The sequence below is a fragment of the Diplotaxodon limnothrissa genome, linkage group LG23 (assembly GCF_057381915.1).
Source record: "Diplotaxodon limnothrissa isolate DT_005_m linkage group LG23, D_limnothrissa_male_GT1.1, whole genome shotgun sequence".
NCBI lineage: Eukaryota > Metazoa > Chordata > Actinopteri > Cichliformes > Cichlidae > Diplotaxodon > Diplotaxodon limnothrissa.
In genome coordinates, this window is record NC_140617.1 from 17,777,032 (window position 1) to 17,894,394 (window position 117,363).

The window sequence follows — 117,363 nt, forward strand, 5'->3', positions numbered from 1 at the left end:
ATGACCCACCCAGGCTGATGAACAAAATCATATTTGTTTTTCTATTTAAAGGTTCCTGTTGCTGGATATAAGAAAAAATGTACTGATTCATGAAAAAAAAAATCTATTTATCCAGCTACTCATTATACAATACATTCATTTTGTCCCTGTCATCAAGAAATGTTATCAATAGTGCTCCTGGAGAAATATTTTTTTTTATCTTTTTCCAGACCACTTTGGTACACTTCCTTCAGATTAGTTCAGTTGTCAAGACCAAGCACCTCCATAAGCCATTTTACCAAAATAAGAACAGGTCTGAACACTCAGCCCCCTGTGCCTCAGGTTTTAAATTCACACACTTGACTTTAAGACATTCATGTAGTTTAACTTTATTGGTTTGTATCTTCTGTCTTCATGAGTAGACACAGCTGGATATCATCTGCATAACAATAAAAATGTATCTTATGTTTTTTTTTTTAATAATACTGCCGAAGGAAGGCATGGATAATGTAAATAGAACTGATCCCATCACAGAACATGTGGAACTCAATGTGAAGAAGACTCCCAATTCACATTAACAAATCTGAGTTTATTAGATAGATGTGATTCAAACCCCTTCAGCGCAGGACCGTCCAATACCTATGGCATATTCGAATTTCTATAGTGAAATATCACAGCGCTGGGGTTGAACGCGACAAGAATAAAGGTGAGTCTACAGTCAGAGTTCATAAAAAGACCATTTGTAACCTTTAGACAAACCATTCTTATAAAGATGATCAGTTTAACTGCTCTTTTAAATATAAACGAAAGGTTCGAGATTGTCCCAGAATTAGCCTAGACAGGTGGGACGAGTAAAAGGTTTTTCAGCAATGGTTCAGTTGTGGAAATCTTAAAGGCCTCTGGTACATTATCCATCGATGCAGGTTAATTGATCATTTTTAAGATTTGGTTAAATTTTGTCGAGTCTTCTAGGAATGGTGTCTATGTACATCTTGATGGCAGTTGGTATGTGATTATATTATACCAAGAAAATTCAGTCATACAATAACAATATTTGCCTACGTTTCACGCAACTCAACAGCTGAATTGTAACGCAAAGTCCACCCTGAAACTGTTGCAAGGATACAGACTAAACATAATATCACAGACTTCAACCATGTTTCCCTCTCGTTCCACCTGATTGGATACACATCATTTGTTGACTGTCCTACACGAGAAAATAAAACCCTTAATCTGCAGTATGCCAATGTCAGTAAAGCTGACAATGTTACTACCTTGCCGCCACTTTGTAGAACAGAGTACATCAACTTCTGTGGAGACACAATTGTACCAACAAAGAGTGTATGCTGTTTCCACAACAACAAACCGTGGAACACAAGTAACATATAGACAAATCCTCAACCAGAAAAGGTCACTTTTAGAGATGGTGACAAAGATTGGTTCAAACAGGTGCAACATCAGCTGGTGAAGAGATTAAAAATAGCAAAAGTGGAATACAAAAAAACATTGAATGGAATCTACAATACAGCAGCATCCGTGAGGTGTGGAGAGGATTCTATATCACCTCTGACTCCGTGGCCACACCCACTTCCACTGCTTCTCCTCAGCCGGCTTCTTCTAATTGTCCTCCACAAGTGTGCTTCTCCACCACAGCTTCCCCTACTCGCATCTTGCGAGTAGAAAAGTATTTCTTTGTGCCCCCCTTTTCCCTGTTAATGCCCTACCTGGCCCCCTGGCAAAACTTTGCTAGACCCGCCCCTGCACAGTTACCAGCTGTCAGCTACTTAGAAAAGGATCCTGGTGTTATTTGTCTCTCAGAAACAGTTCATAACTTGCCTTCAACTCATTCATGTCACCTAAAAGGTAAACCTGTTTCATCTTCATGTTTCACTCACACCACATATCCAAACCTATATCATGGCCATCAGCTTACAGCTGTGGCTCCAGCAAACATCAGCTGATACTAGAAAGTAATATTAAATAAATTCTAACAACAGCTGATCAAGCTTAAACATGCTGCTGTTGTTTAATGCAACCTCTGCTGGTTTCCTGTTTCTGGCGCAAAGTGGGCGACAAACAAACAAGTACCCTCAGCTTTGGGGAAGTAGCAACAGGAGAGGGAGGGGGAGAGAATGAGAGAAGAAGAAACAGCTGCAGCGTAAAGATGCAGAATAACTCCAGCTTTGTGTCTTTTTCCATTTTAGCTGAAGTACAGGACAAAGTGCGTTCCTTTTCACCTCAATACGAAACGTGGAATATTTTCTCTGAATACGAGACGATTCCGTTTTTTACCGGATGGTAACTCTAATAACTAAACCTTATGAATGAAATAAAGTTCACTATCAGTAACATCATAGCACCCACCCAGCCGTTGGCTGTATAAAAACTCCGTCATGCTATCTAGTACGCAGTACGTGTTGTTGTAACTGACGTTAAAAATTCAGCACAACGAAAGTAAACTACACCTAAACTTAGTTTATATCTGACCCAGATAGACTGCAGGTCATAACTTCTTACTTGAAGTTCAGCTCATCTGACAGCAACCGCCTCGGGTCTCTCCTCCTCCTGCCTCCCCTTTCCCTCATCCACCTGCAAGCTTCTGTGAAAGCTCCGCCACAGCCACCACCAAGAGTTATTTTTACACATCAGCCAGCATCTGGCCAATCCCCACCACCTTTAATTGTTTATAGTATTAAATTCTGTTCTTTTGGATTCTTTAGGGCCAAGAAAGACACAACTCAAAAGTGTTCTTTTTACTTTAAAAAAATTATCTTTATTTTACATACCCGGGATATGGAGACCTGAACACAAAACACACAACCTCAGGTTTGAAGTACAAACGGAAGCCTAGGTATTTATATACTTGCTCTGGAGTCTGGGCCTCTCTTATATAAACCAATATAATCAGCATATAAGCATTTCATTTCAATTCAATTCAATTTTCTTTATATAGCGCCAAATCACAACAAAAGTCGCCTCAAGGCGCTTCATAGATACAGAGAAAAACCCAACAATCATATGACCCCCTATGAGCAAGCACTTTGGCAACAGTGGGAAGGAAAAACTCCCTTTTAACAGGAAGAAACCTCCAGCAGAACCAGGCTCAGGGAGGGGCGGCCATCTGCTGCGACCGGTTGGGGTGAGAGAAGGAAGACAGGATAAAAGACATGCTGTGGAAGAGAGACAGAGGTTAATAACAGATATGATTCAATGCAGAGAGGTCTGTTAATACATAGTGAGTGAGAAAGGTGACTGGAAAAGGAAAAACTCAATGCATCATGGGAATCCCCCGGCAGCCTATGTCTATTGCAGCATAACTAAGGGAGGATTCAGGGTCACCTGGTCCAGCCCTAACTATATGCTTTAGCAAAAAGGAAAGTTTTAAGCCTAATCTTGAAAGTAGAGATAGTGTCTGTCTCCTGAATCCAAACTGGAAGCTGGTTCCATAGAAGAGGGGCCTAAAAACTGAAGGCTCTCCCTCCCATTCTACTTTTAAATACTCTAGGAACAACAAGTAGGCCTGCAGAGCGAGAGTGAAGTGCTCTAATAGGGTGATATGGTACTACAAGGTCATTAAGATAAGATGGGGCCTGATTATTTAAGACCTTGTATGTGAGGAGCAGGATTTTGAATTCAATTCTGGATTTAACAGGAAGCCAAGGAAGGGAAGCCAAAACAGGAGAAATATGCTCTCTCTTTCTAGTCCCTGTCAGTACTCTTGCTGCAGCATTTTGGATTAGCTGAAGGCTTTTCAGTGAGTATTTTGGACATCCTGATAATAATGAATTACAGTAGTCTAGCCTGGAAGTAATAAATGCATGAACTAGTTTTTCAGCGTCACTCTGAGACAGGATATTTCTAACTTTAGAGATGTTGCGCAAATGGAAGAATGCAGTCTTACATATTTGTTTAATATGTGCATTGAAGGACATGTCCTGGTCAAAAATGACTCCAAGGTTCCTCACAGCGTTACTGGAGGCCAAGGTAATGCCATCCAGAGTAAGAATCTGGTTAGATACCATATTTCTAAGCTTTTCAGGGCCGAGTACAATAACCTCAGTTTTATCTGAATTAAGAAGCAGAAAGTTAGCGGCCATCCAGGTCTTTATGTCTTTAAGACATTCCTGCAGTTTAACTAATTGGTGTGTGTTATCTGGCTTCATGGACAGATAGAGCTGGGTGTCATCTGCATAGCAGTGAAAATGTTTGCTATGTCTTCTAATGATACTGCCTAGGGGAAGCATGTATAATGTAAACAGAATTGGTCCTAGCACTGAACCCTGTGGAACTCCATAATTAACCTCAGTGTGTGAAGAGGACTCTCCATTTACATGAACAAATTGGAGTCTATTAGATAGATATGATACAAACCACTGCAGTGCAGTACCTGTAATACATGTTCTAATCGCTCTAATAGGATATTATGGTCGACAGTATCGAATGCTGCACTAAGGTCTAGCAGGACAAGCACAGAGATGAGTCCACTGTCAGAGGCCATAAGAAGATCATTTGTAACCTTGACTAAAGCTGTTTCTGTGCTGTGATGAGCTCTGAAACCTGACTGAAACTCTTCAAATAAACCATTCCTCTGCAGATGATCTGTTAGCTGTTTGACAACTACTCTTTCAAAGATTTTTGATATGAAAGGAAGGTTGGAGATTGGCCTATAATTAGCTAAGACTGCTGGGTCTAGAGATGGCTTTTTGAGTAAAGGTTTAACTACAGCTAGCTTGAAGGCCTGTGGTACATAGACGATCGTTAGAGATAGGTTGATCATATTTAAGATCGAAGAATTAATTAATGGCAGGACTTCTTTGAGCAGTTTTGTAGGAATAGGGTCTAAAAGACACGTTGATGGTTTGGAGGAAGTAATTATTGAAGTTAACTCAGAAAGATCAATTGGAGAAAAAGAGTCTAACTTAACATCAATGGTACTAAGAGTAGCTGCAGATAATATTACATCTGTGGGATGATTACTGGTAATTTTTTCTCTAATGATAAAAATTTTATTTGTGAAGAAGTTCATGAAGTCATTACTAGTTAACGTTAAAGGGATTGTTGGCTCAAAAGAGCTCTGACTTTTTGTCAGCCTGGCTACAGTGCTGAAGAGAAACCTGGGGTTGTTCTTATTTTCTTCAATCAGTGATGAATAGTAAGATGTTCTGGCTTTGCGGAGGGCTTTCTTATAAAGCAGCAAACTATTTCTCCAGGCTAAATGATGATCCTCTAAATTTGTGACACGCCATTTCCTCTCCAGATTACGAGTCATCTGCTTTAGGGTACGTGTTTGAGAATTATACCACGGAGTCAGGTACTTCTGATTAGAGACCTTAGTTTTCACAGGAGCTACAGTATCCAGAGTCGTACGTAGTGAGGAGGTGAAATTATTAACAAGATAATCGACTTCTGTTGGGGTAGCGTTCAGATAGCTGCTCTGCTCTATGTTGGTACAGGGCATTGAAGATGATAACAGTGGGTGGATTATAGTCTTAAACTTAGTTACAGCACTTTCAGAAAGACATCTACTTTGATAAAGTCTACTCTCCACCGCTGTGTAATCAATTATTGTAAATGTAAATGTTATCAGGAAATGATCAGACAGGAGAGGGTTTTCAGGAAACACTGTTAAATGTTCAGTTTCTATGCCATATGTTAAAACAAGATCTAGAGTGTGATTAAAGTGGTGGGTGGGTTCTTTTACATTTTGAGAGAAACCAATTGAGTCTAATAACAGATTAAATTCCATGTTGAGGCTGTCATTTTTAGCATCTACATGGATGTTAAAATCACCCACAATAATTATTTTATCTGAGCTCAGAACTAAATTAGATATAAAGTCTGAGAAATCAGACAGAAACTCTGTGTAAGGCCCAGGTGGACGATAGATGATAACAAGTAAGACTGGTTTCTGAGTTTCACAGCTGGGGTGGACAATGTTAAGCATCAGGCTTTCAAATGAATTAAAAGTCTGTCTTGGTCTTTCATTAATTGATAGGCTGGTGTGAAAAATTGCTGCCACACCGCCCCCTCGGCCTGTGCTTCGAGATTTCTGGTAGTTAGAATGACTCGGGGGTGTTGATTCATTTAAACTAACATAATCATCCTGCTGCAACCAGGTTTCTGTAAGGCAGAGTAAATCAATTTGTTGATCAATTATTAAGTCATGTACTAACAGAGACTTGGAGGAGAGAGACCTAATATTTAATAATCCACATTTCACTGTTTTACTCTTTGGTTCAGATGTGGATACTTTATTGTTCTTTCTTTGTAATAGTTTATGTTTAAGTTGTTTGTTGCTGGTTTTTAGTTTGTTTTTTGTCTGTTTGGGAGCTGACACAGTCTCTATGGAGATGGGTTTTGGGGGGGGGTAGCAGGAGGAGAGAAGCTGCAGAGAGGCGTGTAGGACTGCAACTCTGCTTCCTGGTCCCAATTCTGGATAGTCATATTTTGGGGGGTTTAATAAATTTGTCCATATTTCTAGAAATGAGAGCTGCTCCATCCAAATTGGGATGGATGCCGTCTCTCCTAACAAGTCCAGGTTTCCTCCAGAAGGTTTGCCAATTATCTATGAAGCCCACATCGTTTCTGGGACACCACTCAGACAGCCAGCAATTTAAGGAGAACATGCGGCTAAACATGTCACTCCTGGTCTGATTGGGGAGGGGACCAGAGAAAACTACAGAGTCCGACATTGTTTTGAAGTCAGTCACAACATTTAAGATTATATATTTATTACCTAAAAATACCGTTACAAAAACAACAAATCACCATCACCGGTATGCCTGATGGCCAATCCAGCTATGGGCGTGCCATCAGTTAACCCTTCTCGTGCCAGCTGTGGCACGCGTGCCCAGGGTTGCCGACCCCTGTTCTACACTGACTGAGACTGATGTCAAAGACAAACTTGATCTCAGAGAGTGTGTACAAACAACACAATGAAGTGAATGATGCTCTTCCCTTACATCCTTCACCTCTACATGCACACATCCACACCCTTTCTCCATTCCTTTCGACATTTTATGCAGCAGACTTGAAATACAGTGGCATTTTCATTTGAGTCGTGCCACATGCAGAAATACTCAGATGACAGTGGCATTGTGGCATGTATGAGGAATGGACAGGAAACTGAATATAGGAATATTGTATAAATCTTTATCGATTGGAGTCAGTTGGGGGACCTTGGTCTTTGTCTGTGTTGGTTTTCCTAGTGGTGCAGGAGTTGGTGACCGTTGTGTTGCTCTGTCCTGTTTTGTCCACAGCTCTGAAATTGCTCTGTTATACATGTACTCATGTGAATAATAAGAATAATAATGAATAAAATAAATAAATAAACATATGCCTTTAATACATTTAGATGTCTTTAACAGTGCATTAAAAGTATGATTCTGAGTCGAAAAGCTGATTTTTTTTAATTTTATTTATTTGTTTTTTAAGAAAAAGAAAGGAAACGGGGGGGGGGGGGGGGGGGCAACTTTGTTTTATTGAGCTTTTTATTGAGCTTGTTTAACTTTGCTCAAGGCTAGAATTTAAAGGTTTTTGGTTAACCATGAATTTTAGAGCACAACGACACACACACACACACACACACACACACATGAAAGACAGAGAACAATTCTTGACATATTTTAATGATAAGTGTTTTTTCTTTTTTCAGACTGAGTGGCTGTAACCTCTTGGAAAGAAGCTGTGAAGTTATGTCCTCAGTTGTCAACTTCCACTCCTCTACTCTGAAAGAGCTGGACCTGAGTAACAATGACCTACAGGATTCAGGAATGAAGCTTCTGTCTGCAGGACTGGATAGTTCTCAATGTACACTAGAAACCCTCAGGTCAGAATTCAGAATTTTTCACAGATTGTTTATAATGTTACTTGGATTTTTTTCACAACTAACCCTTATAGAATTGTTTAGTGACCTATTGGCAGTTAAAGTTACATTTGGTGTTTTTGTCATTCTTTTCACTGCTTTTTGTTAACAGAGCAAGGAATTTTCAATATGGCATTTCTAAATATACTAGTGTTGTTTAAAAAGCACAGATTATTTATATTTGCACGTACTATTATTTCAGAAAAAAAATATTATGATCAACATTATTTCCCCCAAAAGAAATCAGTGTAGACTTGAGGAAAAATAATTGATATTCACAAATCAGGAGATGTATATACAAAGTTATCACAGCATTTCAAAGTCTCAAGAACCGAGACCACATGCTAGACCATAACAGATTTTGCTCTGTGTTAGCGTAAGGAGGGTGAAGAATTCTTCTGTGACTTTTAATCACCATCTAAACAGCCTCAGCTTTGGAGTGTTTGTCTAATTCAGCTCCAGGTGAACACACCTGGTTAAATTCTTTCCATTTCTCATTCACCTTTTGTTTATGAAGGCACCTTTCAAAACTGAACTAAACACTATATCTAATATAATATGGCCAGTAAGAGAAGAAATTGTAGAATGATAATCCAGATTTCATTATGCATATAAAAATTTTAAAAATAAATAAATAATTCTCTTCTCGCCCCTGCGGGCATTCTATCCTTCAAGCTTGGGTCCTCTTCCAGAGGCCTGCAGCTTGAGGGTCCTGTGCAATATCTTTGCTAATTCTAGGACTACACTCTTCTGGACAAAGATCTTGGATGTTGATACTTAGATCTGCTTGAGCCACTTGCCTAGCTTCGGGGGTCACTGCACTAGGCGCTCGAATTACCACTGGGACCACTATTGCCTTCACCCTCCACATCTTCATGAGCTCTTCTCTGAGCCCTTAGTACATTTCAAGCTTCTTCAGGAACTCATCAGGAACTCAGTGGGGATGTGGCATACAACACTAGAGGCCAACTTCAAGCCCATAGCACAAGTGACCATCAAGTGCAGGATCTCCCAAGGAGATGCTCTCTCCCCACTGTTGTTCTGCATAGGCCTGAACCCCTTTAGTGAGCTCATTATCAAGACTGGCTACGGATACAGACTATGGAATGGAGCAGTTGTCAGCTACCTCCTGTACATGGATGACATCAAGCTGTATACCGAGAGTGAATGAGACATCAGGTAATCAGAACTCAGGGGATCCAACTACCAGAAGGCAACATCGCAGGCAATGTGGAGAGCTACATGTACCTGTGAATCCCATAGGCAAATGGGAACTACAAAGAGGCTGCTAGGAAAGCTGCAGTGACCAAGTACCTGCAGAGGGTCAGGCAAGTCTTGAGGAGCCAGCTGAACGGTAAGAACAAGATTCAGGCTATCGTGATCAGGTATCCTGCTAGGATAATAAGCTGGCCAAAGGAGGAGATAGAAGCCACTGACATCAAGACAAGGAAGCTCCATCAACCATGCATGGAGGGTTTCACCCCAAGTCCAGCACCCTGAGGGGTGTATGCTAAGCAGAACCCGGGAGGCCGGGGACTAGTGAGTGTCAGCACCACAGTCTAGGATGAGACAGTGAACATCCATGAATACATCAGGAAGATGGCCCCAACCAACTGCATGCTCAGTGAATACCTCAGGCAGCAAAAACCCAAGAAGGAAGAGGAGCAAGAGGAGGAGCACTCATTGAAGGACAGGCACTGTATGTATCACCGGCAGATGAGGAATAGGCTGACATCCAGAAATTCTATTAGTGGCTGGATTGAAAGACAGCACGGAAGTACTAATCATGGCAGCACAAAACAAGCTCTCAGAACAATCCATAGAGGCTGGGGTCTATCCGCACCAGACAAGACCCCCAGTGCAGGCTGTTTAAAAAAGTCCCTAAGACTATCCACCGCATAACAGCTGGGTGCAAGATGCTAGCAGGCAAGGCAGACATGGAACGCTATAACCAAGTTGCCGGCATAGTATACAGAAACATCTGTGCTGAGTATGGCTTGGAAGTCGTGAGATCAAAACGGGACTTCCAGATACAGACGGAAAAAATGGTAATGTCTAACCAACCAGACATAGTAGTGGTAGACAAGCAGAGGATAGAGGATAGCTTGTGATAGACATAGCAATACTGACAGCAACATCAGGAAGAAGGAACATAAGATGTTAGTGAAATACTAAGGGCTCGGAGAAGAGCTCGAGAAGATGTGTAGGGTGAAGGTAACAGGGGTCCCAGTTGTATTCAATGCAATTGATGAAGTGACTCGCAAGCTAGGCGGCTGGCTTCAGCAGATCCCAGGAACAACATCCGAGATCTCTGTCCAGAAAAGCACAGTTCTAGGAACAGCAAAGATGCTGTGCAGGACACTCAAGCTACCAGACTTCTGGTAGGGTACCTTAGATTGAAAGATAAAGACCCCTGCAACTCAGTATAGTACAGTATAATACTACTCCATTCAACAAGCAACCTCTAACCCTGTAAGATTGTTTTAAATAGTCTGGTCAGAAAGTTCACTGCTCTGTCTCCTAGATATCGCCATACTGATACGAGTATGTCATCTGGACTGCCTTTAATCCTCTTTCTAGCTGCCATCACTTCTACCTTACTAATCCTCTGCACTACCTGATTCTAAACTAGATCAAGATACAAATCTTTTTTTCATCCTTCCTCACACATACACGTCTTTTCCTTTGCTTTTGCTATTTTTCTTTTGCTATACACCTTCCTATACCTTTGTCTTTCTTAATTTCTATAACTAGCCCCCTTTTCCTTTGTTAACCTCTTTCTTTCAATATTTGTGTGTATATTGTAATTCCATTATAAAGTAGAGATGGCACGATACCAATTTTTTATGTCCGATACAAGACCGATATCATAAATTTGTCTATCTGCCGATACCGATATGAATCCGATATAGTCTATTTTACAATCAATAAAACTGTTTTTTTTTTTTTTATATATCTTGCTGCATTTTGTATAGGTTCATACCCAAATTTAAAAAGACAAAACACTAAAGCTATTCTATTACACTCGTATGCAAAAAATACACTGCACCCAAAATATTTCGCAGTTCAGCAATACTTTTTTTGAAGGACGGGGATAAAGGGCAAAAAACAAACAAAATAAGCAGACAAAAAATACATATATTGATCACCTTGATCGCCTGTTAATTAAGAAAAAAAGAGAAAACGAGCAGAAGGAAAAAAAAAAAGAGCAACATAATAAACAACATCACGATGATCTATGGGAATATCACAGCATATACTAAATATTAAACATTATTGTGCAGCACATAAGATCGACAGCGCACAGTGTGCTTTGAGGTAGGAGCCAAAAAGGGTGTAGTTTGTGTGTGTGAGCACCCGTGTGTACACCTGTGAACATGAGCGTGCTTGTATTTAAAAGGTTCCTTCATGTAATGATCTGCTAGAGGGTGTGGGGAGCCACAGCCCCGTCCTCCAGGGCATGAAGCAGGTATGGAGGAGATCAAAACTCCAGACATCCAAAGGCCCTCAGAACACAAGAGACCAAGGAAGACCAACAGAGGGGCAGCCGTGTCACTATCCCAGAAAGAGCTGAGGAGAGCCCCAGATGAGGGGTCACTCAGCAGCCGCGGAGCAGAAGCCAGGGACGTGCCCGTGAGCTCCGCCGGCAGCCAGCTGGGCCAGAGTGACCGAGCCCCAGGCTGAGGGCACCCCACCCCCGAAGGCCCCGACAAGCAGCCACCAAGGAGTGAGCTGGTGTGTACCTGGACGCCCACCCCGGACACAAAGAACCACCAACGCACCAATGTCTGAGGGCGTCTGCCTACTGGCAGGGGAAGTGGTGGCGAAGATAGGCCTCCATACCTTGGAGGGCCTGAGATGTCCCTAGAGAGGTGGCGTCTGATACCCAACCTGACATACTGTTTAGACACAGACATACAGGCACACACAGATACAGACATCCATTCCCACCCTCATTCTCTCATATGCAATTACTCAACACTCACCCAACGTGGAGACAGACATAAAGAGACACTGTACACACAATCACACTCCCCAAGCGTACTCTATACCCCAGGTCTAGGTACCCTTGCCCCTGGAGGGGGGAAACTGCACCCAGACCCAGATAGTGTTACCCTTTTCCCTGGGGTGAAGAGAAGCAGACTGCCCCGACTCAGGAGCAGCAGGGAAGCCCCACATTCCAGACCCTAATCGGATGGCCAACTCCTCCTAGCCTCCCCGCTCCAACAGGCAGCAGAGAATAGGGGTGTGTGAAGACTCCAAACCTCCCTCCGCCCGCTCATATGTAGTGTTGATGCATGTGTGTTCTAAGGTGCATTTATACTGTTCAGTTCAGCAATACTGATCTTTTTATTTAATCCTTTAGCAGAACTTTAAATCTTAAGTATTTAAAGTAATATTCAAAACGTATTTTAAAATGCATGTTTTATGCAGATTTCTAAAACTCTTCTGAAAGAAAGAGTTCTGAAAAAAGAAGTGCAATATCAGCACAAAATAATGTTTATAATTCACAACTTAAAAAAAAACCCAAGTTGTAGAATGGACCCTTTTATACTTAAAGTTTAACATAAATAGACATCCAGAGTGTAAAGCAGTACAAATCAATGCAAACACAGCTTCATGACATCTTTTATCAAGATGAATGTCAGTGTAAGCTGCTTCTATCACATTTAACCTTAAGTTGAATTTTATATAATTTCGATACAAAACTTAACACAAGTATGGGGGGGGGGAGTGTTTTTCATAGTTGTTTTTTTTTTCTCAAACCAAGAATCTGTTTAACCTGCAACTCTGTTCTTTTCAAAGTAAAACTTGACTCTAACCATTGTATAGTCAGACTTAACAATCACAACGCACAGATGTCTCTGCTCCACATATCAGTTGTTAAGCTTAACGTGGGAATGCTTCACAAACATTCAGAGATGAACTTACACACTTGCTTTACTTCTCTGGGATAGCTTTCTGAAATGCCGGTTTGAAAGCATGTAGCGAGGTTGCAAATGCTTTCATTGTGAAGTAACGCCACACCGCCAACAGGTCTCGCACGCAACAGCTGCTCTATCATGTGACAAATACTGCTCCGACGTGCTAAGGTCACTGCCTGGGCTATGCCATGTGGCAAGTTTTGTGAGGTGCTTTTGTGATATTTAATGGATTGGGTTACATTTTTTATTTCTCACCCATATCCGATCCAATAATTTAGGAAAATATCTTGTTTTTGTTTTTTTATAAAGATTTATTTATTGCCTTTTCATCAACAAAAAACAAAAAAAAAGCAAAAAAAAAAAAAAGCAAAAAAACTTGAGTGTACAACAGCAATGCATGTACATCGCAAATAAACAAAGTCCGGAGGACACATAGATATAGTTATATATATATATATATATATATAGTCTCCCATGAAAATCATTCAGATATTATTACAAAAAAAAAATGTATGCAAACCAAAATACCCCCCCCCCCCCCCCCCCCCCAAAACCCAAAAAAAACAAAGGTTGACAGATAGTGCTCCAGGGAAAAAAAAACAACGAGTTATAGCATAGTGAGCCATTAGGTTTAAGTGCATTGTTCCAGGGCTTCGGGCTGAAGTTTAGTCCATGGGTGTCAAGTTAGTTAGAGAGGCATCCAAATTAGTGGTTGCGATGATAAGCTACGTCCTCTTCAGTTCCAGTCCATTTAATTTCACAACCCTTCTCCTGTCCTTCTATTTAGCAGTCCAGCACTCGCAGGGTCCCCAGGTTCTCTTTAACAGCTGCAGCACTACTTCTCCCATACGGGTTAACTGGATAGAATCATTTCTGTTCATTATCGATCATTTCCTCACTTTCCAAAAATAACAAATTTCCCCACATTTTTTTAAAGGAAGCATGTTTACTCTTTATCATGGACGTGAGTTTCTCCAAAGCAAGGGATTTTGACAATGTCGATAACCAAGTTCTCAAGTGTGGTCTACTAGTGGATCTCCATGATTTGGCTATGCTGTATTTCGCCTGTAGCAGGCAGAAGATTGTGGTTTTTTGGTTAACTTTTCTCAGCTGGATTTCGGCGGGGAAAATTCCTAGGATGCATAGTTTAGGGCATAGATTCAATTTGACACTTGTGATATGTGCAATTACTTCTAAAACTTCTTTCCAAAACTTTTGGATTTCTGAGCATTCCCACAGGCAGTGCATCAGTGTGCCTTTTTCCCCACATTTAACACATATGTCCGGAGTTTGGGGGTCAAATTTGTTTAATAATGTTGGGGTAATATATGTTCTCATTAACCATTTGTACTGGATTAGTTTAAATTGAGTGTTTATAGATTGTGTTTGGGCTTTCAAGCAAGCTTTTTGCCATTCCTCTGTAGTTATTCTGCACTCTAAGTCTTGACACCATGCAAGTCTTTCTTTTTCTGAGGATGTTTGAGAGCCCTCTCTGAGGTTACTGTAGAAGCGAGATATTAAACCCTTCTTCAGCTGATGGTTTATTGCTATATCCTCTAATGAGTTTAGAGTGGGCAATGTTGGGGATTTTTGGGTTTTTGAAATGAAGCTTCTAATTTGGAGAAATTTAAAGAAATGTTTGGTTGGGATGTCAAATTTCTGTGTCAAGCCATTGAAACATAGTAAGGTATCCTTGTCAAATAGGTCTGCAACTTTACACAGGCCTCTGTCGGCCCACATTTTAAAGCCCAAATCTTTCCAACCGGGTTTAAAGGCCCTATTGCCCCAGATAGGTGAGAATTGGGATAGTGCTGGCATTTCATTTTTAAACTTGAGTGCGTCGAACCACACACGAATGGTATTTTTAACGAAGAGGTTTGATGTATCTTTCATCAGATCTTTATACTTTGCAGAGTACAAGTACGTGCTGAGTGGTAAGGGGGTAGTACTTGTCCTTTCTAAATTTACCCAGGGTAGGGTTGTTGTTGAAAACCAGCATGAGGCCGCGGAGAGCTGTGCAGCCCAGTAGTACCGTTTGAGGTTTGGAACACAAAGACCTCCCCTATCATACGGAAGATATAGTAGCGAAAGACGCAGTCTGGCTCGTCTGTTATTCCAAATGAATTTAATGAATATTGTTTTTGCCTTTGTGAAGAAGTCATCTGGAGGGCTGAGAGGAATGACTTGGAAGAGATATAGAAATTTTGGAAGGACGTTCATTTTGAGAATATTTACTCGTCCAATCAACGAGATTGGCAACATAGACCATCTATTGATTAAGTCAACAACAGAGTTGATAGTAGGAGAGTAATTTGCATGTACCAAATCATTAATTTTTGGAGTGATTTTTATACCTAGATAGGTAAAACTGTCTCTGGCAATTTGGAACGTTGTTTGAATAGGTGGTTTAGTTCTTTCAGAATGATTAAAGAAGAGGATGGCCGATTTGGATTCATTAATTTTATAACCGGAGATCTTGCCAAAGGAGTTAATTGTTTTAAGTAGCTGGGGAATTGAGCTCTTTAACTTAGATAGCATTAAAATAATATCATCCGCGAATAATCCAATTTTTAACTCAATATTATTTGTTCTAATACCAGAGATATTTTGATTGTTCCTTATCGCAATAGCCAATGGTTCTATTGCTAGGACGAAGAGAAGAGGCGAAAGGGGACAGCCTTGACGTGTACCTCTACCTAGATAGAATGGTCTAGATATGATGTTGTTAGTTCTAACTGAGGCTATAGGTTTATTATATAATATTTTGACCCAGGTCATGAAGTAACTGCCAAAGCCGAATTGAGACAGTACCTTATAGAGATAGTTATGTTCGATCCTATCAAAAGCTTTTTCTGCGTCTAAGGAAAGCAAAGCCATGTCTAGATGTTCTGAGTTTGAGTAAAGTACATTCAGTACTCTGCGAATACCATGCTGCGTTTGTCGGCCTTTTACAAAATCATTCTGGTCAGTATCAACGAGAAGATGAAGGTACCGTTCAAGTCTGTTTGCCAGTACTTTGCTTATTATCTTGGCGTCAGAGTTTATTAATGAGATTGGTCTATAAGATTCACATTTTGTAGGCGGTTTCCCAGGCTTAGGGAATACCGTTATGAGTGCATTACGCAAGGAAGGGGGAAGCTCTTTTAGATCATAACTTTCCACCAGCATGTCGTACAAAGGGGATATTAATTTGTCTTTAAATATTTTGAAAAGGTCTAGTGGAATTCCATCTGGGCCGGGAGTTTTTCCCATTTTTAATTTATCAATTGCGATCGACAGTTCATTCATAGATAACTGAGAGTCTAATTCACATCGAGCTTCTTCAAGGAGTGAAGGGGTACTTATTGAGTCAAAGAAGGATTCTAATGATTCTCGAGTCGTATCTCCTGTTGAGGTATATAGTTGTGAGTAATAGAGTTCAAAGAGTTCACAGATCCTTATAGAATAAATGGTGTTTTCGTCTGCAGTTCTAATTTCATTTATTGTTTGTTCGTTCAGTAGCGTTTTTATGCGCCATGCTAAAAGTTTTCCTGCCTTTTCCCCTTGGTCATAGTAGGTCTGTCTCAGTCTAATGAGTCCTCCTGAGGCTTTCTCAGTAGTTAATTTATCATATTTTGCTTTTAATCTTAAAAGTTTTTGTTGGTTTTCTTTAGAGTCATTCAGGTTTATCTCAAGTTCCATTTCTTTTATTTGACCTTCGAGGTCCAACATCTCAGTATAATTTTTATTTGCTTTGCTTTTGGTGTAGCTTATCATCTGCCCACGAATAAAAACCTTAAAGGCTTCCCATCTTACTGAGGCTGTGGTTTCGGATTTATTAAAGTAAAAATAGTCATCAATATTTTTACCTACATATTCCAAAAATTTTTGATTTTGCAGCCAGTGTGGTTTTAAACGCCAAATAGGGTTACGTCTAAAAGCTGTTGTAACTGAAAAGTTAAGCGTAGTTAATGAGTGGTCAGATATAAGCACACTTTTATATGAACAGCTGTTAATTCTGGAAATAAGAAAGTTTGAAATCAGAAAATAATCTATGCGACTGCGGCTATTATGACTGGCTGAGTAGCAAGAGTATTCTCTCCCTGTTGGATTTCTTAATCTCCATATACAGTGGGGCAAAAAAGTATTTAGTCAGCCACCGATTGTGCAAGTTCCCCCACTTAAAATGATGACAGAGGTCAGTAATTTGCACCAGAGGTACACTTCAACTGTGAGAGACAGAATGTGAAAAAAAAATCCATGAATTCACATGGCAGGATTTGTAAAGAATTTATTCGTAAATTAGGGTGGAAAATAAGTATTTGGTCACCTCAAACAAGGAAAATCTCTGGCTCTCACAGACCTGTAACATCTTCTGTAAGAAGCTTTTCTGTCCCCCACTCGTTACCTGTATGAATGGCACCTGTTTGAACTCATCATCTGTATAAAAGACACCTGTCCACAGCCTCAAACAGTCAGACTCCAAACTCCGCCATGGCCAAGACCAAAGAGCTTTCGAAGGACACCAGGAAAAGTATTGTAGACCTGCACCAGACTGGGAAGAGTGAATCTACAATAGGCAAGCAGCTTGGTGTGAAAAAATCAACTGTGGGAGCAATCATCAGAAAATGGAAGACATACAAGACCACTGATAATCTCCCTCGATGTGGGGCTCCATGCTAGATCTCATCCCGTGGGGTCAAAATGATCATGAGAACGGTGAGCAAAGATCCCAGAACCACACGGGGGGACCTGGTGAATGACCTGCAGAGAGCTGGGACCAAAGTAACAAAGGTCACCATCAGTAACACACTACAACGGCAGGGAATCAAATCCCGCAGTGCCAGACGTGTTCCGCTGCTGAAGCCAGTGCATGTCCAGGCCCGTCTGAAGTTTGCCAGAGAGCACATGGATGATACAGCAGAGGATTGGGAGAATGTCATGTGGTCAGATGAAACCAAAGTAGAACTTTTTGGTATAAACTCAACTCGTCGTGTTTGGAGGAAGAAGAATACTGAGTTGCATCCCAAGAACACCATACCTACTGTGAAGCATGGGGGTGGAAACATCATGCTATGGGGCTGTTTTTCTGCCAAGGGGACAGGACGACTGATCCGTGTTAAGGACAGAATGAATGGGGCCATGTATCGTGAGATTTTGAGCCAAAACCTCCTTCCATCAGTGAGAACTTTGAAGATGAAACGAGGCTGGGTCTTCCAACATGACAATGATCCAAAACACACCGCCCGGGCAACAAAGGAGTGGCTCCGTAAGAAGCATTTGAAAGTCCTGGAGTGGCCTAGCCAGTCTCCAGACCTCAACCCCATAGAAAATCTGTGGCGGGAGTTGAAAGTCCGTGTTGCTCGGCGACAGCCCCAAAACATCACTGCTCTCGAGAAGATCTGCATGGAGGAATGGGCCAAAATACCAGCTACTGTGTGTGCAAACCTGGTAAAGACCTATAGTAAACGTTTGACCTCTGTTATTGCCAACAAAGGTTATGTTACAAAGTATTGAGTTGTATTTTTGTTATTGACCAAATACTTATTTTCCACCCTGATTTACGAATAAATTCTTTACAAATCCTATCATGTGGATTCATGGATTTTTTTTTCACATTCTGTCTCTCACAGTTGAAGTGTACCTCTGGTGCAAATTACTGACCTCTGTCATCATTTTAGGTGGGGGAACTTGCACAATCGGTGGCTGACTAAATACTTTTTTGCCCCACTGTATCTTTAAGATTCAATTCCGACATAAAGTGTTGTATGGCTTGTCTAGATTTTGGGTGGGAGGAGTCTAAACCTGATGATCTATCAAGCCTAGGCTCCAGGGTACAATTAAAGTCCCCCCCAATAATAATCTCACCGTGGAGGGCTGCAATAGAGAGGAATAGATTATTATAAAAGCTGGGGTCGTCAATATTGGGGCCATATACATTAACTAATATTAAATCTTGGTTCAGTACGGAGCATTGTAGAATAATGAATCTCCCTGCAGGGTCCAAGATGGTTTTTTTCATACACATGGGCACTGATTTATGAATGAGTGTTGCCACTCCTCTAGCATATGTTGAGAAGTGGCTAAAGAAAACCTGACCTGGCCATCTCCTCCTTATCCGGTCAGTTTCACTCGCGAGTAAGTGTGTTTCTTGAATAAAAACTATCTTTGGGTGATATTGTTTTATTCTATCCATTACTCTTTTCAGTTTAATATATTTCCTAAGGCCTCTTACATTCCAGGAAATTAGTTCAATATTTGAATAACTACTCATACAGTTTGTGCCCTTAGTGACCTGGGTTTGACTACATCTCGTCTCTCCTGTCGAAGCTCACAAATTCTTATTTCAAGAGCACTATACTTTAAAAACAATCTCTTATAAACAAAAAAAAAAAAAAAAACAACAACCCAGAGACCTCCCATGGGTGTAGGTCTCAAAACCTTCCCCCCCAAAGTCATTGCGGCTTGGGTATGCATCAGATCCATGTAAAGGAGCTGATGAAGCGTCCTCATGATTGAAGCTTCAAACTTAGGTCCGACCATATTAACTAAAGAAGTGGCCACACAATGTAAATGAATGAAAAGATTTAAACATAATATATCTAAGGCCATCTATATCATACCTGTACACCAGCAGCCATTGTATGTCCAATTTGGAATTGTTCATCAGAGTTACACGTATTTGATATGGTAGCGTTTCTGAGTGGGCGTGAAGTTTATCCCTCGTTTTGTTGCCGGACTTTTCGTATGAAATCTTCCACCTCCGCTGGTGTGTGGAAAAGGAGCCTGTTGTCATGTTGGAAAATCCTCATTTTTGCTGGAAAGATCAGTCCGAAGTTTATGTGCATTTCACGGAGTTGTTGTTTTACCTGGTTGTATTGTTTTCGCTGTTTCTGGACCTCCGTTGACAGATCAGGGAAAAACATAACGTGATATCTGTTGTGCGTTATTTTTCCCTTCAGACGTGCCGCTCTCATCACCCTCATCTTGTCTTGATAATTCAAGAATTTCATGATGATCACACGAGGTGGGCCAGTTGGAGTGTTTCGGCCTTGTAGCCTGTGTGCTCGTTCAATGATAGGTGGGGATGGGAGCGCGTCCCGTCCCAAAACATCCATTAACCATGTTTGCAAGAATATTGTAATTTCTCCTTGTTCAGTATTCTCGGGTAATCCAAAGAGTCTCAGATTGGATCTTCGGCTTCTATTTTCGAGGTCATCCACCTTTAGCTGGAGTTCCTGAAGTTTCTTATGAAGGGAAGCCTCTTTACTTGTGAGAGAAGAGACATCGTCTTCAACTTTACTGATGCGAGTTTCTGCTGAGGTGAGCCTCTCTGAAAACACTCCAATTACGTCTTTTATTTCTTGGTTTGATGTTAAAACTTCTTGCAGTTGAGCAGTGAAGTGAATTTTCAGCGACTGAATTGCGGCCAAAACACTCGCCTCGGTCTGTTGGGAGCTAGCACTAGCTCCTTCCATTTTCTCGGTTTCAGGTTCGTTGCTAGGATCGTCGTCTGATCCATCCTTTCCGGCTGTTTTAGGCTTGGACCTATATTTAGTCGGCATCCTGGCTGTTTAGATCAAAGCAGAAGCTTAGGTCGGTGAGGCAGCCGCTAAGAGGTTGGCTTTTAACCGCTGTTTAGGCGTACTTAAAGGACGTTGAGGTCGGAGCTCGAAGTCTCACTACCGTTCAGGTGGACGCCATGACCCCCGATCCAATAATTTAGGTCAGTATCGGACCGATACTGATACTGTATATCAGATCGGTCCATCCCAATTATAAAGCCTTCTTGTCTTATTTCTTCTGTCCAGAGGATACGCCAGCCACCTTCTTCTGAGTTTCCTTCACAGCATCAGCTGTGCTTTTATAGTTATCTTGTAACTCTTTCCTACCACCCATAGCCTGACTCATTTCCTCCCCTGAATCCTTTCCAACATTCTTTCTTCACCATTTAATCCTTGCCTTAGCATTCCCTTGCTTTTTGTCCTTAATGGCTAACAACACAGCCTACGTGTTATTGTATTAAAAAAACAGTAATTAAAGTATAATTGTTGTTATAATAATAATAATAATAATAATTGTTATTATTCAGTGAAGTGTTTACAGACGTTTTGCTGCTTTGTGTGTCTGTAGTGTGTCAGGCTGTCTGATCACAGAGGAAGGCTGTACTTCACTAGCTTCAGCTCTCAGCTCCAACCCCTCCCATCTGAGAGAGCTCGACCTGAGCTACAACCATCCAGGAGACTCAGGAATGAAGCTGCTGTCGAGTGGGCTGAAGGATCCACGCTGGAGACTGGACACTCTCAGGTATGGAGAGAATGTCTGATAGAGGAGGAAGATCTGGAAACATTTTTTGTAGATGTGACATGAACAATCACAGACACACAGCTTTGATACAGACTTTACAAATGAAAAAATGAATGCAAGAGTCAAACAGCTGGAGGAGTCCGAAAGAAAATGAGTGAGTTTTCACTGAACCTGTTTCTGGAACAGGACCCAATTCATACACATTAATGTAAAGCCTAAATCTTTTAAAGGCATCATGCAGTTTGTCTTCTCACCACTAGTAGGGAAGAAAATCACCCCCAAATGACCCAAACTACTTCACAGTTATGTCCATGACATGTTGATTATCTTGGAAGTCTGCTGACCGTCATCATTTATCTGTTTTTAAGCATTGCCGGTGTTTTTCTAGTTAGAGCAATGACATTATATACAGGGTGGGCCATTTATATGGATACACCGTAATAAAATGGGAATGGTTGGTGATATTAAAGTCCTGTTTGTGGCACATTAGTATATGTGAGGGGGCAAACTCCTCAAGATGGGTGGTGACCATGGTGGCCATTTAGAAGTCGGCCATCTTGGATACAACTTTTGTTTTTTCAATAGGAAGAGGGCCATGTGACAATATGTCACAAGAAATACAATGGTGTGCTTGGTTTCAACGTAACTTTATTATTTCACGAGTTATTTACAAGTTTCTGACCACTTATAAAATGTGTTCAGTGTGCTGCCCATTGTGTTGGATTGTCAATGCAACCCTCTTCTCCCACTCTTTACACACTGATAGCAACACCGCAGGAGAAATGCCAGCACAGGCATCCAGTATCCGTAGTTTCAGGTGCTGCACATCTCGTATCTTCACACCATAGACAATTGCCTTCAGATGACCCCAAAGATAAAAGTCTAAGGGGGTCAGATCGGGAGACCTTGGGGGCCATTCAACTAGCCCACAACGACCAATCCACTTTCCAGAAAACTGTTCATCTAGGAATGCTCTGACTTGGCACCCATAATGTGGTGGTGCACCATCTTGCTGGAAAAACTCAAGAAACATGCCAGCTTCAGTGAGAGGGTAACACGTCATCATGTAGCAATTTCAAATATCCAGTGGCCTTGAGGTTTCCATTGATGAAGAATGGACCCACTATCGTTGTACCCCATATATTACACCAAACCATCACTTTTGTTGTTCCAACAGTCTTGGAGGGATCCATCCAATGTGGGTTAGTGTCGGACCAATAGCGGTGGTTTTGTTTGTTAACTTCACCATTCACATAAAAGTTTGCCTCATCACTGAACAAAATCTTCTGCGTGAACTGAGGGTCCTGTTCCAATTTTTGTTTTGCCCATTCTGCAAATTCTGTGCGCCAATCTGGGTCATCTTCGTTGAGATGCTGCAGTAGCTGGAGTTGGTAAGGGTGCCATTTGTGATTAGCTAATATCCGCCAAAGGGATGTTCGACTAATGCTACTCTCCAGTGACATGCGGCGAGTGCTGTGGGTTCTTGCTAAATGAAGCTAGGACAGCCACTGATGTTTCTTCATTAGTGACAGTTTTCTTGCGTCCACATTTTGGCAAATCCAACACTGAACCAGTTTCATGAAACTTAGCAAGCAGTTTGCTAACTGTAGCATGGGAGATGGGTGGTCTCGTAGGGTGTCTTGCATTGAAATCTGCTGCAGTGACCCGGTTACTGCGTTCACCAGATATCAACACAATTTCGATCCGGTCCTCACGTGTTAACCTCTTCGACATGTCAATGGCTGTGAACAAAGAGAAAGTTGTAAATAACTTATGAAAGAATAAAGTTATGTTGAAACCAATCACACCATTGCTTTTCTTGTGACATTACCAATAAGTTTGATGTGTCACATAGCCCTCTTCCTAAAAAAAAAAAAAAAGTTGTATCCAAGATGGCCGACTTCTAAATAGTCACCACCCATCTTGAGGAGTTTGCCCCCTCATATATACTAATGTGCCACAAACAGGACTTTAATATCACCAACCATTCCCATTTTATTACGGTGTATCCATATAAATGGCCCACCCTGTAGAGCAATGACTGGTCCTTTAATCAGCTGTCATTCTTCACTTTCATAGATGAGTTGAAATGTTCCTACCTGCTTCCTTGAACAAATTCAAGCATTTGTATTTGTCTTTTGTTAATTCCAGAGCCTTTTAGAAGTAAGAGAAAAATAGGGGTTCAGAATGCGCCATCGCCACATGATATATGCAGATTTCAAATAGGTCATGACGTGCTTCATGAGCAGTTTGAAAGGGTGATAGATCTGTGTAAATTAATTTATTTACACAGATCTATCTACAATAGTTTTCATACTACACAGATCTTAATGTAGTTACATTTGTATAGTTTTCCTTCTTTTAATATAGTTAATGATTAGTATTAATAGCAGCTTTACCTGCATTCTTGGCACATTTTAAGCTTAGCTTAGTATGTAAGCTTAGTATTAGCACAGTCAGAACTTTTGGTGCTGCTAAGGATTTTTTTAAATTATTATGTACAGTTATCCCACTTTTTGTTCTCATCAAAACATGATGATTGAGAAGGTTTATGTTTGCTTTATTTACTGTCTCACTGTGGTTCCTCCTCTGGTTCCATTGTGGGGAAACAGTTTAATTTTAATTTAAAATATTTTTAATGTTATTTTAATCCATGGAGTGAAATTAAAGAATTTTCACTGGGAGCAGAAAGATCTAGACCAGCAGTTCACTGCAGTCAAACCACCTTCCATGTAATTTTGTTTTCTGTACATACTAGGCATTATGTAAACTCAGAGCTCAAACAAAAATAAGCCTCTTCTGGTGGATATGATTTCCACATTAGCAAGTCATTTAATCTGTAATCAGTGAGTTAATAATCATGATGTAAATACTAATATACACCTACACAAACAACTGAACACGTTCAAAGTTCAAAATTAAATAAATATTAAAATATGGAACTGCTCTGGCTAAATGAATGGTACAACACAGAAGAGCTACCTCATCAGGCTAGGACTTCATGTCTATTTACAGGCCAGTAAATATGGACGAAATGTAATAAGAGAAATTACAGAGGGTAAGAAAAAGTATGAAACGCATGAAGAAAGGAAGGTGCAAAAAGACATGCAAATTTACGACACCAGCTGAAATCTAAATTTATCAATAATAACAAAGCAGTCCTACCACTTTATGCAAATTAATATCATCTGGTTCAGTCCCAACTAATGGCCTATAAAATGGCATCTCATTACTAAGGTGTCACAAAAGAAACATTTCATGATGGGTAAAACCTCTCTCAAGACCTTTACAATCTTATTGTTGGAAAGTATACTGATGGCATTGGTTACAGAAGAATTTCTAAAATGCTGGAGCACTGTTGGGGCCATAAATCCAGAAGTGGAAAGAACATCATTTCACTAGAAACTGACTATGAACAGGTGGCTCCCCACAAAATTTCAGACAGAGTGGGGGAAAAAATTTACGGCTACCGTAGTCAGGAAAAACTCCATCTGCTTCAGGTCCCAAAGTGAAACAAACACTGCAGCATCACTGAGAGTCAAAAACTGTCTAAATTCTTTCATCTTTAATAAAATAATCAGCGTTGCTGCTTTACCAGGTGTAACGATTAAGTTTAACATCCAGGCATACATGAAAACAGAATTTATTACATTTGACAGAGTTAGAAGTTAGCAGAAAGTTAGCTCGCTAGCTTCCACCTAAACATGATATTGCATGTTCTGACTGAGAGATTTCTGAAAAATTCAAACGTACAGCTCTGCTATCACTTTCAACATAAATGAAGACAGAAAACTAAACAGTAGTGACGTTTGTAGGGTTACTGAAGTTGGGCTAGCTGGTATATAATGATGCTACGTGATCGCTAGCTACACAGCTATGTTAGCATTACATTAGCACAGTGAAGCTGGAGGATGAGCTCTAACTTTTTTCCACTCGATGAAAGTTAAAGTGAGAGTTTCTGGTGGTTAGGGGCAATCACATAGCAGGATGCTGTAAACGGACCAAACTTCAGTCGGGAGAACAGCTGAGATAATCCAGCCACAATACGAGGTTAGTCATTAATATACTGCACCAACACGGGAATAGAGCAGCTGCGAGAGAATTCAGCATTAATGAATCAATGGTAGGAAAGTGGACGAAGCTTAGGTTTCGGCTTTCCTCATTTTCCAAAAGTGCTTCGTCTCTTTGCGATTACTGTCGCCCGGCATAATTTGCAGATGATGTTGTTTGTAGCCGCTACATTGCTTTCGAGCAAAACAGGCGCAGCTTGATGACGCCATCAACATGCTCTATCGCGGTAGAGCGGTATAGTCAAAATCTCTACCGTTGCCCAAATTTATATTGTTTCAACCGTATACCGTTTACACCGCCCACCCCTATTCAAAGGCCTCGTTTCCAGAACTGACCCTTTCGACTTTGTAAGCGGGCACTAAACATGGGACATTAAAAGGTGGAAAAAAGTTTTATTCTCTGATGAGAAAAAAATTTATCTTGACCTGATGGTTTCCAACGTAACTGGCATGATTAACAGATCCCACCTGAGATGTTTTCTACATGCCATAGTGGAGGGAGCGCCAATGGTCTGAGGTGCTTTTTTTTTTTTCTTGAGTGAAACAATGGAGCTTCAGGAGGTGCAGGGGCATCAAACAGCCGCTGGCTATGTCCAGATGTTGCAGAGAGCATTCCTCGTGACTGACGGCCCTCGTCTGTGTGTTAACGACTGGGTTTTTCAACAGGACAACGCTACAGTACACAATGCCTGCAGGAGAAGGTTCTTCTTCCAGAAGAATAGCATCACTCTTTTGGACTACCCTGTGTATTCCCCTGATCTAAATCCAACTGAAAACCTTTCGAGATGGATGGCAAGGGAAGTTTATTTAAAAAAAAAAAAAAAAAAAAGGACAACAGTTCCAGGCAGTAGATGCCCTTTGTGCGGCCTTCTTCACCACTGGAAGAAGTGTTCCCACTCACCTTATGGAAACTCAAGCATGCCGCAATAAATTTTTGAAGTGATCAACAATAACAGTAGAGCTACTCATTACAGAGTTCAAGTTTGGAACTTTGATTTCTTTTTGGGGGGTACGGGTTTTTGGAGGTGTGGTCCTAAACTTTTGATCAGCTATAAATCAGCTTATTTCAGGGTTTTTTTTCTTTCAATAAATTGCATGCAAAAATTGTTTTGTTTCACTCCCATTTCTTCTTGTTGTATGTTTATGTTGAAGCTCTGCTTGGAACCTTGAGATCCAACCATGCAAAATAAGACTTTTTTTCCCATTTTTCAAGTGGTCTTAACGTTTTGATTGGAATGTATTTTCCAGACACATTGTAGTGACCGTTGTTACTCAACTGTAAAAGGCCTGTTAAACACTATAAATTAAATCAGATTAAAGTTTATGAATCAGAGCAGGGAGGTGTCCTTTCCAGCTAAACAGAAGGGGAATATAAAGATAATGAAGGTCACAGTCTGAATCAGTCATATTTCATTCAATACAGTGGTGCACTGAAAGATTCAGGATCAGTCCAAATCATCAGGAATTTGATCCAGGTATGGATTGAAGTGTATTTGTGAAAATATTGGACTGTTCCTCTATCAGTGTCTAACAGTACGTGGATGAGAGTGATGTAATGTCCATGTGTCCATGCTGAAAGAGACTGTGCTGGACTGACCTCCCTCCTCCTTTCAGGGTGGAGCCTGCTGGAGTCCAATGGTTGACACCAGGTCTGAGGAAGTGTAAGTGTCTTTTTAATGTGATTCATGAAAACAAAGCAGTACACATTCAACCTCTTCAAACTGTCACATCACTCATTCACATCTCTGATGTCAGAAGTCATCATGAAAGTGTCAATCAATAAACAGATGATGGATCAATAACTGCAGCTGGATTGTGTTTGTTCTCTCCATCAGATTCCTGTCAACTCATAATCGACACAAACACCGTAAACAGAAAACTCCAACTGTCTGAAAACAACAGGAAGGTGACAGGTGTGGACAAAGTTCATTCATATCCGGATCATCCAGACAGATTTGATATCCGCCCAGAGTTGCTGTGTAAAAATGGTTTGACTGGTCGCTATTACTGGGAGGTTGACTGGAGAGGAAACGTTCATATATCAGTGAGTTACAGAGGAATTGGAAGGAAAGGAGACAGTACAGATTGTTTGTTTGGATTTAATGAGCAGTCCTGGAGTCTGAGGTGCTCTGATGATGGTCCTCGTCATATCTGGCATAATAACAAATCAAAGTCCATCTCCTCCTCCCCTTCCGTCTCTAACAGAGTAGCAGTGTATGTGGACTGGCCTGCTGGCACTCTGTCCTACTACATAGTCTCCTCTCACACTCTGATCCACCTCCACACCTTCAACACCACATTCACTGAACCTCTTTATCCTGGTTTTTATGTTTGGCCTGGTGCTTCAGTGTCTTTTTGCCAAGTTGAGTGTAAAGAGTGTCCCCCTGTTAGAGAAACACTCTGACTGTTGAACAGATAGTTCAGTCTGTACATGTCTGTCTCTTTTACTCAGAAACATGTTTTCAGATTCACGGATTCAATCAGTTGATGTTTTAAACTGTTCTAAATGATTCCTTGTAAACTTTTTCCTCTTCAGTCCTTTAAAGATGGAAGCTACGATTATGTTGTTTTTCTGTCTTTATCAACTCAAAGCTTTACAGTGAATATTAGTACAATGTTTGTTCCTGAAGCTTAGTTTACAACCAGCTCCTCTGCATTTTCAACAAGTCTGAGCTCGTGAAAATGTTTGATTTCTCTTTCTTAGTGTGATTTTTCCACACTGTCCACGTGCTCTTACTGTTTCAATCATTTTTGAAAATGTTTCAGACATAAGGGGAAAGTATTGGCTAAGTAATTTTTAATGGGGTTTTGACCATAATATGTTTGTATTAAGTGGCATGCATTATAATAACATATCTAATACATTGCAAAGACTGCATTAACTTATTGAAACTAGTCTTGCCTTTTTCTCAAAGACATATCAAGGTAGAATTTGGTACACTATGTAGGTAACGGCTTTATTATAATATTTATATAAATATATAAATATGCCTGTATAGAATTGGATAAGTTGTGTATCTGTTTAGTTTGTGATAGTTTTCAAGTTTGATACAAAGTTCAAAGTTCTGGTGGTGAATCTGGTGTAATTTGGTGATAGACATTAGGTTTTTTGGGGGTGGGGGGGTTGTAATAAAACATTGCATCAAAAATGAAGAGGAATTGATGACAGACGTTTTTTTTCCCATAAAGGAAAGTTTCCTCTCTAAAGAGCCTTTTAAGCTACCTTCTGCCTGTACAGATCACTGAGTTTACCAAGTGATATTTGATGTAATTCCTGTTTTTGACGATTTCATTAATCTCTATCATATGTTGCTGTTTGATTTTGAATCCAAGCTTTTTGAAAATACCAGTTTATAGCGGTCTCTATTGCAGCAACAGCAGAACAGAGTGGTTTGAAGGGTACAGTCCCAGATCTGACTAAACATTCCTGTAGTGGGTCTTACTTACTTTTGTGTTGACGATTCATTTTACACTATGTATGAATTCAAAGATCTATATTTGAATTGAATTTATTCAGCTTTTTTGACAGACGGCCATACTGAGACCTGGGACGCCATCTAGTTTTCACTGAAAGATGAAAAGGTTCAAACAGCTTACAGTTTAATCACATGAGTTTAGTTCGATTGCTTTGACTTAAACCCTGACACATTTGATTCATCAGAATGAAATACTGAGACCGAATCATTTTGACGCTAATAGCCCCTTGTCAATTACCTAGTTGGATTGACTCTGCACAGTCGCCACAATTTTCACAGTTTTCCATTAGGTTCTTGTACCTTGTGAAAGATCCACAACAGACCCGTCCACATACTCCTGCTTTTGAGCATACTTTCAGTAACTGCAGTCGCTGTTACACAAAACTCGGCTATAGCTCTGCATCTCACGGCCGGGCACATACCAACAACCACCCCAGGACCTAATTCAGACTTTTTATGGTGGTGAGGCATTATTGTGGACGTCCGTCCAAGTGCGTCTGCCTCCCTCACAGGTGTGCCTCAGACCATGCCCCTCCACATACCTGGTGCGAGGTACTTTTTTTTTTTTTTTTTTTTTTAAGACCGAGAAGGTACTGAAATGTGACATTGTCAGACTGCATGCCACCGAATGGCTGGTCAGTAGCATCACTGGATAAGTCATGAAAGCAATTCATTCACAAAAATCAAAACAAACATTTTTGAAACCTGGCAACAAGGGAAATGTCTACAAAAATTATGCATATTAATTACGTTGCAGGACCCTCTGATGCGCAGAGGATGTAGAGACTTTAATGCTCATAGCACACTCTGGGGAGAAGAAAGTGTGTTTCAGCAAATACTTTTTCCTCCCTCTGATTGCATACATGCGGCTGTTTCAGCTGCTCAGTAATTTAGTAATTCAGACTCATGTCTAAAATCTATGTCTGTGAAGGTTCTCAGTCATCCAGGTCATCGTAGTCAAAGGAGCTTGCAAAGAAAAGCGTCTGAACTTCTTTAAGTTACTTGAAGACGTTTCACCTCTCACCCGAGAAGCTTCTTCAGTTCTAAGGTCAAATGGTGGAGAGTCCCAGATATAAACCTAGTGGGAGTACCCCCCCACAGAGGGACAAAAGGACCCCCTGATGATCCTCTAATCGCCTGAGCCAAGGTGTAAAACTGGGTGTGGGTCCCAATCAGCCAGAGTTTCGGGTGAGTTCATTGTGAAACCTGGCCGCACCTTATCATGCGAATTCCTGAGGTCAGATGGCCCAGGATGTGGGTGGGCATTAAGGCGTCTGGGGAGGGAACTCAAAACTGGATTATAGATGGCAGAGAGTTGGTGTCGTAAACCACCGCCTCTGTTCAAAGATGGTCGCTCACAGTGGACATAGATGGCTCCTTTCACTCCTCTTTCAAAGTCTAAAATCTAGTCAGAAAACACTGCTGTGGTTGTTGTGATCAGCACACAAGGTTTCAGCTGTTTTGGGGCTTCTCACCAGCTTTGGAAAAAAAAAACCTCAGACATTGGAAGTGTTTGGTTCACTTGCAGCTTTCTGGGAGTAGGTGTCATCAGGTTTGTTCTACACACTGTCAAACAAAGCTGCCGTGACTTTAACATTGATGGTCTTCACAGGCCACAGCTACAATAATAATGATGGGGTATTATTTTCTTTTATACATATGTGTTTCTGCTTGGGATAAATAGAATTGCTAGGATCAAAAACATTCATTCAGTAATTTCAAGGCTCAGCCCAGATGACTCTAGTTGATACATCTGGGTATCCTGGTTGCTCCCTGCCTAGAAGCAGCAGGTAAGCCACCTGTCCAAACTGGATGTGTGTTTAAAGTCAGCTGTCTATCTCATCGGTGAGCTGATGCAGCAAAGTATAGATGTATAATATTCATTACAAAGACAATTTGACTGTCTGAAAGAAACTGAGGACAATTATAGATCCTAAGGCCCATTCAGAGTCTCCTTAACATCAAATCCAACTTCGTGTTTATCTTTCATCAAAGCAGGAAGCTTAGTTCAGGAAATCCATTTATTATTGTCCTGCTTGAAGTCCCAATGAGGAAAGCAACACTTATTATGATGTTGATGGGCGAACGTGGCTCAAGAGTTGGGAGTTCGCCTTGTAATCGGAAGGTTGCCGGTTTGAGCCCCAGCTTGGACAGTCTCGGTCATTGTGTCCTTGGGCAAGACACTTCACCCGTTGCCTACTGGTGGTGGTCAGAGGGCCCGGTGGCGCCAGTGTCCGGCAGCCTCGCCTCTGTCAGTGCGCCCCAGGGTGGCTGTGGCTACAATGTAGCTTGCCATCACCAGTGTGTGAATGGGTGGATGACTGGATATGTAAAGCGCTTTGGGGTCCTTAGGGACTAGTAAAGCGCTATATAAATACAGGCCATTGATTATTATTAGCAGAAAGGAAGAGCCTATCATTCCTCAGAGTCATGTTTATCATCACATTATCATTAAAGGCCCAAACCATAAAAACATATTTATCAGTATTCTAAACATTTGTTTCACAGCAAAATTAAAGAGCTTTTTACACATTTCACTTTTCATCTGCTCTTTCAAATCAAAAAGTTCACAGAGTCAAATTTAGTTTAAAAGTCAAAAAAATCCCAAATTTCAGTCTTAATGAATAAAACAACTTTAATAAAGTAAATCAGCTGTTTTTTGCTTTATACTCTTACTTGTTGTGTTAAAGGCTGTAGCTTCATCTCTTATGGATGACTCGGTTTCCATGGAGAATGATGAGATGAGGCTCCGCCCAGCGATGGTTTGGACGGCGTCCTCGAAACCTGAAGTGGAGACGTTTCCACAGACTTCATTCAATTTTATCATTTTAAAAGATTTTGGGAAAAAAAGTGAAGAACAAAGTGTTACAGATTTATAACAGTGTTACAAGTACAGATAATGAACTTTACTAAACGAACAAATGCACGATTGTGTCCAAATAGAAAGCATACAATTAAAGAAGGAAAGGAAAAAGGAAGTAAAATGAGGAGATGAGACAGAGAGAGGGAGGAAGGAAAGGAGAGAATAGGAAGAAAGGGAGCACAGAGCTCTGCTGCTATTCTACAGTAGAATATGACAGGAAGCTGGAAAGACTCACAGGAAGTCTTCCTGTACAACTCCTCCATCTAATGCACAGTACACACAGCAGTAGTTGCACCCTCTTTGTGGGATTCTGGATATTTACCACTGAGCTATTTATATAAATTAGAACTATTGCTTATATTTTATAACTTTACTATATTGTATTATTTCATTTAGTTCAGTCTGTTACTGTTCTTATTGTCTTGGAGGAACTGTAACCACATAATTTCTGTGTTCTAATTCCAAAAATTTGACAAAAAAGAAATTTTCCTGCAAACATCCATGCTACAAGCTATAACACAGCCAAAATGATAGCTAAATCAAAAAAAAACTAAAAAAAACTAAAAGATGTACAAAAGGTAAGGGTTAATTGGATCCAGTTTATCTTGTTAAATTTCTCAATAGTGAAGCAAGATGAGATGATAAGGAAGATGAGGGGTTTTTGGTGCGTATTAGGGGTGGGGTGAGCATGATCACTGCTTGCCTTTCTGTAGAAGTCGCCACACACCACTGCTGTGATGTTGGTCTGTGGTGGGGTGAGCATGATCACTGCTTGCCTTTCTGTAGAAGTCGCCACACACCACTGCTGTGATGTTGGTCTGTGGACGCCTCTCTGTGTTTTCCGCCCTGCTCAAGGTTTACTCTCACCTTCCTGAACTTCCTGTTTGTTGTGACTGATGCTGATCAACTCTGTGTGAAACTCCATGTGAAGGTAATGGAAGCAGCTTGTAATGTTTTCCTGGCTAACATCAGCTTTGTGCAGCTTAGTTCCAGCACAAATCTGCCACTCCATAGTTCACAGTAATGGACTTAGAGCTCGACCAATGACCAGTGTTGGACCAACCGTTAAACACTTTTCCTCCTGTTAGTGTTTATGAGTATGTGTGTGTTAAAATTAAATCTGTCTAAGCAGGTGTAAGTGATTATTTTCTCTGTAGACTATCTTTAACCTGTATATAAGAGATGATTGAAGACAGTGTTCATGTTTTTACTTCTATTTAGAATTTTCAAGTTGAGTGTTTTGTCTACTTCTTCTGGAAGTTTCAGCTGCTGTTTACAGGCAGGTTTATAGAATTCAAAGGAAAAAAGGCTCCGTGATGAGTCAGTTTGAATGTTTTCAGCGATCAGCTGTAGAAAAATAACAGTGATGACTTCTTCAGTTCTCAGTAGAGGGTGGAGTTTGTGGTTCAGCATGTAGGTCAGTTTGCAGATGAAGGCAGCAGCTTTGTAGGCCAGCAGTTTTATTTTTTGACTGATTTCATATTTATTTTTTTAAACCTGTCTTGTCCAGTAGTTGTAGCAAGCAGACATATGGTCTTATCTAGCCTTAATAACAATATCCCAAAGGGATCAAGGCCCAGTGTGCCCTAGACCCACACCTGACCAAGCGCACACACTCAAACAAAAACCCCTAGAATTTCTACCCCACCCTCTGAAGTGTGTATGGACAGGTGCCCTCCAATAACAAGCCATGACCAGTGATGCAGTTAACCCAGGCACCAGTTGAAAAAATTGTAATGCAATGTAGAAATTCTTGATGATGATTTCTATAGTCTAGAAGCCATCATCAAGAATTTCTTGATGCTACTTACAGATAAGCAGATGTGTTTTCAGTGGCTGAAAACATATGTTTATCCATGAGCAGCTAAACTAAATAAAGGCTGAAATTCTGTTGTTGTTGTTTTTTTTAAATTATTATTATGAAATGTACAACATACAGAATAGAGCAGGATAGATTAGGAAACTTGCAGACAAGACAGTTGGTAAAAAAAAAAATACAAGTATGATTGTGACTGTGTGTAGTGAGGGTGTTAATTTCTATTCAGTCCAAAGCAACATTAATTCAGTATTATCACCATCATCACCAATGATCATAATAATGACAATAATGATAGCAATAACTGTGTCCAGTGACCAACTATGAACAGTAATAGTAATCACAATTATAACAATAAAACCATTATAAGAAGAGTAAAGAGAATAACTCATGCGTCACCAGAGGGTAGCTGGGGAAGGTCATCAGTAATAATGTTCTATGGTTAGTTTTTTTTTTTCCTTCCTCTCTTCCCTTTTCCTTTTTCCCTTTTCCTCATTGGCCCTTCTTCGTTTTCTCCCTCCCCTAGCCAATAAACTGTTGGCAAAATGTTTCTTGTTTTCAGAGCTAAATAGAGGTGAGAGGATGAGATAATAAGGATTAAATATAATGCTGAATAACTAAATGCTGCTAGTATGTGATGTAACTCCCAGCAGTATCACATCATTTCTTTACTTTGACCTTCAACACTAGTTTGCTTAGCTAGCAGAACAGCCAGCAGTTAGAATATGAACTCTGTAAGCAGTCAGCTTGGCCCTGGGCATTGTTACTAAAATAAAGCTGCTCTTCTACAGCCATGTTTGACCTGCTTACTTGTAGGACTACAGTAATGGAGGGATTTGGAGGCTGAAGTCGGCTCTGTGAACTGTAATGGTGAACTGATGAAAGCTGTGTCTCAGATGGAGTGCAGGTTAGTCCAACACATCAGACATGACCTGTGCAGTTCTCAGTTGTTGTGCACATGAATGATTTGTGTTTCGTCTGCAGGTGATGGTAGAAGTGTGTGTGAATTCAGCAGCATGGATCAGTGTGAGGACAGAGAGGAGGGAGTCCCTCCCTCTAAAACCACTCTGTGTGGGGAACATGAGAGCCAGACCAAAGATCAGAGGTGAGATGACCATCTCTAACTGTCCATGACTCTTCTTCATGTCACAGCTCAGCACTCACATCACTGCTCCATCATTATTCACAGGAACCAACCTGGACCTCCACCCAGCTGCGTGTCCTTAAAGAGTGACAAAGTGAAGGATATCATCAAGAAATTTGAACAAACACGACCATTTCAGAAAAAGTAAGTTAATGTCAGTATTAACATGTCTTGTATTTACATCACATCTAAACTGTGTCTATACCTTGGCTATATATTTTTTTGTTATTTTGTATTTTTCTTTTTATATTTATTTATTTTTTTATATATTTTTTAGGATCCATCAGAAACTCAAACCTGAACCCAGCTGTGTGTCCTTACAGAGTGCCCAAGTGAAAAAGCTAATTAATACATTGGAACAAAGAGAGCCAAGTGGGAAAAGGTTTGCTAATGTCGATAATATCAGTAATATGTGATTAACCTTTTATTGAAGATCTGAACTTTTTTAGCAACCATCAGAGACTCAAACATGAACCTGAACTCACCTGTGTGTCTCTCAAGAGTGACGCGTCAAAGGGTGATAGTTGTTCTCCTGCAGACAAGTGTGTGTAAATGTTGTTGGTCAGTCAGTGTTTGTGAATAAATCCTCCATCAGGTTTAATATCAGCTCAGCTCTTTTTCATGCACGTTTCCATGATCATATGTGAAGCGGTGTGTGTTCGAGTGTTTCCACAAACACAGCAGTCAGAGTGTAAAGAATGGATGTTATAGGAGATGTTTCTGTAGTGAAGAGGCTGAGCATCTGTAGGACTCCAGCTGCTCCAGCAGGTGTCTCCTTTGTGCTTTGCTTCAAACAAAGTGTAGGGAGGAACTTCCACTCAGGTCTTTCAGGTTTTGCTGGATGTCAGAGGACAAACAGTTGTGCACTGTTGTAGCATAAGTGCATCAGTTCAGGGTCTGTGTGTCAAGTTTTGCCCAGACGGCAGAATGACAGGACCCAATCGCAGAACTCTTCTAAACAGTAAGGAGAAGAGACGGGAAGTTGGGATGGAGGGAAAACAAAAACAAACTGGCTGGTCATGCTAGTGAGGACAGGGGAACGATGACACTGTGTGTGCAGCTGTCAGTGGTTCTAAGTTGAAGCTTGGCTGATACCCTTGTCCTCCAAGGACCAGAGTTATGATATCATCATGTTGTTGGTAATTTAAAATATATTTTAACTGTAATTATTATGAATTCCTCCTTAGTACCACATTTCTGATTCTAGAGCAGATTTAGAAACCTCTTTTAAACCAGTGTATAAATCTTGATTAAAAACTAATTAGCGTGCTTATCTTTTTCTGCTGGAGTCTTGTACTTTTATTTTATTTATTTGACTTAATTTTTTCATTCATATTTCTATTTTTTAATAAGTGGTAAATGGCCTGTATTTGTATAGTGCTTTACTAGTCCCTAAGGATCCCAAAGCGCTTTACACATCCAGTCATCCACCCATTCACACACTTAAGTGATATGATTTGTAGAAATGTCAGTTGATTTTAAGTTGTTTTCTAAAGATTGTGAGCCCTCTTTGTTTTCTGTTGAAAGTTTAATTCGATAAGTATCTCTTTAATTTATATATTAACAGCATTGTTAGAGTTGAAGTTGCATTAGGTAAAATATACATGACAACTAGAGGGCACTGTGAAGTATACTAAAAGCTAAAAACGTAGATGTGATGAGACATGTTTTATGTTTTACAGGTCAGAGATGGAGAAGGCCTTACCAGTGCAGCTACTGGAAATGCTGAAGAAAATGGGAGAGGAGGAGCTGAAGCTTTTCCACTTTTACCTGCAGTATGAACCTGGAGATGACTTCCCCAAACTCTATAAGTACCAGCTGGAGAACGCAGACAGACTGAAAACAGTAGAAGTGATGGTGCAGGCATATTCAGACCGTGTGATGCAGGGGGCGAGGTTGATTTTAGAGAAGATGAATGAAGGTAAGTCAGAGGAAAAAGACACATTAAACATTTAGTACGGTATGCAGATATGACATTGTCACAGTTTATTTTATGAAATGTATCAAAATATTATAGTCTGACTTGTTATATTTATATATTTCTGATGCCACACAGGTTGTCATTTTTAAAAAGACCAGTTTACGATTCAAAGTGCACTTTCCCTAACAGGAAGTCCCCCAGCCCAGGAAGCTTCAACAGTTTCATCAGAAGGTAAGAATACATTAGTTTGTCTCAGTAGATAATAATAAAGCAGAAACACACGAAGCCTGAGCTGAACAATGAGAGCTTTGATTGTTTCCATGTGGTGTCTCTGTAGCCTCACTGTAGCTCTGCTGTATGACTGTAAGCTTGAGCTCTAATGAATGAACAGCTGGCTGGTTTAATAATCTCTAACTTTATTTCACTGGGTGTAACAGCAAACAACATTAAAAGGGAGGGTTACAGAGCTTTAGATGAGATGTGAGGATGGTTCATAGCAGATTAGAAAAAAATCTAGAAAAGCATCTAACATATTTGGAATCTGAAATAGTCTTACAAGCCATACTTTTAGAAAATTGTACAATGACTTTATAAAACATTCAAACATTTACTCTTTATGTTTTCAAATTACTTTTAATTTTAAACCAGAGATTTTAGAAATAAGTAAATATGTAAAATTATATAACAAAAGACTTAAAGACATATTTTAACACTGTGCTGTCCATTATGCTATTTGTTTAAAATTATCAAAGCAAATAACAACCCCCCAAAATGTTGAAGATGAGGTCTTTCTAAAACCTGATTCGGAATCAGAAACTTTATTAATTCCAGATGGAAATTGAGTTGTCACAGCAGCAAATACACAAAAACAACATGCACTCCTATAAAATGAGTGTAGAAACAGAGTTATGATAGATGAATATTAAGATAAATAGATAAATATAAAGATAAAGGTATAAATATAAATATACAATGAATATAAAAGGACAAGTATGTGTGGAAATATATCTTGTGGTGTACAAAAGTGACAGGCTGCATTGAGGTGTAATTAATTCTGTTCCACATGTGTGGACCTGACCCAAGTGGATGAATTAAAGATTCTGATAGCAGCAGAAGGAACAATTTCCTGTAACGTTCCGTCAGACAGCGAGGTTGAAGGAACCTGTTGCTGAAATTTCTCTTCAGATTATCCAGTGTGTTATGGAAGGGATGGGACTTATTGTCCATGATTGCCAGCAATTTTTCCAGCATTCTATAACTGATCACCTCATCCAGGGTGGCAATCTTCATGCCAACAACAGACTCAACCTTCCTGATGAGTTTGTTCAGTCTATTTGCATCCTTTGCTTGGGTGCCTGCACGCCATCGCAAAGAAGATGGTGTTCGCAATAACAGACTGATAAAACATATAGAGCAGCCTGCTGTATACACTGAAGGATCTGAGCCTTTGTAGAAAGTAAAGCCAGCTCTGACCACTGGCAGACCACTCCAGCCTGTGATCCAATTGATCACATTGCTGATTGGCTGAGGAGAAAAAGTATTCATGGTATACCAATAGCATGACCAATTTACGGTGACATAGCAACAAGATGTTATGTCCACCCAAGACAACCCCAATTCTAATTTTTTGTGTAAAAAGTGTGGACTTCAAACTATATGCCTGTTTTTAAATTGTGTTGATAGGCCACGAAAAACCAGAGTTATGATAAAAAATGCAATGTTTTTTTCCTGAATACTATTGTTGTTTATGTTTACTGCGGGAAGAAATGGTAAAAACTGCATTTTCTAAGGAAAGCCCTCAAAAGCACTCTCCGCTTGTGAGCAAAAACAAAAACCAAAAAACCCCCCCACCCTTTCCTATTGGTGGAAAAATGTACCATGTCGACCAATCAAAAAATGATATGGCAGCATGGCATTTAGTAGAGGTGGGAATCACCATACATCCCACGATACGATATTATCACAATACTTAACGCACGATATGATATTATTGCAATTTTTTAAAATATTTTGCGATATTCAGATTCTGTACATAAAGGTAAACTTTATCAATATTCATTTTATCTAATATCAAAGTCTCACACTCAGTCTTTCTCTCATTTCAGTCAGTTTTATTGTTGACAAACTGAACGGCTTGTATTATAGTCTAGTCCAACTTAACTGAATGCAACCATCTGGTACAATTATAGCTATTCTGAACTATGCAACTTATGAAAACTATGCAGCCCCTTCAGCAACTGAATAATTTGAAAGTAAATTAAAACAAAATATAATTTTACATTAAATAAAAAAGTTTTAAACTTAATTAAAATAAAACATGTCTTAAATTAAAATAAGTAAACTGTCATGTTTATTGCTGCCAAAAAAAAAGTTAAACACATTTGGACAGTGAAGGAATGTCAGGATTCTTGCTCAGAAAAAGGAGCTGATCAACATACTCTGAAGTCAGAGCATGTTCCAGTCCACAAAAACCTTTTTTGCAACAAAATATCGATTTCTGCTGTCCCTGTATCGATACATTATTAGCAAACAAAATATCACGATACTACACAGTATTGATTTTTTCCCCCACCCCTAGCATTTAGGTGTTTAGGAGTGATGGCAGCGAGAAAGCGAAAAAGCGAGAGAGAGAGAGAGAGAGAGAATTTTGAGATGTGGGAGATTTGTGACAAGTCTAAAGTTGGTGTGTTGTGTTGTGTAGTTAGTGTGTAGTGTAGTCAATAAGAGTTTTTTTGTGTGTCAGAACAATGAGGAGAGTGCTGAATGTCACAGTTGCTGGCAAAAAGACACCAAAGGCAAATTAGAGTGTAAACGCTGTCTCCAGGTGGAAAACAGGATGAGTGATACACCTCCTGCTGTCAGGCCTGCAGGTATCAGGCTTGTGATGTTCTCCTTTATCTTATAGTGGAATGAAATAATTTTTGGAATTGCATAAATAATTTGTGTGGCATCTTATTTGACGAGAACACCTGATTGTTCTGTAAATAGTTTGAAATGTTTATATAATAAAAACCCATATTTCCTGCATTTTTAGATAAATAGCTGCATATAACTTTGTTGTTTTCAGTTACTTTTTTGAAGAAGTAACTAGTTACTATAGTTAATTACTTTTTCAAAGTAACTTGCACAACAATCGTCATTATATACTGTATTTTGCAGACAAAAAGTTACAGGACTCACTCACAGACGACAGTCGGACAATCTCACCCAGTGCACAGCAGGAGCTTCACACAGACTCATACTCATAATACAAGTCAGAGCTTTATGTGTGTTTTTGAAATTTTTGTTCAATTTATCTTTGCTTCCAATAGTGTTAACATACTACACAGGTCATGAACAATTTTTTTTTAAATTTTCATTATAAGTGTGCTAAAGTACCTAATTAAAAGTATTCTAACAGAAATGTAAATGCTGTAATTTTATTCTTTTAATAAACCATGTAACTTGGATGGATGCAATGGACGTGGCCACAGTGCACACGTCTGATGTTGCTCACAGTGGTCCAAGGGAACACTCAGGTAGTTTGTGTGTTTGCTCAGACACATTAAAATTTAGAGGGAACATCGCTAATAGGATGTGACTATTTCGATATCAGTCCCACCAATGCAGACAGGGGAGGGTCAGGAGCCGTTTCTGCCAAATTCCACCACGAGCTCCTTTGATTTGGACACATTCAACTGCAGGTGGTTCACCTCACACCACCTCACAAAGCGATCAATCGGTCTTCTGTACTCCTCTTCCCATCCCATCTCCACACTTCCAATAATGGCTGTGTCATCAGAGAATTTCTGGAGGAGACAAGTTTCTGTGATCTACTTGAAGTTGGTCATATAGATGGTGAAGAGGAAAGGGATAAGAGTTCCCTGGGGTGCTCCGATGTTGTTCTTCAGATTCTCTGACACACAGCTCTGCCGTCTTACAAACTGCGGCCTGCCTGTCAGGTAGTGCTGATCAACTGGACCAGTGGAGCCTCCACTTACATGTCTTCCAACTTTTCCCTCAACAGCCTGGGCCGGACTGTGTTAACCCTTTAAGACCTACCATAGAACCAAGTCCGCCAGAGCTCATATTATATTTTTACATGCTGTAGTGCCATTTTTGGGAGCATTTCAAGTTGCTATACATCAATACAACCATTCTAGCCCAAATTTTAATAATATGTATGCATTAACTGCATAGTAATTACATAAATTTCAAAAAAGTGCAATAAAGTACAAAAAACTTGAAAATCGTTTTTGTCTTTTTAACATATATTTCTAGTTAGAGAAATTTAAGAGGCTTATCCCTCAAAACTGCAAATACAAAAGAGTTGCACAAAGTAGTCTCCCATCACAGGAAATTTATTTTGAGTGTCTTTATATTTTTATTTTTGAAATACACCAATTTTTATACACTGCAGGAAAAACGAAAATAAATATTATGATGCAAATTTGCAAAAAAATAGTTTATTTTGATGAATATGCTATTTCCAGCAGTGCAATTTGAGTCCTAAACATCCCAGAAATGATACAGAAAGTCATGAAGTCAAACATAACTTTTAAAAACACCAGTATAGGCTCATTAGGCCCTGAAGGCAAAAAACTACATTTCCGCAAAATGACGTCACTTCCAGTTTCGGGCAGGTCATGGCGGACATGTAATAGTTCGCGCTGATGGACATAGGAAGTGTTACGAACAGCTGATCGGATCGGCAAAGCGTGTTTCTGGAATATTATGTTTTTGTTGCTGCATGTGCTTTTTATGCAGTTTTTGCAAAACTATATGTGGAAGGAAACTGTGACCTAGGACAAGCTGATGGCATAAGATGTAAGTACAACTCCTCTGGTTTCATATGCAAAAAAAATTATTGCGCTAGCTTACGTGGTTGCAGATCTACCGGGATTTAAAAATAGTTACGCAAAACAGAGCGCGCCCTTTCTGACCGGTTTTAAGGGTTAAAGACGCTAGAGAAGTCGAAGAACATTATCCGAACTGTGGTGGTCGTATCACTGTATCACTGCATTGCCCACTCCCAAGTGGGGCTGGTATGCAGTGTTGGGAAGGTTACTTTTAAAATTTATTCCATTACAGAATACACAATACATGCCCCAAAATGTATTCTGTAACGTATTCCGTTACGTTACTCAATGACAGTAACGTATTCTGAATACTTTGGATTGCTTAATATATTCCATCCATCCATCCATCTTCATCCGCTTTATCCGGGGCCGGGTCGCGGGGGCAGCAGCCTAAGCAAAGAGGCCCAGACCTCCCTCTCCCCAGCCGCCACCTCCAGCTTATCCGGGGGAATACCAAGGCGTTCCCAGGCCAGCCGAGAGATATAATCTCTCCAGCGTGTCCTGGGTCTGCCCCGGGGCCTCCTCCCGGTGGGACATGCCTGGAACACCTCAACCAGGAGGCGCCCAGGGGGCATCCTTGTCAGATGCCCGAACCACCTCAGCTGGCTCCTTTCGATGTGGAGCAGCAGCTGCTCTACTCTGAGCCCCTCCCGGATGGCCGAACTTCTCACCCTATCTCTAAGGGAGAGGCCAGCCACCCTTCGGAGGAAGCTCATTTCTGCCGCTTGTATCCGCGATCTCGTTCTTTCGGTCACTACCCACAGCTCGTGGCCATAGGTGAGGGTAGGGACGTAGATCGACCGGTAAATTGAGAGCTTCGCTTTTACACTCAGCTCCCTCTTCACCACGACGGACCGGTGCAGCGTCCGCATTACTGCAGCTGCAGCCCCAATCCGTCTGTCGATCTCCGGCTCCCTTCTCCCATCACTCGCGAACAAGACCCCGAGATACTTGAACTCCTCCACTTGGGGCAGGAACTCATCCCCGACCCGGAGTGGGCACTCCACCCTTTTCCGGCTGAGAACCATGGCCTCAGATTTGGAGGTGCTGATCCTCATTCCCGCTGCTTCACACTCGGCTGCGAACCGTTCCAGTGCGAGCTGGAGGCCCTCACCCGATGAAGCCAACAGAACCACATCATCTGCAAAAATCAGAGATGAGATTCTGAGGCCACCAAAGCGAAAGTCCATAAAAATTATGATATATATTATCATGCTTTTTACAACAACGTGAATGTACTATTGCTGTGTGATTTATTACTATTACTGAAGGTCCTCGTCTCCAAACTGTAGTAAAGGGACCTCTGACTAATACGGCGGGGTCCCTGTCGGCTCGTAGCCGAAAAATAGCTTTACTTTGTTGTGTGGGTCAACTTTTCTTACGAGAGACAGAGAGAGGCGTTGAAAGACTGCTCCAACGGAACTTATTGTTTTCGGAGGAAAACAGGAACACGGTGTACAGTCGAGTCTTAATAGCTTACTTACAACTGGGCTCGTCAGGCTCTCTTCTTGGCTGAAGTGGTTATTATTATATTTACATGCTTCCAGCTCCCGTTTTTCCTCGATGACAACTCGTACCTTTCCACTCCCCTTTTTCTCCCTCCTCGCTTACAGACCCATAACGTGTATGGCAGTCCATTCTCCCTGCAACACGGACTACACTGCCCATGATGCTACATTCTTTAGAGCTATGCTTGTAGCATTCTGCCTGTTAGCTTAGCACAACAACAACAACGAAAAGGCGCTCTCTCACCCAGGAAACACACAGTCGCAGAGAGAGAGAGAGAGCGTCGCCCTGTAACCATGGCAACCGTAACGCTGCTGCCTGGAACAACAGAACGTAGCTGTCAAACAAAACCCAAACATTCCTGACCCGCGACAATATGAAACAGGAAAGTACCGCAGTGTAATCCATTTATTTCAACAAAGTAACTGTATTCTGAATACCACCTTTTTAAACGGTAACTGTAACGGAATACAGTTACTCATATTTTGTATTTTAAATACGTAACGGCGGTACATGTATTCCGTTACTCCCCAACACTGCTGGTATGGAAACTGCAGAGGGTCTTGTGACTTGCTCACCAGGGGTCTGAGGTGCTCCAGGATAAATCTCTCCAAAACCTTCGTAATATGAGAGGTCAGTCCTAGAGACCTGTAGTCACCAGGGATGATGTTTTCTATAGCACTGGGACTCTCTGGAAGTGCAGGCTCAGGTTGTATAGGTGATGGAGTACTCCACAAAGCTGCCTAGCACAGGCTTTCAACACTCTGGGACTGATGATTTGTTTTGTCTGGAAATGTATTTGTACTCTATTATCGTACCCATATGTAATTAATTTTATTTCATATTTTATGATTGAGAAGCACTTTGGTGTACCTCTGGTCTTTAAATGTGCTATATAAATAAAGCATGCTGTTGGGTCCTGCTGCTTTCCCCTGTCTGAGCCTCCCCAGCTTTCTTCTCACCTGAGTAGGTGTGATATGCAGGTTGGTTTGTGGGGCGACTGTGTGGAAAGCGGCGGTGTCACAGCAGGCGTGGACATGACCCTAGGCTAACAGGCGGCTTGGCAGGTGGCCAGCATGCAGGACCAGACGAGGCAGGACCAGACGAGGCAGGACCAGAGGGCTCACTGACCTCCGGATCGGGCTGAACAAGTCCCTCTTGCATGCTGACCTCCCTCTTGGGCTGAGCAGGTGCCTCCTGTGTGCGGACCTCTGGCTCAGACTGAGCAGATCCCTCAAGTGCACAGGAACACCACTGGGGCCAGCGGCACTGTCGGCAAGAACCCAAGCCAAGCTACCAGATTTTATAATATGGTGCTCATGTAAGGGAGGCATGATGAGGTTCTGGTGTGTGTCAGCCTCCCCTGCAGCCCTGGCACAAACCACGTCCCGCCACAAACTTGTTTACCCTCTGTACATCCTGCACAGTTTCACCCACACCTTTCTTCTGAAAGCCAGTGATATCTCTCAACACTCTGATTGGAATTCACATAAAATCCAGCCGTCTCCTGTCACCTCAGGCGGCTATATATTTTAAGGTACAGACCCTATTTATACACTTATACAATTATACATAGAAATTTTTAACAATGAGACGACTAACTGGGTGGTCTAACTGGGTGATATGGCACTATAAGGTAATTTAGATAAGATTGGGCCTGATTATTTAAGATGTTGTATGTGAGTAGCAGGTTTTTGATTTGCGGATTTAACAGGGAGTCAATGAAGGGAAGCCAATATATGACAAATCTGCTCTCTCTTTCTAGTCCCTGTCAGGACTCTTGCTGCAGCATTTTGGATCAACTGAAGGCTTTTCAGAAAGAATTACAGTAGTCCAGCCTAAGAGTAATAAATGCATGAACTACTTTTTCAGCTTCACTCTGAAAGTCACTCTGTTTCTGATCTTAGAGCACAAATGGAAGAAAGCAGTCCTATATCAGTTAGCTGTTTTACAACTACTCTTTTTCAAAAAAAAAATTGAAATAAAAGGAAGGTTGGATATTTGCCTATGTCTAGCTAAGACAGTTGGGTCAAGTGATGATTTTTTAACTAATTGTTTAACAACTGCCAGCTTGAAGGCCTGTGCTATGTAGCTGATAAATAGAGATAGACTGATAGATTTTCTCTCATGGTTAAAATTTTATTTGTGAAGAAATTTATTAACTCATTACTAGTTAAGTTTAAAGGAAATCTCGGCTCAACAGGGATCTGACTTTCTGTCAGCTTGGCTAAAATGCTAAAGAGAAACCTAGGGTTGTTCTTATTTATTTCAACCATTGATGAATATTAAGATGTCATGACTTTAGAGAGGGCTTTTCTTTTGTTGACAAACAAACTGTCTCTTCAGGCTAAATTAAGATCTTCTACATTAGTGAGACATCATTTTCATCAGATTATGGATTTTCTGCTTTAGGATGTGAGTTTGTGAGTTATACCAGGGAGTCAAGCACTTCTCATCCGAAGCTTTCTTTTTGCTTCACTTTTGGAGCCTGATGCTACAATCTTTTGAATATTTTTTTATTTTAATAGTCTTTACTCAATACACCATAATGACAAACTGAAAACATGATTCCAATTTTTTTTAATTAAAAAAATATATCATAAAAACAATGTTTAGATAAGTATTCAAGCTTTCCGCTTTTCTTGACTGCTTAGAAGTTTCTACACCTTGAGTGGAAGCCACTTGTAGTACAATAAAAATTGACTGATTATGTTTTGGAAAGGTACACCCCTCTCTATAGAAGACATCGCAGCTGACAAATCAGAGCAAAGCCATGAAGTCAAACCTAAGAGATAGGGTTGTTGCAATGCACAGATGTGGAGGAGGCCACAGAAAACTTCTTGCCTTTATAATTCTCTAATGGTAGAGACTATAAGGATTCTCCCAAGATTGTCTTAGTGAGAGAGATGACCAAGAGCCTGAAATTCACTCTGAGCTTCACAGAGCCTCTGTGAAGATGGGACTATGTTCCAGAAGGACAACAATCACTGCAGCACCGCCACAGGTTTCGGCTTTATGGCAGAGTTGTTTGACACAGGCCTCTCCTCAGTGCAAAACACATGAAAGCCCATTTGGAGTTCAAAAAAGCACCTGAAGGACTCTCGGACTGTGAGGAACAAGACTTTCTGCTTTAATAAAATCAATTCTTCAATTCTAAAGTCTTTCTCTGGAAGAAACCAGGCATCACTCATCATCTACCCGATACTATCCCAACAGCAAAGCACGGTGGGGGTAGCATCATGCTGTGGTGGTGTATCTCAGCTGCAAGGACTGGGAGACTGGTCAAGGTTGATGGAAAGCTGTATGGTACAAAGATATCCTTAATGAAGGCCTCCTCCATAGTGCTGAAGGTAAAACTTCCAAAACAACAATGACCCTAAGTACACAGCGAGGACATCACAGCTGTGGCTTAGGAACAGCTCCGCAAATGTCTGAGACTAACCCAGTGAGAGCTGACTTCAACCCTGTCAAACATCTCTGTAGTGACCTGAAAATGACTGCCTGATGGTTACATCTAGCCTAAATGAGTTTAAAAGGATTTGCAAACAAGAGTCGCAAAAATTCCTCTGTAACACCCTGTTAGAAAAATAAGATAAGACAAACGGAGACAGAGCAGAGGCGAAGCTTTACTTTATCTTACAAAAAGGAGTGGCTGTAGCTCAGGTGGCAGAGCAGGTCAGCCACTAATCAGAAGGTCGGTGGTTCGATCTCAGGCTGCCTCCTGGCTGCATTTCAAATATCCTTGGGCAAGATACTAACCCCATGTTTGCCTACTGGTGGTGGTCAGAGGGCCCGGTGGCGCCAGTGTCCGGCAGCCTCGCCTCTGTCAGTATGCCCCAGGGCAGCTGTGGCTACAATGTAGCTTGCCATCGCCAGTGTGTGAATGTGTGTGTGAATGGGTCAATGACTGAATGTAGTGTGAAGCGCTTTGGGGTCCTTAGGGACTAGAAAAGCGCTATACAAATGCCATTTACCATTTACCATTTTTATCAAAAAGGAGTCACAGAATGCACAGAGTCTATTCAGGAACCTCAAATTGGGGAAGTCTGTCTGTCACTCTTTATGCAGTTACCCCCTCCTCCTAGTGACCCAACACCAGGAATTCCTTCGCCATATGACGACATGTTTAGGATAGAGTTAATAGTGGGAGAGAATGTCATGGCGACAGGTATGTGCTATGTTTAGCTGGTTCATCATATGTGATATAACACAACAGACTCAAACAACTTAACTCTTTTAGCGTTTTTCAATAAAAGCAATGCTGTGTTTATTTATGATTAATTAAGTCCATGTATCTCCTTATCCTTATCAGTTTTCAACACGTTACAATCCAGCATATGCTGAGATGTCATATGAGACATCTTCATCAGCCAGACAGAGTTGGTCATTCATGTAATTGGTCTTGGTAAGCGCCGTGTCAATTAGTCGGGGAATTGGTGCTCAAATAAATGGAATGTGGCAGCAGCCACACAGCATCAGCAAGGCGGCTGCAACTGCAATAGATACTAAGAGAGAAGAGATTAGACCATTCTACTTTCAAAACCATTGGTCTTGGAAGTCCTTAAATGGATCATTGATCCCAGAATTTCAGCTAGTTCTTCTGCCAACGTGTCACAGAGCCATCTGGAGAGGTGTTGTTTGGGATGAATGTGCAACAGCTGCTACCAAACATTCTGCAAACACCCCCTTTCTCAGCTAGCAAAATGTCCAGTGCCATTCTATTCTGCCAAATCATGAGTGATGCAGCATGCAGCTGTTCAGAGTCCCTTTTTCTGTATCTCTGGTATTATTCAGGAAACGCTGTTGAATATAATACAGAGAGTTAATCCAATCTATATTCACATTTATTGTGACCCACTAGAAAAATGGTGACTCAAATCCCATAGTTATCTCTTTGCAAGCATTGTATTCCACCAGTGCTATGGTTTACAAACCAATCTTTTTAGTAAGAGGCTGAGTTGTCTGTCACAGTCACAGTTGCACCATGATAGGTGACCCAAATTCCAGTCTTGCCCCAATCTAGTAAAACGTGTAACTTTCTACATAAGCTTGAGCATTGAGTGGAGTGTCTGGCTTTAAAGGTGGATAAGAGGTAATGTAGAGTGCAACAAGAGGTATTACTTGGTCTCACCTTGAGGCGACTATTGTTGTGATTTAGTGCTGTATAATAATGGTCTAAACACGTATGTATGTATGCATGTGTATATGTGTATATACACACACACACACGTGTGTGTGTGTGTGTGTGTGTGTATATATATATATATATATATATACATATATATATTAGGGGTGCAACGATACTCGTATCGATATTGAACCGTTCGATACAGTGCTTTCGGTTCGGTATGCATATGTATCGAACAATACAAAATAAATTTTTAATTTATTTGATCAACTTTCCTTCTGACGATGCTGTCTGTGTTGAGCGCTCAGTGAATCTGCGCTCGACAGTGCAGCCTAGGCGGAGTAGTCGAACGCAGATTCACTGAGCGCAGGGCAAGCTAGCGAGACAGAAGTTAAGCTCTCCTTGCAACATGGCAAATTGAACCTGCCCCACCCTCATTCAGATCTGGCGTTTGGAACTATTTTGGTTTTCATGTGACGTATGACCCTGAAGGTAAGCACGTCATGGACTAAAGTAAAACAGTATGTTGGATGTGCCACGCAATGCTCAATTACATGGGTGGGAGCTAGTGTGTTAGCGCAGTTAGCTCGTTAACGTGTTGGCCGTCCAGCCCCATGCACAGGCCATCCGCGGTAGCTCGTTAAGGGAGATTTGCCGTGTTGTGGCGTTAACGTCATTTCAACGAGATTTACGCTGACAGCACTAGTGGGAACACAACAAATATGACTGCACATTTACACCGACATCATCCTAGTACAAAGACAAGTGGAAGCAGACAAAAACAACAAGCACGCATGCTACAAACTTTACCCGAGTCATTTAGACAGCCATTAGCCCGACGTCCTGGGGCTAGCGATTTTTCCAGTCGGGCTACCGGTGAGGTCGGCTGCGGTCACGACTGCTCCGACCACTTTTTCTTTGTCTTTGTTTTTTAAGTTAGTTTTCAGCGTTTCTAAATCGGCAAAATCACCACCATTGGGTACATTAGGTATGACAGTGACACTCTTGTTTCTATTGGTTTACAATGTACTCACAATTCGAAGTTTTTAACTCCGGATCCGAGCTGGCCGAGTGAGATCTTGAGGGAGAACAAAGGGAAGCGGCGGCAGCCTAGAGGGAAGCGAGCCGGCGTCAGGAACAGACTGAGAGCTCGTGCACACCGCACACCTCTGCCTAGCATCCTGCTCGCCAACGTCCAGTCACTGGAGAACAAGCTTGACGACCTCAGGGCCAGGGTAAAGTTCCAGAGAGACATTCGGGACTGCAATCTCCTCTGCTTCACCGAGACATGGCTGAACCCAGCGGTGCCGGACCACGCCATCCAGCCGGCCGAGTTCTTCTCGGTTCACCGCATGGACAGGACACGGGACTCGGGGAAGTCAAGGGGAGGCGGCGTGTGTTTAATGGTGAACAACAACTGGTGCAACAGTGCGAACGTTGTTCCTCTCACACGCTCCTGCACACCAAATCTGGAACTACTGTCCATCATGTGTCGTCCTTTTTATCTACCTCGGGAATTTACATCGGTCATTATAAGTGCCGTTTATATTCCACCACAAGCGGACACGGTCACCGCCTTATGCGAGCTGCATGAGGCACTCACACAGCACCAGACACAACACCGGGACGCTGCGCTTATTGTGACGGGGGACTTTAATAGCGCGAACCTCAAACGCGCAGCGCCGAACTTTTATCAACACATCTCCTGCCCCACCAGAGGTGAAAGGACACTGGACCACTGCTACACTACGGTCAAGGACGGCTACAAGGCACAATCCCGCCCTCCTTTTGGCAAATCTGATCACGCCGCCATCTTCCTCATCCCAAAATACAAACAAAGGCTGAAACAGGAAGTTCCGGTTCAGAGGAAGGTCGCGCGCTGGACGGATCAATCGGTGGCCGCGTTACAGGACGCACTCGATGACACAGACTGGGGCATGTTCAGAAACAGCTCCGATGATGATGTCAACGTGTTTACGGAAGCGGTTGTGGGATTCATCGGGAAACTAGCGGATGATACCGTGGAGACAAAGACTACCACAACGTTTCCCAACCAGAAGCCGTGGGTGGATAAAACCATCCGCGACGCTCTGAGATCCCGCACCGCTGCCTACAACACGGGACTCATGACGGGGGACATGGACCCGTACAAAGCCGCGTCATATAACGTGCGGAGGGCGGTGAAAGAGGCGAAGCAGCGCTACGGGAGGAAACTAGAGTCACAACTCCAACAGAGTGACTCTAGGAGCCTGTGGCGGGGACTAAGGACAATAACGGACTATAAAGCACCAACAACCGGTATGACGAACGCGGCCGTGACTCTGGCAGACGAGCTGAACACTTTCTATGCTTGCTTCGAGGCTGCAGCTAAGGTCTCCAACAATGCTAGTGCTAGCGGCGCTAACGGCTGCAGACAGGAAGATACTGCCAGCACCGGAAGCGTGCTCGTCATCTCCGAGCATGAAGTAAGGAGAACCTTCAAGAGAGTGAACACCAGGAAAGCAGCAGGACCAGACGGCATCCCAGGTCGTATCCTAAGAGACTGCGCATACCAGCTAGCTCCTGTGTTCACTGAGATATTCAACATCTCTCTATCTCAGTCGGTGATCCCCACATGCTTCAAAGAGTCCATCATTGTTCCTGTCCCGAAGAAACCCCACTCTGCTTCTCTTAATGACTATCGCCCTGTAGCCCTCACCTCAGTAGTGATGAAGTGCTTTGAACGCCTGGTCAGAGACTTCATCATTTCTTCACTACCAGACACACTGGACCCACTACAGTTTGCTTACCGTCCAAATCGTTCCACAGACGATGCCATCTCTCATCTCCTCCACACATCACTCACTCACTTGGACACTAGAAAGGGGAATTATGTTAAAATGCTCTTCATAGACTACAGCTCTGCATTTAACACCATAATTCCCTCCACACTCACCACCAAGCTGGAGCATCTGGGACTCAGCTCATCTATGTGTCTGTGGATCTCCAACTTCCTAACTGGCAGACCACAGGCAGTAAGGATGGGCGGACATGTCTCAGCCTCCACCACTCTCAGCACTGGAGCCCCCCAGGGGTGTGTTCTGAGCCCCCTGCTGTACTCTTTGTACACACATGACTGTGTGGCCACTACCAGCTCCACCACCATCATCAAGTTTGCTGACGACACCGTCGTGGTGGGCCTGATCTCTGATAACAATGAGACGGCCTACCTGAAGGAGATTAGGAATCTGGAGAACTGGTGCCAGAGGAACAACCTCCTTCTAAACGTCAGTAAGACAAAGGAGCTGATAGTGGACTTCAGCACTAAGCAGGAGAGGAACTACCAGACCCCTGTCATCAACGAGTGCCCAGTGGAGAGAGTGGACAGCTTCAAATACCTCGGAGTTCACATCACGCAGGACCTGTCATGGTCCTGTCACATCAACACCGTGGTGAAAAAGGCCCGTCAGCGTCTCTACCACCTCAGACGCTTGAGAGACTTCCAACTGCCCTCCAAGGTGCTCAGGAACTTTTACTCCTGCACCATAGAGAGCATCCTGACGGGAAACATCTTAACCTGGTTCGGGAACAGCACCATGCAGGACAGACGAGCTCTACAGAGGGTTGTGCGGTCAGCTGAGCGCACCATCCGCTCCGAGCTCCCTGACCTGCACTCAATCTACAGCAGGCGGTGCTGGACCAAGGCCAGGAAGATCGTGAAGGACCTCAGCCATCCCAACAACAGACTGTTCTCTCTGTTGAGGTCAGGAAAGCGATTCCGCTCCCTGAAGACCAACACAGAGAGACTGAGGAGGAGCTTCTTCCCGCAGGCGATACGGTCTCTCAATCACACCACCACACAGTACTGACCCACACATACAGTTCTTACACACACTGGACATTCTGGACATTGTTTTCACTTCATTACTTAAATCACGCTGCTGTTATTGTGTATATGCTGCTGTTATTGTGTATATATTTATTTATATTTCTTCATACATTCTTATATAGTTCTATATTGTGTATTTTGTTGTACAGTTATTTTATTTTCAACTTTAATTTATATATTTTATCTTATTCTCCCAGTTAAATTTACCCTTCATTCTAATTTGTGTTGTACAGTTATTTCATTTTTAACCTTAATTTATATTTTATTCCTTCCTAGTTAAATTTACCCTTTTTAATTTTTCATATTTATTTCCTATCTTATTCATAGCCTTTTCCTTTTTTGTTTTCTTTAGGTCACGAGCAGTTGTCCAAGCATTTCACTACATATCGTACTGTGTATGACTGTGTACGTGACAAATAAAATTTGAATTTGAATTTGAATTTAGGAAGGAAAAATATATGTCAATGCTTTTGCATTCTTTCAGAAATGTAGCTGGGTAATTATGTCATTGGCATCGGTGAGCCACTGTCAATATGTGACATATTGAAATCGCATTTGAATTTGCGCTTGTTTTTTGCTTTCACTTTGCAATCGCGCGAACTGTGTATAGAGAGCGACAGCACTGATTGGTGAGTGATGATAATTTGCGCACCAATTCCTCTGACATTGTCTTATCAATCGTTAGCTTACTATGCAAACATGACAAGTGAAATCTTAAACATGCTTAAACATGTGAGAGGTTGATCGCGCAGAGAATCGCTGAGCGTTATGTGAGTGCGTGTGTAAAAGCAGCGGGATATATATTGTAGCGGGTCAGGTCTGTTCGGGGTTCTGTTTGTACAGTTATGTTTTGTTTATGTTGCCATAGTGACGGGTGACGCCCTCTCGCTGCGACGGTGTGTCCTTCCAGGGTCAGAGGGCGCCCTGTGTGTTGTTGTTGTTGTTGTTGCTGTGCTGTTGCCGCGCTGAGCAGTTAGCTAGCGTCAGTGTTCTTCTGCAGATGTCAATAAACGGCTGTGCTCCCTGGCTAGCTCACGGGAAGCAAGACCAAACGATACCTCCGTCTCCTCCTTGTCTGAGCTCGCCACATTGGTGTCAGAAGTGGGATGATGGTGGCACCCCATGTTCTGACCCGAGTGACTTTTCCCCCGCCGGTCGTGACCGGCCGGTGCGCCAAAAGAAGGCACCTGGACATTTGCAGGACTTTGTGTGGGGTAATGGGGTCGTTGGGGGCGACTGACCCCTTAGGTGCGGGCTATGTAGCGGGTCAGGGCTGTTCGGGGTTCTTTTTGTACAGTTATGTGTTGTTTATGTTGCCATAGTGACGGGTGACGCCCTCTCGCTGCGACGGTGTATCCATCCGGGGTCAGAGGGCGCCCTGTGTGTTGTTGTTGTTGTTGCTGTGCGGTTGCCGCGCTGAGCAGTTAGCTAGCGGCAGTGTTCTTCTGCAGATGTCAATAAACGGCTGTGCTCCCTGGCTAGCTCACGGGAAGCAAGACCAAACGACACCTCCATCTCCTCCTTGTCTGAGCTCGCCACAATATTTTAGTTCTGCTGAGCCAAATAAGACAGGTCAGGGTGAAGAAGTGACAGCCAAAGAAAAGCTTACCACAAAACGGAAAAGTTATGACAAATCAGACTATAAGGCAAAAAGAAAGTGCAGCTTTATGGTTTCATGGACAAAAGAATTTCTGTGGCTGCAATATGACAAGCGAAATAACCAGGGCTGCACATAAGTGGTCCGCAGGTGCGCATTCGCTGTCAAAATAAACATTTTTTTTGTATCGAAAAAATATCGAACTGTAACACCAAAGTATCGAACCGAACCGAACCGTGAATTTTGTGTATTGTTGCACCCCCAATATATATATATATATATATATATATATATATATATATATATATATATATATATATATATATATATATATATATATATATTGGGGGTGCAACTATATATATATATATATATATATATATATATATATATATATATATATATATATATATATATACACATATATATATATATATATATATATATATATATATATATATATATATATATATATATATACACATATACACATATATATATATATATATATATATACACATATACACATATATATATATACACATATATATATATATATATATGTGTATATATATATGTGTGTGTGTGTGTGTGTGTGTGTGTGTGTGTGTGTGTATATATATATATATGTGTATATATATATATATATTAGGGGTGCAACGATATTCGTATCGATATTGAACCGTTCGATACAGTGCTTTCGGTTCGGTACGCATATGTATCGAACAATATAACATTTGTAATTTATTTTATCAACTTTCCTTCTGACGATGCTGTCTGTGTGGAGCGCTCAGTGAATCTGCGTTCGACTACTCCGCCTAGGCTGCACTGTCGAGCGCAGATCCACTGAGTGCTCCACACAGACAGCATAGTCAGAAGGAAGAGCGCAGGGCACCTCCCCCACCCTCATTCAGATCTGGCGTTTGGAATTATTTTGGTTTTCATGTGACGTATGACCCTGAAGGTAAGCGAGTCATGGACTAAAGTAAAACAGTATGTTGGATGTGCCGTGCAATGCTCAATTACATGGGTGGGAACTAGTGTGTTAGCGCAGTTAGCTCGTTAACGTGTTAGCCGTCTAGCCCCATGCACGGGGCGATCGGCGGTAGCTCGTTAACGGAGATTTGCCGTGTTGTGGTGTTAAGGTCATTTCAACGAGATTAACCTGAAAGCACTAGTGGGAACACAACGAATATGACTGCACATTTACGCCGACATCATCCTAGTGCAAAGACAAAAACAACAAGCATGCTACTAACTTTAGCCGAGTCATTTAGACAGCTGTTAGCACATGATTCTCCTTATGCTGCTGAGAATATAGCCCAGAAGAAGCGGATAGTATAGCTTTTATTTTGGAAAGAGACATTTCTCTGTAATAAACTCTCTTTTCCAAAGATGAGTGATTCCTCAATCAGATACAGGGCTTGCAATATCGCTAGCCTGACGTCCTGGGGCTAGCGATTTTTTCAGTCGGGCTACCCTGCCCGTCGGGCTATTGTAGGAAGGAAAAATATATGTCAATGCTTTTGCATTCTTTCAGAAATGTAGCTGGGTAATTATGTCATTGGCATCGGTGAGCCACTGTCAATATGTGACATATTGAAATCGCGTTTGAATTTGCGCTTGTTTTTTTGCTTTCACTTTGCAATCGTGCGAACTGTGTATAGAGAGCGACAGCACTGATCTGTGAGTGATGATAATTTGCGCACCAATTCCTCTGACATCGTCTTATTAATCGTTAGCTTACTATGCAAACATGACAAGTGAAATCTCCCGCAGCAAGCTTAAACATGTGAGAGGTTGATCGCGCAGAGAATCGCTGAGCTTATGTGAGTGCGTGTGTAAAAGCATTTCAGTTCTGCTGAGCCAAATAAGACAGGTCAGGGTGAAGAAGTGACAGCCAAAGAAAAGCTTACCACAAAACGGAGAAGTTATGACAAATCAGACTATAAGGCAAAAAGAAAGTGCAGCTTTATGGTTTCATGGACAAAATAATTTCTGTGGCTGCAATATGACGAGCTAAATAACCAGGGCTGCACATAAGTGGTCCGCAGGTGCGCATTCGCTGTCAAAATAAAAAACACGCACAAGGGTTAGGGTTAAATTTAAAAACTGTACTTTTGAGTTAAAATATATATTTATAATTTTAATAAATGACAAATTAAAAAGGCATGAACATTTTTTTTGTATCGAAAAAATATCGAACCGTGACACCAAAGTATCGAACCGAACCGAACCGTGAATTTTATGTATCGTTGCACCCCTAATATATATATATATATGTGTATATGTGTGTGTGTGTGTGTGTATTATATTATTCTTCATTCTATATAAAATGGATTACACTAATCATCTTGTTTCCTGTTTTAAATTCAGAGGGTCTTCAAAACTGTCAGTTTAAACTCAAATCTAACCTGAAGGAGAGGTTCCAGTGTGTGTTTGAGGGGGTTGCTAAAGCAGGAAACCCAACGCTTCTGAATCAGATCCACACAGAGCTCTACATCACAGAGGGAGAGACTGCAGAGATCAATGATGAACATGAGGCCAGAATGATTGAAACTGTGTTCAAGAAACCTGCCAGACCAGAAACAACAATCAGGCAAGAAGACATCTTTAAAGCATCACCTGGAAGACATGAACCAATCAGAACAGTGCTGACAAAGGGAGTGACTGGTATTGGGAAAACAATCTTAATACAAAAGTTCACTCTGGACTGGGCTGAAGACAAAGTCAACCAGGACATCCAGTTCATATTTCCATTCACTTTCAGAGAGCTGAATGTGCTGAAGGAGGAAAAGTTCAGCTTGGTGGAACTTGTTCATCACTTCTTTACTGAAACCAAAAAAGCAGGAATTTGCAGCTTTGAAGACTTCCAAGTTGTGTTCATCTTTGATGGTCTAGATGAGTCTCGAATTCCTCTGGACTTCCACAAAACTACAATCCTAACTGACCCTAGAAAGTCCACCTCAGTGAATGTGCTGCTGACAAACCTCATCAGGGGGTACCTGCTTCCCTCTGCTCGCATCTGGATAACCACACGACCTGCAGCAGCCAATCAGATCCCTCCACAATGTGTTAATATGGTGACAGAGATTAGAGGGTACACTGATCCACAGATGGAGGAGTACTTTAGGAAGAGATCCAGAGATGAGGAGCAGGCCAGCAGGATCATCTCCCACATCAAGACATCACGAAGCCTCCACATCATGTGCCACATCCCAGTCTTCTGCTGGATCACTGCTACAGTTCTGGAGGATGTGCTGCAAACCAGAGAGAAAGGAACACTGCCCAAGACCCTGACTGAGATGTACATCCACTTCCTGGTGGTTCAGGCCAAAATAAGGAAGGTCAAGTATGATGGAGGAGCTGAGACAGATCCACACTGGACTCCAGAGAGCAGGAGGACGGTTGAGTCTTTGGGAAAACTGGCTTTTGATCAGCTGCAGAAAGGAAACCTGATCTTCTATGAATCAGACCTGACAGAGTGTGGCATCGATATCAGAGCAGCCTCAGTGTACTCAGGAGTGCTCACACAGATCTTTAAAGAAGAGAGAGGACTGTACCAGGACAAGGTGTTCTGCTTCATCCATCTGAGTGTTCAGGAGTTTCTGGCTGCTCTTCATGTCCACATGACCTTCATCAACTCTGCAGTCAATCTGCTGGAAGAACAACAGACATCGTCCTGGTGGTCAAAATTTTTTAATGCACCAAAACTACAGTATGTCCACCAGAGTGCTGTGGACAAGGCTTTACAGAGTCCAAATGGACACCTGGACTTGTTCCTGCGCTTCCTCCTGGGTCTTTCAATGCAGCCCAATCAGATTCTCCTACGAAATTTTTTGCCAGACACACTAAGTAGCTCACAGACTATTCAGGAAACAGTCCAGTACATTAAGAAGAAACTCAGTATGAATCTGTCTGCAGAGAAAAGCATCAATCTGTTCCACTGTCTGAATGAACTGAATGATCGTTCTCTAGTAGAGGAGATCCAACAGTCACTGACTTCAGGAAGTTTCTCCACAGATGAGCTGTCTCCTGCTCAGTGGTCAGCTCTGGTCTTCATCTTACTCTCATCAGAAAAAGATCTGGATGTATTTGACCTGAAGAAATACTCAGCTTCAGAGGAGGCTCTTCGGAGGCTACTGCCAGTGGTCAAAGCCTCCAACAAAGCTGTGTAAGTACATTTGTACTGATCCCTCTACTTTTATCATGCAGTTGAGTCTGTAATTTATTTAATCAGACTTTCCATCTTTGTAAGAATTTGTGTCCCAAAGCATGGCAATTACTCTAAAACAACTGTAACCTTTTTAATGTCTCATAAACTCAATGTTCTTGTGATGCAACATCCAAAAACTATGGCAGTATCATTATTAGTGCTGCTGCTGTGTTACTGGTCTTTTAAAAAAAACCAAACAATCAAACTTTACTTTCCATGTGTTCATGCACCAGTTTTGCATTTAATCATTAATTTTTACTACACTGTGCCTTGGGCTTCAGTGTTTGTTTACTATTCTTGACCTGAGCTCTCCCCTCACCCCAAACTGTTAACAGCAGATGGTTGTACCTCCTGAGCCTCATTCTCCTGGAGTTTTTCCTTCACACTGTTGCCAAGTGGGAGTTGTCACATTGTTGGTGCAGACTTTGGTGCATATCAAACAAGCAGTTCTAGCTCCTTCCGTCTTAAGCATACTTTCCCTGGTTGTCTCTTCTATGGCTGCCATAAAATTTCCTCCAGATTATAATCCGCCCACAAAAATCAAAAATACAAAAACAACTCAGACTTCATGCCATTTATTGCCAACATGGTGTCCTTTTTGCCAGCCTTTGATGATAAACTGCACCACTATCCATAATAAGCTTTTCCATTGCTTTTAATGATTTTAGACTTTACACATGTACATTGTCTTTCTTTTTATTGTGGGCACACAGATAACAGCTCTTCTTTTGTTACAACTGAATTGAAAACACAACTCAGATCAGGGAAAATCTCCTAATTTGGATGATTTTCCAGGTGGTATCTGGGATCAAAAGTTGAAATCAGCTTGGATAGCCTGTACAATGAGTACAGTGGCTCACTCCTTGGGCAAGAAGACCATTCAGTCTAAATGCTTTTTTCCCCTTTCGTGGCTGCTGATGAGGTTGTTTTTGGATTGGCTCATAGCCATTCTCATCGTCTTCAAATTAACTGACAAACTGCTGACTGCTGCTATAGTTTACTGAGTATGTGACTCATGTACTAAAGGTTAGAGTTGTGACTCCAGTGCTTGAGTTTGAGTCTGCCCAAGACATTTCCTTTGTGTCCATCTCCTCACTTCTCCCTCCTTTTCTGACTTCCATACTTTACACAGTGAAGTCAAAGTGCCTAGTGTTCTGAGAAATCTTCACCTCCTGCATCTCCCAAATCTTCTCTGTCATATGAAATCAACAATATTCTCTGAGTATAGAATCTTTTCACGATCTTGAATGATAAGGATCCACATGGGCACAGTTATTTCTTTCTTTTCTATTTAAAGAGCAATGACATTGTCTAGCCAGATGCTCTTAGTACAACCGAGGTCTCGATTGAAGCGTAGAGGAGATCAGGCCTTTGCAGTTGCAGTGCCTAGACTCTGGACTAACTTGACAGATGATATTCGTACTTCAGAGTCTAGTCAGTCTTTAGAAGCATGCCTTAAAACTCATTTTTTTTATGTTGGTTTTTAATTCGAGTTCAGTTTGAGTACCATCAGGCCTTTTTTTCTGTTTGCTATTTTTGTCTTGTTTTTATGTTGTATACATTGTCATTGCCTCATCTCGTTTATCTGTATTTGTTTTTCTATTGTTTTCTCATGTTCTGAACTAATTGCGAAGCACTTTGGTCAACTCTGTTGCTTTTAAAAGTGCTATAGAAATCGATTTGATTTGATTTGAAGGGTTCCACCTGTGATTTGTAGCTGGAATAGAGTGTGGAAAAACTTTAGTTTAGAGGAAAAACTTGAATGAGGTACATGTTTCTTGATATCAGAGTAACTCATCCACAAGGTGTAGAAAGAGCAGCAGTAGGGTAGAACAATATGTCCAAAAATATTTATATATTTGAAAATTTGCGGTAACGATATAACTGACAATATAATTGACGCGAGACAAAATACTTAACAACTCTACAACTTTATTAGTGCAAAAAAAAAAACCCCGAACAATGTATTTTAACTTAAACAAGCAGCTGGTTTTTTTATGTGCATTAAAGCTATATAAAAATGTTACAGTGCAAATGCAAATTCCATGCTGACAGTTAAACCAAAGGGCATTTTCAGTAGAAATGGGCCGACATATCCTAAGCATAACCATGTATAATGTCCACAAAACTTAAAAAGAGGTTATACACACACAATACTAATATTATGTTGAATCACAGTAGGTATTACTCCATAAGGCACGTGACTATGGTAGCCGTAATGCTCCGACAATCAATCAAGCGGTGCGGCTTCATAGCTTAACAAAGTAGTATTAAAATCAGTGCTCTCAGCAATCTCGTTAAAATGACATGGCAAATCACCGTTAGCAAGTTAACGCGGATCGCCCCGTGTGTGGGGCTGGACGGCGCTAACGCTTTGACCTTGTGCAGCCCCAGGTTTTTCAGCCCGCTTGCATGTTCTACCAAAAATTGGTGGGTATCTGACAGACAAAAACCTCACCAGTTCCACACTACTGAAGTTGGCCCCGTTTTTACAAACCAATTTTGGTTCATCTGTTTTATTCAACGATCTGCTTTCGCCCTTCTCATTCTCCGTCACTGCCATACTTTTTCTGACATGTGCGTATGAAAACAAATGCACTGCACATGCACATTTTACTTATATTCTATCGCAATATTTCATTTTCTTATCATTGCCTAACATTATACCAGTATTATCGTGAACGGTATGATATTGCCCAGCCCTAAGCAGCAGAAGAGTACAAATCATGTCTTACCAAAAAGCCACAACAACTAGAATTTACCTACCTTTGGTATTTCCTGACAGCATAATATTTACTGAAAAGATGTCTTCTCTCATCTTTGTTGCTATGAATGTTCCTGTTTCGGCTGTCCACTTGGCTCTAAATTGTACAAATAGATCTGAGAAGATTACGTTTCTAATCACAAATCAGAAATTATGTTTTTATTAGATTTGCAGTTTGTATTCATGTCTTCTGAATCAGAAGGTGGGGGAAGTGGACCTTACAAGGACTAAGTGCTGATCTAGAAGGGCAATTGTGTTTTAATGAAGTTATTTTGTTAACCATTAATTGTGTTGCATGTTGGCATTTTTACATTTTTTCACAAATTTTGTTTTATTTATTGATTTCATTAGTTTGTTTGTTTGTTTTTTCAGACTGAGTCACTGTAACCTCTCAGAGAGAAGCTGTGGTGCGCTGTCCTCATTTCTCAACTCCCAGTCCTGTAGTCTGAGAGAGCTGGACCTGAGTAACAATGATCTACATGATTTAGGAGTGACAATTCTGTCTGCTGCTCTACTGAGTCCATACTGTACACTGGAAACTCTCAGGTCAGCAGTTACTGTATTTAAATTACTTTTCCACTGAAAAAGTAGAGTAACTAATTACTGTTCATTTTTAGGTATTTTAAATACAGTTACTTACAATGTACTTGCGTTACATTGTAAAATAACTAAACTCGCTGAAAATATTATTTAATTTCAATAATTTATCTTCTAAAGGTAAAAATAAACTCTGCCGCTTTAACATCGCTGTAGTGCAGCTGCACGTCATTTCGCGCCAGTTTGCCGCATAGTCGTATTCTACAGCGGAAGATGTCGGACTCGGCTGAAGCGAGGGCCTGTTTTATGAAATGGAAATATTCCCGTCACTTTACTTTTCTACATACAGTACATACAGCATGCAGGAAATATGGTGCTCATTGGTTTGAGGAAGTTTCAGAGGAATTCTGTTTGTTAACCAAAGTTCAGAATTAACTTCACTTTGTTGAATCACATGACATGATTACATACATTATTTATGAATATGTTACTCATTGCTTTAAAAATGTAAAAATTTTAATGTTTACTGCGTGAAATATGTCATGTATAACATTTCTTAAGTTAAGCTTTTTTGTTATTCAGATATGTTGCAGAAAAATATATTTGTTATTCTGGAATTGTGTTTCTTAGCTAAAGAAAGTTACATTCCTTACTAAAAAATGTTAAAGAATGTTTTTTTTATAGAATGTAATAAAGATGATTCAGGAAGCAAAAAGGCTAAACTATTTCATGTTGACTCGTATTTTTTTAAAAATTATTTATTATTTAAAGAGTTTAATTTCTATTGTTTGTCCACTCAAGGTTTATGGGGATTTTAATAAGTATTTAGTTAAATTACTTATTGAGTAATTAAGTTACTTTTCAGGCACAGTAATTAGATAAGTATTTTAAATACAATATTGATTAAGTAATTAGTAATAGTAATTAATTACTTTTTTAAAGTAACTTACCCAACACTGCACGTCAGGAGTGAAATATTTCACTGCTGATCATTTACAGTCTGAATGATTTGCATCTATAAACAACTATGCTTTATAGCCTTGTCAAGTGGCCTTTTATTTAGGACTCTGATTTTGGGTAGCAGAATAAGTGAGATATCATTTTGGTTTCTGAGATATAGTGATGTTGTTTTCTTAACTAATTTATTTAATTTAAAATTGTGTGTTAGAGTTATTTATATTTCATTTAAGGTATTTTCTTAAGAAGTCTGACACATAACAAAGATGTTTCGGTGATGCAAAAACACCTTAGTAGGATTAACTGCTGAAAGGTATAATTCTACATGTGGAGACACTGGTATTAATTTCAGTAACATTAGTATCATTTTTGTGATGTCTGAACTGTTATTTTATGTATGGCAAGTCACTAAATTTCAAAACCCAGGCCTCGCGCTCAGTCCTGCATTACCCATGTGATCTTGTGTGAATACCAGCTGGACTGGTCGGGTGCAACAATAGCTGCAGTCATTTAAATAATCTCTGACAGTGGAAAATATTGTATCTTTTGCTTGCTGCGGGCGTGATAGTTGCTACTAGGAGAGATTTTTTTCAGGAGCGGAGATGTTACCAAAACAAGTTTAAAAAATTAAAGTGTTACTGTTTTACATTGTCTGAATGTGCTATTAAAATGTACAAATGGATCTGAGAAGATTGCATTTCCAGTCACAAGTCAGAGATTATGTCTTTAGTAGTTTTACAGGATTTTTACGTATTTTCAAATTTTTGTTTTATTTGACTGATTTCATTTGTTTGTGTGTTTCTTTCAGACTGACTCACTGTAACCTCTCAGAGAGAAGCTGCGGTGCCCTGTCTTCAGTTCTCAACTCCCAGTCCTGTAGTCTGAGAGAGCTGGACCTGAGTAACAATGATCTACAGGATTTAGGAGTCAAGCTTCTGTCTGCTGCACTACAGAGTCCACATTGTACACTGGAAACTCTCAGGTCAGGAGTGAAATATTTCACCGCTGATCATTTCAGTTCTGAATGGTATTATTTGATAAACAACTAAGCGTTTTAAAATTGTCAAGTGACCTTTAATTTAACTTTGGATAGATTATTAAATAAATTAAATAAATACAATTTTATTTATATAGCACCTTTCTAGGCAGAATCACAAAATAATTGTTTTTAAAAATAACTGCTAAGCCCACAGTTCTTAAGGTTTGGGGGAGAGAGTTCCACAGTCTAGGGGCCACAGTGGCAAAAACTCTGTCCCCCTTAGTTCTCATCTTAGTATGTTTTAAAGCAAGTAAGCCCTGATCAGACGACCTCAGGGATCTCCTAGGGCAGTGGTTCCCAAACTTTTTTTGCTGGGCCCCCCTTTGTTCTACAAAAAAATAGTTTGCGCGCCCCCCCCCCACACACACACCCATATTTTGCTCCATTGCGGTTTATTTGACACCTCAAACATTTTGTAAACAATTAATCAAATACAAGTAATCTGCAATAAATTACAGGTAGTAATAAAATAAACTCTTTTACACACCTACACAGGTATTTTTGAAAACGCAGCTGTTTCGTCCACACGTAAACGGCATTTCAAATCACTGAAAACTGAGACTTTTAAAACTCCTTTTTTGCGTTTACGTGTGGACAAGGAATACAGAGTTTGTCACGCAGCATCAAAGGTATGTGCGTTTTTCACGTCACGCTGTGCGCACGTTATTGTTTACATGAGATGAATTGCAGAATGGCAGATAGAGACAAAATACTGTTAATCTGACTATCTGCAGGTTTTACACGCTTACTTATACACACGCAGTTACTGTCCCTCCATTTACAAAGGCAGAGGTGTCACGGTGTAATTGTTTTACATGTATTTGTTTTTTTTTCCTGTGTAATAATATTCAACATTGCTATCAATACATTTTTCAAAAAATGTCTCTCTGTGCAAAATGGGTTTAAAAACATAAACAGCTGTGGGATTTGAACCGAGGGAACAAATCGTGGCAGGATCAGCCTGATGTTATTTGTATCCCGCTGTAACTTTACTGTATAAAGTATAGTATAGTATGTATATCTCCAAAATGTCAGGAGTAGTTAGTCATTACAAGAAGTGTTTGTGAACTAAAAATCACAAATGTGGGGTACTGTTTGTCCGTGATTTAAACAGCCCAGCGCTGCTCCCAATGAAGAGAAAACCAATTCTGCAGGGGAGACCTACCTTGGCACTTGTGCAGGTGAAGCCAAAGGGAAGATATGCTTCACCATATTTTCTAGTGTTTGGCTTAGAATGAAGTTGGTTTGGAAACATATTCAGCGATGCTTCATCTCCTGCTTTGCGTTTCTGTAGGCGCCCGTGCTAGCAGTGTCCAAGCGTCTTGTTTTTTTCCCCCCCTTTTCAACCCACGCCCCCCTGCCATGGCTCTGCGCCCCCCCCCCCCCAGGGGGCGGGCCCCACACTTTGGGAAGGTCTGTCCTAGGGAGATAGAACTGTAGCAGATCAGAGATGTAGGATGGTGCCAGTCAATGCGAAGCTATAAAAGTCAAGATCAGGATCTTAAAATGGACTCTAAATTCCACAGGAAGCCAGTGTAGCTGAGATAGCAACGGTGTCACATGTGAATACTTAAAAGATTTTGTCAGAAGCCTAGCTGCAGTGTTTTGCACAACCCGCCAACAATCCAGAGAACCTTTGCTTAGATACATAAACATAACAGTGAGTTACAATAGTCCAAGCGTGAGGAAATAAATACATGTATAACATCTCCAAGTCAGAGCGATATAAAATAGGGCTTAACTTAGCCACATCTCATAAATGACAAAAACACAAGACCGAACCAGAGACTTCACACGACCATCCAGTGTAAGAGTCGAGTCCAAAGTGACACATAAATTCCTGATATAGGATTTAACCTAAAGTAGGAGAGAGGACCAAGGGCTTTCACTATCTGGGATAAAATTCTGTCATGAGCGCATACAAGGGCTGTGTCCCAAATCAGGGTCTGCATGCTTGAAGTACGCATTTTAAGCGCGATTACGTCACCGCCACGCGACGACGGCTGTCCCAATTCAAAGTGTACTTCAAATGCGTACTCCAAATGCGCCGTCGATTTCCCCAAATATCAAGCGTGGTCCGGTGCACGCTTCGTGGTCCCATATATCCCACAATTCATAGCGCGGCGGTGGGTGTGGATAATTTTGCCGCAAAATACGGCAGAAGGGAGCGGCCGAAGAGTGAACTGTCAAAAGTAAGTACTGACTATGACGTCACTTATTTATGCGCGAATGTTTAATAAGGAAGAACATTAAAACATTGCTGTTGGCCACATGTCGGCACAGTTGTGTGACATTAGTGATGTTTGTTGTTTCAGAGCCTCTAGATAGATAGATATATATATATATATATATATATATATATATATATATATATATATATTAGGGGTGCAACGATACACAAAATTCACGGTTTGGTTCGATACTCTGGTGTCACGGTTTGATATTTTTTCGATACAAAATAAAATGTTCATGCCTTTTTAATTTGTCATTTATTAAAATTATAAATATATATTTTAACTCAAAAGTACAGTTTTTAAATTTAACCCTAACCCTTGTGCGTGTTTTTTACTTTGACAGTGAATGCGCACCTGCGGACCACTTATGTGCAGCCCTGGTTATTTAGCTCGTCATATTGCAGCCACAGAAATTATTTTGTCCATGAAACCATAAAGCTGCACTTTCTTTTTGCCTTATAGTCTGATTTGTCATAACTTTTCTGTTTTGCGGTAAGCTTTTCTTTGGCTGTCACTTCTTCACCCTGACCGGTCTTATTTGGCTCAGCAGAACTGAAATATATATCCTGCTGCTTTTACACACGCACTCACATAAGCTCAGCGATTCTCTGCGCGATCAACCTCTCACATGTTTAAGCTTGCTGCGGGAGATTTCACTTGTCATGTTTGCGTAGTAAGCTAAAGATTAATAAGACAATGTCAGAGGAATTGGTGCACAAATTATCATCACTCACCAAACAGTACTGTCGCTCTCTATACACAGTTCACGCGATTGCAAAGTGAAAGCAAAAAAACAAGCGCAAATTCAAACGCGATTTCAATATGTCACATATTGACAGTGGCTCACCGATGCCAATGACATAATTACCCAGCTACATTTCTGAAAGAATGCAAAAGCATTGACATATATTTTTCCTTCCTACAATAGCCGGACGGGCAGGGCAGAGATAGATTTTGGTAGCCCGACTGGAAAAATCGCTAGCCCCAGGACGTCGGGCTAGCGATTTTGCGAGCCCTGTATCTGATTGAGGAATCACTCATCTTTGGAAAAGAGAGTTTATTACAGAGAAATGGCTCTTTCCAAAATAAAAGCTATACTATCCGCTTCTTCTGGGCTATATTCTCAGCAGCACATTAAACATATCAGGTCCACATAAGGAGAATCATGTGCTAACGGCTGTCTAAATGACTCGGGTAAAGTTTGTAGCATGCATGCTTGTTGGTTTTGTCTTTGCACTAGGATGATATCGGCGTAAATGTGCAGTCATATTCGTTGTGTTCCCACTAGTGCTTTCAGGTTAACCTCGTTAAAATGACCTTAACGCCATTACACGGCAAATCTCCGTTAACGAGCTACCGCCGATCGCCCCGTGCATGGGGCTAGACGGCCAACACGTTAACGAGCTAACTGCGCTAACACACTAGTTCCCACCCATGTAATTGAGCATTGCATGGCACATCCAACATACTGTTTTACTTTAGTCCATGACTCGCTTACCTTCAGGGTCATACTTCACATGAAAACCAAAATAATTCCAAACACCAGATCTGAATGAGGGTGGGGGAGGTCCATGTTGCAAGGAGAGCTTAACTTCTGTCTCGCTAGCTTGCCCTGCTCTCTTCCTTCTGACGATGCTGTCTGTGTTGAGCGCTCAGTGGATCTGCGCTCGACAGTGCAGCCTAGGCGGAGTAGTCGAACGCAGATTCACTGAGCGCTCAACACAGACAGCATCGTCAGAAGGAAAGTTGATAAAATAAATTACAAATTTTGTTTTGTTCGATACATATGCGTACCGAACCGAAAGCACTGTATCGAACGGTTCAATATCGATACGAATATTGTTGCACCCCTAATATATATATATATATATATATATATATATATATATATATATATATATATATATATATGTATGTATATATATATGTGTATGTATATATATATGTATATATATATATATATATGTATATATATATGTATATATATGTGTATGTATATATATATGTATATATATATATATATATGTATATATATATATATATATATATATATGTATATATATATATATATATATATATGTATATATAATATTCTGACAATACTATAATATTGGCCATATTATATTTACATTACCACAGTGAGAGGATTTTAGTCTCATGAACAACATTAGCTAATTGGTATTTACTAACTAATCTTAAATGACTGTTCAGTACAGAAGTGAAGCCCAACAATCATGTTTTACAGTCCCGTGGTCTCAGCCTCAGATACTCAACTAATCAAAGTGATGTCATGACAAAAATGAATGACCAACAAAACTTTTTTTCTTCCTTCATTTATGTCAAACAAAGCTGTATGTAACGTTTCTCGCGGTTAGTATCATGGTTGCTAGGCAACCTGAACAGCGCGACGAAGGCTAGACCGTCCCATTTCACAAGCCTCTCACTTCCGCACTTCTCGTACTTATAGTACGCACCGTACGTAGTACGCGTAGTACGCGTAGTGCGCATAGTGCGCATAGTGCGCGTACTTCAAGCGTGCAGACCCTGAATTGGGACACAGCCAAGGACTTCAGTTTTCCCCTCATTAAGCTGGTGTAAATTTGCAGCCATCCATCTATTAGGTTCTAAGTACTGTGAGAAGAATTTTTACAGTCAATTTTTTGTTTAATTAGTAACAGAAAAGTACGGTACGGGTTATGTTTCTTGTGGCCTGTTTTGTTTAATCAGGCCATTTGTTCTACAGCAATCAATGTGGTAGTTGAGTTTGTGCTGATGTACCTGAATTAATTTAGCCAACAAAAGGCCTGTTCCTCTCAGTTGTTCTGCTCACGCGTCACTGATTCAAAACAGATTCAGACAACAGCGATGTGGATTCTGATGGTGCTGTTGAGAGTGAGGACAGCCAGGCAATTAGAGATGGGCGACCGTGGCTCAGGGGGTTGGGAATCACATCTGTAACCGGAAGGTCGCCGGTTCGATCCCCGGGCTCTCTGTCCTGGTCGTTGTGTCCTTGGGCAAGACACTTTACCCTACTTGCCTACTGGTGTTGGCCAGAGGGGCCGATGGCGCGATATGGCAGCCTCGCTTCTGTCAGTCTGCCCCAGGGCAGCTGTGGCTACAACTGTAGCTGCCTCCACCAGTGTGTGAATGTGAGAGTGACTGAATAGTGGCATTGTAAAGCGCTTTGGGTGCCTTGAAAAGCGCTATATAAATCCAATCCATTATTATTATTATTATTATGGGTTGGAAGGCCAGAACTATATTCAATTTCCGAGTATCCACCGAAAAAAACAACTTCTCATTTCTCACGCACAGAGTAAAAAAAAAGACAGTGTTTCATAAATGGCAGGTTTTAGTTTAGAGTTTTAATATCAGTTCCACAAATTCGTAATTCAGCTTTTGCTACAATCCAAATATTGAATTTGAGGAGTTTGTTGCTCAAGAAAAATAAACAGTTTTGCTCATGAACAAGTTTGTTCATGAAGGTAAAAAATATATAAATTAAAATACACAAGATACAATAACAACAATGCCAAGTTATAGTATTTCTAAAACTTATTTAACTTTAATATTTAAACTTTGAAGTTTAAAGTTCAATTAATATTTAACTTGTGTCCCCTCTCTCCTTCATTTGTGTTTTGTTCTTGTCTCTCTGCTTATTTCTTCTATTTACCATAATCCCTTAAACCTCTTCCTGAAGCCTGTTGTTATTGGAAGGATCTTTATTTATAAGGGAGTTCTTCCTTTCCACAGTTACCAAGTGCTGCTCAAAGCAGATTGTCTGAGAGTTTGGGCTTTCGCTCTAATAATTTAGCGGGTTGGCTCATAGTGTAAAAAAGCTTGACATGACAATGACTGTCTGTTTAAAATTGTCCTTTTTAAATAAAATAAAATAAAATAGAATGGATAGAATTGGATAGACATTATTGTATGACAAACACAAAATCATTGTTCAGAGGTGGATTGTTGTTTTGTGTGTCTGCAGTCTGTCAGGCTGTCTGATCACAGAGGAAGGCTGTACGTCACTGGCCTCAGCTCTGAGCTCCAACCCCTTCCAAATTAGAAAACTGGACCTGGGCTACAATCATTCAGGTGACTCAGGAATGAAGCTGCTTTTGGCTGGACTGAAGGATCCATGCTGGAGACTGGACACTCTTAGGTATGGAGAGAATATCTGATAGAGGAGGAAGACTTAGAAACATTCCCTGTCTCTTTCACACACTTCCTCTTTGTTTCATGCAGATGTTTTAAATTTAATTTATATTAAACATATTTTAAAAGAGAGAGAAAGAAAGAAATGAATTCAAAAATCCAGGATTTCTTTCTGGTATTTGAAAAGGCAATTCCACTCCTCATTTGAAAATCCATTTCCCTTTCCTGTCAGCTCACAGATTAGCTAATATATTAGTATATTATATTAGGTATCGGATTAGCTCTGGAATTAACTATTGGATCAGCTATCAGATTGGTTATTGGATTATCTCATTTCCAAAACCCTGAAGCAATGCAAACTAGCCACGCAGCGTGATTTAAGGTACTCACAGGCACAGGCTGGTTGCCTGGATTTTTATACACTGCTATTTGTACTCATAGCTTTGCAATGCTAGAAAGTGTGTGTGCTTGCAAAAAGGCCATTCAGCCTTCAGATGTACTCTCTGCCCGACATGGATATGTGAAGAATGAAGGGACTCTACAGTAAAATGGAGAGCTGAACCTCCTAATGTCCGCCTTTAGACTCAGCCTGACCAGGTGTTAAAGGTAACGTGCTAACATGGCTAATGCTAGTGTCACAGCACATAGACCCACTCTTTTAAGATCATGCTGCTGTGCTCTTCACAAACAAAGCTTAAAGCAGCTCAGACTATTAGAACCAGCACTGAGCCCTGTTACATTTATACAGTGTTAGATCGAAGGGTGCAACCTACCGCCTTTAAACTAGTGGTTAAAATGCTGTCTGTAAACACATCAGTCCACATGTTACCACATTACTTTATGATACTTAGAATTAAAAGAACTGAGACAGGCTGATATAAATAATAGCTGTCAGTTCTCTCCCTCCTTATATTATCTCCAGTCTTAGCAGATATTATTGACTTTATTTATTTTAATATGTGAGTGCACACATTTATTCTGAACTGGACATAAATGATGATCACAGAGTGTGTAATATTAATTTTTATATAATATTACATACATATTTATTAATGTAATTTAATCAAAATCCAAACACAGTGTGCTGAATCTTAACATTGAATGTCTAGTATATTCCAAAGAGCATAATTTAAGCATTCACTGCACCTACAGTACCTACACCTAGTCAAGTGTGGTAAAGATACAGATAATGAAATTTAATTATTACTGAAATATGCATAATGAAAAACAAAACTGGGCAGCACAGTGGTTAGCACTGTTAACTCACCGTGACAAGGTCCTGAGTTCAATTCCACCATCAGGCTGAGGTCTTTCGATGTGGAATGATTCTATGTGTGTCTGTGTCTATGTGTTTGGCCTGCAAAAGACTGGCGACCTGTCCAGGGTGTACCCTGCCTCTCACCCTAAGACAGCTTGGATAGGCTCCTGCGACCCTGAAAAGGATAAGCGGAAGAAAATTGATTTATGGATGGAAAAACAAAAGCTGAAACTGATTCACTTTAGTACTATGCTCCGTGCTTATAAAGACCCTTGATGCTGTGATATATACTGTAAATCATATGGAAATAATTTTCACAGACCTCATAAAGTAAGTAAGTTACTGCTGATTTTTGGTTGATGTTTATATTTTCAGGTGTTTTTGTGTGTGCATGGTTTTTTTTTTTATGACAACAATTGGAATTCCTCTGGGAGATGAGGACACACCCACATCTGTTCCATATCATAGTCATTTAGGATGTTATAGCTCTGAGTCTGTTTTGTGGCATCAGACACCCACACAGGAAAACGAGCACCTGAACTTTATGCAGGAGAGACTGCATCAGTGATGGTTGACTCTGCATCTTCTGCATCCTCTTCTGCATGTCCTTTAACTCACAGTTCAAATCACTTCAAAAGAGTTGTGTATATTTACCTAGAAGGACATCTGTAACTTGTACAGATTAGTAGTTTTGCTTGTTTTATGAGTTACATTTAAAAAGAGAGAGGGAGGATATGAAACTTATCATTCCCCTGCAGAACACAATCTTAAGTGCTTATTCTTTTGATCTTATGAATTCCACTCTGATGTGAATTCACTTTTTGTCTGATGATTGGCACAAAGTTTAAACTGGTTTTCTTCTGAGAGATGCTGCTGAGGCTGAAAATGAGCCAATTGAAACAATAACTGAAAAAAAAATCTATACATAAAAAAATCTCTTAATTCCTGAATTACAGGCAAAGACATGCCCAAAAGTTTAGTTTCTCCGGATGTTTTATCACTCATCTAAGTGACTTCTTCTGTTATACAGATAAGTAATGGAATGTTTCTTGGAAGGAAAACTGATGTGTACAGTTGAATTCAATCTACTTTTTTAAGGTTTTTAAAGTTAAGCGAGTAGTTAACGCTCCATCACCTACATCGTAGTTCTTTGGGCTGGGGTTAGGCGACGAGAAAAAAAAGCCACATGGCTGAAGCTTTGCTTGGCGACCTGAACGCTGGGAAAGTCATACAATCTTGTGGGTTGGTAGCGAGACAGCCTTTTGTTTGCTGAACACCTCCTGTAGGTCACGGTCCTCTAATGGGATGGAGGTAAGAGCTAGAGCCATTCTATATGAGAGTTAACCAGTGGAAACCGAGAATAAGTTGGGAAAATTGAATGGGGAAAAAGGTAAGTGACTCTCCTGGCTGTTCATTATTATTATTATTATTATTATTATTATTATTATTATTATTATTACAGGATCTAACTAGCATGACAGTTTCAGTTTGATGAGTGATGTGGGCAAACACTTGATTATTTATTTTGATTGTGATTAATAGCTTTGGGTAGTATGGGAAGTTCGAGTGCTAGGAGAGGAGTGTGCAACTGTTTAGCTAACTCTCAATCAACAAGTCTCTGCCCGACACCGAAATCAGCGAGAGCCTGAAGGGGTTGGAGTAGCCTGGTAAGCCTGCAAAAACACAGGGAGCAGTAGCCAGGGTTTAATATTAGTAACTGATCTGCCCACCTGTATCCCAGAACATACCTGCAGGTGGAGCTTTTTAACCATTTGGGGCAGGATACTAGAAAGTGATCAGGCAAACCACCTTACGGGGTGGCTGTAGCTCAGGTGGCAGAGCAGGTCAGCCACTAATCAGAAGGTCGGTGGTTCGATCCCAGTGATGGTTCACTCTGCATCCTCTTGCATGCAGGCAGGCTGCCTCCTGGCTGGTTTCCAAATATCCTTGGGCAAGATACTAACCCCATGTTTGCCCACTGGTGGTGGTCAGAGGGCCCGGTGGCGCCAGTGTCCGGCAGCCTCGCCTCTGTCAGTGCGCCCCAGGGCAGCTGTGGCTACAATGTACAATGTAGCTTGCCATTGCCAGTGTGTGAATGACTGAATGTAGTGTAAAGCACTTTGGGGTCCTTAGGGACTGAGTAAAGCACTATACAAATGCAGGCCATTTTTTTTACCATTAAAAATAGTTGAGAGCTGGAAATGCACAATTTGCATCGGTTCCAGCACAGAATCTGTGACAGAAGAGGCAATAACTGGGGTGGATGTTTGTACTGGTAGTGCAGCGGAAGTCAACCCGAAGACAGCGAGGAAATGACCTGCGGAGTCTGTTTTTCTCTCAGCTTCCCTCTTCCTCAGGCGTTGTCTATCTGGAGGGAAAGGGAAACTAAATCCTTGAAAGAGGCGGGTTCATCGCGAGAAGCGAGCTGATCTTTTATGCACTTTTAGTGCTTGCAAATAAATGTAGTGCCTGACCTGGCCAGCCTACCTCTTCCAATACCAGCCACCTCAGTGGACTGGCCAGTGGGGCTGTGGGAGGAATCCAGAGTAAACCTGTGCAACCTCCAAATAGAAAGGACCTGGCCAGGTGATGGAATGGATCTCAGCACCTTCTTGCTGTTAGGCAACAGTGCTAATCACCACACCAAGTGCTGCCATAACTGGAATGTATAATTTCAAAGATGTACTGTATAAAATAGAAACAATATATACCAGATTTGGTGTGATGCTTGACCCTACAAAACTCCATGGTACTTTATCAACTTTGAATGCCTAGATTTGTGGTTCCTGGTTTAAATGCATTCACTCTTTAGATTCAGAAATCAAAGCAATAAGAAGCCAGATCATCAACAGTTTGATCCACGTATGGATTGATGTGTAGTTGTGAAAATGTTGGACTGTTCCTTTATTAGTGTCTAACAGTATGTGTATGAGAGTGATGTAATGTCCATATGTGCATGCTGACAGTGTTGGGGAGTAACGGAATACATGTACCGCCGTTACGTATTTAAAATACAAAATATGAGTAACTGTATTCCGTTACAGTTACCGTTTAAAAAGGTGGTATTCAGAATACAGTTACTTTGTTGAAATAAATGGATTACACTGCAGTACTTTCCTGTTTCATTTTGTCGCGGGTCAGGACTGTTTGGGTTTTGTTTGACAGCTACGTTCTGTTGTTCCAGGCGGCAGCGTTACGGTTGCCATGGTTACAGGGCGACGCTCTCTCTCTCTCTGCGACTGTGTGTTTCCTGGGTGAGAGAGCACCTTTTCGTTGTTGTTGTTGTTGTGCTAAGCTAACAGGCAGAATGCTACAAGCATAGCTCTAAAGAATGTAGCATCATGGGCAGTGTAGTCCGTGTTGCAGGGAGAATGGACTGCCATACACGTTATGGGTCTGTAAGCGAGGAGGGAGAAAAAGGGGAGTGGAAAGGTACGAGTTGTCATCGAGGAAAAACGGGAGCTGGAAGCATGTAAATATAATAATAACCACTTCAGCCAAGAAGAGTGCCTGACGAGCCCAGTTGTAAGTAAGCTATTAAGACTCGACTGTACACCGTGTTCCCGTTTTCCTCCAAAAACAATAAGTTCCGTTGGAGCAGTCTTTCAACGCCTCTCTCTGTCTCTCGCAAGAAAAGTTGACCCACACAACAAAGTAGAGCTATTTTTCGGCTACGAGCCGACAGGGACCCCGCCGTATTAGTCAGAGGTCCCTTTACTACAGTTCGGAGTCGCGGACCTTCAGTAATAGTAATGAATCACACAGCAATAGTACATTCACGTTGTTGTAAAAAGCATGATAATATATTAAGTAATCCAAAGTATTCAGAATATGTTACTGTCATTAAGTAACGTAACGGAATACGTTACAGAATACATATTGAGACATGTATTCTGTATTCTGTAATGGAATACATTTTAAAAGTAACCTTCCCAACACTGCATGCTGAAAGAGACTGTGCTGGTCTGATCCCCCTCCTCCTTTCAGGGTGGAGCCTGCTGGAGTCCGATGGTTGAGACCAGGTCTGAGGAAGTGTAAGTGTGCTTTTAATGTGATTCATGAAAACAAAGCATCACTCATTCACATCTCTGATGTCAGGACTCATGATCAAAGTGTCAATCAATGAACAGATGATGGATCAATAACTGCAGCTGGATTGTGTTTGTTCTCTCCATCAGATTCCTGTCAACTCACAATCGACACAAACACAGTACACACAAACCTCAAAATGTCTGACAACAACAGGAAGGTGACACGTGTGGAGGAGGTTCAATCATATCCTGATCATCCAGACAGATTTGATGTTTATGAGCAGTTGCTGTGTAGAAATGGTCTGACTGGTCGCTGTTACTGGGAGGTCGAGTGGAGAATAACAGTTATTATATCAGTGAGTTACAGCAAAATCAGAAGGAAAGGACTCAGTTATGACTGTTTGTTTGGAAACAATGATCAGTCCTGGAGTCTGTACTGCACTGATGATGGTCCTCATTATGTCTGTCACAATAAGAAAGAGACATCCATCTCCTCCTCATCCTCCTCTGTCTCTAACAGAGTAGCAGTGTATCTGGACTGTCCTGCTGGCACTCTGTCCTTCTACAGAGTCTCCTCTGACACTCTGATCCACCTCCACACCTTCAACACCACATTCACTGAAACCCTTTATCCTGGGTTTATGCTCATGTCTCCTGGTTCCTCAGTAACTCTGTGCCGAGTTGAGTGTAAAGAGTGTCCTCCTGTTAGAGAAACACTCTGACTGTTGAACAGATAGTTCAGTCTGTACATGTTTGTCTCTTTCACTCAGAAACACATTTTCAGATTCATGGATTCAATCAGTTGACGTATAAAACTGTTCTAAATGATTCCTTGTAAACATCTTCAACTCAGCAAGGTCCACTTACATGTTCATGACCAGCTGATGTGATTGACATCAGTCACTATGGTAATTTGCCTGGTAAAAAGAGCCAGTGCTGCCATGTAGCCATCCTGCCTCACTGACAGGCTTTTGGACTGTTCCAATTAAACTATCAGTTCCCTAACATCACAATGTGTGGCTGTTATGCATGTCAAAGTGATGTCATTTTAGGCTTAAATGTCCAAGTTGCTCAGTCACATTCATTACCATAGTGTAACATTACTCAGCTAATCAGAAAGGAAAAGCTAAACATGTCTATGGCCTTCACATTACTCAGTCTGAAGCAGGTCTCTGATCCAGATTAAATCCAAGGTATAGATATAGTGCTGCTATGACTGAATCTTCTTTGTTCTTATTTGCTTTTTCTTTGTTGTATTTCAAATCCCAGGAAGAGATGCCTTGGAAGTGGAAGTATTGCCCTGTTAACTTTCAAAAGAGGGCAGCTATTTAAGCATTACAGGCTAAAACATTGGATTTTTGCAGCAACCAAAGTATTTCCTTGTTTACAGATACGCCAGTTCTGTTTTGCTGTATGTCATGTGGGTTTGCTGTTCTTGTTCGGAGACTGTCTGTTGTACCCACCTGTGTACTGCACACTTCAAAGTACAACATAAAGTCAGGTGCCCTTATAAAGGCTGTAAGTTTGAAAGCTGAATCTGCTGCACCGAACAAAACAGACTAGGAACACAACTGGAAGAGATACAGAGACTGATTTTCATATAGCACTTTTCTACTCTTCTGGAGTACTCAAAGCACTTAATACAGCATGCCACATCCTTCTATGATTTTTAAGTACCGTACTTACTAACTAACATTCCCACCCTGATGGATGCATCAGAGAGCAATGTAAAGTAAATATTTTGCCCAAGGACATTTGGCATGCAGACTAGGAATCAAACCATCAACCTTACAACCAGTAAATGACCTGCTCTACCTCCTGAGCTAAAACCACCATGAAGTGATTGGTTGTGACCTAAGTAACGACAGAGATGGTGCACAAGAGCAAATGCTGATAATATGGAGGGGTGCCCTCAGGCCTCTGGGTCTGAAGCTCGGTCCTCTCTGGCACAGCTGGCTGCCGGCAGAGCCTGCGGGCACGCCACTGCAACCCCCTCTGGCCTCTGCTCCATAGCTGCTGGGTGACCTCTCGTTTGGGGCTCTACTCAGCTCTTCCCAGGAGGGTGGCACGGTTCCCCCCCCTTTTGGTGGTCCTCCTCGGGTCCTCGTACTCTGGGGCCTCTGGATATCTGGGGCCTGGATCTCCTCGATACCTGCTTCATGCCCTGGGGACGGGGCTATGGCTCCCTACACTCTCTAGCAGATCGTTACATGGAGAAACCTTTGGAATACAAGCATGCTGATCCACACAGGTATGCACACAGGTGTACACACGGGTGTTCACAGACGCGGACTACACCTTTCTTGGCTGCTACCTCAAAGCACATTGTGTGCTGTCTATCTTGCGTGCTGCACAATATCGTTTAATATTTAGTATCTACTGTTATCTACTGCTAGCTAGTTTATTGTGATGGTGCTGTATTTATTATGTTGCTCTTTTTTTTGTTTGCTTTCTCTTCTGTTTGTTTTTTTTCTCCATACAGGTGATCCAGGTGTTTTTTTTGTTTTTTTTTCTTTCTTCCCCCCCTTTCTCACCGTCTCTTCTCCCCTCTGGTTTTCTTTCTCTCCCTCTTTCATTCTTTCTCCCTGTCCTATCCCCCAGTCATGTCTGTCCCATTTGTAGCAACCGAAAATAAAATAAATACATAATTATAATAAAGGTCAATCAAATGGACCAATATGGCAAGGCCATGATGATCCACTTGGTAAAATAAATCCACTTGGCATCTTTCTTGGCCTTAAGACAACAATTCTGATGGCTAAAGATCCAAACGGGGCACAAAAAAGAAAAAAAAAAGATAATATGGAGGAATTGCCTCTTCTTTCTCCTTTGGTTTCATGTTTTCTCCTGGATTTTTCCAAGGATCAGATTTGTAGATAAAATGTGGAATGTACAACACACAATACAGAAAAAGCTTTAATAAAACCGATTCTTCCAAAATGTACCTTAAATTCAAAAAGTACTAAAGAGATAACAGTAATGAGCACACACTCAAACAGCAGTAATGATGACTAAGAAGTTCTTCAAATGACACTGTAACTGTATTTAACAGGAACATGGTCATTGAAAGCAACACACTTGATGAAATAGTCACATGATGTTCATCTGTCTCAGCTGAAATGTTTAAAATTTGTTCCAATGTGTTAAATTGACTGAATATTTATGGAATGAAGCTTCCAGTGAAAAGTGAATCAGTGTAGGTCAATGACTGCATCGTGTGTATGATTGCAAACAAAAAATTGAAAGAATTTCAAGAAGACAGTACAAAAAATATATTTGAGCAGTGAAACAGACAGCAGGTAGATGTGTGATGTTTCCCTGTGGTCTGCAGGTCCAGGCCCAGAGTGATGGATCTACATCAGACAACTGAAGTAAATTCAGTTGTTAGCAGCACAGAAATAACCACAAAGCATAAAAACGTAGAACGCCTAGCACGCAGCAGCTACAAGCATCTTGTGTACATTTACTCAGCATGATAGCAACAACCTGAACTATATTTATGATACACTATTTCAGACCATTCAGCTCCTTACCAAAGACTGTGTGTCACATCCTTCTCTCCTGTCCACCTCACAGACTGTCTGCTCAGCTAACCTGAAATATCATCTGGACGAACTGTTACAGTGAAGCCTGAACTCACAGTGAGTGAACCTCTGCAGCCAGATATGTACAGCTGTTTCACTGAGTGAAACTCACTGGCAGCAACATAAACACATTTTATAAAATTAAGTTTAATCAATAGACTAAGAAACAGTTTGACCTTTTTCTTAGGATTGATGCATGCTTCCCATCCCAGAAGTGATGTGATACTGTCCAACAGATTAATGAGACAGCAGAGCAGATGCTTGAGGACATGCCTTTGAATCCTCTGGTTTAAAATATTTCAAGCAAGATAATATATTAAGTAATCCAAAGTATTCAGAATACGTTACTGTCATTGAGTAACGTAACGGAATACGTTACAGAATACATATTGGGGCATGTATTCTGTATTCTGTAATGGAATACATTTTAAAAGTAACCTTCCCAACACTGCATGCCGAAAGAGACTGTGCTGGTCTGACCCCCCTCCTCCTTTCAGGGTGGAGCCTGCTGGAGTCCGATGGTTGAGACCAGGTCTGAGGAAGTGTAAGTGTGCTTTTAATGTGATTCATGAAAACAAAGCATCACTCATTCACATCTCTGATGTCAGGACTCATGATCAAAGTGTCAATCAATGAACAGATGATGGATCAATAACTGCAGCTGGATTGTGTTTGCTCTGGTTTAAAATATTTCTTCAACATTCTATAATCCAGTGACAGTTGTCAGTATTTCCACTAATGCACAACAAACAATAACTTCTGATAATTCATTCGGCAAATTTTATTTTTCAAATTGTAAACAAATACAGTTTAAAACAGCGTTTCTATTGCTGCCACAGTGTAACTCAGTTTAGCAGCAACCTGAAGTGTCCATCGCAGTGACCAATCACATTAGGATGCCACCCTCTTGGCCACCCCCCCCCCCCCCCCCCCCCCACCCCCGGCTTCTGCTCCGCGGCTGCTGAGTGAGCCCTCATCTGGGACTCTCCTCAGCTCTTTCTGGGACAGTGGCACGGCTGCCCCTCTGTTGGTCTTCCTTGGTCTCTTGTGTTCTGGGGGCCTCTGGATGTCTGGAGTTTTGATCTCCTCCATACCTGCTTCATGCCCTGGAGGACGGGGCAGTGGCCCCCCCACACCCTCTAGCAGATCATTACATGAAGGAACCTTTTAAAAAAACAAGCGTGTCCATGCTCACAGGTGTACACACTATGGAATGCCAGGACTGCCATAATGAATTAATTAAATACACCATCAAATAATTAATTAAATGTGTCAATAATTAATTAAAATTGGAATTAATTAAATAAATAAATAGTTATGACACATGTAATTAATTAATTATTGACACATTTAATTAATTATTTATGTATTTCACATTTTAATTAATTATTGACACATTTAATTACTTATTGACACATTTAATTAATTATTTAATGATATATTTATTTATTTCATTTTGGCAGTCCTGGCGCCTGGCTCTCATCATGAAATAATTTTATCTGTCAGCCTCACCCATCAAACTCAGGGGGCGGGGTTAACGCTGATCGAGTCAAAACCATTGCTTTGGCCTGGTGGCCATTGTTTCTAGCACACAACAACCGGCATGTGGAAGCTAACAAAACTGAACTTTGAAAAACCCTGTTTGTGTGTCACAAAATACCGTTTTAATATTTTTTTAGCCGAGAATGTAGTGGTTTAATCTTCATGTGTCTGGTCGGTTTGTCAAGATACAGCCTCTTTGCAAAAGTGCTTCGATGATTTCGGAGATGTCTGCCCAGTCTCACGGCAAAGCTTGGGATAGACCCGCTCGCCTCGCAAGCAATCCCACCGACAAAGCGCAGGCCCCGGTACACAGCTGTAGTAACCCCCGCTGACTTCTTTTACTGAGGTTATATTTATCGGTGTTTTATTTCCTGAAGTTCTTATGTGTCCTACGTGTTTCAGTTGCCAATTCTGAATTATAACTAACATTAAAAAATGTTTAAGGAGGAGAGAGAGCAAATAAATCTGTTTAACATCTGATCTTTGGGTTTTTGTTCAGTAATCAGCGTGACCTGTGTATAAACGCATAAAAGAGATAACGTTGGTGTTTCTGTCATGTAGTAACTGCTGGCTTTAACTGTACAAAGGTTGTTCGACACTATGAAACACATACAGACTTCATGATGTTCGGCTAATATTTTTATTGTGAATATTAATCATGAGGGTAAACGGCCCTGTACACCACGGAGCGAGGTCAGCATATCCACGATATCCTCAGCTCCATGAGTTAACACAGAGTTTCCCAGCTGACTATCTAACTGCCAACTATTCCAGAGACGTGAAAATATACAGCATAAAGAAAAGTGTAAGAGACTCAGCAGCAGATTAGAATAACAGTTATAGATTTAATAAATCACCAAATGAATCCAAGAAACGAGCAAACCTGTTCCGACAATTTGAGTTTGTATTCCCTCAGCTGCAGACTCGCTGCTGTTTAAATGTTTGAAAAGGAAGATTAGATATAAAAAACGTCAAACATAGACTCAGTCTGCCTTCACATTTGATATGAGGCCAGCACGTATAGTGGCTGTGTCCTGTTTTAATATCATACATGTAAAATTGTTGTCTGACCTCCGTCGATCCAGCCGCTCAGAGTCCGTGGTTACCATGGTTACTGCATAAGCGGCTATAATGTTAACAGCTGGCACTGAGAAAACCTACCGGCAGCATGGGTGTTTATGTTTTTCATTGCAAAAGAACTGTCTGAAAGGTTAACTGAAGTTAACTTGGATAAATTATAGCTAAGGAGTATCACAGATATCGCCTACGTGAGCTGTGCGACTGTTCACCACACTGAAATCAGCAGGCTATTACTGAAATACACGTGCTATATCATAAACTATGATATAAATAGGGAGGTCCTATTAACATGTTTAGTTTTAAAGGACACCTTCCTGCCTTTAGTCTCATTCATGAGCAGTATTCGTTTTCTTCTAACATCCAGAAGTCTGCACGATGTGTTTCATAGTTTGTAACAAGCCTTTGACAGGTAAACATAACATGACCGAAAAAGCCAAAAAAAAAAAAAAGAGAGAGAGAGAGAGTGTTGACATAGGAAGAGAAAATGCTCTCAATTATGGAGACAGGCAAATGGTTCATTTATGTTTGATGTGTGTTTATTCCTCCCTAAATATCGTCGGTGAAGTTCGCCATGCACGTAAGATTTTCCTGCGCATTTTTATACCTCTGCCAACAGAGAGAGAGAAAAAAATCACATTCTAACAGACAGCTGGTGCTTAGAATACAGTTGAATAACTATTAAAAAACAGATGATATTTAGATGATAGTTCAGTCTAACACATGTGCCAGTGAACCATTAAACGTCTGTGAAACTATGCAGTTATGAAACGTAACTTTAACCTCAGCCTACGGTGGCCCCTAGAGACAAAGCACGTACAAACTCCAAAACACATGCAAACTCCAAAGCACATGCAAAATACAAAACACACGCAAAATACAAAGCACATGCAAAATACAAAACACATGCAAAATACAAAGCACACGCAAAATACAAAGCACATGCAAAATACAAAACACATGCAAAATACAAAACACACGCAAAATACAAAGCACACGCAAAATACAAAACACATGCAAAATACAAAACACACGCAAAATCAAAAACACATGCAAAATACAAAGCACATGCAAAATACAAAACACATGCAAAATACAAAGCACAACGGAAGTGCTCCAGGACGCTAGGGGCAGTGTTGAGTTTTTGTTACCTAGTGGCTACATAAGCCATGACGTTTCTAATGACCGGATTTGGTGTGTGGCAGTAAAAGGTAAATGAACCTTCTTTTTTTTTTTAAATTATTTGAATATATATTAGTGTTTGTCTATAAATCAACAACTAATACACATATGCTCTCAATTGTGTAATTTAAGTTATGTAGGTAGTTGTGTTTTGGAAGTTCTGTTTTACGCTAGCAACGTAGCTGTTGTGTTGGAAATGCGTTTGTGTATATACACTTTAGCTTAGGTCTGCCCTTTGCCGTTTTAATACTCTATTTTAAAAGAAAAATGCTGTTTCTTTCAGGATAAGAATGTTTTGTCCATATTGTGGCCATAACGTGGGAGAAGTTGTCAAGTTCTGCGGTTCATGTGGCAAACATATTGAGTTTTTGGCGTTTGTCGACAACAGTAAGTATTTCACAAATTACATATTAAAAAAAAGGTTGTCTCAACCAGTTCACAAAGCTGCCATTTGGCTGTTTACAGTTTATTTACATTTGAATGCAGTCCTTATGTACTATATTATTTTTATGTTATATAAATTGCATACACGTTATTTTGCAATCTTTTAAACCATTAAGGTATATCTGTGAAGATTCTTAGTCGTCCAGGTTAGGGTTATAGTTGTAGACTTTATTTGTCTTGAATTTACTGAGGCCCAAAGAAGCAACATATTAATTTAGTTTAATAATGAAACAATACATTGGTTTTAAAATGTCATTGTTATTTAAAACTGCACATTTCTTGTCTGATGATCTATTTTACCATTTCCCATCTTTTTTTTTTTTTTCTGTTTATAAGGATCAATTCAAGAAAACATTTCCATCGAAGACCTCATTCAGAAATATTTCAGAGACGGTTACTCCTATAATGAAACTTTGGACATTTTGGCCTCAAAACATAAACAGAAGATCAGTCTGACCACACTTAAATGTAGATTAAGAAGTTTATCACTGTCCCGCAAAAAAGATTACTCAAGTCAGGCCTTGATTCGTGCTGCAATAATAGAAGAGCTGAAGGGACCTGGTCAACATTATGGATACCGTTCAATGTGGCAGACACTGCGTCAGAAACGCCATCTTTCTGTGAAAAGGCATGATGTCATGGTGATAATGGCAGAGCTCGACCCATCTGGAGTCCAAAAGCGCTCAAGGAAAAAGTTTGTACGAAGAGTTTACGATTCACCTGGACCAAACCACACTTGGCATGTTGATGGATATGACAAATTAAAGCCATATGGTTTGACTATCAGTGGTTGTATTGATGGCTATTCGCGGAAGGTATTATGGTTGGTTTGCGGAGCAACTAACAGCAACCCAGAAGTCATAGCTCAACACTACGTTCAGTGTGCTTCAGAGTTTGGAGTCATACCAGTGCGACTTCGCACAGACTGCGGCACTGAAAATGGGACGATGGCAGCAATGCATTGTGCCTTACGGTCATCTCATCAGGATTTTTTTGCAGGAGCTGCCAGTCATATGTATGGATCTTCAATAACAAATCAAAGAATTGAAAGCTGGTGGTCGTACTTCAGAAAACAGCGGTAGGTTTTAAAAATTTTCAAGAAACAACTATATTAAGCAGATAAAAGTGTGGCTGTAATATATAGTCTGTGATGCAGAAGCCTTGATGTGTATTACACCACCTTTCCTTTATAGCTTCAATGTGTAGCCATTATGTTACATACAAGTATAAGATAGAAAATATAAACTGTAATAGTCAATAAAGAAAGAGAGATGAATAGAAATCCGAAATGCACGCACTTTACGTCAACTCAAGAAACAATTTCATAAATGTAAGAAATAGTGAGGCTTTGAAGGCTGGTGATTTGTGAACTGATGGTATGTTTTTGTCTTTTTTAGAACACAGTTCTGGATGGACCTTTTGAGTGACATGAAGGAAATGCACCTCTTTAATGGTAGTCATGAACACATGTGCTTGGTGCGCTTCATTTTCATGGCTGTGCTTCAGAGGGATCTGGATGAATGCAAAAGAAAGTGGAACACGCACCTGATCCGTCCAGTTAGCCAGTCACGCTGTCCATCTGGTAAACCGGATGTGATGTATTACCTGCCTCATAGGTTTGTATCACTTGTCAATTAAAAATGTGAAAAATCAAAATTCTTTAATTTAAGTAGAAATCAGAAAAATGACATTTTTTTTTTTTAGCACCTTTTAATCTATAAACGGTAAATGTCCTGTATTTGTATAGCGCTTTTCTAGTCCCTAAGGACCCCAAAGCGCTTTACACAACCAGTCATCCACCCATTCACACACTGGTGATGGCAAGCTACATTGTAGCCACAGCCACCCTGGGGCGCACTGATCTATGCACTTGATCATATAGTCTTCTTTTACTGTATGGTCATAAAAAACAGACACCACAGTGTTTGTACCACCAAAAATTTGGACTAAATAGGTCTACTTTTTTTCTACAAGGATGTTGTTGCGTTTTCTTAGTATTTTAATAGTAAAGATTTTCCTTGTACAAACTTTTAGGTTTGGTGGACGCGACTGTGGCCTTGCAGTTGGACATCAAGAGCTGAGCCAGTTCAGGATGAGTTCAACTCCCGATTTCTGTGGAGACCCTCACCTACAGGAATATTTTGAAGGACTAAACAGTGGCTTCAGTTCATCACAGACATTGGAATCTTGTGTGGAGAACTACATCAGACTAAAAAGGCTTGCTGGGTTGTAATGCCAAGGTTCCCACACATCCCAGAACTGTGGATTCCACTTTGTGGTTATAGTAATGCACCACCTGCACTTTTGTTAAGGCTAAAAAAAATGTTTTTTGCTTCAAGTAGAACACAATTATAGTTCATCAGTTTATAGTCACTTAAAAAAAATTGCCTTTGTGTTTTTCCAAATAAGAATATCAGTTGTGACAGTGCGATCAAATAAATTATTTCTCCTAACAGATGATATTGTGAAGACTCTCTTAACCTCCACCTTAAATGCAAGACACGTGTTGGTATTATTAGCTTTATTAATACAGGTTGATATAAAATAAAGGAGTAAAAAACACTCTCATTTAAGTAATAAGATTTATTGGTAACCTTAACAAGGCAAATTACACTTTGCACTGACATACAAATTGTGTAAAATGTACAATATCTATGAATACTACTATTCACCATTTAGAATAGATATAAAGGGAATTCTTTCTAAAGCTAAGGGTACTAAAAGTAATCATTTCAAATCACAGACATTTACTTTAGCATTGTAACTAAAACAAAGGCCTTGGCCCAACAGATATCTAGTCAATTTCTTTAAACAAACCTTTTTGTATAAGAACAAAAACACAGTTGACATGAAGACTATATTACAGTATGAGGATCAAACTGTAAGTCGATCAATACAGACCAAAACCAGGAGAGTTTAATATTCCAAAGTCCATATCATCCTGGAACTGCTTATATGACTGAGCCATTGGTATCACAATGGTGTTTGCACGTTTTCCCAATTGGGAAACGTGATGCATCACCAAACAGCAATCTTGGTCTTGGTTCCATTCCAGCTGGTGGAATGCTGTTTAGGCCCGTGGCAAACATCAGTATGTCTTGTAGGGAGACTGCTGTTTTGGTATCTAGAATTAAATAGAATGTAGCTAAAGATAAATCTTTTTTCTAAAAATTTCAAATACAAAGCAGAATATCAGAAACTTGGATCCTCAAATGTTCCAAAGTATTATGTTTTTCCTTTTTTTCCAAGATTAATAGCACAAATACCTGTTCTATAGCAGAAATATCACCTGACAGTTTAAACTTAAAAAACATCATAAAAGTAATATTCATGAAAGAGCTGCTTTATTGGTTTGCACTGATCGTAGTAATTTGTTTGCAGTACAAGTTTTGTATTATACAAACCTTCAGCGTCTATCAGATAGTCTCGCCAGAATCCAAGCACCCTGGTTTCTTCCTGCCGTCTTGAACTGCCAGGTTCGCTCAGGACCACTGCAAACATGTCCTCTAAAAAGTCAGATGTCAGTGGCTCTGGTCTTGAGCACATGAAGGGTTGGAACAACAAAGGATGCTGCTGCAGGGCATGGATTACACCAAGTGTTGCGAGGCCATCCTTAAATCTATAAGGGGAAAATTGTCATCAGCACTACAATAAAAACATGAAAAACACTTTTTGAATGTTTTATTTTAATTATTCCAAAAGCACAATGATTTTTACATACTTTATTGATCCTAGGGGGAAATTAGATCTCAGCATTTAACCCATCACCCTTGGGGTGAGCAGTGAGTTAGTGCTGGCTGTCTTTCTCAAGGACACACCTGGTGTGTGTGCTCTCATCAAACGTGCTACCTTCTGAATCCCAGTCTGTTTTATCCATTGCTCCACCATGCCACCTTCAGAATTTATATTTTACCATCTGCATTTCTATTCATCAGCAAGGGAATGTTGCAGACTGGAGCTTAACTTACTTCAGCCACAATGTTGCAAATGCATTTTCAGCCAGTACAGTACGGTTTATTCTCAATAAAACCAATAATGTAAAAGATCAAACCACCTACAAACATCAAATTTGCACTGCATTTTTTAAAGTACCTGCCTAAACATGGTCACTAGCTGAACTTGTGTTTGCAGCTTTGTCCGTTTTATGCGGGGACTGATAAGTAACAAGAATTCTAATAGAATAAGTGTTTAAAAGTTTGAAATTTGATCTCTGTCCTTGCAGCTTCACATGATTTTTTCTATACTGAGTAAACCACATGCATGATAACTCAAAACCTTTTTGCAAACATTAGTATAACAAACACAAGTATAATTAACCATGGAAACAATAAATAAAAAGGGAAGATGCAAAACTGTAAAATTAAGCAAAAACATACAAATTATTCAAAAAAAATTTTGGTCAAAAGAATAGGCAGACCACTTCTGTAGCTGTGGTCTGTTATCAATTCAGTATAGTGTTGCTTACGGTTTAAAAACAATTTTGTTAAAAAACTATTATTAAAATAGTGTAGCTACATTGCCCCATTATTTTGTATCAGTCCAAATACTTACAAATATGTTACCTTTGGATTGAGAAGTGGTTGCGGTATATGATGTACCACCTAAGGTAGTCCTTAATGATGTTGCCTTTACCATCTAAAGAGTCCGGAAATCCATAGCAGCCAGCTGTCTGCAATAAGCTGCAATGCATTTCAATGCACCCATGGAGTTCCTTCAGCGTTGCAGCATTGGATATCTAGTGTTTACATAAGAAAAAAAAGAAAATTGCAGTATCACAGGTTGTTGTGCATGACGTTCACATCAAAATTATTTTAAATATAATTACTAGTGTACTTCAATGTTTGGTCTATATTTTAAAGCATGTTATTCTGGTATTGTTTTCTACTCCTCTACTTAAAGTCAAACATTTATCTTTGTTCATAATTAACAAACATCAGTACACTTAGCATGCTGATTAAAATTACAACTACTTTGGAGCACAGTGTTACAGTCCAATGTGCAATTAACACATCAAGCTTTGTGATAACAAAAGAAATTGTAGTTTTAAAATAGAATATTTAAATCAACATACTTCCAACAGAAAAGCTTTTGTAGCTTCATCAGTTACATCTTCAATTGTGACCTCCACCACATCAGACTTTGTTGTCCCAATCAGATGCTGGTAGAGTGTCTTGGAGAGGAAGGCAGGCCCTGGACCACCATGTACCAATGATGTGGCAATCATTCTGCCAGCAAGGAAATATTCATCCTCTCTTGCAGCTGGTAATGGATGTATTTAGTTAGTTATGCTAAAATAATGCTTTAAATTATATGCCTTTTTATTTTAATAAGCAATTAATCATCCAAGCTCTTAACTTCAGAATGTATTAATTTAATTTTATAGTCAGATGGTATAACTTTCTCACCAGCGCTGTCAAATGTAAGAAATTTGCTGTCCTCAGGTCCATCAAAGATTCGTCGTGATCTAAGGCATTTCATTAATAATGTCAAAAATTCACATTTAGGACCACCATTATCCATTCCATCTTCACGCTGTCCTGCATCATCGCTGAACTTCACAAGTATATCATCAGTTGGGTTGTAAGACACACGTCTAAAGCCCCGAGCTGCTCCGTCCCAAACATTTGCTCTGTTTATATTAAATCTGCTGACAGATGTTTTTATTGTCTTAGACGCCAGCTCTTCAAGTACTTCTGCAGCAGTCAGGCCATTTGTACTAGAACATAAAAAAATTATTTAATATCACATAAAATGAGGATGTTAATACTCACTTTTAGCATATTTACATTCTCACATTTAAATGTATACTTACCTTTGTGTTTCACTCTCATCCTTTTCGATGAGAACTTCTTTGTCTGAGTCACTATCAATTACAATCGGTGCATAAACACTTGTGTATGTGCTGCAATAAAAAACATTTAGTGGGCAAAGTAGAACATTTCTTAAAATCTAAAGTTAACTAAGATTTTATTGGTCTAGTGTCTCAATACACAAATTTCTGTGTCCAAAACATACCTGTAGCAGGGACCTTGAGTCTAAATATCAAAAATATATGAACAGTTAATATATTTTATGTTTGTAGCCTGTATGATAATTATTAATGACATTTTTCAGAGTCTTACTTCAGAAGAAGTTTGCAAGTTTGACCCCCTGTAAAGAATTTAAATAATTTCAGAATTTACAATATAATACATAATAATGTATTTTGGCTCCTCACTATTCACGGTCGCCGCACTGTATCCTCCACAATACAAAACTTACCTATTTCTTGAAGGTGCTCTTTCCGGGGTGCTGTGATTATCTGGAAAATCCCATACCTGATAAGTAGTAAAATAAGCTTAACAGCACTTTTTAAAACTTTTAACTTTTCTTGATTATATTGGTGTATACAAACACAGACACACACACACACACACACACACACAAAACAATGGTAAAGAAAAAAGACTAACCACAGTGTCCGACAGTGGGCTTTCTACTGCTTTTACTTGAACTTCATTGTCCTCTTCAGATTCACACTGTGTTGCAATCTGCAAATATTCAATGATTCAAAACATACAGTCTAATTTAAATATATGTATGTATTGAAAGCTATATCTAACAATTAGCAAACATATAGAACACTTTGGCTATAAAGCACAAATTAAATATATTTAAAATCTGTGGCAAAATCATGTCACTCTCTGATCAACATTTTTTTGAAAAATCTTGAATTATTTTTAATATCTAAAATTTATGATTGTCACTGCATTATCAGAATCACTTACCAGTATTTAAGAAGTCATCATGGTTGCAAATGTAGAGAGTTATTCTTTGATAGGCCTTCCCTATGGCATCCTTGTATTTTTGGATGTTGAAAGGGGTGTTGGTTCCAGGAATTGTGTTAACTTCCCTTGCATCAGGGTATAGCAGTACATAGGGTCCATCGGCCATGTCCTGGTTAAAGTCCTTATGTTTTTTCACGCTGGCAGACAAGATTTGCTCAGTTGACCAGTGAGAATGAACATCAACTGGAAGTGACTTTCCTCGAACAGGTCTTATACCATCACTGGTCCTTCTCATGATGCCAATCTGTATCTAGGAATGAGATTAACAATAACATGTTTTTACATCTTTGCTCCTACATGGTGTTCCCTGTCTTCCATTTTATTTCTGATCTGTAGTTGTGCTCCAGCTGTGCTGTGACTCAAAAGACAACATTAGCGACTAAATATAGTTTTAACAGGGGGCATATATTATTGAAGGAATGTTGACCAAAGGCTGACAATTAAGAAATTCTGATCAGGTTAACAATTGTAAGCCCTGTATCAGTGGTGAACTACAATCCCCAAGAGCGGCAACTAGATCGTTTCTAGTTTCTTCAACGTTCCCCAAGCAACACTAATGTCCAAGGTTGTGATTAGCTGAACACACCATATGCAGGTAATAAACAGCAATCAGCCTCAAAGTAAATTAAACAGAGATAGTACGGGGGGGTCCATAGCTGTAGAGGACATAGTTGGCCACCCTTGCAATATATACAGTTCCTTTCATATGCATATGGAAATTTACAGCGATGCCTTGGCAGTGCTACAGGTAATTTGGATTTTGTATTAGCAACAAAAGTGGTCAACTTCCACGTTCAAGTTTATGACATACCTTAATTGGTTTCTGGTCCTTCTGTTCCTGGTGTTTCTTTGAAAAAAATGCCTTTCTTTCCCTTTCTTTCACATCCCTAAATTTTATAAATGACTCCACTAATGATTTCCCAGCTATAAACAGAAAAAAAAATTACAATTTTAGGGAAGGGACAGTTAAGAAGATTTATTTAATACAAATATGTTTTTTACCCTGTGTAGACTGTATAGTTGTGCCAGTCAGGATGCTGGAACTGGTAGATGGAAGAGCTGCTGCCTCTTCACCAAGGGCAGGATTTCTCGACACAGTGCTGCTGATGTCCTTTAAAAACTTGATGTTTTTACCACATAGACTACAAAAGGCAGGACTGTCTGCCAAGAGGTGTCCACAGAAGGGACAGTACATCTGTAAAAATGACCCCATCAAATGTTTTACAAAATTAAGATTCACTACAACCCACAGAAAATACAAGTATTTCACATCTTACATTAAGACTCCTGAACCAAAAACATTACACTTAGATTTTTATAACCTCACTTGCAAATACTTGTTTGACCATGAGAATGTTTTTCAATCAATTACTCAGAGCAAAATATTAAAATAAGATTACATATTTTATCTTAACTTTCATTCTATATATGTATATAAACGGCACAGCATGCTACTTTTTATGTTTAGCAAAGGACAGAAATCGCTAAAACATGACGTTTTCATACTTTTATCCATTTTTTTAAACCAGTTCTCCATGAGCAAAGCATAAACCAAGCGTTCATAGTAATAAAAAAACAACAACAATCAAACTAACAACAGTTTGCACATTACCTTTATTATGAGGCGTGGTTGGTCTATCCTTGCTGGTGTTTTCCGCTGGTATCCATCTCCGTGTGTTTGCAACAAACTTGCCGTTTATTTTGCAAATCGAGCTCAACACTGCCCCTAGCGTCCTGGAGCACTTCCGTTGTGCTTTGTATTTTGCATGTGTTTTGTATTTTGCATGTGTTTTGTATTTTGCATGTGTTTTGTATTTTGCATGTGCTTTGTATTTTGCATGTGTTTTGTATTTTGCATGTGCTTTGGATTTTGCGTGTGTTTTTGATTTTGCGTGTGTTTTGTATTTTGCGTGTGCTTTGTATTTTGCGTGTGTTTTGTATTTTGCGTGTGTTTTGGATTTTGCGTGTGTTTTGTATTTTGCGTGTGCTTTGTATTTTGCATGTGTTTTGTATTTTGCATGTGCTTTGTATTTTGCATGTGCTTTGTATTTTGCATGTGTTTTGGATTTTGCATGTGTTTTGGATTTTGCATGTGTTTTGGAGTTTGTACGTGCTTTGTCTCTAGGGGCCACCGTATCAGCCAAACCGATTTGCTCAGTTGTAAATAAAACAGCGAAGTAAACGTGACCCGACAGACAGAACCTGAGTGAATGAAGTCCAGCGTTAACCACTGAGAGCTAAAACTCAGCTGAGGTTTCAAAGCTGTGTGCCGGTGATTGGACATCAGCCGCTGATGAAGCTGTTCGCCTATAAAGTGCTCTGTAAGGAAACAAGCTCCAGCAGCTCTGCGCTCGGGGAAAACACTATATTTACTTATCTTGTGCAGAAAAATGCGCTGACATTGCTTTATATCGAGTACCGGCTGCCCAGTTAAACTGTGACTATCACCAGGTAACGTAGGCGCGTTTCTTGAATTAGCAGCAGGTGTTAAACAGCTGACAGATGAGGAGGAGAATGCATGCAGGTAAACTGAGGGTCTGTTGAGCTGATCGCTGGTTTCGTGAGAAAAATGTCAGCTCGTTCTTTATGTTACAGAAGCACAGAGACACAAGACCAGGCGGAAAGAGACGATCGTTCGGTGAAAATGAGAATCTGCGAATGCAACATGTGGAACACAGAGAGTGGAATATGTAAACAAACCGGTTAACGTAGTAACCCCCTGGGTGCACTCTGCATGCTAATTGTTAGCAGAGCTAGTGAAATCTCTGAAAACATCTGAGCACTTTTGCAAACATGTTCTATGTTGACAACCAGACATACGTCGCGACATTCGCGGCTAAAACACTGTTAAAAGTGTAGCTGGTGACAGAAAAACTACACCACCACCATTGCTGCCTGTGATTTGATCTGCATTCTGGGATACCTGGCTGCCCCAAGTCTACACAAGCAATCGATTATCTAGGATCGACCTGTTTTGACTTACTTTGCACGGCAACCAATCAAATGTTAGAGAAGCTGCATGGGCAGCGTTAACCCCGCCCCCTGAGTTTGATGGGTGACAGATAAAATTATTTCATGATGAGAGCCAGGCGCCAGGACTGCCAAAATGAAATAAATAAATATATCATTAAATAATTAATTAAATGTGTCAATAATTAATTAAATGTGTCAATAATTAATTAAAATGTGAAATACATAAATAATTAATTAAATGTGTCAATAATTAATTAAATGTGTCAATAATTAATTAAAAAGTGAAATACATAAATAATTAATTAAATGTGTCAATTATTTAATGGTGTATTTAATTAATTCATTATGGCAGTCCTGGCGTTCCATACACACGGGTGATCACACCCACAAACTACACCCTTTTTGGCTCCTACCTCAAAGCACACTGTGTTCTGTTGATCTTATGTGCTGCACAATAATGTTTAATATTTAGTATTTACTGTCATATTCCCATATATCATTGTGATGTTGTTTATTCTATTACTCTTGTTCTCTTCTGCTTGTTTTCTTTTTTCTTTCTCAACAGGTGATCCAGGTGATTGATAGATGCATTTTTTTTTCTCTTTTTTTTTTCTGCCCATTCTGTTGGTTTTTGTTTTTTGCCCTTCTCCCCCGTCCCTCTTCTCAGCTGTTTCTTTCCCTCTTTCTTTCTCCCCTTCTTTCCCCCAGTCAAGTCTGTCCCGTATTCAGCAAGTGAAAATAAAATAAACAATAAAAGGTGAATCAAATGGACCATTACGGCAAGGCTGGGATGGTCAATTTGGTAAAGTAAATCCGTTGGGCATCTTTCTTTGCCTCTAGACAATAATTCTGATGGCAAAAGAGCCAAACGGGACAGGCAAAAAAAAAAGAAAAAAGGATGCCACTCTCTTTTCAAATCAAATCACTTTTATTGTCACATCGCATGTGCAGGTACACTGGTACAGCACATGTGAGTGAAATTCTTGTGTGCAAGCTTCGCAAGCAACAGAGGTGTGCAAAATACAATACAATAACATAAGAGCAAGCAAAATATAACAATAGGTAAATCTGAAGATTATAACAATAAATATATGTACAAATATATATGAGTGTATGCACATTACTGAATATGTATACTAAATATGTATATCTATGTGTGTGAAAATTAAATAAAAATTTAATATACAGAGTGGCAGTTGGAAATGTGCAAAATGTGCAAAAGTAGCATTTATGTACAGTATGGAGTGCATAATGTTGAAGTTCCGGTAAGTGATGGTGAGGTGTGTATGAAGTGTTCAGCAGTCTGATAGTCTTAAATACGTTTATTTGTGTGAGCAAGTTTTCTCACCTAGCGCAGACACGCGAGAGCTCTAAGCTGCAGCAGCAGCATGCAAAGCAGACATTGGTTGCACGAGTGACATGCAATTATTTGCTTGGATTCTTATTTTACCTCACGCATTTGTTATGATATAAAAATCGTTTCATGTCAGTTTGTGGAGGAGGCGTTCACTGACACACTGAATGTGGCCTGCGCTCGACCAGAGAGCCGCTGAAAACACTCTCAGCTCCGGGGTGTTCATATTAACACTGCAGGACTAACAGAGAGAGACATCTCTGTGAGTCTCTGAGAACTCTGAATCAAGATCACCTAAGATGTGTTTTCACATTAGTAGTAATATACCTGCAGTCTTTCACCATTTGGAACATCAACAGCTCGACCTAAGGAACACAGACAGACACCTCTACCTAAGGAGTGCAGGATGACATCGGTATCAACCATGACGAGTAGCCAGGACGTCGCCCAAGCCACAGCCGCTCTAGGTACGTCTACAGGCATATGCACCCGGGGCCCTCATTGTAAAAAACAACGCTGTGAAAACGTCGTAGATGGGACTGAATTTAAGTTAGAATATCGAGGCAGTAAATGGTATGTGTATACCGTTAAATATACCAGTGGAGCAGTTATGCTTCATGTAGATTGTGGTGAGGGAATGCTTTGGGGGGAATCACAAGCCATGTCTACTAAAAACTGGAAACTCTTTCGCACTGTTGTTTGTGCGGACTTGGACAATGTGGGCTTCTCAGAGATGCTGTATGTTTCCCAGTGGAACAGTCCGACAGGCCCTGAGCTTTACTGGGTCGAGGCTGATCGTTTCAACCGCAGCCCCGATGACTTTATTTTTCTCAATGTATGTGATGACGGGGAAAGTCTTATTGCTGCCAGAGGGGTTGAAAACTGGAGGTTAAATCCTTACCCTCTAAGCATAGAAGAGCGCACTACATGGTTTAAGGACATGTTTTTATACAGTGGTGCGACTGGAGAGCTATGCTGCGTCTGTTTAGCCAGATTGACGACGCCATCAAGAGGGATAGGCTCAACACTGCATACGAGGGTATTAGAAAACGCCTTGTTTTTGATGATTTTGCGACTTGTCCGAAGACTGGCTTGCCTTCTACCCTGTGCAAACCTAAAATCACAAGGCCGTCTGACAACTAAATAAACCAAATGGTAGGTTGTGTGTGTGTGTGTGTGTGTGTGTGTGTGTGTGTGTGTCCTTTCCATGATAAATGGTAAATGGCCTGTATTTATATAGCGCTTTACTAGTCCCTAAGGACCCCAAAGCGCTTTACATATCCAGTCATCCACCCATTCACACACACATTCACACACTGGTGATGGCAAGCTACATTGTAGCCACAGCTGCCCTGGGGCGCACTGACAGAGGCGAGGCTGCCGGACACTGGCGCCACCGGGCCCTCTGACCTGATATTTTTATGTTCATTCAAAAAAATGTACAGATTGCCATTGGGTTAAAAACATTTGAAGGTACCCAGAGATAAATACTTATGTGAGATAAGTAAATAAGCACATACACGCAACACCACCATTAGATTTCACACTTGTTGCGCTGGGTTACCATGGCTGCGCGTCTTTTTGTCGACTGGGCAGTTAAACAGAGGTGAGAGGTATGCTTTGAGTGGCACAGAGGGTGGCCAACATATTTTTTCCACTTACCTTTAATAAAGCCAGTCGTGTAGACTCCCTGTGATCGCCGATTATACGAGTGGTTATGCAAGCTGATGGTATGGTGTTCCGGGGTTCAAATAGTGGGTTCACGCTCGCTTGGAAAGGTCACGTGAACTGCATTATTTTTGTTTGGGTTTATTTGTTATTATGAAACACTGTAGGCTGCCTGGAAGTGGCCACAAATGCATGCATACATATATATGTGGCATATATATATATATGGCATATATATATGGCATATATATATATATATATATATATATATATATATATATATATATATATATATATATGCCATATATATATATATATGCCATATATATATATATATATATATATATATATATATGCCATATATGGCTTCTTCTATGTCCACTGTGAGCGACCATCTTTGAACAGAGGCGGGGGTTTACGACACCAACTCTGTGCCATCTATAATCCAGTTTTGAGATCCCTTCCCAGACGCCTTAACGCCCACTCACATCCTGGGCCATCTGACCTCAGGAATTCGCATGATAAGGTGGGGCCAGGTTTCACAATGAACACACCCGAAACTCTGGCTGATTGGGACCCACGCCCAGTTTCCCACCTTGGCTCAGGCGATTAGAGGATCATCAGGGGGTCCTTTTGTCCCTCTGTGGGGGGTCACTCCCACTAGGTTTATATCTGGGACTTTCCACCATTTGACCTTAGAACTGAAGAAGCTTCTCGGATGAGAGGTGAAACGTCTTCAAGCAACTTAAAGAAGTCCAGACGCTTTTCTTTGCAAGCTCCTTTGACAATGCAAATGTACTGTTTATACGATTGGGGAAACCTGCAGTCAGCTGAGACTGACGAAGTCACTTGGATGTGTGACGAAACATTTCTCCCACAAAACGCTACGTCCAGATGAGCAGAATCAAGTTTTGGAGATTCATTAGTTATAGTCTTTTTATAGCTAAGGGAGTAGAGTCTGTAAACCATGTGTGTACATCTAGTATATCAGTATTTATGGATGCCAAATGGGGAGGTGATCGTTTTATGCTGTGACCTTTAGTGTTGTAGAGACTGGCTACTTTAGTTGGATCACTTGTGAGTGTTGTTGGCCAGGTGAAGGCAATAACACTGTGGGCTGCTGAGCCGGTCCTTGATGTGATCATTGTGTGGACAAGCTCTCCATTTGTGGTTGGTCACTAGTATGCTTGCTTTACTTAATTTTGTGGATTAAAGTAACTTGTTGTGGTATAGGGCCAATTGTATGCGGCCATTTGTGTGGTGGACACAACAGATCACTTGACTGTGAATATCCACTGCTCCTTTCAGTTTGTTTGTAACAGTTTGTGTAATCCTTTTGAGTTTGTGGCTGTTGTGCACCTTGTGTTGGTCACATGTTACTGTTTGTGTGTTCAGTGTGGCAACTTGAGATCCTCATCAGAATCAGAATCAGAAAGACTTTATTTATCCCCAAGGGGGAATTAAGAATGAAGATGTCAACGAAAGTAATGTGAGCACTTAGTTTTGTGTGGTAAGACATCTGATGGTAAAATGCTCAAGTATGTGCTTTGGCTCAAACTTGTATGCAAGGTTGCCTTTTACTTTAACTGGTCTATTAGAATATTATTTGTTGAATGTGAACACTGTGCTTCTCCTAGTTTTTTCTGTTCTTTCAGGTTTGGAAGATCAGGAATAAAACAATTCCAGAGGGTCTTGTTAATTCATTTAAGGGTCCTAAAGGAACCCTTTTGAGGGCGGGGATGTTACACCCCTCTGCAGCCACTAACCTGTTTGCAGTGGCAGTGCAACAGTGTTCAGCTGTTGCTAACTGACCATACCTGGTGAGGTGTGGATAAAGGCAGGCTTTCAGGAAGGCACACCAGTATTTGCCTTAGTGGTATCAGCTACTTTAGCTAGCTTATTATATAATTTAAAATAAAACCTCTTCTCTATGAAATTCTGGTGTTAGTCTCCACATTTATGTTGCGGCTTTTGAGCTGGAAGAAAAATAAGATTTCCCAATGTGGCTAAAAATACTATTTAATATGCAGCCTTAGATGGTGACCTCATTGTACAAATAAAACAACATCTATAACCTGACTCAAACATTTACACAAATGTAAATGACAAAATGCAGTAGCAAAAAAAGTAGATATACACAGCAGCAGGCTTCTCTTTATCCCCATTTAGCACAAGTGAAAGAGACATGAATGGGGTGGTATAACTGATAAATATTGCAGTTTACATTACTAGTTTCCTCATTCAAAGGAATTAAAAAGCATTTTTGAATTTTGGAATTAAGAGTTAATAGTTAGTGAAGCAAAATACACCAAATTAAAACTTATGATTCAGTATAGAGAGTACAAATGTGGAGTCCATGCAACTCCCACCAACCCCCACGCATGCAACATGCTTACTAGTGGTGTCCCACTGATTAATGCCCTGAAAAAAACAGCAACACATGGCACCTTAGTATTACAAAAATTAAATTGAAATAAAAATTATAAGTAAAATACAGTTTAAAAAAAGTTCCCTGCAACTCACTCAGTACATTAAATCTCAACTACAAAAACAGAATTGGTCCTAGCACTGAACCCTGTGAGACTCAATAATTAACTTTTGTGTGTGAAAGATTATGTGAGATAAAAGGAAGATTGGAGATTTCGGTAGAAGGTAATTATTGAAGTTAACTCAGAAAGATCAATTGGAGAGAAAGTTTGTAAATATGGTACTGAAAGTAGATGTAGATAATGTTACATCTGTGACATAATTTGAGTAATTTTTTCTCTAATGATTAAAATTTTATTCGTAAAGAAGTTCATGAAGTCATTACTAGTTAACAATAAAGGAATGGTTGGCTCAACAGAGCTCTGACTTTTTGTCAGCCTGGCAACAATGCTGAAAAGAAACCTAGGGTTGTTCTGATTTTCTTCAATCAGTGATGAATAGCAAGATATTCTAGATTCATGGAGAAGGTTTTTGTTTTAATTTTTATAAAGCGGCAAACTATTTTTCCAGGCTAAATGATGATCTTCTTTGTGAGTGAGGTGCCATTTCCTCTCCAGCTTAACTTTAAGGTGCATATTTCAGAGTTATACAAGGAAGTTAAATACTTTTGATTTGAGGCTCTGATGTGAGTATGGGGTGAAGGAGTAAAATTATTAACAAGACAATCGACCTCTGTTGGAGTAGTGTTCAGGTAGCTGCTCTGCTATGACAGTGTGTTGGTACAGGGCACCGAAGACAAAAACAATGGAGGGGATTATATCCTTAAACTTAGTTAAGGCACTTTCAGAAAGACATCTACTGTGATGGAAACTATTCCCCACTGTTGTGTAATCAACTATTGTACACTCAACAAAAATATAAACGCAACACCTTTGTTACTGCTCCCATTCCCCATGGGATGGACGTAGAGACCTAAAATTCATTCCAGATACACAATATAACCATCCCTCCCAAACAGTGGTCACAAATCAGTCCAAATGTGTGGTAGTGGGCACATCTGCTATATTGAGATAATCCATCCCACCTCACAGGTGTGCCACATCAGGATGCTGATCTGACATCATGAGTAGTGCACAGGTGTACCTCAGACTGCCCACAACAAAAGGCCACCCTGGAATGTGCAGTTTTTTGTGCTATTGGGGGTCTGGGGACCCAGAACCGGTCAGTATCTGGTGTGACCACCATTTGCCTCATGCAGTGCAACACATCGTCGCATGGAGTCTATCAGATTGTCAATTGTGGCCTGTGGAATGTTGGTCCACTCCACTTCAATGGCTGTGCGAGGTTGTTGGATATTCGTGGGAACTGGTACACGCTGTCGTATACGCCGGTCAAGCACATCCCAAACATGCTCAATGGGTGACATGTCCGGTGAGCATGCTGGCCATGCAAGAACTGGGACATTCTCAGCTGCCATCTGCCCTGAACAATGTGAACCATGATTCATCCGTGAAGCGCACACCTCTCCAACGTGCCAGACGCCATCGAATGTGAGCATTTGCCCACACAAGTCTGTTACGGCGACGAGCTGGAGTCAGGTCAAGACCCCGATGAGGACGACGGGCATGCAGTTGAGCGTCCCTGAGACGGTTTCTGACAGTTTGTGCAGAAATTGTTTGGTTGTGCAAACCAATTGTTCCAGCAGCTGTCTGGGTGGCTGGTCTCAGACGATCTTGGAGGTGAACCTGCTGGATGTGGAGGTCCTGGGCTGGTGTGGTTACACGAGGTCTGCGGTTGTGAGGCCGGTTGGATGTGCTGCCATATTCTCTGAAACGCCTGTGGAGACGGCTTATGGTTGAGAAATGAACATTCAATGCACGGGCGACAGATCTGGTTGACATTCCTGCTGTCAGCATGCCAATTGCACGCTCCCTCATTGCTTGTGGCATCTGTGGCATTTTGCTGTGAGACAAAACTGCACATTCCAGGGTGGCCTTTTGTTGTGGGCAGTCTGAGGTACACCTGTGCACTACTCATGATGTCAGATCAGCATCCTGATGTGGCACACCTGTGAGGTGGGATGGATTATCTCAATATAGCAGATGTGCCCACTACCACACATTTGGACTGATTTGTGACCACTGTTTGGGAGGGATGGTTATATTGTGTATCTGCAATGAATTTTAGGTCTCTACGTCCATCCCATGGGGAATGGGAGCAGTAACAAAGGTGTTGCGTTTATATTTTTGTTGAGTGTAAATGTAAATGTTATCAGGAAATGATCAGACAGGAGAGGGTTTTCAGGAAACACTGTTAAATGTTCAGTTTCTATGCCATATGTTAAAACAAGATCTAGAGTGTGATTAAAGTGGTGGGTGGGGACGACTTCCGGGTGTCATGGCAGAATGAGTGGATGCGTTTGGTGGCTGCTCCCTACAATCAGGAATAGAAAACAGAGAAAACTCGTTAACAGACAACTCAATTGAGTAAGGCGAACGTAGTTGGTGAGGAATAAGGCAAAAGGAGGCCAAAATGCCAAGGGGACATGACAAAGCCGCAAAAACAAATGCTAACAATGCAACAGGACAAGATTGCACGAGCCCCAACAGTATAATTAGCGACTCAGCTGGCGAGCTATTAAAAGCTATCGAATCATTGAAATTAGAAATGAAACAAGATAACGAAAGGCTGAGAGAAGGCATCAACACGCTACAGCAGGAACTGGGCGGCAAACTCGATAAGATAAAGGAGGACATAAAAACTCTGTCGGAGAGAGTGGGGGAAGCTGAGGACCGAGTGGGAAATATAGAAGACATGACACTGGAGTTAACTGAAGCGCTCCTCCAAAGTTTGAAAACAGAAATTTGTTCAGAACATGCTGGTGGATCTAGAGTCAAGATCCCGCAGAAATAACATACGCATGTTTGGAGTGGAGGAAGGCACCGAGGGGAGATCCGTCCAAGACTTTGTTTCGGAGTTGCTACAGCACAAAATACCTATACCAAATGGGCTGGAACTCAAGATTGAGCGGGCCCATCGTATCTACAGAAACCGCGCCCTGGAGAATTCCCACGCCCGATTCTTATCAATTTCCAGGAATTCACAACGAAAGAACTTATACTCCGAGAAGCTTGGAAAAAGAAGCAAATCCAGGTGAATAGCAAGACGATTTATTTTGATCATGATTATGCATCAGATATTGTCCAAAAGTGCAAACAATACAGAGAAGTTAAACGGATATTAAAGGACGCGGGTGTGCGCTTCCAAACTCCCTACACGAGCATGCAGATCCATTGGCGGGACGGAGTCAGAAACTACAGCAATGCACGAGATGCGGCTTTGGAGTTGCAGAGGCGGGGATATGATGTACAGATCCCGGCGGTATCTGAGGAGGAGGATGCGCTAATTAGAAGGTGTCGAGAGTGGAAACGGGTCCCAATTTCCCGTCGAGAGCAAATTACTTCCCCGGGGCAGAGAGCTAAAAAAAAAGCTGGAGGAATTTCAGAGAAATGTTGATTAGTTCGGGGGACATCTCTCCCCTGCCACTGATCAGAATATCACAGGGTTGCCTCATCAATTCAAAGAACGGGAGGGGCAACACTGGATGGAGGTAAATACGTTGGACTATAAGATGGGAACAATATTTTCAGTTTTCAAACTTTTTATAGGGCCCTCCCTTTATGGAGGTTTTTACCCTAGACCTACCAACGGGGTCATGGTGGGAGATTATTTTTTCCTACTAATTGGGAGTCGCAAGTTTTTGATTATTTTTTGTTTTATGTTTAGTAATATTGTTTTTTTCTTCTTTTTTCAAATTTGAGGGGATGGTTACTGCACATTGTACAAGTCATGAGTGGTGTAGGTAAAATAAACATTATCTCAATCAATATCAACGGTCTGGGGAATCCAGTTAAAAGGAGTAGGTTGTTATCTAAATTGAAACGACACAAGGCGCAGATTATATTCATTCAAGAAACTCATATGTCAAAAGAAGAACATGAAAAATTTAAAAAGTTTGGCTATGTAAATTCCTTTTACAGCTCATGTAAGAATAGCAGACGAAGAGGAGTTATCACTTTAATTTCTAATATGGTAAATTTTGAAATGCTAGAGGAAGTCTGTGACAAGGATGGTAGATATGTTGCTGTTAAAGGGAGGATTAATAATAATGTGGTATCTCTGATAAATGTGTATGCCCCTCCAGAGGGCAACCCAAAATTCTATCAAAAACTATCTGAAAAAATTATTAGTTTTAGTGAAGGGACTTTGATATGTGGGGGTGACTGGAACTGTGTATTAAATCATACTAAAGATACTACAAGCTTAAAAAGACGCAAAAATAATAAATCCAAGGCTCTTAATTTACTTATAAAGGAAGTGGATCTTTGCGATGTATGGAGAGAATTACACCCTCTGGAGAAGGACTATACACATTTTTCAGTAGCCCATAAGGTACACTCAAGGATAGATTTCTTTTTGATAAATAGAAGCGATAAACATAGAGTCATAGAGTGTAATATCGGTATAGCTGATCTGTCAGATCACAACGCCATACACTTGACTATTCACTTATATAATCAGAATAAGAAATCATTGTGGAAATTAAATACTGGTATTCTTAACAATGAATCTGTGGTACAAGAGATTAAAAAAAATTACAAGTCTGTATTGCTGACAACAAAGATGAACAGATGGATCCAACAATAATTTGGGATACTGTTAAAGCAGTAATCCGAGAGTATCTGATATCAAGGACTACCCATATCAAAAAAAATGAAAAAGCTCACACAATTCAAATTAGAACAACAATTAAGGGATTTAGAAAAAAAACAGCATACAGATTTGAGTGCCGACTTGGCTGAAAGCATTAAAGATGTAAGAAAACAACTAAGCGATCTGTCTATGGAGGAAATAGAAAAGAAACTGAGATTCACAAAACAAACATTTTATGAGTCTGGTTCCAAAGCAACCAAAGTACTGGCTAAACTGTTAAAATCAATACAAATAAGTAATGCAGTTAATAAGATTAGAGATCCAAACACCAAGGAACTATTATATGAACCAATACAGATAAAAAAATGCCTTTCAAAAATATTATAAAACATTGTATAATCAACCCGACCAGAAAAACAGACAAGAAATTGAAGAGTACTTGGATCAGTTAGACCTTCCTTCTATTGGGACAACTCAAAATGAATTTTTAACTAAACCAATCACTAAGGAAGAACTGGATAAGGCAATAAGGAGATTGAAATCTAATAAAAGTCCAGGGAGTGATGGGTATCCCAATGAGTGGTATAAGACCTTTAAAGAGGTTTTAGCTCCTATTTTGATAGATTCCTTTAACTGGACATTAAAACACGCTAAAACTCCACCCTCTTGGAAAGAGGCCATTATATCAGTCTTACCAAAAGAAGGTAAAAACAAGGAAAACTGTGACTCTTATCGTCCAATCTCTATTTTAAATGTGGATTATAAATTATTTACATCCATAATCACAAGACGCTTAGAGCTGTTTCTCCCAGATCTGGTGGATGAAGACCAGACAGGGTTCATTAAGGGGCGACAGACACAAGATAATATACGACGCACATTGCATATAATTAATGAAGTTAATAAAGAGAAAATCCCAACAGCCTTAGCGAGCTTAGATGTCTGGCGATCCGTATGTCTCACACAGCATAATTCCTCCAGCTCTAGACGATGGAGAAAATATGGCTGGAAAAATGTGATTAGGTTCTTTATTACTCCTTATATCAAAAGCAAGCAGCTGAAAACACCCCAACAATGCTGGAGATTATGTGGAGACTGGGACGCCAATCATTCTCATGTGTTTTGGAAGTGTAAAAATATCAAACCTTACTGGGAAAGCATTGCGGTAACAATGACGAAAGTGCTGGGGTATGACGTGCTGTGTGAGGGGCGAGTAATGTATTTTGGAATATGGGAAAATGTAAGAAAGGAGGACCATTACTTGTTTAAAATTATGTTGTTGTCAAGCAAAAAGGTAATAACAAAAAACTGGCTGAAAAGTGACCCTTTAAAATTGGAAGAATGGACTGATATAATCGAGGACATATATATAATGGAGAAAATGACCTACACTTTGAGACTGAAATCTGACAAACACCGAAAACAGTGGACAAAATGGATAGCCTATAAGACTACAGTGGGGCAAAAAAGTATTTAGTCAGCCACCGATTGTGCAAGTTCTCCCACTTAAAATGATGACAGAGGTCAGTAATTTGCACCAGAGGTACACTTCAACTGTGAGAGACAGAATGTGAAAAAAAAATCCATGAATTCACATGGTAGGATTTGTAAAGAATTTATTCGTAAATCAGGGTGGAAAATAAGTATTTGGTCAATAACAAAAATACAACTCAATACTTTGTAACATAACCTTTGTTGGCAATAACAGAGGTCAAACGTTTACTATAGGTCTTTACCAGGTTTGCACACACAGTAGCTGGTATTTTGGCCCATTCCTCCATGCAGATCTTCTCGAGAGCAGTGATGTTTTGGGGCTGTCGCCGAGCAACACGGACTTTCAACTCCCGCCACAGATTTTCTATGGGGTTGAGGTCTGGAGACTGGCTAGGCCACTCCAGGACTTTCAAATGCTTCTTACGGAGCCACTCCTTTGTTGCCCGGGCGGTGTGTTTTGGATCATTGTCATATTGGAAGACCCAGCCTCGTTTCATCTTCAAAGTTCTCACTGATGGAAGGAGGTTTTGGCTCAAAATCTCACGATACATGGCCCCATTTATTCTGTCCTTAACACGGATCAGTCGTCCTGTCCCCTTGGCAGAAAAACAGCCCCATAGCATGATGTTTCCACCCCCATGCTTTACAGTAGGTATGGTGTTCTTGGGATGCAACTCAGTATTCTTCTTCCTCCAAACACGACGAGTTGAGTTTATACCAAAAAGTTCTACTTTGGTTTCATCTGACCACATGACATTCTCCCAATCCTCTGCTGTATCATCCATGTGCTCTCTGGCAAACTTCAGACGGGCCTGGACATGCACTGGCTTCAGCAGCGGAACATGTCTGGCACTGCGGGATTTGATTCCCTGCCGTTGTAGTGTGTTACTGATGGTGACCTTTGTTACTTTGGTCCCAGCTCTCTGCAGGTCATTCACCAGGTCCCCCCGTGTGGTTCTGGGATCTTTGCTCACCGTTCTCATGATCATTTTGACCCCACGGGATGAGATCTTGCGTGGAGCCCCAGATCAAGGGAGATTATCAGTGGTCTTGTATGTCTTCCATTTTCTGATGATTGCTCCCACAGTTGATTTTTTCACACCAAGCTGCTTGCCTATTGTAGATTCACTCTTCCCAGTCTGGTGCAGGTCTACAATACTTTTCCTGGTGTCCTTCGAAAGATCTTTGGTCTTGGCCATGGCGGAGTTTGGAGTCTGACTGTTTGAGGCTGTGGACAGGTGTCTTTTATACAGATGATGAGTTCAAACAGGTGCCATTCATACAGGTAACGAGTGGGGGACAGAAAAGCTTCTTACAGAAGACGTTACAGGTCTGTGAGAGCCAGAGATTTTCCATGTTTGAGGTGACCAAATACTTATTTTCCACCCTAATTTACGAATAAATTCTTTACAAATCCTACCATGTGAATTCATGGATTTTTTTTTTCAAATTCTGTCTCTCACAGTTGAAGTGTACCTCTGGTGCAAATTACTGACCTCTGTCATCATTTTAAGTGGGGGAACTTGCACAATCGGTGGCTGACTAAATACTTTTTTGCCCCACTGTAACTCAGCCCCATAAGGCAGGGACCTCTCCTCGTTTTTTTGTTTGTTTTTTTTCCTTTTCCCCTCTTCCACAGATTAGGTGTCCTTTATTTTTTTTTAGTTTTTTTCTTTTGTGTTCTTTTTTTCATATTTTTGTTTGCATGTACTATAAAATTGGAAAAAGTACAAAATTAAATCATGGCACCGGACACCGGTACCCATCCCTACTTATCACAAAGCATTGTTAAGAACAACTGATCTCCACATTTAAATCTAAAATTAAAGGTAAGCTGTCATAGAAATGTCTTGATCTAAATATTTTCTTCTGGAGGTTATACTGATGTTGTGTGACTTTTTTCATTTGGAATGAGATATCCAGAATTTAAAAATTTTCTAATGTATTTATTTAATGTCGACTTCTCAAAATGGAAAAAAAAGATGACTACCTTTAAGACAAGCTTCAAAATGTGTTTTTTAATAAAGCTTATAGTTAAAGCTGGGTCACTGTGTTTCACTATTGCATGTCCTTAACTTTCTCCTTAGTTTGTGATTTGTTCTTTTGTCACTGTATTCAACTCTTCTCTGTGCCCCCCTACCCTGCAGTCATGGTAGATGTAGGTAGTCCTGGAGCTGCTTTTACCCTTTTGGTAAAAGGGAGTTCCTTCTTCCCACCATCACCACTGTTCACAGTGGATTGTCTAATAGCATGAGCTTTCTCTCTAATATTGTTGGGTGGTAGCTTACACTCGAAAAAAAAAAACTTGAGATGACTGTTGTTGTCTGCTGGGAAATGTTACTTATAAATAAACTTCAATTAAATTGAATGGATGTAAATAGATGTAATTGTATCTGAAAAACAGACAATTATTTTTAACAAATGGATTATTGCTTTGTGTGTCTGCAGTCTGTCAGGCTGTCTGATCACAGAGGAAGGCTGTACTTACCTGGTTTCAGCTCTGAGCTCCGACCCCTCCCATCTGAGAGAGTTGGACCTGATAAATGTAATTTATAAATAAATGTATTGATCTACAATTGTTTTTATGCCATAGTGAAATGTACGTAGTTAAATCTTTGTATATATAAATAAAATATTCAAGGATCAGTGTTTACCTGCCTTTTTCACATATTTAAGTTCGTATTACCACAGTCAGAGAAGCTGCTGTGTTTCATTTGATTATTTTTAACATTGTATCCTAACCAACAGCAGTCACACTTTAATATTTATTGTTCTAATTTGATGGAATAGAATAAATATTGCAACATGAATCATTTTCTACTTCCCAATTTGTCTTCACTGAGTTGTCAGTAATGTGACATTAACTGGAAGTAATTTTAATGACAAATGAATTTTCAGACTTTCAGAGGACAGAAGGAGACTGACAGGTGGCTCTCAGTGATGTCAGCTGATGTGATAGATTGATTATTTGTTGAAGTTTATAATGGAGTAAAAAGTTGTGGTTAAAAGTTACCCAATATATTATTCAATTTATTTCAAATATGTAAATCTATAAACAAGAGTAAAAGAAGTCCCATTAAGAGACGTAATGTAACACAGGCTAAAATAGTTAAAAGTTCATGACTATGTTCAACCGGATAATAATCCTTAATGTGACTACAACTTGTGTAACATTCAATCTGTGATCCACTTGTCGAGCCTGGGGAATAATCCATGTGATTTAGTGATCATGATTGATTAGTTATGCCTGCCGTTGCCGGAAGGGGGAGCTCTGGCCACGATGCCTCATTCGCAATGAAGCTGCTGAAAGAGAAGCATCGTGTCTGAGCGTCGTCATTGACTTATCCCCTTTTCAGGTAATAATTGTGCAATTCTGCTGTTGGACTTTACAAATATGTATGTTGAGTTGTACTGACCGTGTTTCCAAAATGTACCAAGAGGATACTAGGAATACTTAGATGACCTGTGTTAACTGTGATGTTAGGATAAGCTATAAGCAGCAAGCTAAGCTAAGCGCTCTGTTGGTGGCTAGCATGAAGCATTATCGTGCCAGACTGTGTATGAAACATACATTGTGTGCATTTTGCATTTGATCTGGACAAAGAACATGTTTATTTTGTGTGAAGGGACAAATGCCTATTAGTATTTTTATATGAATATTTTGTTTATTTTCTGTACATTTCAGTTTAATAATCTAAGTTTGTTTATTGATTCATCAGCTGTTTTTGTAAATTCTTACATTCAATTTAATCTGTAACTTATAGAAAAGGAAAAAAAACAGTCTTGAGATATATTGTCTTACAACTAACAGAGACTGTACATCGTTGTTAGGATGTTTAATACTTTTGTATGTATGTTTATATTTCTGAATCATTCGCAATGAAGCTGCTGAAAGAGAAGCATCGTGTCTGAGCGTCGTCATTGACTTATCCCCTTTTCAGCCCCTGTTCAGGGTGTAACATTTTGGAGGCACCGCTGGGATGAATGTGATGAGGGCCCGCTGTCCCAGATAGACGCCCCAGTCATCATTCAACCCCCCCACATCAAATACCACGGTGGGAGATATAGTGTGTTGGTTTCGACAGTTACGCAGAGGGACCTGCATGCAACCTGAGGTTAACTACTGGTGCCAGGGAAGCTGCACTGACTCTTCTGCAAAGAGGTCTTACATCACACTAATCTTTTCCACAAGCCACAGACTGAAATGGAGTCTTCAGAGCTAGAGGACCTGAAGTTAGAAGTTGCTGGTACATTGTATACAGTGACAAGAGACATTTTGATCAAAGTTTGTGATTTCCTAAATATTGCTGGTTCAAAACTTGAAAGGGTATCGGGTAAAAGTCGTTCCTCTCTCATTTCCTATATAATACAGCACTTAGAAAGAGAGGAGCTGGGTGAGCTTGAAGATGAGGGAATGTCTGAGCTACTGTTTTTGAAAGACAAAATTTTTGAGTTGCAACAGGCTGCTCAGAACGGTACATCGGGACACAAAACCTCAGATACTAACCAGACAGATGAGGTGCAGGAACAGGTTGGTGAGGCCTCAGAAGAAGAACAACTGATAAATGAAATAGAGACGCTTCAGTTGGCTCTTGCATTATCACAACAGAACAAGGCGAAGCAACCTAGTACAGCCAAACTGTCGATGAGTGTGGGGGACAATAGTGCTAAACAAACCCCTCCACCTTTTCTGACACAACCGTGGGGCAGAGAATTCAAAATATCAGGTCAGATTGGTGAGCCCGGCCAAAAGGATAAACTAACTTTCTCCAGCCTAGGTCATCAGATTGAACAAGGCATCAGCAAAGGAGTCCCTGAAATAGAAATAGTTGATGCAGTAATCAGGGCAATAGCACCAGGCTTACAATTGCGTAGCTACCTAGAGGGCAAAACCAACCTTACATTGCCTACCCTGAGGAGGATTCTAAGGTCCCACTACCAAGAACGAGGTGCAACAGAACTTTACAAACAACTCACGTCAGAGGTCCAAAGCATTAAAGAAACCCCACAAACTTTCTTAATCCGTGCCCTAGACTTAAGACAGAAAATTCTGTTTGCATCGCAAGAAGCTGAATCTGGCTTAAGATATGACCCTGTGCTTGTACAGAGCATGTTCCTTCATACAGTTCTGACAGGCCTGCAAAATGATAACATTAAGAGTGACCTCCAGCCCTATCTACAGGAAACCACAACCAGTGATGAGCTCCTCCTTGAGAAACTCAATGTTGCCTGTGCAAATGAAGCAGAGACAAAATAAAAAGAAGTTACTCTCCCAGCAGCGGCCAACCACTGTGCATTCACTTCAGTCTGACACCCCTGCAGATAAAAAAGGGAAAAACCTAAAACCTGAATCCATCAGCAAAGCTCAGCCTGACCTACTAAATGAACTTAAAGAAATCTGTTCTGACATGGCATTATTGAAAAATCTTGGTGCTGAAGTCGCACAAATCAAAGAAATAATTCAACAGCCTAGTCCGGCACAAACACAGTATTCTGCCTCACTTGCAGCACCAGAATGTGTTCCCTTTTCTCATCTTGAGCATCTGCCACAAAACTACTGGCCTCCTGTGGGACCTGGACAGAGAGGTGATACAGCTCAGTATCAACAGAGTTTTGCACCACAACGTCAATATCCTGCTGTAAACCGAGCACGCCTAAGGAAATGCTTTGGCTGCCAGCAAAGTGGGACTGAGTACTGCAACCATTGCTATCGATGTGGTAGCAGTGAGCACTTTCTTGCAGGTTGCAGGGCGAAACTAACTAGACCAGACAAAGATCAACCTTTAAACAGACAGTGGTTGCCCCCACGGGACAGGGAGTAACCAATAATAGTGTAACGTCCCAACAGCTTTGCTCTTACTGTGGTGTTCTAGGAAAACTCAAAAGACTCAGGTGTGCAGCTTGTAAGAAAAGCACTTATTGTTCTAAGATGTGCCACGCTGAGCACTGGCCCAGACACAGAAAACAATGCAACAAACACTCTCAGCCTCAAGTAAATCAGCACATGCACCGAAAGGCAAGTGTTATTCACCCCAAAAGGGTGGACAGCCAGTCCCATCTTGTTGCTCTTGTTGGGAAACAGTGTATAGTTGACTGTTATATACAAGGCCACCAAACTCAAGCCTTATGGGATACAGGCTCCCAAGTGTGTATTGTTGATGAAGAGTGGAAAAAGAAGTATTTACCACATGAGAAATTAAGAGATGTTTCTGAGTTACTTGATGCACCTGACGATTTAAAAATCTCAGCTGCTAATGGTCAAAACATCCCTTACAAGGGTTTCATTGAAGTCACTTTTGGTCTAGCTGCTGAGGGAGCAAACCCTAAAGAACTTGTAGTCCCCATGTTAGTGATGAAAGGCGGAAGTCTTTCGCAGCCCATTCTAGGCTTTACTGTCATTGAGCAAATACTGAAAACTAGTACTATAGAGCAAATGGATGCTGAAAGAACTGAGCAGCTGCACGAGGCATTAAGAGGGGCTTTCCCTTGCCTTAAAAGAGAAAATGTCACAACCTTTATTGATTTAGTGACTTCTAAACAATCACATGATTTTGTTGTGAGAACAACAAAAGAGAAAGTCATTGTACCCAAACACACTTCTGTTCAGATTGACTGTAAGGTGCAGACCCGCCCGCTGAAGAAAGACACTACACTTCTCTTTGAGCCTGACATAAACTGTTAGAGGAAAAATGATTTTTTTTAAAATAAGTTAAAACAGGAGGGAATATGTTAGAGGAAAAATGATTCTATGTTTCTTTACCTTCTTTTAAATGTACAAAGATGCCCTTTGTCTGTGGTTAGATTAGTTTAGAAGTGTCTTTTTAGACTTTCCCAGCAAAGACATATTGTTTCTGGGACATATTGTTTTAGATTGTTTTATCTCTCCCAGCTCTCTGCTGACGAGACCAGCACCATATATGGAGTTGTTTATTTTATCTGTTTATTATTTTCTTATCCTGTTCTCACTGACTCAGTGATCTGTGCCTATAAAGAATGCCAAGCCACTGTGCATGTTGTGGGTTGTTTTCAGCAGCTCACCCGTGTACACGTTAAGCATAAAAAAGTAACTTTGTCTCATTGTGTCTTTATTCCTCCTGGGTTTATTTTGCAGGGTTTTCTCCCAACATAAACCCTCAGTGGGATGAAGGTCTGGAGTTTTGTGAGACACTAGTAGAACTCAGAAGGGAGGTCCCCCCCCCTATATTGTTCTTGATGTGCAAAATCCCACTGATCACGACATTGAGCTGTCAGGAAAAACTGTTGTGGGCACCTTAGAGCAAATTCAAGCTGTGTACCCAGCGACGGTTTTAGAGAAATCTGACCAGTGCTCCCCATTATTGGTGAATCAAGTGGATGCAGAGAGTGAGCACATTCCTGACACCTCATGGGACCCACCAATTGACCTTACGCACCTGAGTGAATCTGAAAGGGGGGTGGTGCAAAAGATGCTCCGTGAGGAATGCTCTTCCTTTTCCAAGTCAGATGATGATATTGGATGTATCGACAAGTTGAAACTGAAGATATCATTGAAGGATATGGATCCTGTAGCACGCACTTACCTGTCGGTACTAAAGCCGCTATACAAAGAGATGAAAGAGTATCTGCACAACCTTATTGCACAAGGATGGGTCAAGAAATCCAACTCATCTTATGCCTCACCAATTGTCTGCGTGAGAAAGAAGGACGGCAGCTTACGTCTTTGTATAGATTACAGAGAACTAAACAAAAAGACTCATCCAGACAGACAACCAATCCCTCGAGTGCAGGACATTCTCGACAGTCTTGGTGGCAACTCATGGTTTTCATTGTTAGACCAAGGCAAGGCCTACCATCAGGGCTTTATGGATGAAGGCAGCCGACCTTTAACTGCTTTTGTGACACCATGGGGCCTGTACGAATGGATAAGGATTCCATTCGGGCTGATGAATGCACCTGCAGCCTTCCAACGCTGCATGGAAGAGTGTCTGGAAGAGGTGCGAGACAACATCTGTGTACCCTACCTTGATGACACTCTAGTGTACAGTCATTCACTTGATGATCATGTCAATCATGTCAGAAAAGTGCTTCAACTACTGAGGAAGTATGGGATCAAGCTTAAACCCAGTAAATATGAATTATTCAAACACGAGGTTCGCTATCTAGGGAGAATTGTTTCAGCCGAGGGTAGCAAAATTGATCCAGCTGACACCAATGCAGTGACAGCCTTGAAGGACAGGAGACCAAGCAATGTGGGAGAGCTGCGAACTGTCTTGGGCTTGTTAAGTTACTATAAGCAGTACATACGGGACTTCTCCCGTATTGCAGGCCCACTGTATAGCTTGTTGAAGGGCACAACGGAAGATAACAATGTATCCCAAAACCAGACAAACACAAAACAAGTCACAAGAAAGAGTCAATTGTGTGGACTGAAGAACATCAGCGCATATTGGAACGACTAATAGACTGCCTAGTTGAGCCACCAGTCCTCGGGTTCCCAGATTTTTCTAAACCATTCATCCTCCATACCGATGCCTCAGCTCAAGGCCTCGGAGCAGTTCTATACCAACAACAAGATAATAAACTCCGTGTGATTGCTTATGGCTCCCGGACACTGACTGCAGCTGAACGAAACTATCATCTTCACTCAGGAAAACTGGAGTTTCTCGCACTGAAGTGGGCCGTCACAGAGAAATTCAGAGATTATCTTTATTATGCGCCTACTTTCACTGTGTTCACTGACAATAACCCCCTCACCTACGTCCTTTCAAGTGCCAAGCTAAATGCAACTGGATGTAGATGGGTGGCAGAGCTTGCAGACTTCCATTTCACCATCCGATATCGCCCAGGTAGAGAGAATGTGGATGCTGACAGTCTTTCAAGAATGCCTGTTGAGATAGAGGAAATGATGGAACAGTGTACAGAGGAAATGGGTTCAGATTGTGTGGCAGCAATAACCCAAGTTGTGGAGACTCCAGATTTCAACTCACCAATGGTCTGCCCCATACTCACCCGTCTCCAGTGTACATCAGTGAGTGAAGAACCACACAACCAATTTTCAGTTACAGAGATCAAACAAGCACAGCAAGATGATGGAAATATTGGTCCAATAATGCAGTGCAAAATGAGGAATGAAAAGCCAACAAGGCATGAACTTAATACACTAAGTGCCCAAAGCAAGTGTCTCCTGCGTGAATGGGAAAGACTTCATATTGATGAAGATGGTATTCTTTGCAGAAAAACCACAACCAAGAGACAGCTTGTGTTGCCTGAAAAGTACAAAGAAACTGTACTGAGAGAATTGCATGATGAGATGGGTCATCAGGGCACTGATCGAACAACATCATTGATCCAGAGATAGATTCTTTTGGCCAACGAGACATTGAACATTATGTGACAAAGACCTGCACTTGCCTGAAACAAAAGATACCATGTAAAGAAGCGAGGGCACCGCTCACCAGTATTGTTACCACGCAGCCGTTTGAACTGGTGTCAATAGATTTTCTCCACTTGGACAAGTGTAAGGGTGGTTACGAGTATATTTTGGTGATTGTTGACCACTTTACTCGTTTTGCACAGGCTTATGCCACCACCTCCAAGTCTGGCAAAACGGTTGCTGATCGCATCTTTAATGACTATGCCTTGAAGTTTGGACTGCCAGCACGGATACACCATGACCAAGGTGGCGAATTTGAGAACCAGCTCTTTTCCCAGCTGAAAAAGAACTGTGGCATATTGGGATCCCGAACTAAACCATACCACCCACAAGGGAATGGACAAGTTGAGCGGTTCAACCGGACGTTACTACAAATGTTGAGGACACTTACTGATAGGCAGAAGACAAGTTGGAAAGAGTCCTTGAACAAGCTTATCTACGCCTATAACTGCACAAGAAGTGAGGTAACTGGGTTTTCTCCTTTCTACCTTCTCTTTGGAAGGTCCCCAAGGTTACCTATTGATCTGCTGTTTGGTCTCACCTCTGAGACAGGGAAAATAGACCACCGAACCTACATGGAGAAATGGACACAAGAAATGCAAGAGGCCTATGAAATAGCATGGGAGAATGCAAAGAAGTCAGCAGACAGGAGTAAAAAAACAATATGATGGGAAAGTGAGAAGCTCTGTGTTATACCCTGGCGATCGTGTTCTTGTCCGAAATCTAACCCCTAGAGGAGGAACGGGGAAGCTTCGTAATCACTGGGAACAGAACATCCATGTTGTCATCTGTCAAGTTGCAGAAGGCCTCCCCGTGTATGAGGTGAAACCAGAGCAAGGGAGGGGAAGGTCAAGAATCATGCACCGCAACTTGCTGCTGCCATGTGATTACTTACCCCTGGAAAGGCCACCAGAAGTATCACCGAAGCAAAAGAAAAGAAGAGTGAGGGAAAAAGACGCAGAACAGGTGAACCAGGAAGTAGAAGATGACGAGGAGGAATGGGGGTACTATTATGGGCCCGTAACACAGACTCAAGTGCCCAGTACAGAGAGGGTCACAGAGCATGGTGATGACCAGGAGAAACCAGAGGCCGGTGGTAATGGACCACTGGGTGAAGAAAGGCTCATGCCGTACACAGAGGAGCCTGAGACACAGGACGAAAACAGGCCACAGGAAGAAGACCATCAAGAGGAAGATGGACAAGTAGTTGGAGAGGTAATGGATGACACTGTAGCATCTCCACGCCCATGCTTGCCTGAAAGCAACAGAGAAGGGACCTATAGTTTGCCAAGGAGGGAGAGACGAGCCCCTAAGGTTTTCACCTATGATCAGCTGGGTACTCCAACATGCTACAGTACAGTGTGTACAAACGAAATGCCCTACCAGTATCAACCCATACAACACAGAGACATTCAACCAATAACCATGTGGCCTAATTCATTCCAAATTTGTTAGCCACTATTCATGCAAGGATACTGAACAAAGAACAGACTAAGACTCAGTACAAAAGAGGAAGCTAAGATTAAAAACAACTGGATTTTGTGACATTTTGTTAAGTTTTAGTTCATAAGAGTTGTGATGTCGGGACGACATCTAATTTTGTGGGGGAGTGTGTGATAGATTATTTGTTGAAGTTCATAATGGAGTAAAAAGTTGTGGTTAAAAGTTACCCAATATATTATTCAATTTATTTCAAATATGTAAATCTATAAACAAGGGTAAAAGAAGTCCCATTAAGAGACGTAATGTAACACAGGCTAAAATAGTTAAAAGAGTTCATGACTATGTTCAACCGGATAACAATCCTTAATGTGACTACAACTTGTGTAACATTCAATCTGTGATCCACTTGTCGAGCCTGGGGAATAATCCATGTGATTTAGTGATCATGATTGATTAGTTATGCCTGCCGTTGCCGGAAGGGGGAGCTCTGGCCACGATGCCTCATTCGCAATGAAGCTGCTGAAAGAGAAGCATCGTGTCTGAGCGTCGTCATCGACTTATCCCCTTTTCAGGTAATAATTGTGCAATTCTGCTGTTGGACTTTACAAATATGTATGTTGAGTTGTACTGACCGTGTTTCCAAAATGTACCAAGAGGATACTAGGAATACTTAGATGACCTGTGTTAACTGTGATGTTAGGATAAGCTATAAGCAGCAAGCTAAGCTAAGCGCTCTGTTGGTGGCTAGCATGAAGCATTATCGTGCCAGACTGTGTATGAAACATACATTGTGTGCATTTTGCATTTGATCTGGACGAAGAACATGTTTATTTTGTGTGAAGGGACAAATGCCGAATATTTTGTTTATTTTCTGTACATTTCAGTTTAATAATCTAAGTTTGTTTATTGATTCATCAGCTGTTTTTGTAAATTCTTACATTCAATTTAATCTGTAACTTATAGAAAAGGAAAAAAAACAGTCTTGAGATATATTGTCTTACAACTAACAGAGACTGTACATCGTTGTTAGGATGTTTAATACTTTTGTATGTATGTTTATATTTCTGAATCATTCGCAATGAAGCTGCTGAAAGAAGCATCGTGTCTGAGCGTCGTCATTGACTTATCCCCTTTTCAGCCCCTTTTCAGGGTGTAACACTGACAGCAGAACAATTCAGTGCACTAAGCGTGTTTGCAGAGGAAGTACACTGGTCCCTTAATAGTTTCAACATGAAATATTCAAAAACAAATATATGGTCCACTGTTTGTGTGACAGAGACAGAAATGTCTCTGTGTGCATGTGGAGAAATATGCTGTCAAATCAGACCATGAACAGGTGTCATGTGGAATTAAAACACACGAAAACAACGCTGCACTCACTCAGAGGTCAAAGGTCGAGTACAGTAACCAAGTTGACACCAAGAGGAGAAAAACAACTGGCAGCAAAGGCAGGAAGGTGTCCTTTCCAGCTAAACCAAAGAGGAATATAAAGATAATGAAGGTTTGATCACAGTTTGAATCAGTCATATTTCATTCATTACAGTGATGTACTGAAAGATCCAGGATCAGTCCAATTCATCAGCACTTTGATCAAACTCTAGAGAAATATTCTTGGCAACATTGCTAACTCTGGTTTCCTCCCAACTATATTGTATTATTTCTATCTGTGCTGTATTTTTCCTAACTCCATGTATTGTGTTCATTATTGTAACAAGTCTGGGCTTGTGAGGACATTCCTGACAAACATTTATGATATTGCGCAACTGACAGCAAATGACAAAATCTCAAGTTCAGACAGGAGCAGAGATTTAAAAATCAATACATGCACACACATGCAAACCTGAGCTTCAGGTGGAGTCACAACTCCTTCCAGGAAGCATCTCACCTATCTCTTCGTGTTTAGTGTCCAGAAGCTTCTTGTTCGTGTCTCTATTTGAAGAAACTGTAAGTTTTCTTTGTTTCCTCCTTTAACAGTTTGTCTTTAGGAACTTTACTGTTTGTTTCTGCTCTTTAATGTTTGTTTAGCTGTTATTTCAGGGCAGACTTTGGATCACTCTTTTATTTGAAGACTAATCCACATGATTATAAATTATTGATTGACTGGAATCAAACAGTTTGATGAACAGCTGATGTTTGATTCATTTCGTCACAAAACAAACTGTGTGTGTTTATTTCCTGGAAGAAAACTGTTGACTCTCCATTAAAGTCACACACAGCAGTGTGCTGCTGTTTTACCTTCAGTCCTTTCAAAACAAAATAAAATAAATGTTAGTTGTAACGTGTTTGATTGTAGTCAGGCAATTAAATTCATATTTCCTTCATGGATCATTAAATCTATTTGTGTTATCATTTGGTTTTCTCCAAATGAAGTTCTTCCTAATGTGTAGTGTTTGAAACCTGGAACCAGAGTGCCATTCTTTCTCTTACTGGCTGCTAAACATATGAAGGAAATATAAATGACTGATTGCAGAGCTGCTGATTATAAACTGAATAATTGAGTAGCTCTAAACAAATCCTAAATATTCAGGTAATTAATGATCATTTCTGTTTTAAAGTATCATTGTGAAAATATCTGCTGTAAGGGTTTGATAGATTTCTTTGTTTTTCATGATAGGACCATTAGCTGCTGGAGCTTCTAACTGATACTTGATGGAAAAACAATAAATCTAGATGCTAATTGGAAGCTAACTGACGTAACCAATGTTCAGTAGCATCTCTGGTTAGATGTTCACATTAATCCTGAATGTTACTGGA

General features: G+C 40.6%; 1 protein-coding gene and 3 pseudogenes across 1 annotated transcript in view; 3 read left to right on the forward strand and 1 right to left on the reverse strand.

Annotated features, from left to right (window-relative positions):
• LOC146607783 (NLR family CARD domain-containing protein 3-like) overlaps positions 1-27,591 on the forward strand; it is a 43,334-nt gene extending 15,743 nt beyond the window's left edge. Inside the window, exons 7-10 of the mRNA XM_085347374.1 lie at positions 7,634-7,807; positions 20,881-21,054; positions 26,739-26,785; positions 26,960-27,591. Of these exons, the coding sequence (XP_085203500.1) occupies positions 7,634-7,807; positions 20,881-21,054; positions 26,739-26,785; positions 26,960-27,528 (964 nt within the window). The 3' untranslated portion in view covers positions 27,529-27,591. The remainder of the gene's footprint in view (positions 1-7,633; positions 7,808-20,880; positions 21,055-26,738; positions 26,786-26,959) is intronic.
• Positions 27,592-34,286: 6,695 nt separating this feature from the next.
• On the forward strand, positions 34,287-75,206 carry LOC146607784 (protein NLRC3-like; annotated as a pseudogene).
• Positions 75,207-85,188: 9,982 nt separating this feature from the next.
• LOC146607785 (G2/M phase-specific E3 ubiquitin-protein ligase-like) lies at positions 85,189-89,360 on the reverse strand (annotated as a pseudogene).
• Positions 89,361-93,876: 4,516 nt separating this feature from the next.
• On the forward strand, positions 93,877-94,595 carry LOC146607786 (uncharacterized; annotated as a pseudogene).
• The last annotated feature ends 22,768 nt before the right edge of the window (positions 94,596-117,363 follow it).